This window comes from Perissodus microlepis, chromosome 20 (genome assembly GCF_051167445.1).
Source record: "Perissodus microlepis isolate ML-2025 ecotype Zambia chromosome 20, ASM5116744v1, whole genome shotgun sequence".
NCBI classification, from domain to species: domain Eukaryota; kingdom Metazoa; phylum Chordata; class Actinopteri; order Cichliformes; family Cichlidae; genus Perissodus; species Perissodus microlepis.
In genome coordinates this window covers 18,434,123-18,578,301 of record NC_140480.1, presented here as the reverse complement: position 1 = coordinate 18,578,301, position 144,179 = coordinate 18,434,123, and the positions used below count along the sequence as shown (strand labels likewise).

General features: G+C 41.0%; 3 protein-coding genes across 7 annotated transcripts; 1 reads left to right on the top strand and 2 right to left on the bottom strand.

The window, feature by feature from the left end:
* Positions 1-49,976: 49,976 nt before the first annotated feature.
* Positions 49,977-113,049, bottom strand: LOC146364379 (ephrin type-B receptor 2-like). Of its 3 annotated transcripts, XM_084916360.1 has the most exons (17): positions 112,929-113,049; positions 111,388-111,516; positions 93,994-94,058; positions 91,212-91,896; positions 82,083-82,238; positions 65,353-65,688; positions 65,107-65,231; positions 64,755-64,917; positions 64,521-64,629; positions 62,512-62,579; positions 62,199-62,321; positions 61,579-61,826; positions 57,912-58,127; positions 57,654-57,803; positions 56,590-56,783; positions 56,336-56,491; positions 49,977-54,059 (listed from the first exon to the last, which is right to left on the bottom strand). In XM_084916360.1, exons 1-17 carry the CDS (start codon positions 113,047-113,049, stop codon positions 53,951-53,953), a joined length of 3,153 nt encoding a protein of 1,050 aa, XP_084772486.1. In that variant the 3' UTR covers positions 49,977-53,950. The 3 variants fall into 3 exon arrangements, with proteins under 3 accessions (XP_084772486.1, XP_084772484.1, XP_084772485.1); XM_084916358.1 differs by lacking the exon at positions 112,929-113,049 and having other exon boundaries at positions 62,199-62,324; positions 111,388-111,497; XM_084916359.1 differs by lacking the exon at positions 112,929-113,049 and having other exon boundaries at positions 111,388-111,497.
* On the top strand, positions 111,595-121,559 carry LOC146364378 (beta-lactamase-like protein 1). 2 transcript variants are annotated; one of them, XM_084916364.1, is made up of 8 exons: positions 111,595-111,684; positions 114,891-114,982; positions 115,163-115,303; positions 117,004-117,107; positions 117,192-117,349; positions 117,733-117,953; positions 119,743-119,848; positions 120,205-121,559. In XM_084916364.1, the coding sequence occupies exons 3-8, from the start codon at positions 115,198-115,200 to the stop codon at positions 121,181-121,183; spliced, it is 1,674 nt and encodes a 557-aa protein (XP_084772490.1). In that variant the 5' UTR covers positions 111,595-111,684; positions 114,891-114,982; positions 115,163-115,197; the 3' UTR covers positions 121,184-121,559. The 2 variants fall into 2 exon arrangements, with proteins under 2 accessions (XP_084772490.1, XP_084772491.1); XM_084916365.1 differs by lacking the exon at positions 111,595-111,684 and having other exon boundaries at positions 113,244-114,982; positions 115,253-115,303.
* A 3,806-nt stretch (positions 121,560-125,365) lies between these two features.
* Positions 125,366-135,785, bottom strand: trappc6b (trafficking protein particle complex subunit 6B). Of its 2 annotated transcripts, XM_084916386.1 has the most exons (6): positions 135,563-135,785; positions 135,418-135,485; positions 130,778-130,895; positions 130,168-130,251; positions 128,568-128,661; positions 125,366-126,833 (listed from the first exon to the last, which is right to left on the bottom strand). In XM_084916386.1, the coding sequence occupies exons 1-6, from the start codon at positions 135,638-135,640 to the stop codon at positions 126,802-126,804; spliced, it is 474 nt and encodes a 157-aa protein (XP_084772512.1). In that variant the 5' UTR covers positions 135,641-135,785; the 3' UTR covers positions 125,366-126,801. The 2 variants fall into 2 exon arrangements, with proteins under 2 accessions (XP_084772512.1, XP_084772513.1); XM_084916387.1 differs by lacking the exon at positions 130,168-130,251.
* Between the last annotated feature and the right edge of the window lie 8,394 nt (positions 135,786-144,179).

The following is a 144,179-nucleotide window of genomic DNA, read 5'->3' as shown; positions in this document are numbered from 1 at the left end:
CAAGCACGCATGCTACAAACTTTACCCGAGTCATTTAGACAGCCTTTAGAACATGATTCTCCTTATGGGCACCTGATATGTTAAATATGCTGCTGAGAGTATACCCCAGAAGAAGGGTATAGTATAGCTTTTATTTTGGAAAGAGACATTTCTCTGTAATAAACTCTCTTTTCCAAAGATGAGTGATTTCTCGATCAGATAGATTTTTTTTATTACTTTGTTGTTTCAGCAACATTAAATTTAAAAACTGTACTTTTGAGTTAAAATATATATTTATAATTTTAATAAATGACAAATTAAAAAAGCATGTGTGTACTAAATTTGTAAATATTATTTTTGATATGCTATTTTTTTAAACTTAGCATTACCTTAAAAACACTACTCTGTTAAAGCTGTGTTTTAATGTATGATTATATTTAAGGTCCAATTATTTTTAATTTTCTTTAACTAAGCAAAGACGTGCACAGGAAGTTTTAGCATTGTACTATCAGGGGAAGCATTTTAGATGATTAGCTAAGAAAACCACACTTACCTGACAACTGATAAAGCTGTTGTCCTGTTTCACAGTCCTTCCAGATTCTAAGACGAAATAATTGATCAACTTATCTGTTGCAGCATACACATTAAACAACAAATCAAACCCTCCCAGTTCCTAACCAGAGCAAACTTTACCTATCTTCTGGAGCATGCTGGGTTCGAGGCGACTTGAAAGGCAAAAGCCTCAGTGACCAGAGCTCTGAATTGCCTACCCCCAACAGGGAACTTATCCCCACCAAGGATTACTTTGAAAAGAAGAAAGGCAAATAAACACGAAGGAAGAACTTAAACTCAGCTAAAAAAAAAAAAAAAAACTTAAACTCTGCTGAAAGCACCTAACTTAACTGGGAAGTTAACACTATATCAGCTTCCTACAAGCAAAATTATCAGAAACCAAATGCTACCAATTCCAAACTCCCTTTTCAGAGATCCCAGACGAGCCCCCACTTGATATGTTCCCTTAAAAAGTCCAGGAGATGAGGGGAAGTAACAAAAGGTGTCCGGGGTAAAAAAAAAGAGACAGGAAGCCAAAATTGTTAAATTAAAGGGTTTTATTAAAGTTCCTATTACTAACTAAACTAAAAGAGACGGACAAGCCGCTATCACCTTGTGGTGAGAATAAGGCACGGCGGGACCACAGATCAACATTCAGAGCCATTTTATTTACACTTCTCATCACAAAAAAACCCCCACACACCCGAGTCCCCGTGTTTTAACTCGGCGGGCGTGATTACAGATGCCGCGCAGGTGCGTCCGCCCTCCCTGCACGGCACCGCAGACCACGCCCCACCACACACCTTTTAAAGAAGAAAAACAACGAAACCCAGGTGTTGGTCAGTAAACTGAAAAGTAAGTCCAAAAAGGGGTTAGTCACTAAAACATAGAGCAGGAGCAATCACACAGACACACACAGCTCACTAGCTGCAAAAACCAACAAGGGTCTGTAGCAATAGAGCTCACCTTTCTCAGCCTTAAGTACTCTGATGGGAGTCAATTATACAAAATCGTACCTGAGGTAGGGAAGTGGCAGGACACACCCACACCATGCGCCTTGTTACTTGCAAATTGCATGCAAGTACAGGGCTTTACAATGTATGTGTTTCTTGCAAAAACTTGGTCTGTCAATTCTACAGCAAGAACTGGAGGTAAGCAGCAACAGCTAAATTGCACTTACCTACAGTACTTTATCTGCATGATGATGGGTAAATGTTTGAAGACATCTGACACTTCTACTTTCATTAGGCAACATTTAATTTTAGCCTATTAGTATTTTATTTAATTGGATTACTGGCCATTAACTACAGTACTTTTACATTTTACTTGAGTAGCATTCTAGTGAATGACTTGAACATCTACTAAAGTGATTTTTGGGACATCTTTCTGCTTTACATAACATTGGTTAAATATCAGTCCGACTCTTTAATTACCAATAACATTCAACATCTATTATGTCGCTTTGTTATTGGTGTGTTCTTGACTTTGACTTTGTTCTGTGTAAACAGGTAGATGATATGGGGGGTTTTTGGGACCTTCTCAGAATGTCTGTGGAGGACTTTAACTATCTACTGGAGAGGGTTAGTCCTGTTATCATCAAGAAGGATACACACCTCAGGAAGGCCATCAGCCCCAGGGAAAGGCTTTCAGTTACCCTACGATTTTTGGCAACAGGCAAGTGTGTGGACATGAAAATTCTGTAATGCTCCCTATAAAGTCCCTTAAACTATAGAATGCTGGGCATGAGGCAAGGTCATCTATCTATATCACATTAAGAAATCAGTTCACCCATGCAAGTACATACATATTTTTGCTTTTCTACACCAGTTACACTGGCCCTATAAATACAAGTCTATCTATCCACCTACACACTACCAATATGTTCATGCTACATAACCTACTACTACTGCATTCTATTCTACATCCGTCACCTAAAATCTGTCACTCTACGAAGCTCCATCCATGTCCACTATCCACCTGATACTATTTAAGACACTTTGTTCTATTTGACAGGTGAAACCTTCAACTCATTAAGTTTCCAGTATAGGATTGGAAGCACCACACTGAGCAGGATTGTCATGGAAACATGCACAGCTCTTACCTGTGTACTGCATGAAGATTACTTGAAGGTAATTTTGACTGGAAATACATTACCCATGCTCATACTATTGAAAGATTGTCAAAAACGTCCCATCAGTTAATACAGCGAGTTTTCACCAAAAACAGTTCTGAGTCACAGATGTAGTTCTTCAGTCTTTGTTACATGTGTATATAAAAAGTAAAGTGAACTCCTAGTCTGACAGTGATTTGAATGTATGGTTAAGAAAGGAAATCATTAATTCACCAGATTCTTTTGATGCATTCTACTTGTCTTTCACAGACACCATCAACTGAGTCTGAGTGGAAGGCCATTGCCAGAGACTTTGCAAACAAGTGGCAATTTCCACACTGCCTGGGGGCAGTGTGGAAATTCACATCTTCATCCAACCCCCTCCCAAGAGTGGCAGCATTTATTTTAACTACAAGTCCAGGTTTTCCATCATCCTTATGGCTGTTGTTGTTGTTGTAATTGATGCCAATTACAAGTTTGTGTATGCAAGCGCAGGGATACAAGGTAGGGTGTCTGATGCGGGAGTGTTTGCCCATTCAGACTTGAGAGAAGCAATGGACACAGGCACGCTGAACTTTATTCCTGCTGATGCCCTGCCAGGCGCTGATGCTATGATGCCTCACATGCTAATTGGAGATGATGCTTATCCCCTCCGACCAGATCTCATGAAACCATATCCATTTCGAAACCTTAACACCAATCAGAGAATATACAACTACTGTCTGTCCAGAGCACGTCGTGTTGTGGTGGAGAACGCTTTCGGAATTTTGGCGAATCGCTTCTGAGTTTTCAGAACAACAATTTGCCTGGACCCAGACAAGGTTGTCACCATTATCTTTGCATGTCTTTGTCTGCACAACTATCTCCGGGACCACAGATCTGACGCCTATGTACCACCTGGCTATGTGGACCTGATGAGGTTGGGTGGGATACCAAGGTGGCCTAACCTGCAAACCTGCAAATTGAGAATGGTGGCTGCCCTGCTCTGCCTCCTGCGTGTCATAAATCATGTTCATTATGTTGCTCTTGAGCCGCAGCTGTAGAGCTCTGTCTTTTATGTTTCTCAACTTTGAGGCTACTTGTTGGCCAAACAGCTCCTCAGAATCAGCATTAGATCCCGATAGTGTTTTCTGGACCTGCTGAAGCAGGGAAAGTTTGGCCATTTTAATGCTGTGCTCTGCTGATTTTGGTGTATGATTTTGCACTCTAGGTCTTTTAACAAGCCGACCTGTGGACTCTGAAATTGGTGGACTGTTTGAGGTGTTTTCCTCTTCCTGGCTCACTGAAACTGGGCTAGTGGTGTTTGAAGAAATAAGGACATCTGCTTCAATTCCCATAGTGGACTGATCCTCATCTCCCTCCTCTGTTGCGCCTATGTCGTCTGACTCTGTTCGAAGCTGTAGGAAATCGTACCGAAAGCAGACAAAGGGAAAGTGATTTACACAGAAATAAAGATCTAAACAGTATTAGTTACGTCAGATACTAATTTTACACTGTATACTTTGTGGCATTTATTTTACTAAAAACATTTCAACTGAGAATTACCTTTGACATCATTCCCCACAAATATCCCTTCATAAGGTGTGTGTATGTGTGTATGCTTTTAAACTACTTGGTTATGAATTTACTCTCAGAGTAGACTCCGTCTGTCTATGGACAACATGTGCCTTCAAGAAATCCAATTTTTTTAAGATCCAGCTCTGTTTGGGAGTTGGTGGTTTCTGGCCACTGCCACTGGGTTTCGGTTTGAGCAGTTTGCCATACTGCGTCCGAAGTGATGCAACCCTGGTTTTCACCTCATTCACTGAAAAATTAACATTACCATGTACTTTTTATTTAAATAGTTCATATTCAAAACTCTACTCATACTAAAGTTCAAACTGCAGTTTGAGAGGAAATTAATTATAAAAATAAAAATTTCTGAAAGTCGATTTACAGGGTTTTACATCTGAACTCTTTATTTCATGGTTTCATCAAAAACAAAATCTGTCTCTTTCTCTCCCTCTCTTTCACTCAGTGTCAATAGGAAATTGTACTTAGTAGTCAGTATAATCTTTTAATGATATAAGTTTGCATATGGTAGAATACTGCATGTAATCATTAGTGTTTAGAAGTATATAGTTGGTGGCATATTGAAAGAATGTCTCATCCTAGGAGGCCTGTAACTTTCCAAGGTGCTCTAGCTTCACCCCCACATCCTGGGAGCATGGGAAGAGGTCGTACCTTGTCTTATTGTTTTACGGTAGGATTAACGTAGCTATATCTGTCTTAGTCTAAGTGCTTTGTGGTTTGATGAACTGCTGGACTTCGAGACCAGCAGGTGTAGAGAAGTCATTTATGGGGTCACACTCTGACCCCCCCCCCCCCCCCCCCCCACACACACACACACACACACACCTCCACATTTCAATGTAAGGAACAAACGCTCACTGAAGCATATAAATAAAGACCGGGGCAGTTTCTCAGCGCGAGCCTCAGTGCTGGAGGCTGCCCTTGCTAGCAAGAAGTTCTGTGTGTTTCTCTTCTCTGACTCTTTACTGAAGAAGTGTTTTAGAGTATATTTCTTAACACTCAGTCACAAACACCACTACCGCCATCAACTTTGCTAAATTGCTAATGACAAAAAATTACCAGGCAGCTGCAATTGGGCAGCAATCTCTATCCAGTCACGGTAATTTTGTGAAGCCACATCAAAAAGGCTCGGATGAGCTTGCCAAAGTTCAACCAGTTGGGCCTCCATCGCTTGTGTCCAGACAATACGTTGCACTGCCATGCTTCTCTGTCTTTTGCGCCGACATTTATGTGTTTGCGCATGCGCAGTGTGAGAAGCTGCGGTGACACCCTCACGACGGTCGTGAGGAATCCTCACGACCAAGCAACTGATGATCAGGAGCTGGTCGTGAGGTGCTAATCGCTTCTCGTTACCCTATGGACGATCGTGGCTCAGGAGTTGGCAGTTCATTTTGTAATCGGAAGGTTGCCGGTTCGATCCCCAGCTCTGACAGTCTTGGTCGTTGTGTCCTTGGGCAAGACACTTCACCCGTTGCCTACTGGTGGTGGTCAGAGGGCCCGGTGGCGCCAGTGTCCGGCAGCCTCGCCTCTGTCAGTGCGCCCCAGGGCGGCTGTGGCTACAATGTAGCTTGCCATCACCAGTGTGTGAATGGGTGGATGACTGAGTGTGTAAAGCACTTTGGGGTCCTTAGGGACTAGTAAAGTGCTATACAGGCCATTTTATGTATACAACACACGATGAAGGCGAAACTCGGGCCGATCACCAAAACGGTCGCACAACTGAAAAATTGGGTCAAAACGGGCCAAAAATCGCACAGTGTATGCCCAGCTTAAGCACTCACAACTCTGCTGGGCCATCCTAGGCACAGGAAGAGGCAAATTAGAAATCTTTGTAGTGATACCAGGAAAAGGGCCATACCCATTCCAGCCTACCAGATATTGAAGTCCACTCCCACGCTGTCTGATGTCCATGATAAGCCTCAAAGAGTAACCTGGATGACCACTGATTAACCAGGCAGGGTGGGGGGAGGTTGGCCAGCAGGGTACAATGGGCTGCCCCCCTTCCTATGCTGGCAGTGACTATGCACCAACTGAGAGAGGGTGAGGCCCCACAGGTGTTTCTGGACACCTTCCAGGCCATGGCAGAGGTGTGCCAGTGGGCTGCAGCAGAGTGGCCATTGTGTCTGCTGTAAATGCTGTGGGGGAGGCCCACTTTGCAGCTGCATGATGCAGCTGCAAAGTGGCTCCAGCCCGGGCCATCAGAGGGGGAGACCTGCATGCTGGCAATGGTGGTCCTTGAGCAGTTTGTGGATTGGGCTGTCGGGAAACGGCGCGATGGCTCCACTGACATCGGCAGCCTGGAGGCTGCGGTCACTCTGGCTGAGGATCACCTTGCTGACAGGGTGGAGGGTGTGGAGAAAGGTGGCCATCCAGCCGTGACTAGCTGCATGGAATGTCAGCACCATTACGCCCACTGCCCTTAATGGAGGTCCCATTTTAGTGCATTGGCATGGACCTCATTGGGCCATTTCATGCAGCTAACGCTTTGAATTAGTTCTGTTGGATTATGCAATGCAATACATGGAAGCAGTGTTGCTGCTACTCTGCAAAGAGTGTTGCCCAGGTGCTATTTCAAGTCATCTCCCGAGTCTGCAATCTCCTGAAAGAGATACTGACTGACCAGGGCACGTTGTTTATGTTTTGCACACAGACTGATGGGTTGGTGGAGTGGCTGAATGAGACTTTAAAATCCATGATTTGTAAGTTCATTCACAAGGATGAACACAATTAGGATCGCTGGTTGGACCCTCTGTTGTTTGCAGTGTGGGAGGTGCCCCAGACCTCCACGGGATTTTCTACCTTTGAGTTACTGTTTGGCGGGAAGCTACGGGGGGTGCTCGACCTTATTAAGGAAAACTGGGAAGATGGTTCCAGCCTGGCTAAAAATGAGATTCAGTATGTCCTGAACCTGACAGCAAAGCTGCACACTTTGGGGAGGTTATCACAAGAGAATTTGCTCCAGGCCCAGGAGCAGCAACAGCGCTAGTACAACAGAGGGACTAGACTCAGGCAATTTTCACCAGGGAGATAAAGTGCTTGTGTTACTTCCTCCTTCTAGCTCGAAATTACTCGCCAAGTGGCAAGGATCCTTCATGGTCACACGGTGAGTGGGGGACATTGACTATGAAGTGATTTGATTGGACAGGGGAGGCCCTTCTCAGATCTATCACCTCAGAGCTGGACTGGCCATCAGGGATACCGGGCATTTTTTGTTTTGTTGTAACGGTATAAACAATGAAAGCTGGTGGATTGGCCGATGTGTAAAAATAACTCAGTTGTTTGTTGGTGGTTTCTATGGTGGAGCTTTCACAGAGGCCAGCAGGTGGATGAGGGAAAGGAGAGGCAGGAGGAGGAGAGACCTGAGGCGGCCGCTGGTCCGAGTGTCAGGTGAACTGAACTTCAGGTAAGAAGTTATGACCTGCAGTCTATCTGGGTCAGATATAAATCAAGTTTAGGTGTAGTTTATTTTCTTTTTTTTTTCTTTTTTTCTTTTTTTTTCCTGTTCCATTTGGTTCATTAGCCGTCAGAATTGTTGTCTGAAGACCAACAAGGATACCCAATGGATTTACTTTGCCAAATGGATCATCACGGCCTTGCCGTATTGGTCCATTTGATTGACCTTTGTTGTTATTATTTATTTTATTTAGACTGGACAGACATGACTGAGGGATAATTATCTGAATCTTACAACCAAAGTTTTTATCTGATATAAAATCTATAGACATCATACATATACCAACAAGACAGTGTACATCACTGTCACAACAGCGTTCGTTTTCATTCAAAGGCTTTATGGCTTTTCCTATAATACCTGGTGGACCGGTCTCTAGTCAAAATGCCCGGGCTGATGTTTTGTCCCAGTCCAGCCCTGTATCACCTCAACTATGGGGCGCTGTTTATAAAGTGAAACATGCTGAAATTAACGGCAACATTTTTCCACATTTAGCTCAAAACCTTACAAAAACATGTTTTTTCGAGTCATTTTTTACAACATTTAGTAAAATATTTGTAAACTTTTCATATTTAAAACACAATTTTAAATGTTAAATCTAAATATTAAATATTAAATCTAAATGTTAAATCTAAATGTTAAATGTTAAATCTAAATATTAAATGTTAAATCTAAATATTATATTTAAATCTAAATCTAAATGTTAAATTGAAATATTATATTTAAATCTAAATGTTAAATTTATATCTAAATCTAAATGTTAAATGTTAAATCTAAATGTCACAGGAAACTAAATATTTAGCTAACATGCAAATTTATTGCATGGATCAATGGAAATACCAAAATAAAAGCTTTACGAAAACCTAGTAGTGGTCAGATTGTGTCTGCTATCCCCCTCACTTCTCACCGCCATGAGCTGCTTCACTTCTTGCCTACCAACACGTCCAGCGATTTAGCTGAAAACATCAGAAGATCCGTTTTGTTGGCCATCCAAAGGTTCAGCAGTAGTGGACTCTCGGCAGCTGCAGTCTCCACTTCACAATCGCTGCAGCACTCGTAGGCAAGAAGTGAAGCAGCTCATGGCAGTGAGAAGTGAGGGGGAGAGCAGACACAATCTGACCACTACTGGCACACTTTTGCACCGGAGGTTTTTGTAAAGCTTTTATTTTGGTATTTCCGTTGATCCGTACAATAAATTTGCATGTTAGCTAAATATTTAGTTTCCTGTAACATTTAGATTTAACATTTAACATTAAGATTTAATCTTTAACATTTAGATATAACATTTTTAAAATTGTGTTTTAAATATGAAAAGTTACAAATATTTTACTAAATGTTGTAAAAAATGACTCGAAAAAATATGATTTTGTAAGGTTTTGAGCTAAATGTGGAAAAATGTTGCCATTAATTTCAGCATGTTTCACTTTACAAACGGCACCCATATCTACCTCCTTAAAGTGTGGAGAGAAGCTGAAACTGCTTCTCTAGTGAGTCTGGTTAAAGAAAGAAATGAGTTAGGGCAGGAGATGCCAAATTTCACAATTCCTGCCTCCTTCCATTGTGATGACCATCTCACACAGGCCCAGAGAGTGGATGTTGCTGCTTTGCAACACCGTTTTGCAGACGTGTTCTCCCCCCTGCCCGGCCCCCCTGCTCTCATAGAGCACCAGTTTGAGAGCAGCCTGGCGTGACGATGCGTTCACAGCCCTATAGGTTACCTGAATATAAGCGACAAATTGTTCAGAAAGAATTGATTGAAATTCTGAAAATGGGAGTGACAAAAGAGTCACACAGTGCTGGTGTAGCTCCATAGTTGGTTGTGAAGAAAGATGGTTCTATACAGTTCTGTGTCGACTACCGCAAGGTGAACGAAGTGTCTCGGCTGGATGCCTACCCCATGCCCCGGGCCAGCGAGCTCCTGGACCAGTTAGGAACAGCTTTTTTTGATGACACTGGATTTAACCAAGGGCTACTGGCAGATTCCCTTGTTTGCAGAGTCCAAGGAAAATAAAGACTTTTTTACTTTGTATAGTTTGTACCAATTAGTCACACTTATGTTCGGCTTATTCGGAGCCCAGCCACTTTCCAGTGCCTCATGGACTGGGTGCTTCGGCCACACCCTCCATACACTGCTGCCTACCTTGATGATGTGATCATTCACAGTGACACCTTGGAGGAGCATGTGCATGTGGAGTCCCTGAGGCAGGCAGGGCTCACGGCCAACCCAAAGGTTCAGCTGGATGGCTGGATGTGGCCCCGGCCTACGCATAGCAAAGGTCACACACTGGACCTTGTTTTTACTTTGGGTTTAAATATTGATTTTATTTGCTCTGAGGACATTTTTATTTCTGATCACCATGTTATTGTTTTTGAACTGTCTTTTAATGAGCTTTTGTCCCCTGTTCAACGGAAGGTTAGCTCTCGTATCTTATACTCCTCCACAGCTGAGAAATTTGCGGATGCTTTTAACCTACAGCTATCTCCTGATAATGATGTTGACTATTCAACCAATCTTTTGAATAATTATTGGCCTTTTATTTTAGATGAAATTTGTCCGGTGTAATACGAGGAGAGTTTTTGCTTGCAAATCTACTCCTTGGCTAAATGACAGTATTCGTGTCTAAAACGTGATTGTCATAAAGTGGAGCGCAGGTGGAGGAAAACTCGCCTAAATGTTCATCTACTCCACCTAAAGGACCTTTTAGCTTCTTTTAATAATGCTATCAGAGATGCGAGGGCTGCCTATTTCTTACACTTGGTTGCAAAGAGCAGAGGTAATCCTATGGTGCTATTTAACACCATTAGTGGCTTTGTTACTCCTGCTCTTCCTGCGGCCCCTATTTCATCAAATCAGGACTGTGACAGTTTTCTTTCTTTTCTTCTTGCAAAGATTAATAACATAAGAATGAACTTTTCTCATTCAGCACCTGTTATGTCTATCTCCACCTCATCACGCCCTGTTATTTTGGATAGTTTCTCTCCTGTTTCACTACCTGAGCTGGCAAAACAAGAGAATTCAGTGAAAGCATCCTCTTGTCCACTTGACATTGTACCTGCATCATTATCCAAAAATGTCTTCCAGGCTATTGGTCCATCTGTGCTCACTCTAATCAACTCTTCACTGGCGTCTGGTATAGTTCCGGTTCATTTTAAAAATGCTGCTATTCTCTCACTTTTAAAAAAACCCTCAGTTAGACCCCTCTCTTTGGAGCAGCTACAGACCTATCTCTAAATTACCGTTAATTGCTAAGCTTCTAGAAAAGGTTGTGGCTAAGCAACTTATAGCGGCTTTGGACAAACATAACATTTGCGATAAGTTTCAGTCTGGCTTTCGCAGAGCTCATGCCACAGAAACAGCCCTTCTTAGGGTCTCAAGTGACATTTTGATGAATAATGATGCAGGAAGATGCTCGGTCCTACTTATGTTGGACCTAACATCGGCTTTTGACACTGTTGACCACCACATCCTCCTTGAAAAGCTTAAACATTGGGTTGGTGTATCTGGTACTGCCTTGGAGTGGTTCTCCTCATATCTACATAACCAATCTTTTTCTGTGGTGGTCTCTGATTTTAGGTCATCCTCTACCTTCCTTACTTGTGGTGTCCCTCAGGGTTCGGTTTTGGGGCCTTTATTGTTCTTAATATATCTTCTCCCCCTCTTTTGAGGACATTTCTTATCACTGTTATGCTGATGATATTCAGTTGTACATCTCTTTTAAGCCCCAGGATTTATCTAAGCTTCAGCTTCTAAATGACTGCTTAGATTCCATCAAGCGTTGGATGGCTGTAAATTTCCTCCAACTCAACGAGGGGAAAACTAAAGTCCTCATATGTGCTCCGGACAGATTTTTATTCCAGATAGTGAAATCCCTTGGTCCTCTCTCAGTGTATGTTAAATCCTCTATCAGGAATTTAGGTGTCACTTCTGACCCGACTCTCACATTGGATGGGCATGTGAAATCTCTGGTTCGGTCTTGTTTTTATCATTTAAGAAATGTGGCCGGTGCATCGAGCCACCTGGGGGGCTCTTCAACTGGTGGGGGAGGCTGTTACATCTTGCAGGAGGTCTCCTCTCTCCAGGAAGTCTCTCCACTTGCCCCTCCCTTCCTTCCCTGCCCATCTCCAGCTGCCTCCCTCTTCCCGCTCCACCACAATCACCCACACATGCAGGGCCTTGGGGTAAAGGTGTGTCACCAGGGTGCAGGGGAGGCATCCCCCCCTCTGTCCCCTTCTGGCTGCCTGTGCCTCAATTTTATCCCACAACTTAGACATTCACATTATTCACACTCTCATAAAACATACATATAGGACCTTGGGGTCCTATATGTATGCATGTCATCCAGAAGACCATCAGGGTGTACAACCTCACCCCTGGCATCGTTGTACCTCTCAATTTTAAATACACGTATACATTTAAGGCTATCAGGAGGGGCTGTGCGCTTACCTGCTGCTCTCTAGCAGGTAGCTCCATGCCCTCCTGGGTTTTAAATGCACCTTAGAACACACATGCATCAACACTACATATGAGCGGGCGGAGGGAGGTTTGGAGTCTTCACACCCCCCCGTTCTCTGTTGCCTGTTGGGGCGGGGGGGCTGGGAGGAGGAGTTGGCCGTCCGATTGGGGTCTGGAATGTGGGGCCTCCCTGCTGCTGCGGAGTCGGGGCGGTCTCCCCCCACCACTCCCCCTACCAGTGGCAGACGCCCTCAGACATCGGTGCATTGGTGGTTCTTTGTGTCCGGGGATGGGCATCCAGGTACCCACCGGCTCACTCCTGGTGGCTGCTTGTCGGGGCCTGGATCCTGGGGCTCGCTCGGGCTCCTTCGGGGGTGGGGTGCCCTCGGCCTCTCAGCCTGGGGCTCGGTCACTCTGGCACAGCTGGCTGCCGGCGGTGTTCACGGGCACGTCACTGCAACTCCCCCTGGCTTCTGCTCTGCGGCTGCTGAGCGACCCCTCATCTGGGGCTCTCCTCAGCTCTTTCCGGGATAGTGGCACGGTTACCCCTCCGTTGGTCTTCCTTGGTCTCCTTTGCTCTTGGAGCCTCTGGATGTCTGGAGCCTGGATCTCCTCCATGCCTGCTTCATGCCCAGGAGGACGGGGCTATGGCTCCCCACACCCTCTAGCAGATCATTACATGAAGGAACCTTTTAAATACAAGCGTGCTCATGCTCACAGATGTACACACGGGTGCTCACACACACAAACTACACCCTTTTTGGCTGCTACCTCAAAGCACACTGTGCGCTGTCGATCTTACGTGCTGCACAATAATATTTAATATTTAGTATTTACTGTTATATTCACATAGATCATTGCAATGATGCTGTTTATTATATTGCTCTCTTTTTCTTTGCTTGTTTTCTCTTTTTTCTTACTAAACAGGTGATCCAGGTGATTGATATATGTGTTTTTTGTCTGTTTGTTTTGTTGGTTTTTGGTTTTTGCCCTTTATCACCGCTCCTCTTCCCCACTGTTTTTCTTTCCCTCTTTATTTCTCCCTTTTCTTCTCCCCAGACAAGTCTGTCCCGTGTTCAACAAATGAAAATAAAATAAACAATAAAAGCAAAGGTGAATCAAATAGACCAATACGGCAAGGCTGGGATGGTCCATTTGGTAAAGTAAATCCGTTGGGCATCTTTCTTTGGCTTTAGACAACAATTCTGATGGCAAAAGAACCAAACGGGACAGGAAAAAAAAAAAAAGAAAAAAAGAAAAGAGAAGAAATGTGGCCCAGAACTGGAGATAGCTATACATGCAGCTGCTGCCACTCAGTAATCAGGTTCTCCCCTTTTTTCATTGACACTGGGACCTAGGAGGGGAGAGAGGTGTTGACCAGTCTTGGTCTCGAGACTTTTGGTTGGTCTTGATCTTGTCTTGGTCTTGGATCCCTTGGTCTTGTCTTGGTCTCGCTGTCTCGGTCGTGGGGGGCTTACTGGGCTTAAGCCCGTGGTTTTTTTCAGAAGCCCGGGGTCTTTTGGAGTGTAATTTGTTTCATAGCTAGATGCCTGACTGACAACTGTATAAAACAAAAACTACACACAATATTCGAAGCACATAGTGCACAGTCGTAAATTCCCCCTGATTTTGGTATGATCCGAGCTCAGGCACTGGGTGACTGAGCACAGCACTTACGCATGTGAGCGAGGAGGGAGAAGCTGCTGCCTGCAGTCCTGATTTTGAACTGTTGTAGTCCTGTTTTAATTCCGTATCAGTTCTGGATCTGGTTGAATTGGGGTTTAGTCCTCGTATCTTGATGCAGCCCTGATTTTGTTCTGCCTTGCTGCTTAATTAAAAAACTAGTTTAAGGTGTCCTGCATATGTGATATATACTTTTTTACTATATGAAGTCATTCTTTTTTGAACAAAACTCAAAACACAGCCTAATAAATCTTTCAGTCATTTCTAACCCCCCCCCCCCAATCCCACATGCAACTACCCTTTAGGGCTAAGCCCCAGGTGTATAAAATGTCTGGCTCCGCCTCTGGAGTCAACAGTATCCATGACACACAACAGTATCCATGACACACAACATAACGTTCGATAACGTGTCATGCGCAAAAGCATCAGCTCTAAGAGCCGTGCTTAGAGAGTGCTTTGTAGTGAATCAGAGTTGACTCCCATTGAGCGAGAGCCAGCTTCTCATTTAATTTCCTTTCGCTGCTCAGCTCTCCCACAGTGGCTCAGCTGGCCAATCAAATGCGAGGATATAGGATAATATCATTATGTGAAAAACAGAGAGCGTGAGAGACGCGACAGTCAAGTGGAGCGTGCGTCTGTCCTCTCAGTAAGTGAGTAAGACAGTAGACAGCGATGAGGAGGGCTGTGCGAGTGCATCGTAAAAACACATAATTATGCCTGACACCCGTAAACGAAGCAGCGTCTGGCTGCAGTTTAAAGACTTTTTTGTCTCGGTCTCGGTCTTGGTCTTAATACCCTCTGGTCTTGGTCTCGGTTTAGGCGGTCTTGACTACAAGTCTACCACACACAGAGAAGCAAGCACACAAACCAAGATGTATCTTTATTGAATTTTGATTTTGTCATAGTTTATCTTTTCTAGTCTTTTGGTTTCTGTTTCTGTGTTCTTGGGTTGCTGTCTCCCCTGTCAGCTGTATCCCCTGGTCAAGTCCGCATCTCTTATGTTTTCTGTTTTACTTTGAAAGTCTGTGTCCTATGTCAATGTCTTGTCATGTCAGATTACTCCCAGCTGTGCTCTCCTTCTGTCTCATTCCCCTCATTATCTCTCAGTGTATTTAAGCCCCATGTTTCTCTTTGTCAGTGTAGTGTCATCTGTGTTCCACCCCCTATGTTATGTCAGGTTTCAAGATTCTGTGCAGGACATGATTCATGTTGCTTGTTCTTGTATATGTTTCATAATTCTTTCATGTTCCGGCACAAAGTCTTGTTCATAGTCGTCACAGTCTTCATAGTCATAGTCTTCACAGTTCTTAGTTTCTTCCCAGTTTAGGATCCTGTTTAGTTGTTGCTCCTGTTCTGCTCTCATTTTGTTTTGTTCATGATCTCCAGTCACAATAAAATGCTCGCTTTTTGTTTAAAGTTAATTTTGTCTCTTCTTCTGTGTCTGACCTGGGTCCTGCAAACACCCTCACACCGTCTGCACCCGCAGATTATGACAGTCATAACCAGTACATAAAATGAAATACAAGCCCCTAGTGATAAAGATAGATAAATAGAGTTTGCTAAAATTATCTTACTACAAGGCTCATTCACCCATTCATATAAGTGCTTTTTCAATGCCATAAGCACTTTTAAACTAATGTTCACACACTCTGACACCCGATGGAAAACCTGGATGAAGGAGCCAGGCTGGAGACCACAGCAATCGCCAATATCAATCAATATTACAAACCACAATAAGTCTTAGGGCCTAAGTCTTAGTCTTACCGGGAGCTGACATGATCCAGGTATTCTGCCTGATGAACCTAACAGCACTCCATGACTCCTGGTAGCACCGAAATGTGAGATGCTAACAGCTAAACATCTATAATAATCCTGATCATGAAGGACCCCTATAGTGGTACTTATATTTTGATTTTCTACTCAGCTATATTGTTTATTATATGCTTTGATTTTGTTGTTGGTTTTATGTTCATAGGTGGGAGAAGTGTTTCGTCACTCATCCAAGTGGCTTCAGTCTCCTGTCTCCAGACTGAAGAAGTCACTTCGATGAGTGACGAAATGTTTCTCCCACTGAAAGCACTACGTCCAGATGAACAGAATCAACCTAATGTAGTCTATACTGAGTTGTGCGCTCAAACTAAAAAATATGTAACATATTGCATTACTTTTAAAAAAAGAAATGAGTAATGTGTAATACAGTGGTCCCTTGCGGTTCACCCTTCGCACCCTCGCTGTTTTGCTTGTTTTTTTTCTGCAATAGTTTTTTAAAATTGCGTTCTGCATCCTGATTGGCTGTAGACCATTGTCAATCAATCTCCTCGGTGTCTCCTGTACAGTACAGAATGCGTTCAGCTTGTCAAATTTACATAAATCTTCGATCGCTAGCAGTGTGACTCTGAAGTGCTGCACTGTATGTTTGTAAGTTTTCTCCTCAACAAACACAACAATGTCAACGAAACGTTTTGCACCATCAAAGGCTCCTGCGGTAGCACCCAAAAGGCATAGGAAGATGCTAACCATCGCACAAAAACTTGGACTTCTGGACATGCTAAAGGAAGGTAGAAGTTACCATATTTTTTGGACCATAAGGTGCACGGGATTATAAGACGCATTAGGTGAAACAAAACAGTCAGATAAGTCAAACTTTACTCAACTCATTCTTATTGCTTCCTCTACTTCCCTATCATTGATTCATTAATGTTGAATGAATTCGCTCGCAGCTGCTCTATTCCCATGTTCTGGACCTGAAAACAGGGTTTGATCTTTGGTTTCATTCTATAATACTGGACTTATTTTTCTACGAAGGTTTGAACTTTGAGAGTGTTTGAACAAGAGAGAAACGTGTGAAAATGTTCATGCCTGTCTGAGGAAAGTGTATAAAGTCTGTAGTGAGTTTTACAGCCTTAAAACATCTATAATAACTGTAAAAAATAAAGTTGGCAACTTTGCAGATTTCACCTATCGCGTGTTATTTTTAGAACGTAACTCCCGCAATAAACGAAAAATTATGTTATGTCTATTTTAATAATAAATCATTTTGATGAATAAACCTTTCTATGTTTAAACATGTGCCATGGTGTGTTCTCTTTTTGCTTGTGACTTCTTGATGTTTTTTATTAATAAAAAACAAACAAACACCATATATATCTATATCTATATAACAATGTATAATACGATCTTATAAAAGGTTGTGAGTATGCTTGTGCTGTGAGGTATGTTTATATATAATATACTATAACTTCTATAATTATAACTATATACATATAGTATATTTCTTATGTACATTTTAGACCTGGGAGACTGTTCCCAGGTAGGAATAGGCAAGCGTCCTTGGGGATCAGGATTGTCTGCCCTTCAGGTAGCCATTCTAGGTGTCCTTCATTGAATTGCAGCTGGTTCAATTGTGTTGCCAGACTCTCGTGGAGTGCAGTCAGCATCTTCAGCCAGTAGGCATGAATCATGCCAGGGTCTGGTGCTGTCCAACTGTTCATACTGGAGACCCTTTCTTGGATGTCTGCCACTGTGATGGTTATTGGAACCTGTTCAGGGAGGTTGCTGTGGTCTGCTCTTAGATCCACAAGCCACTGAGCATTGTTGTTATGAGTTGCATCCTTCTCCCACATGTTCTTCCAGTATTGCTCCGTCTCCAGCCTCGGTGGGGCTGTTCTCATATTGTTCCCCTGCCACTGAGAGTACAACTTGAATGGTTCCGTGGAATACAGCTGGTTTATTCTCTTGCCTTCTGTCTTTCTGGTATACAACTTCAAGTGGCTGCCCAAGGCTGTGAGTCCTTGCTTGGCAGTTTCCAAGGCTTCAGGTAAGGACAGCTTGCTGTACTTCTTAGGCACCTAATTCATTGCACCTTTCTGCAACTCTGAGAGTTGGCTAACATACCCCTGTGCTACCTTGATCTTGGCCTCTAGTCTCCTTCTCCATGGAGGGTACTGCTCCTTGTGGCTGTTCACCTTGTAGTCAACCATTTCACTGATCACTTAGGCTGTGGTGTATTTCAGCTGATTAGACTTGTTGAGGGTCGTAGTAGGGATTGCCCATAGTGCTGCATTCACATCTTCTAGTAGACCTTCAGGGGGTACTTCACATATTCTTGGTAACCAGCTACAGAGTGTCCAGGTTTTCATCTTTGCCATGATTCTGTCTTTCAGGTCAGTTCCTTTCACACTCAACGCTCCTTCTTCCATCGTACTTTGGGCTTGGCACCCAATCTTGAGTGGGGGTGACGATATCTCCCTCCTGACCTGTTGTCCTGGCTCCTCTTTGCCGTAGCTGGACCCGATTCGTCATTTCCCAGCTCAAACGGCCCAGATCTGATACGGATCTGTTCATGTACCAGCTCATCTACCTTGGATCTGTTTTTGATCCGTTCATCGTGACGTATTGCTGTTGTTGTTGTCATCTGTCCGCAGCCCGAGTGTCCAAAAAAAATGCACTTTCCCTCTGATACAGTTTGATTAAAATCTTACACTGCCAGCAGTGACCCTTAATCATAAATATAAATATAAAAATAGGTAGAAAAAAACTGAATCCTGAATAAATATTATATTATTCAATAATTTGCTACAAACAGATCAGTGTGTTTGGGATCTTAGTAGATATCTGTACAGTGATATTATTGACTGCTCTGAAATCTCTGGAAGTTTAATGTTCAGCCCATGGACTCAATTCAATGGTCTCAATCAAATAAATTAGCATGACTTCTTTTTTTAATGTCATCAGTTCAGATGTCAGTTTGATCACAGCATTGCTCTGTGGTGTCAAATTCATGTTCAAACATTATCACTTACAGAGTAAGTAAGTAATGTCTTTGATGCATCTACCTGACGTTTTCTTCTGCTTCTAATTGATCTTCCTCCAACATCTTCAAAGCAAAGATGGCAGCCAGGGAGGAAATCTATACTGGAGAGCAGACAGAGAGAGAAAAAACTTCCTCTTAATATCGTATAATCACACATCATATCATTTCATATATTGTTTGTTTTGTCAGACATGTAAGATTCATAGCAAAATTGTCTGATTGAATGTTCACTCATATCTGGCTGATTTGTTGTTACATTTTAAAACACCTTCTGCTGTTTTAGAGTTCTCCTGGATAAAAAAGAAATCTGGCACTTCTCACCTAGCCTCCAATCAAAAGAAAACTGTAATTTAAAAATAGCTTTACCCAAATTTTTTTTTGGTGGGGGTTTAATTAACCCCCACAACAGGAAAATACACATTCATTGCTCTAACCGTAAGAAGACTATTATAGATTTTCATCATCCTTTTTCCTTCTGACTCTGCATGTGCACATGACTTTAACACAGTGTTAACACTTCATAGTTAGCTCATAATTTATATTTTACCGATGCAAAAACAGACTCAGTGCTAAAAGCAAAGAAACCCCCCCCCCCCCCGAATAACTGAGACTGGTGCTGTTGTAGTGGATTCCAGTGATTCCAGATGTTCACAAAACATTAAAAAAACACACGTGACTGATGCAAAGTTCAAACTGTATTTACCTTATTTTCCCGAGGCAGTGTGCAAAGATGAAACAGGCCCTGAATAAGATCAACACAGATCAGTACAGATGTATAATATCATTAATAAATATATTATTCTGTATTATTCTTAGTCTGAAAGAAAGTGGTGACATTTATATGGTCTAGGGCTTATTCATATCAAGATCAAGATCGTCCCTGATTAGTTAACTGTTTTTAATATTATTCAACAGGAGATATGTGTAGGGACCGAGAGGGGCATTCGATAAAAAGAAACCAAAAACTGGATCATGCATGAACTCAAGTTGAGGTAAATATGAGTTGGTGAATTAAAGACAAAATAAATAAATAACGTAGTGTCTTGATCATAACTCCATCAAATTGGTCTTGAAAGATAAGAACATATCTCACAGTGTGATGAAACATTCAGAGGATGACGCTGCTGTTACAAATTTCTTATTGTTGCCCTTTAATGTGCTGATAAATCAGAGAGGAAAACGGGCCAATTCAGAATTTTCTGGAGTATTTTGACCTTTTCTTAAGAATGGTAGAAGCTGCCTGTAAATGCATGGCTATGTTTGAAAAGGAACTGTTAACAGCTCAATCAGGATAATTTTATGGCCAACAAATTATCAACTGTCGCCCAAAATGGTGGCTCAAACTCTGAGATAACAATTCAACTTATGATACTCACTTTAATGTAATGGATGTGCTCAGATGTGGAGAACAGAAAAGGCAGTGTTAGCTTAACTTTACCGGCAGTTTCTACTGGAATCGGGGGGAAATTCCTTCACGTGTTCAGCCCTGGAGGAACAGCTAGCGGGACAGATAACTTTATCACCGCAACTGCCACACCAAAATAAACCACTCAGGGGCTTTTTAAACGTTTAACCTCTTAATATATGTTCGCTGAAATGGTAACTTCATGAATGAAGTATATTTGACACAAAAGTGTACAGTACTTACCTCTTTAGAGAAGTGCCGCTGCCCAATCCACTGCTTATGGAAAAAAGAAAAAAAGAGAATAGCAGACACGCAGGTGTACCCTCTCCGTAGGTGGACTGGATCCTGTCCAGATGCCAGAAAGTGGGGCGGATCTGCTGACCTGAGGGCAGATCCATCCCAGAATATGATGCTATCTGGGTTTATTTTCTTGCTTTATTCTTTTTCTTGTGCTTATGAGTTCTATCTTCTAGTGCTTTTTATAGACTCCCTATTGTTTTTTTTGTGTTTCATGCCCTCAGTTCTCAGTTACAGATAACCTTGGGTTCCTTTTGTTTTTGATGTTTGTTAAGTCCCACGTTTGTTAAGTTACTTCCTGTTTTATTTTGGTGGTTGTTTGTCGCTTCTGCTTTGATAGTTTTTGTTCATCTATCTTGTTGTCTTTGCTTCACTGCAGCTGTTTCTTCGCCCAATTTTTCCCAATGCCTCTAATCAATTTATTCTCTTTGTTGTGACAGCTGTTATCCTTCCACTGAGTTCCTGTTATCATCTCCAGCTTGTCTTCCATTTATATTTATATACTTCACTTTATCCTGCCTTTCTGTGGACTTCTATTACACCTGAAAAAACCCTTTCAATAAGTACCGTGCCTCAGTGTCTGCACTTGGGTTCTCATTCCACAACACATGATATCTGTGCTGATATGCGTGTTTAATTTTGTCCTCATTTGGCAATCAGTCATCGTTTGGCCAAATGTTTTTACTTTGGTCTCATCTTTCCAAGATAGATTTAGTGTTTTAGAAGTCTTGTGGTTTATTCAGGTGCAACTCCTGTGATGAATGTGATATTGTGTTAACACCAGACCAACAAAATCCCAAAACTTCAGCTTTTCATAGAGGGGCATAGAATCTGGCTGCTTCTAATGTTTTAATTCTGATGGAAGTAGCAAGGGTGTGTTTTATTTTCACATGATGGTATGTTAATGTGAAAGTACTGGACTAGTGTGATGCATCAAGAGAAGAAAGACATGATGACCTAACATGTAAACTCATGTTTTAGGTTCTTTCCCTTTACACACTAGTAAATTGCTTACAACCTAGTGATTTTCTAGCCTAGTGCATCAAAAGAAGCAAGAAGTGCACAGACACTAGTTCAGGGCAGAGGTTTCAAGGGTCAAGATAAGAGGAGACAGGACCTCCACCACTTGCTTCTAGCAAATTAAGAGGGGCACCCCGCTGGGGGCACAGGGCAAATTTGGAATACAAAGAATGTCAAATCACTAAAGCAAATGCTAGCACTTTTCTAAGTTAAATTCAAAAGAAAAGAAATAAGGGAACAAAGCAACAATTAAAAATAGATCTTGGCAAGTTGTGTATATTACAGCTGAAGTTACAGTTGTGATAATAATGTCAACTTAGCAAGAGAAAATAAAGACAACATTCATTATTATCATCATTATCAATTACTGAAAAATCTCAAAAAAAGAGTGTGACAGGGAGGAAGAAAAGATAAAAACAGAAAACTCACTCATATTTCAGATGTTAGAACAACAGTAACAGTTGTGTTTTTGTTGCGCTTTCTGCTGCCACGTAGGAATAGCTGACTCATATTGATTACTGTACTGGATATCAGCAGGTGCTTGAGGAAGTAGGAATTGGTAGTATGTATGTGTGTGTCTTATAATCATTAAAATATAATTCATGGAAATAATTACATTTCTCAAATGCTCATTCACACTTAGCTTACATCTTACCTGTTGGGAGCTTATGCTGATTATTTGTCAGCCATACAAACAATTTGGCAAAGTGGCAGTTGCAAAGCAAAGGGTTGCCCTCCAAACGCACCATGTTAAGGGAGGGCAAAGGTTCCAGGACCCTGACATCCAGCCCTGTGAGACCATTCCTCTCCAGCTCCAATTCCCTCAAAGACGTCAACCCTGTAAAAACATCTCTGCCTACCATAGTTAGATAGGGATTGTCCCCTAGTCGTAGTTTAATCAGACTCCTTGATTCCCCAAATGTTCCTGAGGGGATTTCAGTCAGGTTATTGTTTCCCAAGTCCAAGAAGACTAATCTTGAAGAGGTGCTCAAGGTCCCTGGCTCCAGCTGGGAAAGGGAGTTATTCCTTAGGTCCAAATACACCAGATCTGTGTAAAGGACCAGGAAGTCAGAAGGGATCCATGGAATCCAGTTGTTGGATAGTAGGAGACGGCGAACGTCCAGAGGAATGGAATCTGGTACTCCAGTTAGACCTTGGCCAGAGCAGTTCACAGTGTGGTGGTCTGGACACAAACAGCTGGTTGGACAATTCTGGCCTTGTTTAAGCAAGGTGGAAAACAACAAGGCAAGGAAAGGCTTCAACCAGTTAATACATAGTAACATTGTCAAGGGGGTCTCAGCATTAATCACGAAACAGTGGGGTCAAAGGGTATTGACAGGAGGTTAAAATGCAGGTCAGACAGACAAATGGATAAACAGGTTACGAGCACAGAGGAGGAAGGGGAAGAAAAGGTTAAACACTGCTGGTTAAGCTAGCATCCGTCCGTGCTTTGCAGTGTGAATTGAGAAAAAAAAAAAAGTTGAAAGGCCATGGAGTAGAAAAGGTATGCTGTTTTCCAAGAGACCATGTAGTAAGCAGGCAGGATCAAGCAGGAGGCTGCTGGCTTTGAGGGAAGAGAGGGGAGGAGCAAAAGAGAGAGCATGCAAGAGAATCGGGAGGAGGGGTGATGTGAAAAGGGAACAGATTAACACAGTGGTAAATGGAAGCTAGCAAACCAGAAGCGATCAGGGTGGGGCTTGTAGGGGGTGACATCTGACAGGGATCGTTTTGTGTGTATAAATCTGTGTATATTTAGACTACTGAGGACAGGCCTATATGCTTTCTTAATGCTTTTCAGGTAAAACAGCTGTCCGTGTCATCATTTGGGTCATTTGAAAAGAATACTAGTGTGAATTCCCACTGAAAACCAACAAAAATCCTTTTTTCCAGACTGGCAGGCTCCAAGTGAAGATGGCATCATGAGCTGTGACTCATGTCTGAGGCTTTAGCATATGTTCAGCCAACATCAACATCCCACATACTCATATGTACCGGAATCAGGACATTTCAGCATCCCCTCTTTGGGAATCACAGTCAAACCATCCCCCGTGTTCTTTTGCTTTATGTGTAAATACTCAGCATTATGGTAGGGATTTTTGATTTAAAAAGTAAAAGAAACCTGCCAGTGGGTGTTCCTTAACAGTTATTGCATCAGTTTTTTTGCATCAGTTTCTATGTAACAAATTAAGAAATAGACTAATACAAACACAAAATTACGTAACAAAATAAATATTTAATTATACATTATAATAAAAATAAATTATAATTATAAATTATAATTATTAATGAAATATCATGCTTAACATAGAGGGACGGGAAATGCCATATTCTTCAATGACCACGTATTCTCAGTTCAACAGAGGGCTCTTTTCATTTACAGAAGGCAGAGAGGATGCCAATTCATTTGAACTAACATGCACTAAACAAGCTTATTCTGAAAGGGCACTCCACCAGTTTCTAAGTGGTTTCAGTTTGCTGATGGTAACTCACAGAAGTAGTTAAAAAAAAAACGTTATGTTAACCATGGTTTCTCATTCATGGTTAACATAACGTTCGTGGGCAGCACGGTGGCACGGTGGTTAGCACTGTTGCTGCACAGCAAGAAGGTCCTGAGTTCAATTCCACCATCAGGCCGGGGTCTTTCTGTGTGGAGTTTGCATGTTCTCCCCGTGTCTGCGTGGGTTCCCTCCGGGTACTCCGGCTTCCTCCCACCGTCCAAAGACATGCAGTTTGTGGGGATAGGTTAATTGGATAATCCAAATTGCCACTAGGTGTGAATGGTTGTCTGTCCTTGTGTGTTAGCCCTGCGACAGACTGGCGACCTGTCCAGGGTGTACCCCGCCTCTTGCCCTATGACAGCTGGGATTGGCTCCAGCACCCCCCGCGACCCTGAAAAGGATAAGTGGTAGGAAATGGATGGATGGTTTCTCATTCAGTCATTTCTTACTGTGTTATCATGGTAAATGCTGGTTTCTGTGACCAGTGTTTTGTTATTCTTTCTGGTTCCCCAGTCAGTCATGTCTCCATGTTTTTTCCTTTTTGTCCGTGTCGGGTTTGTATGGCACTATCCAAAAGCTCAATGAAATTATATGATCTATCTATCTATCTACCTACCTATCTAGCTAGCTAGCTTTTCCAGTCCCGGGTTGCTGCTCGTGCGGTCGACCGGCCAGTCAGCTGAGCAGTTTTGCGTTCTTTTTCTAACTTTAATGCTCTTTTCGTTGTTGTATCTCGCCGTCTACTCTGTATATTTGTATTCTCTTCCTTTTCCTCATTTTTGTGATTTTTTGGACTTGTTTTCGACACTCGACATGACCCCAAGGCTCACCTACACCAGGGACTCCCTCATCCAGCTGCGGCCGCAGCTGCAGCCTGGCCTCCGGCTTTTCCGCTCCGCTTCCACGGACTACTTTCCCAAAGAAATACTCCGTGGACGCGGAAATCAAAAAACTCACAATAACAAGTTAACTGGGAGGGGATTAAAGAAGAGTGGGGTGAGAGCCAGACTAAAGAGGGAGACACACAAACAACGAGTGCTTCCGTCCATTATCCTTGCTAATGCACGGTCTCTCCGCTCCAAGCTGGACGAGCTGCAAGCCTGCGTCAACCACCTGCATAACAGAACTGCCTCCGTTCTGGCATTCACGGAATTGTGGTTAAACAACAGCGACGACGACAGCATGCTGCACATTGATGGCTTTTCACACCTCTTCATATGGACAGAGACCGCAAATGCACCGGGAAGCAACATGGCGCCAGCGTGTATCTGTATGTAAACAACAGCTGGTGCTCTACAGTCACTGTGAGGGAGAAGCTGTGCACTACAGACATCGACCTTCTGGCTGTTTCCCTGCGCCCCTACTACCTCCCCAGAGAATTCCCACAGCTTTTCATCATCTTGGTGTACAACCCACCCCAGAGCTGAGTAGCTAAGGCCACAGACTACTTCACCAACGCTCTGTACAAACTGGAACAATTATCACCGGACTCTCCCAAGTTCATCTTGGGTGATTTCAACCACTGTTCCCCTGATAAGTCGCTTAAATGATACCAACAGTATGTTACATGCAGCACACGTCAGGGGAAGACTCTGGATAAATGCTATGGCTCTGTACCAGATGCATTTAAAGCCCTCCCCCCTCTCGGCTCAGCAGACCACCACACCATCCTGCCTGCCCCTGCTTACATCCCAGTCATCAAGAGGATTAAAAAGGTCACCAAAAACATCGAGCAGTGGACAGAGGAAAGTATCCTCACCCTACAAGGATGTTTCGAAGCCACTGACTGAGACAGCCTTCTTTCTCCCTCTGATGAGTACAAATACCTGGGAACCATCTTTGACAACCTCCTGAAACTCTCTGCCAACACAGAGGAGATTCTCAGGAGGTGCCACCAACGGCTATACCTCCTTAGGAAACTCAACTCCTTTGGAGTCAGCACACTCATCATGATGACTTTTTAACTATGCCTTCCTGGAAAGCATCATGACCTTCTCCATCACCTGCTGGTTCCACTCCCTCAGCCTTCAGAACAAGAACAGACTGCAACACACTGCATCAGTGTGCTCTAAAATCATTGGCCTGCCTGTCAGAACTCTGGCACAGGTTTTCAGCCAACAGGCCCTTAGACAGGCAGCCAAAATCATCAACGACCCCTCTCACATTCTTCACCCCGCATTTCAATCACTCCCCTCTGGGCGACGCCTCCGCTGCATTTCCTGTTTGACTGAGAGGAAGAGAGCCACCTTTGTCCCCAAAGCCACGCTTTTTAACTCCAGTCGATAAGACCATTTCCCACACCAGAAACATAAACTACACTCTTCTTATACTACCGACACTTTATTCACTTTTAGTCACTTACAGTTATTTATTCACCTTTCAGTCACTTTAATTTTAAAACTGTGTAATTTTAAAACTGTATATACTGTATATTCTGTGTATTTATTATTTCCCTCTTATTGCCTGTTCTTATTGTCCTTATCTTCAACGTTATGCTGCTGGAAAAGGTTATCTGGAAAAGGTGATGTGCTGGGTGGGAAGAGTCCTTCAGGATGCTGTTACTTTGGCAATTGGACCTGTAGAGTGCCTTGAAGATGAGGAGCTCTACATGATCTTCTTTCCTGTCTTGATAACCAGTTATGGCAATAACGGCGTTACAAGTAACGGCGTTACTAACGGCGTTACTTTTTTCATCAACAAGTAATCTAACTAATTACTATTTCTATCGTTACAACGTAGTTACCGTGACTAACAAGAAAATGCGGTGCGGTACTTTTTTCAACAAACAGACGGTTGAAGCTGTGTTCAGCGTACCACATCTTATATCAGTTGCACTGAAGTAGCTGTCTATATAACTAATCTGGGCGCTACAGCTTTAAGCAGCTGCGCGCGCTCCCGCCGACGGCAATCACTTTCTAGCAGACGATCACTTTTTAGCACAACACCTGTAGCTAGGGGGTAAAACAATTGCATGAGTGCTGCTGTTTGACTGAGGAAGAATAAAGTAGTCGTGGTAAGCCAATCACATGGCCACTTCAAGATGACAAAGCAACAAGGTGATATATACCAGTTTTTAAATTGTGTTGATGGGCCACGTAAAACCAGAGTCATGATAAACAATATATACGCTGCGTTTTTTCCTGAATAGTTTCGTCATGTTTACTGTCTAAGGACACCGCTAGCAAGCACTCTCTGCTTATGACCAAAAAATAAAACAAAACAAAACAAAACAAAAAACACCCCTTTCATCATGACATTTGGTTGTTTAAGAAGAGGGGGAAGTTTTAGGAGTGATGGCGAGAGAGAGAGAGAGAGAGAGAGAGGGAGGAAGACAGCAGAAAAAGAGAGAGAACGAGTTTTGAGATGTGAGAGATTTGTGACGTTTAGCATGTTTGGAGTGTGTAGTTAATGTTTTGTCTTGTGTAGTTAGTGTGTAGTGTTGTGGATAGTTTTGTGTTGTGTGTCAGAACAATGAGGCGACTGCTGTCTCCAGGTAGAAAACCGGAGTGATGCACCTGCTGTCAGACCTGCAGGTATCAGGCTTGTGATGTTCTCCTTTACAGTGGACAGAAATTTTTGGAGTGGCACAAATAATTTGTGGCATCTTATTGAATGCAGAACAGCTGATTGTTATGTAAACAGTTTGAAATGGTTATTGAAAAAAGGTAGATGGCTGCAAATAACTTTGTTGTTTGCAAAACTTGTGCATATGTGCACAATTTATATTTGCATTTAAAGTTATGAAATATGATTCATTAAACATGTTTGTGGTTGTTACAGTAAAAAATATCACTTTTTCTACTTGGATTTTATATTTTTGTCTGATTTTAGAGCAATTGTGTTAAAACAGTATGTCAAAATGAAAATATAACTGTAAATTCAGACACGTAAGGTTGTGCTGAAAAGAATGATACCAAACAAGGCAAAGTAAATAGTTTTTAAAATGGTAAATGGCCTGTATTTGTATAGCGCTTTACTAGTCCCTAAGGACCCCAAAGCGCTTTACACATCCAGTCATCCACCCATTCACACACACATTCACACACTGGTGATGGCAAGCTACATTGTAGCCACAGCCGCCCTGGGGCACACTGACAGAGGCGAGGCTGCCAGACACTGGCGCCACCAGGCCCTCTGACCACCACCAGTAGGAAACGGGTGAAGTGTCTTGCCCAAGGACACAACGACCGAGACTGTTGAAGAACCAGCAGATTATAAGGTGAACTCCCAACTCTTGAGCCACGAGAGTTGGGAGGTGAAATGTAGAGGAAACATCAAAAGTAGTTAAAAATGGCCAAGTATACCCTGGACCCAGAGGGTTAAACATTTTTTTAAAGTAACGCAATAGTTACTTTTCAAGTAATTAATTACTTTTAGAATCTTGTAACTCAGTTACTAACTCAGTTACTTTTTTGAAGAAGTAACTAGTAACTATAATTAATTACTTTTTCAAAGTAACTTGCCCAACACTGTTGATGACCCTATGGAGCGTTGTCTTTTCCTGAGCAGTGCAGCTGGAATGCAGTACAGTACACTCTGACAGCATCTATAGAAGGACACAAGAAGGTCCTTGAATAGTGTGTTGTGTAATTTTGATAGTTCCTTGTCCCATGTGTGTTATGTTCAGTCTAACTTCCCTTTGTGTTTAGTTTCAGCTGTTTTCCCAGATGTTTCCTCTTCCATCATTTTTTCCCTGTAGTTTCCAAGCTTTGTAGTCCTGGCTTTCTGTGCAGCTTTATTTTCTATATATTGTGAGTTCCTGCAATAAAGCAGATTTTTTTTTCTTTCTGAAGACGTCCATTGACAAAAACATTAAAAAAAGCAAAGAAGAATATGACTTAATATATGTTGTGGCAAATCCACTTAGCCAGAAAAATGGATCAGACATCAGTTATAGAAACGATAGTCTTTATATAGGACTTCAAAAAAAGGGTGTACAACACATAAACTGACCGACATCAGAGCAACATATAATGGCTTCCGGAAAACTTTTCTTTCCTAGCTAAACATGAGTAACTTCCATCTCTGCAACAAAGGATTCTGGGAAATGAAGTCTTCTAATGAAAATACGTATCAAATGCTCTTTTTTAGCAGAAAATTAAATCTATAATTAACAGCTTTCACTAAATATGTGGCTAACAATTAAATCATTTACAAAATAACCAAAATGCTGTTATCAAACAATAAACTGCAATAAAGTTACAACAATATAAACCAAATGATTAAGAAAAAAATGTTACAAAATACTATCATTAATTTCCAGATATAGAAAAAGAACAAATAGAACTCACAGCCATTGCTTTCTGGAGGAAAGATTGTTTTGGATTCCACATAAATTATTTCCAAGGTCCACCCATGCTTTCCCGCTGTTCTCTGCACTTCCTGTTTCTTGTCTGTCAAAATTTCAAAATAAACACTTTACACATTTCTGAAAATAAAAAATAAAAATGGCTTCCATGGCTATTATTTGTCTTAATGAAATATAACCATACTTCATTAAGCAAAGAAAATCTGTTAACTGTCTATGTTTGACTTCTGTCTCTCTTTTGATTGGACCAAAATAAGGTTGTCTAAAAGCCTTAAGAAATGTTGCGTTGTGATGTTGTTCTGACCTCAACTTTGCGCCCTGCTACATCACTACTTGGAGAGGTGGCCATGACCAACCCCACTGGCCACCATTACGAGGTGACTGGGTCTGTTTAAGCAATTCATCACCCATTTGCAAGTTGCAACATGCTACATGCCACTTCCACCTTGGCTCCAGAATGTGGCGACATTGATTTTTTATTGGGTCCATGCAGCAAGTGCCTGAATTAGTCTGCACTTGTCTCTTTATTTCAAACAAGTTACCAAGCAGCCTGAATTATTTGTAATTAGTGATTCAGAAAAAACCTGTAGCTCACTGTGTGGCCTACACTCTGTGTCAGTGTCAGTCCTGCATCAGATCGGCGACCTGTACCACTCTATGGTACTTTTGCTAGGCTCCAGCCCCCCCACAACCCTAATAAGGATAAGCGGAAGAAAATGGATGGTTTCAATTCAATTCAGCTGTATTTATACAGCTCTCTCTTGTATAATTATTAAGAGAGAGCTGTATTTATACAGCTCTCTCTTGTATAATTATTAAGAGAGAGTTTGTGTTACTATAAGCAATACTCATCTGTTCCTGGTTGTCTCCTCAGCAGGATGTGGAACAAAAGCAGGGACCTCAGTCACCATCTTTTAGGCTTCTGGGGCAAACCAGTGTGCCATTTAGGAGAGTGTAGGTTAACCTGTTTCTAGTATATGGCATCCAACATAACTCATATATTGTATATGTTGTTGAATTCTTTACAGGAATTTTTTACACATGTAAATATTTATTCTTTGTGTTATATTTTGACTTGGATTATTCCAGATACTCACCTGAGTCAGGTGAAGTATAAAAGAAAGCCCTTTGATAGGGGTTGGTGTCTGTTGATGAGACTTTTGTGGGCAACACTCCCATTACCATGGCAACCATCTCTTGTCCCCCGGTCAGCCCTGTAGAGTTAGGGGGAAAGAGTTCACTCCATAACACCAGATTTTTGGACCTGTTGTCTTTCTCTCTCAAACCTGTTGCAGGGGTCCCGAGAAAGTGAGAATACTGTGTCACTCCCTTAATAATAGATACTGGACCTTACAGGCCATCAGCCTAGCTCATCATAAGAGCTAACACAAGTTTGTATCAAAATCTTTATTAATTAAAGATCAATATTCAGAAATCATCTTAACCACACTGGTATCTGAGGTTTGACCAGTGTCCTATTACAGCTCTAAAAAGAAGTATCTGAGAGGTGTTAGACCAATTGATAATGTTTATTATTTTATTATACCATGCAGGCTGTACGTCACTTACCTCTGCGGCAATATATGAATTAGACATGTGTGACTACCCTCCTTTGGCTTATGGACAGGTGGTATGGTGATGTTGGACCCAATGAAAACATTAAGGCCTTTGACACCATCAGTCATGAACTGATGATGTTATTATTAACTGTGAAAACTGAGGGAAATAACTTCAGAATTATATTTGGGTAATGCTACAAGCAGTGATGGAAAATTGGAGCACGAAATAAAGATTTTCGGGTGCAAACTGTGTGACATGCAACTTGCTTTTTTTTTTTTTTTTTTTTTTTTGCCTGTTCCGTTTGGTTCTTTTGCCATCAGAATTATTGTCTAAAGGCAAAGAAAGATGCCCAACGGATTTACTTTATCAAATTGACGTGCCCGTGAGCACCGCTGGCAGCCAGCTGTGCCAGAGTGACCGAGCCCCAGGCTGAGAGGCCGAGGACACCCCACCCCCCGAAGGGGCCCGAGCGAGCCCCAGATTCCAGGCCCCGACAAGCAGCCACCAGGAGTGAGCCGGTGCGTACCTGGACTCCCATCCCCGGACACAAAGAACCACCAATGCACCAATGTCTGAGGGCGTCTGCCACTGGTAGGGGGAGTGGTGGGGGGAGATAGGCCTCCATACCTTGGAGGGCCTGAGATGTCCCTACAGAGGTGGCGTCTGATACCCGACCTGACATATAGACACAAACAAACAGGCACTTCCCACCCTCATGCTCTCATATGCAATTACTCAGGACTCACCCAACGTGGAGACAGACATAAATAGACACTGTACACACAATCACACTCCCCAAGCGTACTCTATACCCCAGGTCTAGGTACCCTTGCCCCTTGAGGGGGAAACTGCACCCAGACCCAGGCAGTGTTACCCTTTTCCCTGGGGTGGAGAGAAGCAGACCGCCCCGACTCCGCAGCAGCAGCAGGGAGGCCCCACATTCCAGACCCCAATCGGACGGCCAACTCCTCCTCCCAGCCCCCCGCCCCAACAGGCAACAGCATGTGTGTTCTAAGGTGCGCAACTTGCTTTATGCTAGACTTGCATGACATTCATAAGTCCTGGCACATCTAGCACTGGTGTTTTTGAAGTTCCCTTCTTCATTCTGGAACAAACTTTCTTATACAAGGCAAAGGAAAATGTTTTCTTATAGTAAGATCACGCAGATTTGGAAGACTGAATAATGGTTTTACATATCTCTACATACATGGTCTGAAGTCATGCACTGAGAACGACAGGAGATTATCACTATGCCAAAGATCACATCGACGTTAACTGTAGATACGCTTTGTGATGCCTATGAATATATTCTACCTCCATCCCACTTGAAGGCTCTAAATGGCTGCATACCATGCAAAGCCCTGATGAAATGCCGTGAGATCAGACTGAAATGCCCATAGATAATAACAGTTCTTATAACTTTATATATAAGCGAAAGCATACATCAAAGGTTCCAGTAGAATGTTTGATACTCTGGTTGTAGACAAATCGCCCTGAAGTTGCCAACTCTTTTCATTATCTACATGGACTCATAGGAAGTAATCATATAAAGTGGAGAAACAGGCATCAAAGTCAAGTACTGCATTATTAACGGATATCACCAAGGGAACTCTGGAAAAAATGCTAGAGTAGAGAACACAATAACAGAGCTTCTATATGCAGACCAGCAAGCCATTTTTGTTTAGTCAACTGGGCAACTACAAACCATCTTTCAGATTATTGACAACATGTATACTTGGCTTGGAATGAAAATGTCATGTGTCAAAAAAGAAATGATGGCCTTAATGTCAACAGGAACAAAGGAAAGCAGTCCAGAGAAATCCCACCTGTGAGACATAGAGGCATGGTTAGTTGTTTACACACAAATTCATTCACACAGACAGAAGGAGAGAGACAGAGCGAGCAACAGGGAATGGAGACGGGTAGGATGGTGAGCCAGCACAGGTACAGTAAGTGGAGGAGGATTATAAAATTAGTTGCTGCATTGTGTGAGCTTCTTGGAGGCTCATAATTGCCCACACTATTCAGCTAGGCACTTAAGAAGACTAATATGAAGCAATATTATATATGCTGTCCAATGCTAAGGAAGCTGATCAAAACACAGATCATAATACCACTACATGTGTTGATCTGTTTTTCTACAACTGGAAGAATGCAGCATGACTAAACCAGGACTGGAAACCGACACCATTATTTCATTTTTGCAGTTTTTGTTTAAAAAAGCCTTAGAGGTCATCACTTGGCTGGATGGGCAGACTGACAAAGAGATGTTGTGGCACCCATGATAACTTGATATTTAGATGTAGGATTTTCAAATTGATATAATAAGTGCATTACTAAAAACCTCAGTTGAGTTTGAATATTAGTGACCTAGACTTTAAGAATTAGTTAATTCGTAATTCTTAATCCAGATGGTTTAATATAATGTTGGCCCAACCTTTGAAGCTGTAACAGCTTCAACTCTTGTGGTTAAATTTTCCACAAGGTTTAGGAATGTGTTTATGGGAAGAAGAAGCAGATTTTTGAGGTCATGTTGAACAAGAAGGCCTGTTTTAAAAGCTTTGCTCTAATTCATCCCAAAGGTGTTCTACCGGGTTGAGGTAAAGACTCAACCAAGCCAGACAAGCTCTGGATCTTGCTTTGTGCACTGGTGCACAGTTATGTTGAAACAGAAAAGGTCCATCCCCAAACTGTTTCCACAAAGTTGGGAGCATGAAATTGTCCAAAATGGCTTGGTATATTGAAGCATTAGGAGTTCCTTTCACTGGAACTAAAGGACCAAGCCGTACTCCTGGAAAATCTTAACCCTTCCTCCATCAAAGTTTAAACTTGGCACAAAGCAGTCAGACAAGCACTGTTCTCTTGACAGCTGAGAAAGCCAGACTGGTCCTTCGAATTGCCAGACAAATTAATCACTTAATCACTCCAGAGAACACTCCACTCCACTGCTCTAGAGTCCAGTGGTGACATGCTTTACACTATTGTATTTGATGCTTTGCTTGGTGATGGGAGGCAGCTCGACCGACATGGAAATGTGTTCCATTAAGATCTCTATGCTCTGTTCTTCAGCTTATCTGGTAGTCACATAAAGTTAGGAGGTCTGTAGCGACTAACTCAGCAGAAAGTTGGCAAGCTGTCCAGATAGTTTTCACCCAGCATCCTGATTGTATGTTATTCTCTGGGTATCATGGTGATGTAGTTCCTGTTTAAACTCTGTTTAGTTTTGTGTTATATTCTTATGTGTTTTGTGATTTCCCTTTATGTTTTATTCCCTGAGGTTCCTCTTGTGTGTTTGCTTCACCCCGAGTTAATCTGTCATGTCTTCTGTGTTTCCAATCACTTCCCTGTGTATATGTGTGTGTTGCTTGCCCCCCTGTGTGTCTTGTCTCCACATTTGTATTCTGTCTGTGTCCCCTTGCACTCCCTCTCTCTCCTTCTCCCTCACCCTCTTAATAGTGTCTCTTTGTTTCATTTCCCTTACCTGTTCCCATGTGGCTCTTGTGTTTCTTGTCGTCTCCCCAGTATGTTTCATCGTTGCCTCCCTGTTTATCTCTTATGTTATGTCTAGTCCGTGAGTCTTAGGTCTGTGTCTCTGTGCTTCCTGTTTTATTTTGACTGTCTTGCACACCTGTTCAATATGTTCTGTTTTGCTTCTCTCTGTCTTGTAACCTCTAATTTGTCTCAGCTGTTTCCCCATGTGTTTCCAGTTCCCCTGATCACCTCCTGTCTGTGTATATTGTGTGAGTTTTCCCCTGACGTTTTTCGTCATGTCCGTGGTTTCTTCGTGTCTCTTCAATGTTCCTCCCATGTTTCCAAGGTTCCCAAGGTTATTCTAGTGTTTCTAGTGTTCCAGTTTTTGACTTTATTTTCTTAGTTCCCCCAGTTTAGGCGTTCCTCTGTTAAGTTTGCTATTTATGTTTTTTTTCCTGTTCGGTGTATCTGCCTTAATAAACGGCACGCCCTCGGTTTAATTCAAGTTTCTGTCTCTCTTTGGTCAGCATTTGGGTCCACACATAAAGAATCTACACGATCTGCCTCCGTAAATCGTGCCAAATAGTTCTGCACCTCAGAATTAACTTCTCTGTGATTTTACATGGCCTAACATTTCGTGGCTGAGTTGCTGTCGCTCCTAATCGGTTCCACTTTGTCGTAATACAGTTGACTGTGGAATATTTAGTAGTAAGGAAATTTCGTAACTGGACTTGTACATGGTATCATGGTGGAATTCACTTAGAGCCGAAGAGCAACCCATTCTTTCACAAATATTTGTAGAAGTAGTCGGAGAGGAGAGGAGTTAAGAAGTGACCAAGGTAAGTCTGAAGGGTTCTTACAGTTCTCTGGCTCTCTTCCACAGCATGTCTTTGTCCTGTCTTCGTTCCTTAACCCCAATTTTTATCAGATGGCTATATAAATAAAACTGCATAGAACTGAATCGAAAATTGAATTCTGGCTCCAAAACTACAACATGTGAGACCCCACTGGCAGGAAGATTTGCATTGGGAATGGGAATATTGTTCATGTTTTATACAGTCATTGGTTTATCTTCAGTAAACATATCATCTGCTCTGACCTCTGGAATGCATTTAACTATGGATTCTTTGGCCTCGAGCCTGAGTATAAAGTAGTCAGAAGCCAGAGAGAGGAAAAGTGATTTGAACCATGAATTGGCTGGTGATTCCCTCCTCATAAATCACCGGTTGGCCTGGCTTCTAGGCTGTTTGGAAGCCAGATTTGTATTAGAGTCATGTACTAGGGTTCATTTTTTCACCTTCCAGATGCAGCGCCATGCAGTGGCCTTAACAATAACACCACTTTGTTATTAAAGAACCACTCAGGTGCAGATCAGACAGGCCATTCCTCTCAGTCATGCCCCTCCAGGTCTCACAGTCATTCCCCAGATGAGCTTTGAAGTCTTCCAGTAGGACGGGAGAGTCACTGGATGAAGCACCCTCACCAATGTCTCACCAGTGTACTGTGAAATGTTGTTGGGCGCATAACTGCAAATAAAGGTCAGAACCTTGTTTCTGACTGTACACTAGGGCTTTTTTCTCGGTAAAAGCCCTAGTGTACAGGCAACACTGAGGGGGATACAAGGATATCGATTTACTCTGCCTTACAGAAACCTGGTTGCAGCAGAATGATTATGTTAGTTTAAACCAGGGGTAGGCAACCTTTCTGATGGCGAGTGCCATCTAAAGTTTCCTCAGAAGTCAGTGTGCCATATGATTGCATTAGCAATAAATTTAATAACGCTCTATATGAACAGTTACACACTATATAGAACCACTTTATAGAATTATATTTGTTCGCAGATGTTGGCAGCTATCAGCGAATAGTTATCAGCTATTTTGAAACAAAAAAAAAGACACTTTTTATCCATAACAGCAAATGAACTGTACAACAGAAAATGCAAATGCTATTTATGGTCTCCTCACAACAATGATAAGAAAAATAAACTGAGCCAATATGGCATGTTTGTTAATACACATGTTAATCTGATCTCTGGTCCAGCATTCAGACGGCTACCTGAGGACACTCTTCATGTGAGAAAAAATCTGCTCACGCAGATATGTAGAGCCAAATACTGTCAATAAGGCCTCTGCAATGTTCTGAAGACAGTCAAACTTGTCAGGTAGTGATGTCCAGCAGGTGAAAATGCAAGCTCCATGAACACGCACAGCTGTGGATTCCAGCTGCTTCGATGTTGCATTAACTGGCATTAACTTAGCCAGTTAATGCGAGACAAATCCAGCTGCTCATTAAAGATTTCTCGTTTGATTAGAAAAGAAAACATTGGTCCACACACCTGAAAGACCCAAAAACGCATTGTGAATTCTGTCTCGAGTATATGTATCCGTGTATTTCCACGGTGCTGATGCTGTGCTGAGCGGACAGCTCCTGAAGCTTTTGAAGTGTCGGAATGTGGAAAGCTAACAACGTCCCCCTCACCAGTAGGCTAAATTATTTTTAGCCAATTACAAGTTGAATCTGGTACTTGGGGTTGTTAGCTAAGATACCGTCATTAAGAAGCGGCACAACTAATGTGTCTATGCGAGCTAATTTGCGATGTGCACCGCTGGCGCAGCCATTTATTTTTTAATGCACCTTCTCAGATTAATTCACCTCGTGTTGTGCCCAGGAATGGACTGGGACAAAGGTATTAAAGCCATAAAGCCTTTGAATGAAAACAAACGCTGTTGTGACAGTAATGTACACTGTCTTGTTGGTATATGTATGATTTCTATACATTTTATGTCAGATAAAAACTTTGGTTGTAAGCTTCAGAAAATTATTTAACAAAAGCTAGACATTTTAAATGAGAATAAGAAAGAAAAGTATTTCTTTGTGGCCCCCTTTCCCTGTTAATGCCCTACCTGACCCCCTGGCAAAACTTTGGTAGACCCGCCCCTGCACAAGTTACCAGCTGTCAGCTACATAGAAAAGGATCCTGGTGTTATTTGTCTCTCAGAAACAGTTCATAACTTCCCTTAAACTTATTCATGTGACCTAAAAGGTAAACCTGTTTCTCCATCACCTGTTCAGCTCTGATGATTCAGTAAGGACATCTCCTGGTTTCATCTTCATGTTTCCCTCTCATCACATATCCAAACCGATATCATGACGAGCAGCTTTTCCAGCTGTGGCTCCAACAAACATCTAGAAATTAATATTAAATAAATTCTAACAACAGCTGATCAAGCTTAAACGTGCTGCTGTTGTTTAGCGCGACATCCGCTGGTTTCCGCTTTCTGGTGCAAAGTGGGCGATAAACAAAGAAGAGAGAAAAGCCGATCAGCTGATCATTGATCAGTTTCATGATTGAAGTAGCAACAGGAGAGAGAGGGGGTGAGAATGAGAGAAGAAGAGGCAGCTGCAGCGTAATGACGCAGAATAACTCCAGCTTTGTGTCTTTTTTTTCTATTCTAGCTGAAGTACGGGACAAATCGCGTTTCTTTTCAGCTCAATACAAAACGCGTAATATTTTCTCTGAATACGAGACGATTCGGTTTTTACAGGACGGTTGGCAACTCTAATAATTAACCTTATGAATAAAATAAAGTTCACTATCAGTAAAATCATAGCACCCACCCAGCTGTATAGAAACTCCGTCATGCTAGCTAGTACGCAGTACGAGTCATTAACTGACTGTAAAAAGCCACCACAACAAAAATAAACTACACCTAAACTTGGTTTATATCTGACCCAGATAGACTGCAGGTCATAAATTCTTACCTGAAGTTCAGTTCACCTGACACTCGGACCGGCCCCGCCTCGGGTCTCTCCTCCTCCTGCCTCCCCTTTCTCTCATCCACCTGCTGTCCTCCACCGCTAACTAATGTTACTGAATCTGTGGAAGCTCCAGCATAGCCACCACCAAACAACTGAGTTATTTTTACACATCAGCCAGCATCTGGCCAATCCACCACCTTTCATTGTTTATACCGTTACCAAAAAAAAAAAAAAAAAAAATCATCGGCCAATAAAAACTAAAATTCACCATCGGCCCACCGAGCAAATGCCCGGTATGCCCGATGGCCAGTCCAGCTATGGTCGTGCCATCAGTTAACCCTTCGCGTGCCTAGGGTTGCCGACCCCTGGTTTAAAGAAATCAACATCCCAGAGTCAATCTAACTATTAGAAACCTTGAAGCAAAGGCCGAGGGGGCGGTGTAGAAGAAATTTTCCAGACCAGCTTATTAATCAACCAAAGACCCACAAAGACTTTTAATTCACTTGAAAGCCTGATGCTTATCCTTGTCCACCCCAGCTGCAAAACTCAAAAACCAGTCCTATTTGTTATCATCTATCATCCACCTGGGCCTTACACAGAGTTTCTGTCTGATTACTCAGCCTTTGTATGTAAATTTAGCGCTCAGCTCAGATAAAATAATTATTGTGGGTGATTTTAACATCCGTGTAGGTGCTAAAAATGGCAGCCTCAACATGGCATTTAATCTGTTATTAGACTCAATTGGCTTCTCTCAAAATGTAAAAGAACCCACCCACCACTTTAATCACACTCTAGATCTTGTTTTAACATATGGCATAGAAACTGAGCATTTAACAGTATTTCCTGAAAACCCTCTGCTGTCTGATCATTTCCTGATAACATTTACATTTACAATAATTGATTACACAGCAGTGGGGAGTAGACTTTATCACAGTAGATGTCTTTCTGAAAGTGCTGTAACTAAGTTTAAGAATATAATCCACCCACTGTTATCATCTTCAATGCCCTGTACCAACATAGAGCAGAGCAGCTATCTGAACGCTACTCCAACAGAGGTCGATTATCTTGTTAATAATTTTAACTCCTCACTACGTACGATACGATACTGTAGCTCCGGTGAAAAGTAGAACCTTATCAGAATTACTTGACTCTGTGGTATAATTCTCAAACATGTAGCCTAAAGCAGAGCTGGAGAGGAAATGGCGTGTCACAAATTTAGAAGATCATCATTTAGCCTGGAGAAATAGTTTTTTGCTTTATAAGAAAGCCCTCCATAAAGCTCGAACATCTTACTATTCATCACTGATTAAAGAAAATAAGAACAACCCCAGGTTTCTCTTCAGCACTGTAGCCAGGCTGACAAAAAGTCAGAGCTCTGTTGAGCCAACCATCCCTTTAACGTTAACTAGTAATGACTTCATGAACTTCTTCAAAAATAAAATTTTAATCATTAAAGAAAAAATTACCAATAATCATCCCACAGATATAACATTATCTACAGCTACTTTCAGTACCATTGATATTCATTTAGAATCTTCCCCATTCCTACAAATCTGCTCAAAAGTCCTGCCATTAATTAATGCTTCAATCTTATATATGATCAACCTATCTCTAATAATCAGCTATGTACCACAGGCCTTCAAGCTGGCTGTAGTTAAACCTTTACCTAAAAAGCCATCTCTAGACCCAGCTGTCTTAGCTAATTATAGGCCAATCTCCAATCTTCCTTTCATTTCAAAAATCCTTGAAAGAGTAGTTGTCAAGCAGCTAACAGATCATCTGCAGAGGAATGGCTTATTTGAAAGTTTCAGTCAGGTTTCAGAGCTCATCACAGCACAGAAACAGCTTTAGTGAAGGTTACAAATGATCTTCTTATGGCCTCTGACAGTGGACTCATCTCTGTGCTTGTCCTGCTAGACCTCAATTGCAGCGTTTAATACTGTCGACCATAATATCCTATTAGAGCAATTAGAGCACGCTGTAGGTATTACAGGTACTGCACTGCAGTGGTTTGTATCATATCTATCTAACAGACTCCAATTTGTTCATGTAAATGGAGAGTCCTCTTCACACGCTGAGGTCAATTATGGAGTTCCACAGGGTTCAGTGCTAGGACCAATTCTATTTACATTATACTTTTTTTTTTCTGCTCTTGCTCTTGACGAAGGCGGTCGCACTTTTCTCCTCTCCTCCTCTCCCTTAGCTTCCCTGCTTAGCCTCTTATGTCCTTGTCTAGTCTCGTGTTTTTTATATTACTTTTCCCTGGAACACTCTCTCACAGTCTGTTCTCTAAAACCTAAAAGAGGAATTATGGATTTGATCAACTGGTGCCTAAATGCAATTGACACCCCTTTCTCAAAGAGGAGTTTGGGCTTGGGTGAGCCTGAGTGCTGAAGATATCTACCTATTCGGAACCATGGTAACAGGGTTCTTGCTGATCGGAGCTGGCTTGGCCCTGACTTATCGAAGAATTAAGAAAGCGGAACCGGCTGTTCAAACCCCCACAAGGATGCCCGCTGGGATTGAAACAATCGGAAGAGGCGTGAGTTTCTATTTCACTGCAGGGCAACCTGCACGTTGCAAATAAAGCCTTGATTGATTGATTGATTGATTGACATGCTTCCCTTAGGCAGTATCATTAGAAGACATAGCATACATTTTCACTGCTATGCAGATGGCACCCAACTCCAACTCCATGAAGCCAAATAACACACACCAATTAGTTAAACTGCAGGAATGTCTTAAAGACATAAAGACCTGGATGGCCGCTAACTTTCTGCTTCTTAATTCAGATAAAACTGAGGTTATTGTACTCGGCCCTGAAAATTTTAAGAAATATTGAATCTAACCAGATTCTTAGTCTGGATGGCATTACTTTGGCCTCCAGTAACACTGTGAGGAACCTTGGAGTCATTTTTGACCAAGACATGTCCTTCAATGCACATATTAAATAAGTAGGACTACTTTAATATCCTGTCCCAGAATGACGCTGAACAACTAGTTCATATATTTATTACTTCTAGGTTGGACGAGTATAATTCATTATTATCAGGATGTCCTGAAAACTCCCTGAAAAGCCTTCAGTTAATACAAAATGGTGCAGCAAGAGTACTGACAGGGACTAGAAAGAGAGAGCAGATTTCTCCTATATTGGCTTCCCTTCATTGGCTCCCTGTTAAATCCAGAATTCAGAATCATGCTCCTCACATACAAGGTGTTAAATTATCAGCAGATGGCCCCGCCCCTCCCTTAGCCTGAATCTGCCAGAGGTTTCTTCCTGTTAAAAGAGTTTTTCCTTTCCACTGTCCATTGAATTGAATTGAATTGAATATCCACTCGTGCCAGCTGCCTCTCACCAAGTGCAACTCAATAAGGCAACTCAATAACTCAATCAGTCTCCTCTTGAGGAGACTGATTCCAAAGCTCAAGCGCTGCATTGTGGTGAGCTCCATTATATCTATCCGGCATATCTCAAGCTCACGTACTACCTCAGGCACCTTCCACACCGATGAGGTGACGTTCCATGTCGCAATGACCAGTGCGGGATTGGCCAGGTATATTTTTTTAGTTTGTTCATTCAGATGGTTGTTGCAGAACACTAGTTAATGTGTTTCTGTTTCTTTAATTATTCATTTGTTTTTTTTAACAAAACAAAACAAATCAATTACATTACAAATCATTAAAATTTATATATAATTCATATATAATTCACAGGTATACCATTAAATATGCATTTATACAACAAATATAACATCCAAGTAAGATCACAGTGATAAAAAGTTGACTGTCACAGTTGTAAATGTTTTCAGGGAACAGATACTTTATAAAGCTGAAATACTGGATTATATAATTTAATTTTGACATATCCCTTTTATTATATATGTATTCTGACAGTTTATTGCAGCCTTAAAAAACTTCAGAGTACAGTAACTATACTGAACATAGGGTTCTAAAAGTCAGCAGTTTAAATTCATTTGAGCTTTTTGACTTCATTTACTCAATATTCAATACTCATTAAGGATGTCATGATGCATGCTCAATCATCCAGCTAAGGAAATCCCAAAAGGTTGATTCTGTTCATCTGGACGTGTTTTCAGTGGGAGAAATGTTTTGTCACTTATCCAAGCGACTTCTTCAGTCTCCGCTGACTGCAGGTTTCCCGCTCAAACCAGCATTCCTCCCTGTCCAGAATGTGTACATCCTTATCATTGAAAGAGTGTCCACTGGCCTGTAATTGTGAATAGACTGCAGAGTCCTGGCCTGACGAGTTAGCTCTTCTGTGTTGTGCCATGCGCTTAGCCAAATAATTAATTGCCATAATTACCATGATGTATAAATCATGGCAATTATCCTGGCACTTAACAGTGTACACTATATTATTCTGTTTGTGCCGGGCAGAGCTAATTCTTGGGGTGGACCAATTTTTGCCGCAGCATGCTTTGGGGTTAGAAATTCACAGAGAAGCAGTGTTTAGAGAAAATGCTTCTCAGCTGTTCTGATACTCCTGACACATAAGGGATTACTAAGGGTTTCCGCTTAGGCAACAGTTGTGCTTCTTCTCTCCCTGGTCACCTGGAGCTTTCTTTAGGTGCCTTCCCAACTTTGACAAATGTCCAGCTTGGATAACCACATTTACTCAGGGCCTTCTTGATATGATGTCCTTCTGCATCCCTGACCGCTGTATCTGTGGGGATGGTGTTCTCTCGGTGTTGTAGTGTCCTGATGACACCCAGTTCGTGCTGCAGTGGATGATAAGAGTCGAACCTTAAATACTGATCCGTATGTGTTGGTTTATGGTACACATCAACTTTTAAATGTCCCCCATTACTGATGGAAATCTCAGAGTCTAAGGCTAACATATCATTTCATATCCTACCTGGTGAATTTGATGTCTTTGTCCACCAAATTGATGTGATCAGTGAATTGTGGTACATCCTGAGATTTAATCCTCAACTCATTGTTAGGCAGCTCAAACTCAAACTAAGGACATCACTTGACAAAACATTTCTCTCACTGATAACTCTCTGTCCAGATAAACAGAATCAACTTTTTCAGATTCATAAAGGATGCATATTCTCTTTCTTTCTGAGAATAATAGAAACAAATATATAGATGGCTGACTATTTGGATGGATACTTCTTTTTTAAAGCTTACCTTAAAAATGTACTGTAGAATTTAGTGAATTATTATTGTAGGGTCTTTACCTTATGATATAAAGCACCTTGAGGCTACTGTTGTTGTGATTTGGTGCTATATAAATAATAATAACAATGAAGAGGCCTGTATAACACAGATTTTAGGCTGATAGCCATCTTAACATCTTACTTTCAGCAAGAAAGTAAGCATATTACTTTTGTTATTAACCAGTAAGTTTTTGTTTTTTTTTTAGCTGTAAACTAAAACAAAAAACAAACAAAAAAAGAACATCTACAGGCAAAACCAGGCACAATTTAGCTCTATGACAGTACAGAGAAGCTGTCATAGCGCAGTTAAAACAATGGATGGACTACACACACACACACACACACACACACACACACACACACACACACACACACACACACACACACAGACAGGAATAATTTACCAAAAACATTACATTACAGAGAACTGAACTCTCTACAAACAGAGAGATCATAATGGAACAGAAACATCATAAGCAAGGATGTTTCTGTTCTTTTTGTTTGTGAATGACCCCTCCAATACAATGACTAGCTAGTGTTTACATAAGTGAATATGCATATAACCTCACATGGTTATTTAAGTTTTGTAATGAGTGCAAAAACAAAAACAACAGCAACACAATCAACAACAACAACAATATTAATAATAATAATAATACCAGAAGAAATGAATATAATAATGTAGAGTGAAAGATGGCTCCTCCTCCCTGAGCCTGGTTCTTCACGAGGGTTCTTCCTGATAAATTGAAGTTTTTCTTTCCCATTGTTGCCAAAGCACATTCTCATAGGGAGTCATGTTGGGGTTTTCTGTGTTTTCTTTGTATTAATGTAGGGTCTTTACCTCACAAACAGCTTGTTCGCCTGGGCCATTCAGGCTGTTAACAAACCCTATCCTCTTACGCTCCACCCCTGCCCACTCACCTCACCAATCTGACCCATGGTCTCAGTAACTTTCATATATTTTGCTTGATTGTATATATTTCTCCTGTTTGTTATTTATTCCTGCTGTTTTACTATTTATATCTTATACCCCCACAGTTGCTATGGAGCACTCATAATTTCGTTGTACATGTAAAATGACAATAAAGGGCCAGAACACCTCTGTCACTTTCTGTGTAATAAGCAGGAATGCAATAACAAGGCAGTGATAACTGATTAAAACGCATCAGGAAATCTGGAATGAACTGAAAACATGTATGCATACATGGTTGTGGGGAGTCCCCCTTACTAGGGGGGGAGCCAAGATGACAGGCCAGGGGGGAGATATCATCACCCCCGCCTGAAATTAGGTACCAAGCCCCAAGTGCGATGGAAGAGGGATCGTTGAGTGCAAGAGGACGAACTGACCTGAAAGATAGGATGATGGCGAAGCTTGAAATCTTTTGATCCTTTGTAGCCGGTTACCAAGTCTACGTGAAGTACCCTCAGAAGATCTACTAGATGATGTGAATGCAGCACTACGGACCATACGTAGCACCACCATTAACGAGACTAACCAGCTGATCTATACCAAGGCAGCAGTGATCAGTGAGATGCTTAGCTACAAGTTGAACAGCCACAAACCACCAAAATGTTGTTAAGTCCAGAATTGAATTCAAAATCCTGCTCCTCACATACAAGGTTTTAAACAATCAGGCCCCATCTTATCTTAATGACCTTGTAGTACCATATCACCCTATTAGAGCACTTCGCTCTCGCTCTGCAGGCCTACTTGTTGTTCCTAGAGTATTTAAAAGTAGAATGGGAGGCAGAGCCTTCAGTTTTCAGGCCCCAGTTCTGTGGAACCAGCTTCCAGTTTGGATTCGGGAGACAGACACTATCTCTACTTTTAAGATTAGGCTTAAAACGTTCCTTTTTGCTAAAGCATATAGTTAGGGCTGGACCAGGTGACCCTGAATCCTCCCTTAGTTATGCTGCAATAGACGTAGGCTGCCGGGGGATTCCCATGATGCATTGAGTTTTTCCTTTCCAGTCACCTTTCTCACTCACTATGTATTAATAGACCTCTCTGCATTGAATCATATCTGTTATTAACCTCTGTCTCTCTTCCACAGCATGTCTTTTATCCTGTCTTCCTTCTATCACCCCAACCGGTCGCAGCAGATGGCCGCCCCTCCCTGAGCCTGGTTCTGCCGGAGGTTTCTTCCTGTTAAAAGGGAGTTTTTCCTTCCCACTGTCGCCAAAGTGCTTGCTCATAGGGGGTCATATGATTGTTGGGTTTTTCTCTGTATCTATGAAGCGCCTTGAGGCGACTTTTGTTGTGATTTGGCGCTATATAAATAAAATTGAATTGAATTGAATTGAATTGAAAGAAGCAGTACCCTAGAGGCCAAGATCAAGGTAGCATGAAGGGAAGTTAGCCAACTATCGGAACTGCAGAAAGGTGCGATGAAGAGGGTGCCTAAGACGTACAGCAAGCTTTCCATACCAGAGGCCATGGAAACTGCCAAGCAACGACGCATGAAGATGAAGAGGTACACCAGAGAGATAGAAGGCAGGAGAATCAACCAGCTGTTCTCCACAGACCCATCCAAGATGAACTCTGATTGGCAGGGGAACAACATGAGAACAGCATCACCCAGGCTGGAGAAGGGGAAGACCATATGGGAGAAGGATGCAACTCATAACAGTAATGGTTAGTGGCTAGTGGATCTAAGAGCAGCCAAGTAGGCATGACATTGTTCATGCCTACTCGCCTGAAGAAACTGACTGCACTCCACGAGAGTCTGGCAGCACAGATGAACCAGCTGCTAGAAAGACACCCAGAATGGCTAACCAAAGGCTGGACAGTCCTGATCCTCAAGGACACCCAGAAGGGACCATCCCCATCTACTTCCCAATAACCTGCTACCACATGAAAGCTCCTGTCAGACATCAAGATGAACAGGCACATTGGTCAATACATGAGTGGGGCACTGAAAGGAATTGACAAGAATACCAGAGGTGCAAAACACCAGATGCTCTGTCCCCACTGCTGTTCTGGATAAGCCTGAACCCCCTCAGTGAGATCATTGACAAGACTGTCAGCCACATCCTCTACATGGATGACATCGAGTGAACGAGACATCGATTCACTGATCCACACAACCAGGATCTACAGCAATGTTGTTCAGATTGGAGAAGTGTAGTTGGATGGTGACAAAGACAGGGAAGGCAGTCAGATCTGAGAGGATCGAACTACCAGAAGGCAACATTGTAGACATCTAGAACAGTTACAAATACCTGGGAATCTTACAGGCAAATAGGAACCACGAAGAGGCTGCTAGGAAAGCTGCAACCACCAACTACCTGCAGAGGGTCAGGCAAGTCCTGAGGAGCAGCAGCATCAGGAAGAAGGAACACGAGAAGCTGGAGGAGTACCAAGGGCTCAGAGAAGAGCTTGAGAAGATGTGGAGGGTGAAGGTAACAGTGGTCCCAGTGGTAATCAGAGCAGTTGGTGTAGTGAAAATTAAGCTGCAGCAGAGTAAAAAAAGAGCCATCAAGCTGAACAAATAATCCTACTGAATTAGACTAGACTGTGGGACTCCTGTGGCAGTTGATGGGTACTGATAGGCCAAGCAGAATGCAGCTTTAGACAGTCATCTTTGCAAAAACGAATGTTCCATATTCCAGTCTGCATACTCCGGGGTGATGCCATGGAAACTGTCAGATATTTAGTGAGGTAAATGCAATTTTCTGCCTTCACTTTGTACTGTGGGGATTAGGTGTTGTTGACCTTAACTAAGGACATAGTTGGAGAGTGGAAAGAATATTTAAAGGAATTTGAACATGTTTTCTGTTCAGGAAGCAGAGCAGAAGACTTGGGGGCTAGCTCGCCAATCTCTGTGGATAAGGTCACTGAGGTAAGTCAAAACTCTGGAAAGGATAAGATTTGCCCCAAGTTCCTTAAAGCTCTGGATGTTGTGGGGCTGTTCAACTGGATATCCCTCTACAATACTGCAATACTAGGACAGACCCTCTTGGTGACAGGGGTCATAATCAAGAAGGGAGACTGAAGGGTGTGGTCGAGCTTTGGGGTACTGCCCTCCTCAGGCTACCTTAGAGGTAGTGGAAAAATTCAGGATGAATATTGTGGTTTTTGCTCTGATTATGTAACATTGGATATACTGCCATTTGTCACCAATTTTGTTCATGACTTTAATGAAGAAAATTTCTGTAATAAACGGATTCACATTTGTCTGTCTTGGGCTCATGTACCTGCATGGTGTTGATGGTGTGGTCCTGTTGACTTCATTGAGTATTGACCTGCAGTCAGCACTGGAGCAGTTTGCGGCTGACTGTGAAGCAGGAGGGATGAGAGATGACAAAGGCTATGGTTATCAGCCAGAAAAGGGTAGAATGCCACTGGGGAAATGAGGGATGAGTTTCTGTCTCAAGTGGAGGAGCAAGTACAGGGAGTGCAGAATTATTAGGCAAGTTGTATTTTTGAGGAATAATTTTATTATTGAACAACAACCATGTTCTCAATGAACCCAAAAAACTCATTAATATCAAAGCTGAATGTTTTTGGAAGTAGTTTTTAGTTTGTTTTTAGTTTTAGCTATTTTAGGGGGATATCTGTGTGTGCAGGTGACTATTACTGTGCATAATTATTAGGCAACTTAACAAAAAACAAATATATACCCATTTCAATTATTTATTTTTACCAGTGAAAATAAATTAACATCTCCACATTCACAAATATACATTTCTGACATTCAAAAAGAAAACAAAAACAAATCAGCGACCAATATAGCCACCTTTCTTTGCAAGGACACTCAAAAGCCTGCCATCCATGGATTCTGTCAGTGTTTTGATCTGTTCACCATCAACATTGCGTGCAGCAGCAACCACAGCCTCCCAGACACTGTTCAGAGAGGTGTACTGTTTTCCCTCCTTGTAAATCTCACATTTGATGATGGACCACAGGTTCTCAATGGGGTTCAGATCAGGTGAACAAGGAGGCCATGTCATTAGTTTTTCTTCTTTTATACCCTTTCTTGCCTGCCACGCTGTGGAGTACTTGGACACGTGTGATGGAGCATTGTCCTGCATGAAAATCATGTTTTTCTTGAAGGATGCAGACTTCTTCCTGTACCACTGCTTGAAGAAGGTGTCTACCAGAAACTGGCAGTAGGACTGGGAGTTGAGCTTGACTCCATCCTCAACCCGAAAAGGCCCCACAAGCTCATCTTTGATGATACCAGCCCAGACCAGTACTCCACCTCCACCTTGCTGGCGTCTGAGTCGGACTGGAGCTCTCTGCCCTTTACCAATCCAGCCACGGGCCCATCCATCTGGCCCATCAAGACTCACTCTCATTTCATCAGTCCATAAAACCTTAGAAAAATCAGTCTTGAGATATTTCTTGGCCCAGTCTTGACGTTTCAGCTTGTGTGTCTTGTTCAGTGGTGGTCGTCTTTCAGCCTTTCTTACCTTGGCCATGTCTCTGAGTATTGCACACCTTGTGCTTTTGGGCCCTCCAGTGATGTTGCAGCTCTGAAATATGGCCAAACTGGTGGCAAGTGGCATCTTGGCAGCTGCACGCTTGACTTTTCTCAGTTCATGGGCAGTTATTTTGCGCCTTGGTTTTTCCACACGCTTCTTGCGACCCTGCTGACTATTTTGAATGAAACGCTTGATTGGTCGATGATCACGCTTCAGAAGCTTTGCAATTTTGAGACTGCTGCATCCCTCTGCAAGATATCTCACTATTTGTGACTTTTCTGTGCCTGTCAAGTCCTTCTTTTGACCCATTTTGCCAAAGGAAAGGACGTTGCCTAATAATTATGCACACCTGATATAGGGTGTTGATGTCATTAGACCACACCCCTTCTCATTACAGAGATGCACATCACCTAATATGCTTAATTGGTAGTAGGCTTTCGAGCCTATACAGCTTGGAGTAAGACAACATGCATGAAGAGGATGATGTGGACAAAATACTCATTTGCCTAATAATTCTGCACTCCCTGTATGTCAGGTTCATATTCAAATTCCTGTTGTTATGGCCATGGGCTGTGGGTTATGATCAAAAGAATAAGATCACAGATACAAGCCTTAGATGTGAGTTATTTGGGAGCTTCACAGTGAAGACTTGCTGTTTCTCCCGTAGGAGGGAGTCAGTTGAGGTGGTTTGGGTTTCTGAGTATAATGCATACATGGAACTCCATGATGTCCCACCACAGGAACATGTGGTGGTGGATGGGGAGATTAAGATTGGGTCATCTCTTTTTAGACTGTGGCTTGGATAAGCAGAGAAAATGGGTGGATGGATTATTGATTTACAGAATCTCATTTCTTACCAAACACCATCAAATAATAATTCTGGTCAGTCTGAACAGAAGCACTTATCATCTAATGTCAATCTGCTGCCTGGGTCCAGTGTGTTAAATATGTGCAGAGAATGCATGTGTACATTACAGTACAATGTGTTTATGTGTTTGTAAAATATGTAAGGCTGTTTTTACAATTATATTATATGACGTAAGAATAAAAAATGGTATCAATATGAATCTGCTATAAATCAGAGAGAACAATAGATTTTTACATTAAACGAGAATATAAACAATAAGCAACACTTAAAGCTGAGATAAGTGGAAGCACCTCTTTTGGATCATAGTCATAAAAATTTACCAAAAAACACTATCTCCAGGAAGACTAACACAGAACCCAGAATAGTACATGCAATGTCTAATGAGCTTCTGCAATACAGAAGTCTTAGTTGTACCTTCTGTTCAGAAAGAACATGCATCAGGACATGTTTTATAATTAATTCAAGTCAGTGCATTTCTTTAAACTACAACATATTAAAAAAGAAAAAAAGGAGTCTGGCCTGTCCTGATCCAACACTAGAAATCCAAACCTTCATTGTTAAAGCAGCTTGTTAAGAGTTTGTTTCTTTATTCTTATGTGTTCCAGTGAGCAGATTACAAAGAATAACTAACCCTTAAAGAAGCATATGTATTCCTTCCTGATTTTTTACAATAGCACTGAATTTCAAAACATAAGCGGGGAATAAATGTCTTGGAATTGTGCTTTTGAATGCTACCATCAAAACATGTTATAGCCTTACAATAACTGACAACATTCTGAACATGTACAAACAGGACCAAGTTCAAAGGGACTCATGTAGATAACACCATAGTGAGTGGATGAACATGTGATTTATGGCAGTACATTAGAAGGAAGGGTTTAACATGCCAAATGTCCCCATTAAAAAAAAAAAAAATCACTCAAATGTCACATGACTCAAACGGAAAATTCACTTTTCTTTTCTGTACGTACAACGATTGCATAACATTTATTTTAAAAACAAAACAAAAAACAACCTCACATTTTATTAAAATTCACATAAAAAACCCCCAAAATATTTCTAATGCTGTATTGGTCCTGTGAGGCTTCTGAGCTATGTTACCTTTCAAACCCCAACCCACAGTGATTTCTGAGTTCGGATGATGGTACACTTCAGCTTCATTTCAAATCATGAAGGGAATATGTACAAGGACAGAAAAGACAAAACAGAGATCATAGATGAAACACATCTTTTATGGTAATAATGTGGAGCACAGGACCTCTATGTCCTACAGAAACCCAGAGTGTATAAACACCAATATCTAAATGGGACATGATACCTAATTTCTTGCAAAGACTTCCATAAGAGCCACAGCATAGCTATTTTGTTCTGAGGCTTGATGCTTATAGCTTTAATGGCCAATCTGAACGATTTTCCTCTCAGAAGCAAAGACAGAAATGCACTTATGGTGCCAGAATCCTAAACAGAATCCTAAACATTGCACAACTATATCATGATATTTTCCCAAACCATGGGTAGTCTGATTTACCACTCAAAACCTAATCATATTTTAAATCATGTCAGTCAGTGGTTGTAGACTTTTTCAGTAATGATTTACGAAATTGGAAGTTACGGCTTTTCAAAGTAAGCCTCATATTCATTTATTGTGGCCTCTTAGATCACCCATCTGTTGACAGATTTAATCCACAGATAAACTATTCTAAGTTCTCCAAGACACTCTGATAGTATTCATCTATGATGCATCATTAAAACTTCACATGCCCATGCCTAGCAGCGTGGATCAGTTTAGAAGTGCAATGCATGTGAAGAGGAATGCAAGAGAATGGAGTTTCTCCTTAAACAACTGAATACTGCTCTCAAATCCAAAAATGAATCTTAGCTGACTGCTTTTATTTTGAAACTCAACTTTATGGAAGCACATCGAAGTCCATCCATCCATGTGTCCAAAAAAAAAAAAAATCAGGATCATAAGTTCGGTTCTGAAATGCCATTCAAATGTTAACTGTTTTTTTTTTTTAAACAAAAAAAAAAATGAAATAACCATTGGGCTATAACCTTGCCCTGGAGTGAGGCCTGGGGAGGGTGATGTCTTGTTCACAGGCCAAAGCCCCTGGTGCCAGTCGAACCAGTCTATATGTATCTTGTCGACTTGGAGAAGACATTGTTTAACAAAAAAAAAAGAAAGACAACAAGAAACAAACAAACAAAAAACGACTATTATAGAAAGTCCCTATTTGGTCACTGTTCAAACCACAGTGAGAACTTGGTTACACTGCTGGCAGTAAGTCTATTTCAAATTTTTATGGACAGAATTTCTCAGGCTTCCATTGTGGTGGCTTCAGGATCTTGTCTGTGCATTTTTGCAGTTGATGTGGTTCTGTTGGCTTTATCGGGTGGTGGTCTATAGTTCACACTGGAGCAGTTTAGACACCAAAAGGTACTAGCTTAAGTGGTTTGGGCATCTGACTAGGATACCTCCTGAGCAAGCTTTTTGGGTATGTTCTACTGGGAGGAGGCACTGAGATAAACCCAAGACACACTACAGACATTAGGTCTCTCAGCTGGGCTGTAAATGCCTTGGTTTTCCCCCAGAGAAGGTGGCTGGGGAGAGAGCAATTTGGTCCTGGCCCTAGTTGGTTGCACCGTCCTTACAGAGATATATTTTTAGACAACTGAAAAACACCCTACATTCTGATCTGAAATATATGAAATTATACCATAAGTTATGGGCTGCATTATCAAGTACTACTCAGTTTCTTAATGAGAAAACATCTGTATGACATACTAATTATGTGAATTTATTTTTGGGCAAAAATAATAATTTGTTTTCTCACAATAAGTGGATCTGAGTCTCCTAATTATGAAAGCAATAATTTGTGCATTTTATATATATCCAAGAAACTTACACTGTAGGCGGTCAAGCTCAAGACATCATACACAGAGTTCAATGTTAAAGGCTAAACTTTGGTGTCAAATGTAATACATGCTATGCTTAATAAAGGGATATCTATCATCGGTTTTTATCAGCCAAGCCTGTTGAACACATAATTAACAAGATTTGTATTACTTTTCATATTCTGAAAATGACTTGAAAAGCACTCCTCTACATACGGCCTTTGTTAGGTTGCAAAACATAGAGACATTTGAATTGACATTTTAAAATTTCTAGATTTCAAAATCTGCAGGACATTTGAATGTTATTTTAAATCACTTTGAGGATAGAATAATAATTGCTTATTGGTAGCACTTGCTGGGAAGCTATAACTCAAGTAATGTTGAGTCACTAAATACAGTGTTAGTAGTTCAGTTGCCACATCATTTAGAACTATCTTCTGGCAAGACACTAAATCCCAATTTGTTTCTGTTGGCAAGCCATTGCGTATAGCTCTCAGTGGTATGTGAGAATAAGAAACATTGAAAAGCAATTTGTTTAATAGCTATGATTTAAAAGTGCCAAATGAAAGAGCAGTCTTTTTTTCTTAAAAGAAAAATATATACTGATATGTACAAGACAACAACTGGGTGTAAAAGGTATTTCTCTTGAACAATTTTCTATAAAACATGAAAACTTGTAAACCTTTAACCCCAAAACACATGTACAGAACCGAGAATCATATCTGCAAGTTTCGTATCACAGTTTCCGCAGTAAATGGGACAGTGAGATAAATGATATCTCTCTCTCTCTCCCTACACACACACACACACATATATATATATATATATGTGTGTGTGTGTGTGTGTAGAGAGAGAGAGAGAGAGAGAGAGAGATAGAGATATATGTATTTGGCACCTGTTGTTGCTGGTAGTAGAAGTGTGTTCATCTACATTGTAGCTGAATAATATAAGGGTCATAGTTAGCCAATGCTTCCTTATTCAAATTCACACCATACAATCTATGTAAATGTTCAATTGCCTGTACCAAAAACTGGGTTTGATCTGACAAAAAGTTCTGATTTGCAGCTTTACATAGTTAAGAAACTTTACATAGTTACGAAAAATGCCACAATTACTGTGGTACAGAGGTAGCAATAAGGTGAAGGTGGCAGCTATAAATAAATATGCTCAACTTAACGTATAAGTTGTAATTTGCACCAGCCAGTTCATTGAGTCCTGCTATGCTGTTTTTAATATCATCGTTCACTGTGACAGCAGGTTCCTTGCATAAAATTCAAAATGCAAGGCCAATTTTAGGACATTAATTCTTAAGAATAACTTAAGTTGCTGGTAGTGGAGAGAGTGGAAGAGTGATGGAACATTAACAAGACACGTGACTGTACTGTAGTAGTTTGACAGTTAGATGCCTGTGATTATGTCCAACAGCCCCCCAAAATGACTGTTACCTGAATATACAGCAGCTTCAAGAAAACTACTCAACATCTGTGCTGTGCTGCATACTGATGGAAGCCTTTGGAGAGTGTTTGGAAGGAGGAAAAGTGAATCTGAGGTTCAACTGAAGTCACAGTGTATGTGTTCCTCAATGCATGGTTACTGGCAGCTGGACTTCCTGTAGTGAACAGTCTTTGTGCTTCTGGTCTATGAGATCACACTTCCACAGAGGTGATCTGGTTCATCTGGGCCCTCATTGACTGGATGCTGTTCAGAATCTTCTTCTGGTGACCAGCCAATGTCACTCCCACTCGGAGGATATCCCTGAAGACAAATCATACACCATCATTACACCCAGCTATACCACAGGAGTAACAGTTGACATTTCAGAAGGCATTCTGGCTTGTGGATACTGACAACCAAATCTAAATGACAACTTTTGTGTATATTATAAAATTGTACAAAGTTGGTTAAAAAGTTCAGGCACTTAGTCGATAATCGATCATGAAATTTAACAGTCTTCCTTTAAATCTGCAACACTTTAAGCAACAGTTACTTTCACATTTCTCAGTGCAAGTCCACTTGCGCTTGTGTCTCTGTGACACACATTTGGTCTCCTCTAGCGTGTAAAAAAAACCTCTTCAACTTAATTTTTCATTTCGGGAACATGGATAACTAGTATGATAACTAGTATGGCAACAGCCTCCCTACAGTAAGGGAGGCTGCTGGTGTGGCCAAAAAACTCTGGGCTTTGAATGCTCTTATGTGCTGATGCACAATGGCACACACAGGTAGTTCAGGTAATCTCCTACCATAGACACCTCAGGACATTATAGTTGAACAGCAGAGCATTCTGACAATGGGTGACAAATTTAAAGCACACAAACGTGTAAATGTTCAAAGTAAATAAATAAATAAATAAAAATACAGGCAGCTGCCAGTGCTACCCTTCAGCTTCGTAGTAGAAATACCTGTTGTATAAATGAGAAAATCCTAGGTGATTTTCAGGAAAGTTGAACCCTGACTTAACCTTGAGGTCAATATCATTAAGATTCAGACTCATCTGATACACCTAAGGTATTACATCACCTCCTTTTTGAGTTATTGTATTCACAAACTTGGGTGTCCATGTCACCCACCTGGGGCAGGCAGCAGAGCAATGCTTTTACAATTGAGGGATACAAATAAAATAAAAAGATAAGTTCAGTCCTGCTCATGTTGCTGACCTGTGAGATCCAAGTCTTACCCCTGAAAGTTTGGACAGCCTAATAGACATGCTCATGTTTGATTTCTTTGGAAGTTTAAGGTCCATGGTCCATGAGGGGCGATTGTGGCTCAAGAGGGAGTTCGCCTTGTAATCGGAAGGTTGCCGGTTCGATCCCCGGCTTGGACAGTCTCGGTCGTTGTGTCCTTGGGCAAGACACTTCACCCATTGCCTGCTGGTGGTGGTCAGAGGGCCCGGTGGCGCCAGTGTCCGGCAGCTTCACCTCTGTCAGTGTGCCCCAGGGTGGCTGTGGCTACAATGTAGCTTGCCATCACCTGTGTGTGAATGGGTGGATGACTGGATGTGTAAAGCGCTTTGGGGTCCTTAGGGACTATTAAAGCGCTATACAAAATACAGGCCATTTAACATGGTGGCAAATATTAAGTGTTTATTTTAATTTTTGTTGGCAAAGCCTCATAATTTTATTACCATATCTTTTATTATTATTATTAGATATCAGTTTAGAATCCTCACTCTTACTTTTATGTCTTTATGAAGAGAGGCCTCCACTTATATCAACGAGCTTCTTCAGCCTTACTCTCCAAACCGTCATGTCATACCATTATGGGGATCATGCCCCCATAATGGGGCATGATCCCCATAATGCCCCATAATGCCATCATCTCAACCAAGCTGAGTAGACACATGAGTCAATATGTAAGGACACCTGAGAAAGGTATTGGAAATAACACCAGAGAGCCAAAGCGCCAGCTCCTGGTTGGCAGAGCAGTACACAAGGATTCTTAGACCAGTACCAACATGAGCAGTGCCAAGTTTGACTACAAACACCATCAAGGCATGGAGACACCAGTAGGTCCCTGAATGCACGCTGTTGTATCTGGCACAAAGAGATTAGCAACAGATTCTTTAAGTCCCAACTTTTCTGAACCATTTTTCCTTTGCGGCAGGGCATATTTTCCCGCTGAAAGAGGCCATAGCCATTAGGGAATACTGTTTCCGTGAATACGTTTCTGTTTCTTTCAGACTACATTAAAGCAATTACTAACAGTTAAACACTGAAATGACAGGTGAGATACTGTTTTTCAACTATTAATGAGTCCACAGTAACTTAACGAGTAACAACATTTATAATGTAGTTTCACTGGTCTGGCCCATTTAAGATCACTTAAGATCAAAGTAGGGTGTACAGTTTGTGTACATGGTCTGCAACAATGCTTAGGTAGGTAGTAGGTAGTAATATCCACATAGATGGCAAGGTCCAAGGTTTCCCTCGCTCAAATCCTTACACTTCCCCATTGTTGCCGCATTCTAACTCATCAGCTAGTGTGTGCATGTGAGACCTCTGTTTTTGATATAAGAAAAGTATCTAACATACTCCATGGTCATTTGAGACACCACATCAAAGCTGGTGAAGCCTTCACTGGTGAAGTTCTCCTTGTACTGGCCCATTTTTATGGCATCCAGCCACTCATCGACGGTGCTGAAAGAGGAGAAATCTGGAGTGCTGCGATCAAGCAGAGCTAAATGAACACTAAATGGTGGATAGAAAAAGACAAAAGAACTAGAAGTTAAAAAGATGATTGGGTGTCAGCAACTCTCAGCGTGAAATAATTGTTCTTCCTGTCATACCTTGATGACAATGGTGTCATGGCCTTCAGGCTGTTGGGATTGCGGATCATCTTATCCAGTGTGCTGACAATCTGGCTGAATTTGGGTCGGTTGTTGCGATCTTTCTGCCAGCAGTCAAGCATTAGCTGATGTAGTGCACTAGGACAATCCATAGGGGGTGGCAACCTGTAGTCCTGCTCTATGGCATTGATTACCTAAAACAATTTGCATGAAAACTCATGGTTAAAAAAAAAGCCTTGGAATAAGGTGCAAAATGTAAATAAAAACTGAATGCATTCAGATCATAATTCTGATTGCAAAAAGCTGACAAACAGGACAGGATTTAAAAAGAAAAAAAGAAACGACTTGCAAATCTGATAAACTGATATATTATTCTCATAGCAAATGTTTAAACTGAGAAAATGTACTATTTTAAGAAAAAGACCATTTGGAATCTCAAATAAGTTGGAACATGGACATGTTTAACACTGTGTATGAGGTTGCCAAGGAGGTCACCACCTTTATGGACAGAGTCAATCATTACAGACCTCCAAACTTCACGTGGCCTTCAGATTAGCTCAACAACAGTGCATAGAGAGCTTCATGGGTTTGAAAACAGCGTCGGATCCAGAGGCCTACAGCACGCCACCACCAGACTCTAGAGTAGTGGAGATGTGTTTTCTGGAGTGACAAATCACGTGTCTCCATCTGTCAATCTGATGGATGCCTCTGGTTTGAGCAATTGCCATGAGAACAGTACTTATCTGACTGTATTGTGCCAAAGCTTAAAATTTGGTGGCGGAGCGATGGGGTTGTTTTTCAGGAGTAAGTAGTGTGCATCAAGGTTTATTTAGTTCGTTCACATTTCTCATTTCTCTGCGACGTGCTGATTTCAGGGTACAATTTCAGTCACAAAAGATTTTCTCTGACTGACTACAGAAGCAATAATGGGCCGTTACCACATTCTTTTGGCAGTAAATTGAAACTGCTTAACTTAAGCCCAAGGGAACAACTACCACTATCTGGCAGTTTATCATTGTTTATCTTAAACACAAATACCAGTAATTTTAAAGGGCTTTACTCACATCTTGATTACTCATGTCCCAGTAGGGCCTCTCTCCATATGACATCACCTCCCACATAACTATGCCATAGCTCCAGCAGTCACTTGAGGAGGTGAACTTCCTGTACTGAATGGCCTCTGGTGCTGTCCACCTGATGGGAATCTTTCCCCCCTAAGAAGAAGAAGAAGTTCATTTATGACAGAATTTATAATACAATTTGAAGTATTATAAATGAAATGTACTGAATGAAGGTCTCCATAGTCACTGATAAGGACTCACCAGAGCACTGGTGTAAGTGGGGTCTGAAGTATCCTCTTCAAGGAAACGTGACAGGCCAAAGTCAGACACTTTGCACACTAGGTTGCTGTTGACCAAGATGTTCCTCGCTGCCAGGTCTCGATGGACATAGTTCATGTCACACAAGTATTTCATTCCTGCTGCAATGCCACGCAACATTCCCACCAGCTGTATCACTGTGAACTGGCCATCATTTTGCTTTCAAGAAAACAACATCAAATTAGTGTAAATTAATGTAAATTCACTCCACAAAAATCACATGTGCTGACTCTCCAAACATCACAGGTTGTTATAAAACTAATTGAAAAAACACTGGACTCTTTTGGATAAATGTCTGAGCATTATGTCTCAACCACTCTGCCTGCTTCCATGTGCAGCCTTTTTCAGATATTAAACTGTACAAATTCTCTTGAAAAAGAGAGTACCAGGGTACCAGATTCTATACAGCAGGTCTGCAAATTTTGTTTGGGGCTGCTTTAGCAAGAAACCCAGTACACATAATAGTTTCTAGACAATTTTCTGTGGTTATGAGCTCACAAAAAAATCTTCTCATGTTTTGACAGCCACGTAAAGTAACATGGCAAGGTCAGCTCTAGCACACACACACACCACAAAACACACCTCATGGTCTCCATTAGCAGATAAGAAGAAACAACATGCACCAGGAGATGCAGTGTAAATGGTATATGGACTGATTCTTATATAGACTTAGACTTAGAGACTTAGAGCTTTTTATTGTCATTGTGCAATTTTTGCACAGCAAAATTGGGTAGCTGGACCACAAAGGTGCAAAAGTAAGAAGAAGAGAAACCAATATACAACGAGGGGGAAAAATATACCGCTTTTCTACTCTCCCAGAGCACTCGGACTTGCCCAAGGTTATTTGGCATGACAGACTGGGGGAGCCAGAGATCAAACCACGAACCTTCTGATGAGCAGATGACCTGGTCGACCTCCTGAGCTACAGCCACCCCAAAGTGGATGGCAGTCTGATTCCTGCCTATCAAGGCTGGCTATTAAGACATGAAACATCAAACCCTTCCTGGTGGGGAAGGAGGTTCAAGGTTCAAGAGGTTCAAGAGGTCGAGAGATACAGGTTGGGCTCACATTAAGGCAAGCATTGGGCTCTGGAACCAGCCTCCTGGGGATTGGATTCTGTTCCAGTCTAGAGTTGCTCTTGGTATTCTTTTCACTTTTGAGACGCTTTGGTTCAGGGGATAGGTCCTGACTGTCATTTGCACTTATGTGCCAAACAACAGATATTATTATTCTTATAAATAGTATTGTTATTATTATAACCCAACCTTCTTACAGTCACTGACTGGGATGATTGAGGGTGCTCCATTTGGTGACTCTGTTGTCCTACTGAACTAGAGAACTGGAGGGATCTGATCAAGAACAACGGCCTGTCTGATTTGGACTTAAGTGGTGTTTTGTGTTTGGACTTCTTTGCAAATCACCGTTTGTCCATAACGTAGACCATGTTTAAACATAAGGATGTCCATAGGTGCACGTGGCACCAAGACACCCTAGGCCAGAGATATATGTTCTGGATAATTGGCTAATAGACGGGAGCTGAGCTGCCATCTCATCACAACCTGGTAGTCAGCTGGATCAGGTAGTGGGGGAGAGAATTCTGGACCTAGTACACCCAAACATGTTGTGGAGGGAATGGGAATGCTGGGAATGCCTGGCAGAGACCCTGGTACAGCAGATCTTCAACTCCCACCTCCAGCAGAACTTGACATTGAGTCCAAATGAACCATATTCTGCACGTGTGTTGCTAAGGTTGCTGCAAGGAGCTGTGTGAAACAAGGTGGTTGGTGCCTGTCGTGGTTGTAATCCTCAAACCAGATAGCGGGCATTGGAGATGAAGGGAGCCATCAAGTTGTAGAAGGTTAGCCTGTGGTACTTCAGAGGCAACTGATGAGCACTGGTAGGAAAAAATGAAGCAAATACTCAGGTGTGGGAAGAGTTTGTGAGGCCATGGAACAAGACTTTCTGTCTACCTTGAAGCTGAAGTGACCGTCAGATGACTCAGGCGGGTACTGTATTCACATTGTGTAGAGTGGGGTGCTGCTGACCTTAGGCAGTGTTGGGGAGTAACGGAATACATGTACCGCCGTTACGTATTTAAAATACAAAATATGAGTAACTGTATTCCGTTACAGTTACCGTTTAAAAAGGAGGTATTTAGAATACAGTTACTTTGTTGAAATAAATGGATTACACGGCGGTACTTTCCTGTTTCACACTGTGGCGGGTCAGGACTGTTTGGGTTTTGTTTGACAGCTATGTCCTGTTGCTCCAGGCAGCAGCGTTATGGTTGCCATGGTTACAGGGTGACACGCTCTCTCTCTGCGCCTTTTTGTTGTTGTTGCTGTGCTAAGCTAATAGGCAGAATGCTACAGGCATAGCTCTAAAGAATGTAGCATCATAGGCAGTGTAGTCCGTGCTGCAGGGAGAATTGACTGCCATACACGTTATGTGTCTGTGAGCAAGAGGAGGGAGAAAAAGGAGAGTGGAAAAAGTACGAGTTGTTATTGAGAGCGGGAGCTGGAAGCATGTAAATATAATAATAACCATTGCAGCCAAGAAGAGAGCCTGACGAGCCCAGTTGTAAGTACGCTATTTAGACTCGACTGTACACTGTGTTCATGTTTTCCTCCGAAACAATAAGTTCAGTTGGAGCAGCCTTTCAACGCCTCTCTCTGTCTCTCGCCTCTCTCTGTCTCTCTCAAGCAAAGTTGACCCAGACAACAAAGTAAAGCTATTTTTCGGCTACGAGCCCGACACGGAACCCGCCGTATTAGCCAGAGGTCCCTTTACTACGCTTCGGAGCAGCGGACCTTCAGTAATAGTAATAAATCACAGCAATAGTACATTCATGTAGTTGTAAAAAGCATGATAATGTATTAAGTATTCCAAAGTATTCAGAATACGTTACTCTCATTGAGTAACGTAACGGAATACATTACAAAATACATTTTGGGGCATGTATTCTGTAATCTGTAGTGGAATACATTTTAAAAGTAACCTTCCCAACACTGACCTTAGGTTGCACATACTAGTTTTAGAAATTAAATTTCTCAGAAGTGTGGCAGTTCCTTAGAGATAGGATGAAGAGTTCAGTCATTGGAGAGGGGCTCAGAATAAAGCTGCTACTCCTCCACATTGAAAGGAGCCAGTTGAGGTGGTTTGAGCACCTGACGAGGATGCCTCCTGGGCGCTTCTGGTGTGAGTTCTTTCGAACCACCAGAAGGAGGCCGGCCCTGGGGCAGACCAAGGAGACTCTGGAGAGATTTACATTTACTTGTCTTGCTTGGAAATGTGATGCCCCAAATAAACAAAAGAAAATGGATGGATGGACTTTAAAACCTCTTGACCAAAATTTAAAAGCTGAAATGTGTGAGAAGTGAACAACAAGCTGAACATGGCAATCCACAGATATAATAAAAAATACATGGAAGAATTTAAGCTCGGTGACATCTGACGAGTAACCACCCTCATTTGCATATTAATGTTACTTGTTTTCCCTGTTTCCTTCTTTTTTTTAGTACAGTACTGACACTCACACACACACACACACACACACACACACACGTGCGTACTACTATACTTGTATTGAATTGTACAGTGTCTCTTTTACCCTGAGGAATGAGTCAAGGGATCCATTCTCCATGAATTCAGTGATGATCATTACAGGGCTGCTCTTGGTAACCACTCCCTCCAGATGGATGATGTTGGGATGATCAAACTGACCCATGATAGATGCTTCACTCAAAAAGTCCCTCCTCTGGCGTTCAGTGTACCCTGCCTTTAAAGTCTTGATGGCCACCAATATCTCCCTTTTCCCAGGCTGTCGGAGGTTTCCACTACACACTTCTCCAAACTCTCCTGTCAGGTTTACAGTAGGTAAATGACATGTAATGTATTATAATATATTCATTTTGTGTCATCTTCTGTAACTATCAAAGTTTTTGTAAACTGCTGTAATCTAGGCAGACATGATAGAGAACAATTAGGCAGAAAAGCTATGTTTAAGTTGATTTTAGTTCCAAGCACTGTCACAACAGTACAGTGACTTCTTAATCTAACCTTTGATAAAGAAACCTTTAATATTACCTTCTTTGAATAGACAATTAATATAATAATAAAGGTCAAGACAGTCCCATTCTGACGTACTAAGTATCATAAACCTCACCAATCACTGCCTGTCTTTACTTATACCTAATATCGTTTCCTTTCTAAGGCATCTCTTTGTTTTACCTGCTCCAATCACTTGTTCAATCTTTACACAGGAAATGTCAATCTCCTTAGCAAACTCTCTAACCGCTTCATTGGGATCTTCATATGTGAAGGGGTCAATGTAGATCTTCATTCCCGGTGACACTTCAACAGAAAAATAGAAGAAACAGCAACAGATATACATGCAAAAACTGAATCGTGAAAACACAGGGAAACTTGATTTCTTTCTGTCATTTTTTGCCACATCCAATCTTGAAAAAACATTAATTTCATAAAATACAGCACTAATGGCTATCAGTCTTATTGTCAACAACTTGCAGTAAAAGGTACATACTGTGACCGCTGGTGTAATGTTGGAGTTTGTCTGTATATTCAGATTCTGGTCTGTCAGAATTTCTTTTGCTAGAAACAAATACAAAAAAGTCTGCATGTAGATCCATCAACTCAAAAATGAAAAATAAATCTACTAATAACATAAACTATTAAACAAAACAGAGCACAGGCTATACTATACTATATGGTGTACAATAAAGACTGATGCATGACAAAGACAACACAAAATATATGTTTACTAAGTATATAATCATGACCTGACATAGTCAAGTCTTGACTTTGAACTACTCCAGAAAAAAAACAAACCGTGTGTTTCTACCCTATTTAAAACTGTCCACTACAAAGAAGCCCATAATTGGCTTTCAATTAAATATGTCTGTGAAGGTTCTTAGTCAACCAGGTCATCGTAGTCTAAGGAGCTGGAAAGAAAATCCTGGGCCTTCTGAACTCAGGAAATCCTCAGAAAATCACATGATAGGGTGGGACTAGGTTTCACAATGAGTTCACCCGAAACCTTGGCTGATTGTGACCTACACCTGTTTTCACACCTCGGCTTGTGTGATCAGGTAGAGGATCATTAGGGGGTCCATTGTCCCTCTTGGGGGCACACTCCCATAGGGCTTAAATCTGGGACTCTCCACCATTTGACCCTAGAGCTGAAGAAGCTTCTCAGATGAGAGGCGAAACGTCTTCAAGCAACTTAAAGAAGAACAGACGCTTTTCAATTAAATACATAATTTTACACTAAATTGCATGTTGCCACTAGGGATGGGTACCGGTATCCGGTGCCATTATAGCACCGGTTCTGACATAAACGGTAGTAACCAGACCGGAAAGCAGCACACATTTCGGTGATTTATTTCAGTGCTTTTTTCCCCCTGAAATGTCATACACTTTGGATTCTAGCCAATCATTTTACCTTTCAAAGGATAGTAGGCGGGCCCAGGTACGTACGTTCTTTTAGAGCAGAGCTACAGATTAAAAATGCCCAAGACGAAGCGGTCAAAAGTCTGGCTGTACTTCACAGCAAAAGATGCAAACTCAGCAGCCTGCAAAAGTGCTTTAAGGTGATACTGTGCAAAGGAGGTAACACCTCGAATCTGATGAAACACATGGCGACGCATAGCGTTTTTTTAAAAGCCGAGAAATGCACCGTATTTGATAGCTTGCTGCAAGACCTCACACCTCACACCGAGTGGTGCCTGTTATCGGACCCGGAGTTAGCAACATCCCCCAAGAACCCGAAGAGGAGAGTCCTGGCCCCTAGTCCTGCCAGTGTAGCAGAAATGATGACGGATGATGATGGTAGCAGCAACAGTTCTTCTCTGGGTGAGTAGCTTAATGTTGTTCGTGTGTAATTTACGTTGAGTAGGCTAACCACGTTAGTACATTAATGCATTTAAGGTGAACTAGCAAACACCGTCGTAGTTACATGCGGCTGTCTTCTTGTTTGATGGCAGATACTCCCTTCACCCTGGCCAAAAAGGCTAAAATGACCAAAGAAAAAGTGGAAAACAGCTAAACATGAGAGGTTTTTGGACGAAGTTTGTGTTTTTTCCATTGTTTAAGCACTGCTTCCAGCCAAGAGTGATACCATATATGCCCTATAGCTGCAGAAAAGGCTAAAACTGTTATCTTTTTACAAAAAAACAGCTAAACATAAGAGGGTTTTGGGCCAATTTTGTGTTCTCCATTCTTTAAGCACCGGTTCGAGCACCGTTTAAGCACCGGCACCGTTTCAAAAGTACCGGTTTGGCACCGGTATCGGATAAAACCTAAACGATACCCATCCCTAGTTGCCTCCACATAATGCAGTTTTTGTAGGTTACAGTCATTGAGTGTATTTCTGCAGGATAAAGTTGCAGTTTTATTCATAATCAGCACTTTTGATAAAGTGCTTTCTGTATCATTTCTGTGGCTTTGTATAAAAATTGGTACAGATTTTTAGACCATAATGTGGTGAAGAGTGGAACATTTTCTGGAGGACAGAGTGGACACAGAGTGGCTCACCTGCGACAAACAATTATGACGACAGTGATGGCAATAATAAAGACAACCCCTGCAGCAGATGAACCAATGATGAGGGGGAGCTTCTCTTGAATAATGGAGTTATATTCTTCTACAGGTGAAAAGACAAGAAACCACAAAAATGTGAGTAATTTTTATATTTAGACTTATATATTAGGCAGCACACAGGGGATGAAATACGTCTGAATTTAGTTTGTCAGTAAATCTGATTCCTACCTTCAGTCATGGTTTGGAAGTACATTTTACCACTGAAGCGTCCAAATCCAGCGACAGTCCGAGCCCGGACCTGAAACACATATATGGTTCCAGGCCTTAAACCTCGTATGACCGCAGTGTTGGTCTGACTCCTCGTTAGAGATGAGTTCCATTCTGCTTGGTTCTGAATAACACACACCAAAGACTTTAAATCAGGCAGATCTGTCTATAATTAAAACTGTAAGATTTTTGAGTACAATTCAAGAGCCAAAATGATTCAGGTTCAGATGCCTTGAGGTGACTGCTTTTGCGAATTGGTGCTATATAAATAAAACTGAATTGAAATGAATTCAATCAGTTGGCACTGATGTACCTTCTCATAATACTGCAGTTCATAGTCCAGAATAACACCATTGGGCTGATCTGGCTGGGACCAGGACAGAGTGATGCTGTTAGGAGTTCTGCTAACCTGGTGGATGATGGACACTATTGATGGTGCTGAGAAAAAAACAAAGAGATCTGAAGGGTGTAGAAAACATGCTAACAGACATTTGAGCTACTAAAACAGAAGTTAATACTGAAATCACTGAAATATCACTAGAGTAACATCATGCCTCACCAGCCTGGTTGGTGGTGATGTTGACAGACGTGTACTGTGGTGAATAAGGACTCTGATCAGACACTCCATTGACAGCTTGTATTTCAAATGTGTACTGCGTGTGAGCCATGAGGTCGCTGATATGTACTCGGGTGTTGGTGAGTCCCAGCTGACGTGGGATAAACTGCACGTTGTCACCACAGCGGGTGCAGCCGCTGCGACCGCTGCCACAACTCTTACATATGATGTTGTAAACTACATCTTCTCGGCCACCACTCTCCTTTGGTGGACTCCACTCCAGTATCAGAGAAGTCTCATTTACTATGGAGATGACATTTTGTGGTGCAGATGGAACAGCTAGAAGACAAAGGGAAAAAACAAAATTATGCTAATAGTAATTACTGCCTGTTATAAGTTTGTTATTTTTTTTTTATTCTCAAGCTTGCACCTCACTAGCTAAGGATTGCAAGATCTAGAGGTTTAGTACAGAGACTACATGTAAGAACATCAAGCAATAGAACATCTGTTTGTTCCGATAACCAGATTCCCACTTAGTGTATTTGCATTATCTGGAAAAAAAACAACAACCCAATTATCTACATGATGATAATGGAAACAAAATATATTTTTTAAACTTATTACATGTCTTGTGATTGCAAAATAAATAAAAACTAAATACAATTAAAAATCTTCATTTTTGAATCTTCAGTTCAAGGGGATCAATGTAGACTCTGGCAGAACATTCAATCAGTTATGCTCCTGCAGGTTGTTACAAAATTGATTGCAGTATCACTGAGTGGGGGGAGGGTCTACCCTTCCTATCTTGCCCAAATTCTGTTTGTGTTTGCCCTGGTCTATTGGATGGTGGCGTCAGTACTGCATCTTTTTCCGGAGGGTTTTTTGGGGGTGGGGTGTATTTATAGGTTATATAATTATAATATAATTGTGTCATAACTTGTAATGACACAAAATTACACACAGGTGAACTCGATTATCAAATTAGGTGATTTCTGAAGCCAACTGATTGCACTGGATTTTATTTAGGGGCATCAGAGTACAGGGGGCTGAATACAAATGCATGCCATACTTTTCAATTTGTTTAAAATTTTGAAAACCACGTATCGTTTTAATACCACTTCACAATTATGTACTACTTTGTGTTGTCACAGAGAATCTCAATAAAAAACATTTAAGTTTATGGTTCTAAGGCGACAAAATGTATAGAAGTTCAAGGGGTATGAAGTTCAAATGGGGAAAGATGAAATTCAGGCTCCAAGTCTATATTTCTCTGCTGGACAACTGTGAGCTTCCTCTTCAGGTTAGGCAATCAAAAGCACAATTCCCCCAATTCAATTCAATTTTATTTTATTTATACAGCACCAAATCACAACACCAGTTGCCTCAAGGCGCTTTATATTGTAAGGTATAGAACTGCTTTGAAATTCATATGAGCTGTTCGCACTAAAGTAAAAAGCACCATCACTTCATGCGGATACCCTCTCGGCGCCAGCTGCGGTCGCAAGGCTGGAGCCGAACAAAAACACCCTGATAACGACTGTGTTTAGTCTGTTCCTTCCCATTCCATGGAAGGCCACCTGGGTTGGCTGGAAGACTGTTTACTTAGCCTAGCAGGGCGAAGGACACTGTCTCAGCTGAACTCTGGACACGCACACACACATACATATACACTGATATGCACACACTCATACCCCCTCCCTTTCCAAACGCCTTCGACGCTTATTCCCTTCCGATGCTGACGGTGGATCAAGGAGACCAGCGCACAGGCTGCAGGCCCGGATGTAATGTCTAAATCGGCTGTCTCTCACCCTTTACCCACCCCTGTTGCTTGTCATGTGTTTCTTTGGTGTATTAAGAGTTTTTTCATGTGCTATGTGCAGAGGTGTTTTTTTCTGTTCTCAAACTGATCTCCCTGTTGGAGCTCAGTCTGGGGGGAGTTATTTTTTTCTCCTTATCTTTCCTCATGTGGTGCATTTTTCCATTGTTATACCTCTCTGACCTGTCTTCCCCATGTGATGTTTTGTGTAATGTATGTATGGTCGGAGGGTAAGATGGCGCCGCCATTGCGTGCAATAGGTCGGCAGCCTTATGAAATTTCCCCTTGTGGGACTAATAAAGGTATATCAAATCAAATCAAATCAAAGGTAGACCCTACAATAATACATACAGAGAAAAACCCAACAATCATATGAACCCCTTTGAGCAAGCACTTGGGCAACAGTGAGAAGAAAAAACTCCCTTTTAATAGGCAGAAACCTCCGGCAGAACCAGGCTCAGGGAGGGGCAGCCATCTGCCATGACCGTTTGGGATGAGAGAACATTGAACTGATGAAGTGATGGAACATTGACAATGCTCCATCAGATCAGATGATTGTAGAAAAAAAACCTGCTCTTTGCACCTTTCATACTACCAGTATCACTGAAACGACTGACACAGAAATCCTAGAAGCACTTGGGTATAAGATCAAGATCCAGGTAGAGAAAGCTTCTCCACAGAGAGGGCAGCTGGAAGCCAAAATCAGAGAAGCCCAGAAGGATATCAATCGATGCAAAAGGGTTTCATGAGAGAGAGGTCCTGGATGAAAATAAGGTACAATTGGGTTTTCAAAACCGAGGATTTAGAAACTGCCAAACAAAGGCTCACAGCTCTGGAAACTAGGCTGAAGAGATAAATCAGAGAAGAGAATGACCTGTTCTGCTAAGATGCATCCAGGGTGTACTCTCTGCTACAAGGAAAAAATAGCACACGGGCAGACCCACCCACAACTGAAATTCACAAATAGCACAAATAAAAGGGCTCCTTCTAGGTACTAATCCAAACCGGCTAACACAGGGCAGAACAATCCTGATCATAAAAAGAGCCCTACAAGGATACGATATCATTGAACTACTGCCCAAATACCTGTTTCTCCACAACATAGAAGCTCATCTCAGGCATCATAGCAACAGAGCTGAGTAGACACATCAGTCATTACATAAGGACAGCTCATAAAGGTATTGGAAATCACACTAGAGGACCAGAGTGTGGCCAAAAGGGCCGGACTCACCAGTAATGGTAGGGGTACTGGTGGGTGAAACTCATAAGCCAGGGGTGTCCAACTCCAGGCCTCAAGGGCCAGTCTCCTGCAGGTTTTAGATGTGGCCTTCATCCAACACAGCTGATTTAAATGACTAAATTAAACTCCTCGACATGTCCTGAAATTCTCCAGAGGCCTGGTAATGAACATTTGATTCAGGTGTGCTGACCCAGGGTGATATCTAAAACCTGCAGGACACCAGCCCTTGAGGCCTGGAGTAGAACACCTCTGTCATAAGCATTCCACTCTTCAAGTCTTATGATCAATGGAAAAATCACAGTAATAACCCATACTTATTCTCTCCAAGTCATTATTTTGCCAAAATGACGGTGATTAGACATGCCGTGAGAGTGAAAAATGTGAGTTCCATGTTGACACAGTTCCTTCTTCTGATATATGGTTGAAAAAGACCCCACTAAAGTGCAGGCAGTGCTAGACTGGCCAGTGCCATCAAACTGCAAGCACTTCTATCATCGTTTCATTCGTGCTTTCAGTAAAATTGCCCTAACTTTTTTTTTTTTTTTTTTTTTTTTGTGTCCCGTTTGGATCTTTAGCCATCAGAATTGTTGTCTTAAGGCCAAGAAAGATGCCAAGCGGATTTATTTTACCAAGTGGATCATCATGGCCTTGCCATATTGGTCCATTTGATTGACCTTTATTATAATTATGTATTTATTTTATTTTCGGTTGCTACAAACGGGACAGACGTGACTGGGGGATAGGACAGGGAGAAAGAATGAAAGAAAGAGAGGGAGAGAAAGAAAACCAAAGGGGAGAAGAGACGGTGAGAAGGGGGGGAAGAAAGGAAAAAACAAACAAACAAACAAACAAAACGCCTGGATCACCTGTATGGAGAAAAAAAACAGAAGAGAAAGCAAACAACAAAGAGCAACATAATAAAAACAGCACCATCACAATAAACTAGCTAGCAGTAGATAACAGTAGATACTAAATAATAAACGATATTGTGCAGCACGCAAGATAGACAGCGCACAATGTGCTTTGAGGCAGCAGCCAAGAAAGGTGTAATCCGCGTCTGTGAACACCCGTGTGTACACCTGTGTGCATACCTGTGGGGATCAGCATGCTTGTATTCCAAAGGTTTCTCCATGTAACAATCTGCTAGGGAGTGTGGGGAGCCATAGCCCCGTCCACCAGGGTATGAAGCAGGTATGGAGGAGATCCAGGCCCCAGATATCCAGAGGCCCCAGAGTACGAGGACCACCAAAGGGGGGGGGGAACCGTGCCACCCTCCTGGGAAGAGCTGAGTAGAGCCCCAAACGAGAGGTCACCCCGCAGCTACGGAGCAGAGGCCAGAGGGGGTTGCAGTGGCGTGCCCGCGGGCTCCGCCGGCAGCCAGCTGTGCCAGAGAGGACCGAGCTTCAGGCCCAGAGGCCAGAGGCCTGAGGGCATCCCACCCCCCGGAAGGAGCCCAGCCGGGCCACAGGCGCCCGGCCCCGCCAATCGGCCACCAGGAGTGAGCCGGTACATGCATGAGCGCCCAGCCCCAGATGACAAGGACCACCAACACACCAACGTCTAAGGGCATCAGCCACCGGCAGGGAGTGTGGTGAGGGGAGATAGGCCTCCGTACTTTAGAGGGCCTGAGATGTACCCAGAGAGGTTGAGTCTAAGACCCAACCTGACATATAGACACAGACAAACAGGCACACGCGGACACAAACGTGCATTCCCACCCCCATATGCACAACCAAATACTCGGCACTCACCCAACGTGTAGACAGACACAAATAGACACTGCACAGACAGTCGCACTCCCCAAACATACTCTATATCCCAGGTCCAGGTACCCCCGCCCCCAGAGGGGCAAGCCGCACCTAGACCCAGGAGATGTAACCCTTCTCTCTGGGGTGGAGGCAAGCGGACCACCTCCTTATCTGCAGTAGCAGGGAGGCCCCGCATCCCAGACCCCAGTCTGACGGCCAGCACCTCCTCCCAGCCCCCCAGCCCTGACGGCTAACAGAACCGGGGTGAGTGAAGACCTCAAACCTCCCTACGCCCGCTCATATGTAATGTTGTTGTGTGCTGTTCTAAAGTGCATTTAAAACTCAGGAGAGCATGGTGCTAGCTTCCTCTCAGAGAGCAGCACGGCTCTTCCCGAAAACCCTCAGTGTCTAAATGCATTTAAAATTGAGGGTAGGGCACCAGCGCCAGAGGTGGGTTGGAGTACAACGACCATCCTCTGGATGCTGTAAAACGTGCCCACCCCCAAGGCCCTATATGTATGTGTTATGTGAGAGTGTGAGTAATGTGGATGTCTAGGTTGCAGAATAAAATTGAGGCACAGGCGGCCAGAAGGGGACAGAGGGGGAGTGCCTCCCCTGCACCCTGGTGACATACCTGCACCCCAACCCCACAGAGTCCGGAGCAGCCCACCCGACTCCACCCCAGAGAAAACTGCACCCACCCCATCATCCAATCATCTCCCAAACTACACAAGACAATAGACACCCAGGTTGAGTTCATTCTCCCCCTCTCCTATATCTCTCCCCCCACCTGCAGAGTGAGCTCCTGTAGTGAGGAGACCACCTGCAAAGATGTAACAACCTCCCCACCAGTTAGAGAGCCCCCTAGTTGGGCCGATGCACCAGAGGTCCCCTGCACCGGGGCTGAGCCCCCCTGCACCCACCCGCCCACTGCTCCGGCGACACAACAGCCAGGACCCAAGCCCCCAAGGCCCGGCCAGCACCCCAGACCGGGGGGCGGAGCACCCCCAGACCCCCAAGCCTCCACGCCCGTCCCGGACCCTCCCAGGGGCAGCCAGGCTACCAGGCCAGTAACCAACGTCCGCCAGCACAGACCCTCCCCCATCTCCGCTGTACGCAGCCACAAGGAAAACACCATCCAAGAGCCCCAGAGCTTCTAACCAGGTCATGGCCACAGCCCCCAGGTTAGGCCCTCCAGGGAAACGTCCCTAGGGACTCCCCAGACGCCCTAAGGCCGTTCCTACCCCCACATCAACCACAATAGCGAAGGCAGGACCAAACCATGACCCCCCACCCCCACTAGGTGATGAAGCCGATCAAAGGAGCCCAAAGGGATTGATCAAATGTGATGGCAGAGGTTGTATCAAGACTAATGTGATCTATTAGATGGTTTTTATATTGGTTAGAATTAAGATTATTTTTATTTTTCCAGTTAATGAGGACCATTTTCTTGGCAATGCATAGGGCCGTAAAAACAACGTGGGCTGTGTTTATTTCTGCAGTGACCTCATCCAAGTTGCCCAGCAAGCATACTAAAGGGGAGGCTGGAATGTTACATTTCAGACACTTTGATAAGTCTTCACATATCTCACGCCAAAATTTCTGAACTGGTGGACAGAACCAAAGAGCGTGGATGTAATTGTCCGGTGTATTTGCTGTGCAGTGTGAGCAGTTGTTGGAAGGCGTATAGCCCATCTTGAACATCCTATGACCAGTATAGTGCACTCTGTGTAATATTTTGTATTGTATTAATTGCAAACTGGGATTTCTGATCCATTGAAAGGTTTTTAAGCATATCTGAGACCAAAGGTTTGGGTCTAAGTTGATTGATAAATCTGCTTCCCATTTTGCAATAGGAAGGGATATTGATTCATCTATTTTAGAAAGTGTTCTGTATATTTTAGACAATAATTTGGGGGGTTTTAGACTAAGAAATTGTACCACACTTGGTGGTGTTTGTAATTCAGCTTCACTGGGATTAAATTTCTTTTTTACTATGGATTTAATTTGTTGATATTCCAAAAATCGTTTCTTGTTGATCCCATATTGTATAACTAGTCTGTCAAACGAAATAAAGTCTGTTCCTTCCAATATATGTTCCAAGTATTTAATTCCTTTGCAACTCCAATCTGAAAAGTTTATCATATTATTGTTTTGTAATATGTCCGGGTTGTTCCAGATAGGTGTACGTTTGCATGGGATTAATGAAGACTCTGTCATTTTTAGAAACTCCCACCATGCTGTCAGAGAAGAGCTAATATTGATGCTTTTAAAGCATTCATGTCGTTTGATGTTTGAGCTGATAAATGATAGGTCTGAAATTTCTAGGTTATTACATAGTGCCTGTTCTACATCTATCCAAGGTTCATCTAAGAAGGTGTGTTTAAACCATCTAGAGATGAACTGAAGCCTGTTGGCTAAAAAATAGTGATTAAAGTTAGGCAGATCTAATCCTCCTTTATCCTTGGTCCTTTGTAGTGTTTTTAAGCTGATACGTGGGGGTTTATCTTTCCAAAGGAATTTAGAAATGTACGAGTCTAGAGATCTGAACCAATCTTGTGATGGCTTATTTGGGATCATTGAAAATAAATAGTTTATTTTTGGCAAGATCATCATTTTTATAGCGGCGACCCTTCCCATGAGTGATATGGGTAAAGATTTCCATCTAGCCAGGTCGCCTTCTACTGTCTTTAAAAGTGGGATGTGGTTTAATTTAGTTAATTCTGAAAGTTTAGGAGAGACATTAATACCTAAATATTTTATATTTCCACATTGCAGTGGGGAAGGAGAAGAATTATGGAAGGAGCAATTAATCGGAAGAACTGTTGATTTCGACCAGTTAATTGAATAATCTGAGACACTTGAGAAGGAATTTATCAATGCAATTACCCCAGAGATATTGGTTTGTGAGTTTTGGAGAAAAAGTAACACATCATCTGCATAAAGGCTGATTTTATGTTCTATATTCTTACATTTTATGCCCTTAATTGTTGTAGCCTGTCTAATTGCTGCTGCTAATGGCTCAATAAAAATTGCAAACAGTGAAGGGGAGAGTGGGCATCCCTGTCTGGTGCCCCTCAGAAGAGAGAAGCGGGAGGATGTTTGGTCATTTGTTCTGACACAAGCTGTTGGGGAGTTATATAATATTTTTAACCAGTTTATGAAACAGGGTCCGAAACCAAATTTATGTAAAGTTGCAAATAGAAATTTCCAGTTAACTCTGTCAAATGCTTTTTCTGCATCTAAAGAAAATATTATGGTTTCAGTGTTTTTACTGCATGAGTAGTCTATTAAATTAAGTAATCTAGGTGTATTTGTTGATGAGTGCCTACCTTTTATAAAACCAGTTTGGTCAGGATGAATTAAAAGGGGGGTTATTTTCTCTAATCTCTTTGAGAGAGCTTTGCAGATTATTTTAAGGTCTACATTAATAAGGGATATTGGACGATAGCTTGAGGGATATACAGGGTCTTTGCCTGGTTTTTGTAAGAGACTGATATTTGCAGAGTTCATATTTGGTGGTAGTCTACCATTTTCTTTGATTTCCTACAACATCCTGTGAAAAACTGGTGCCAGAATTGTCCAGAATTCTTTGTAAAAATCTGTTGGAAAACCATCTGGACCTGGAGCCTTATTATTGGGCATACTTATCAGAGCTTCCTGGAGTTCACCTGGCGTCAGTGGCGAATCCAGTGCCATTGCTTGGGTGTCTAATAATTTTGGAAGTTATGTTGTCGAGAAATTGATCAATTTCGTTTTTAGATGGGTTTATTTGTGGTGTATATAAAGTTTCATAGAAATCCCTAAAAATGTTATTTATTTTTTTAGGATCATATATTGTATTCCCAGATAAATCTTTAACAGCACATATAGTTGTTTTTTCTTTATTGATTTTTAACTGGTTAGCAAGAAATTGTCCGGATTTGTTACCGTGTTCATAATTTTGCAGGCGAAGTCTTTGTACTAAGAATTTAGTCTTTTTATTAATAATTTCATTTAATTCTAGTTTTGTCTTGCGTATTTTGTTTAATATTTCTTGATCTTGGTGTGACACATAGGCTTTTTCTAAGGATTTGATGTTTTTCTCTAGTTCCTGAATTTTTTTGTTTTCTTCTTTCTTCTTATGTGATGAGAAAGAGATTATTTTACCTCTCATCACGGCTTTCCCTGCTTCCCAGAGGACAGATGCTGATGTTCCAGGAATGTCATTAAAGCCTAAATATAGAGTCCATTCTTTTTTAAAGTATTTGATAAACTCTTCGTCTTTGAGCAGTGATGTATTAAATCTCCAGTTTTTTCTTGGTGTAGTATTATTCATCTGTATTAGTGTTAAAGATACAGGAGCATGATCGCTGACAGCTATAGGATGAATCTCAGTGTCTGTAATGTTACTCAGCAGTGAGCTGCTGACCAGAAAATAATCCAGACGAGAGTAGGAGTGATGGACATGTGAGAAGAAAGTATATTCCTTACTATTGGGGTGAAGGGAGCGCCATGCATCGCAAAGACCAAAGTCGCTCATATACTGTTTGATTATATTTGTGGACTGCCAGTTACGCTGAGTTCCTGCTGTATTGAGCCTATCCATTTCTTCATTTAGTCCCAGGTTGAGGTCTCCCCCCAGAACAATTGTGCAGTCTAGGTGTTCGGAGAGTGTACTAAAAAAACCGTGGAAGAATGAGGGGTCATCAACATTTGGACCATATATACTTACAATACCTAGCTTTTGGTTAAGTATAGATAGTTTGACGATTAGAAATCTGCCCTCTGGATCTATAACTGTATCGAGTACTGTGAAATTAATATTTTTATGTATTAGAATTGCTACTCCTCTTTGTCTAGAATTATAACAGGCTGAGAACACATTAGGAAACTCAGGTGTTTTAAGTTTATTCAAACCTGTGACAGGCATGTGGGTTTCTTGTAATAAAACAACGTCTGCCTGTAATTTTTTAAGTTGGTTAAGTATTTTTAACCTTTTTTCCCTAGAGCCAGCTCCATGCACATTCCATGTGACAAATCTTAGCATGCCCATAGTTGTGTGTTTGTGGCTAATGATGTACGCTGTGTGTCTCGCTTAGACGGGTGAGGAAAATGGAAACACATCTTTTTTTTTTTTTTTTTTTTTTTTTGGTAAGTAAAGAGAAGAAAATGCGCGGCAAGAAGCTCCATAGGTCTGACTATGTGTGTGCATAATAACTAATATGAGCAAATGTGTGCATGTGTCCTATATCTGTGTGCGCTGTGTGGCTGTTGTAAATGTGTTGCCTTTAAACGCATGTGTGTGCGTGATCGTGCAGAGTGAGCATGTAGAAATAGACAGTGTCGTTTGTGAATGGATAGGGAAACAGGTGATCGACATAGTGATAGAAAAGAGAAGCAAATAAACCAAAGAGCAAGGTGCGCGACAAGAGAGAGAGAGGAAAAAAGAAATAAAAACAGAAACATTCCAATTAAAGCATTGGCGGAGAGTGATGGTGACGTTATACTAAATTAGCAAACTGAAATTACATAGTTAAGCAAAAGTTAATACAAGAGAGTGTGAGTGAAGAGAATAGTGTAGCGGATTCTTATCTGGTGTGCCCTAACTTTAATCCAATTCCCTTCTCCAAAAGTCCAGTTATCATTTGATCTCTCTGAAGGACATTTCGCCACCACTTCCATCCTGTTGATGCCTGACCGCACCTGCCAGGTCATTGTCGAAGTCGATGGCTCTGACTCCAGTGTGTGAGCAGTCCTTTCTCACATGTGAGACGGTACACTGTATCTTTGCATATGCTCTTTCTAGGTGTCACTATGGATGATAAGGCAGCAGCATATACAGCTGCAGTATATGCCTTTGCCTACTGGTGGTGGTCAGAGGGCCCGGTGGCGCCAGTGTCTGGCAGCCTTGCCTCTGTCAGCCTCGCCTCTGTCAGTGCGCCCCGGGGTGGCTGTGGCTACAATGTAGCTTGCCATCACCAGTGTGTGAATGGGTGGATGACTGGATGTGTAAAGCGCTTTGGGGTCCTTAGGGACTAGTAAAGCGCTATACAAATACAGGCCATTTACCATGGAAGTGTGACAAATTGGTACAAACCATCCTGAGTAGAGAAGGCCGTTTTCTATTTGGAATCTGGAGTCAAGGGAGTCTGCCAGTAGCCCTTGGTCAAATCCAAGCAGTGCCTAATCGGTCTAGGAGCTCATCATCCCTGCATCATCACAAGTGAGGGAGGCCAAAATGGTGGAATTTGGCACCTCCAGGCCCAACTCATCTCTTTGGCAAGAATACCAGAGGTGCAAAACATCAGCTACTGGTAGACTGAGCAGTCAGCTGAGACTGCAAGACTAGGCTGACCAACCTGTGCACTGCTTGGATTGATTACAAGAAGACCTATGACTCGATGCCCCACACCTGGATTCTGGAATGCCTAGAACTATACAAGATCAACAGGACCCTAAGAGCCTTCATCAGGAACTCAATCAAGTGCGGGATCTACCAAGGAGATGCACTGCTCCCACTGCTGTTTTGCATAGGCCTGAACCTCCTCAGTGAGATCACTGACAAGACTGGATATGGATAATGACTACAGAACGGAGCAATCATCAGGCACATCCTCTACATAGATGACATCAAGCTGTTTACCAAGAGTGCATGAGACATTGATTCACTGACCTGCACCACCAGGATATACAGCAAATACATTGGAATTTCGTATAGTCTGAAGAGGTGTAGTTGGATGATAACAAAATGAGGGAAGGTAGTCAGAACTGAGGGGAACGACTACCAGAAGGCAACATTGTAGACACTGAGGACAGCTGCAAGTATCTGGGGATCCCACAGTTAAATGGGAACCATGAAGGGGTCGCTAGAAAAGCTGCAACCACCAAATACCTGCAGAGGGTCAGGCAAGTCCTGAGGAGTCAGCTGAAGGGTAAGAACAAAATCCAGGCTATCAACACCTACGCCCTGCCTCTGATCAGGTAACCTGCTGGCCAAAGGAGGAGATAGAAGCCACTGACATCAAGACCAGGAAGCTCCTGACCATGCGTGCTCAGTGAATACCTCAGGCAGCAGAAACCCAAGAAAGAGGAGGAACCATTATGGAAGGACAGGTCCCTGAATGGTATGTATCACCAGCAGATAGAGGAAGTGGCTGACATCCAGAAATCCTACCAGTGGCTGGACAAAGCTGGACTGAAAGACAGCATAGAGGCACTAATCATGGCAGCACAGGAACAAGCTCTGAGCACAAGATCCATTGAGGCTGGGGTCTATCACACCAAGCAAGACCCTAGGTGCAGGCTGTGTAAAGATGCCCCTGAGACAATCCAGCACATACACAGCAAATCCAGCATGTCCAAATTAACACTGTCAGATTTGCTGTGTATGTGCTGGATTTGCTGTGTATGTGCTGGATTGTCTCAGGGGCATCTTTACACAGCCTGCACCTAGGGTCTTGCTTGGTGCGATAGACAGCAAATCCAGCATGTCCAAATTAACACTGTCAGATTTGATTTCAACACTATTAAAGTGTCTATATGGGTCCACACCAGAGAGTGTTAATTTAACTCTTTTTGGAGAGTTGGTACGTTAACTCTGATTTAGTGTTAAACACCAAATCTGTCTGGAGTTGATAATTTAACACTTACTAATGCTAACTAGGTGTAAAGAGTTTATATATTAACTCTCAAAGAGTATTTTAGTTTAACTACGTAAGAGTTATCTTCTAATTAATTCTAAAAAGTGGGAATTTTACTGTTCTGAACTTCTAGAAATTTCTTTTGGAAATAAACATTTACTAAAAAGACGCAATGGTTTTTGAAAAACATTTATTCTGAACTGTGCACCACAATTTCAAAACATTTTCTGAAAGATGTAACAGTGTACATGTTCTCACTTTCATTAGAATTTTGTTTATCAAAAGGTCTGACATAGGTGAGCTGGTAAATGCAAATAACAGCATTCTCATCACTTATTTCTTCAATACAATATGCATGTCCTTCATTCATCACTTTGTGGAACTTCAACACACTTCTGCTCTCCCCCATATTCCATCTTCACAAGCATATCCTATGTGGAGAATGATTAAAAATTAGTTGACACTAATTAATGGCACAAATAATCCTGTAATCAATTGCAGCACAGTAAAAAAAAAAAAGAATCCTTTTTGAGCCATTACTTGTGTAAAGTATTTTCGCAAAAGACAAGGACACAGGCAACAGGTAATACTGAACTAAATGTAAAACCTCAACCTTTTTCATTTTTACCTAAACCGTGTGCACAAAACTCTGGAGGGATCTAAATGCTAATGTAGAACCCAGTCAGGACATCTGCTACTACTGTTTGCTAGTTTTTTTTTTTATGGGAGATCATTTTCAGGCTTCAACTAGCACCATTATACCAACATTTCACATTCTAGACATTGTTTTAGGTGTATTTGACCAAAAATGTGACTGAAAATTCACATGCAAGCTTTTTTTCAAGGCTGTAGTATTTGCCCGCAAACAATACCTTTCAGCTAGCTAAGACAGAATATTATGCTATCAGCAAGCAACATGGCTAATGCCTTTCACACAGCTTTGTCTCAACTCCAAAGAGCCACAGAAGTAAAAGCTAATAATAATAATTGAAACAATCTTTGAAAAAATGACTTACCAAGCATGGCAAACAACTCAAATATGTAGAGCAAAATGTTCTGAAACGGCTTCACTTCAGCTTCGATTGGAGCCTATGGTGCTGGGGGCGGAGTCTGTGAATTTACTCTATTGGTGTCATAGCCCCTGTAGGAGTTCAGAGTTAAGAGGTCAAGAGTTAATGTTTCCATTGTAACACCTCCAGATTTGACATAGAAACACTCAATTTTAACTACTATCATTTTACACCTCAGAGTTACATTAAATGAATGTGACTCTACTTAGAGTAAAATTAACTCTACTTTTGCAAGAAGACTACTAACACCAAAACATTTAACACTTTTGAATTTGCTGTGTAACAGCAGGGTGCAAGATGCTAGCAGGCAGGGCATACATGGAACGCCATAACCAAGTGGCCAGCATAGTATACAGAAACATCTGTGCCAAGTATGGCCTGGAAGTCCCGAGGTCAAAATGGGAGACGCCCCCTAGGGTGGTGGAGAATGACTGAGCTAAGATCCTGTGGGACTTCCAGATACAGAACGACAAAATGGTGGTGGCTAACCAACCGGACATAGTAGTGGTAGTCAAGCAGAAGATGGACGTAGTGATAGATATAGCAATACTGAATGACAGCAACATCAGGAAGAAGGAACTGGAAGAAGCTGGAGTAGTACCAAGGGCTCAGAGAACAGCTTGAGAGGGTGGAGGGTGAAGGTAACAGTGGTCCCAGTGGTAATTGGAGAACTCAGGTCAGTGACCCCCAAGCTAGGCGAGTGGCTCCAGCAGATCCCACGAACAACATCGGACATCTCTGTCCAGAAGAGCGCAGTCCTAGGAACAGCAAAGATACTGTGCAGTACCCTCAAGTTTCCAGGCTTATATGATAAAGACCCCCCACAGAGGAAATAGGGGAATTTTGGTTTTCATCCTTAATATAACCGGTATAGTATTTATTTCTCCAGTATGGATAAATAGGCCTGATATTTGTTCGATTTTATAAGTCTATTTGTTATTATAATTATTGTAATTATTATATTATTATAATTAATAAATGGTAGATGAAATAAAAAATAACAAGTTCATTCCATACCATGTGAATACAGAACTAATTTCAATACTTCTCAAGACAAACAAACACCCTATTCAGGATTCATTAAAGGCAGACATTCTTCAAATAATACACTTTTCGACCTCATACATCTATCCCACCAAAGTAGCCATAATTCCGATTCAGTAAAAGGACTAGATGTTACAATCCCTGATAACGCATTGCTTTAAATGGAGAAAATCTTGAGGGATGGCTGTTATGAAGAAAGCACTTATAACAAACAACTTAATCTCAACAAATTTCACACTTCACAGAGGTACAAGACAAGGGTGCCCACTCTCACCCTCATTATTTGCACTTTTCTTTGAACCATTAGCAGCAGCAATCCGTCAGAACGTTAACATCATAGGCATTCACACCAATAATACACCAATAAACACATAAATATAAAAAAGTTTATATTAAAGAACTAATCCAAATCACTAATACATACTGCCAAATCTCTGATTATACAATAAATTGGAATAAATCTACCACTTTAATAATAAATGGAGACACCCATTCTTATACATGACAGATCCCTCACCTACCACCTACTACTGGCATGATCACATACCTAGACATACAATTCTCCCCCAAACTGTCAGAGCTGTTCCACTGTTTCACTCCTCTATTGAAAACAATAAAAGATGACTTAAACCGATGGATGACAAAACCACTTTTAATTTTAGGATGTACTAACACCATAAAGATCAATTACGTATTCACAATGATCCCTATTCAACCCACAGCAACTTTTTTCACCACTTTGGACACAATAATAATAACATCATTCTAATGGAAAAATTAAAAATTCCAGATACTGCCCACTGCAAACCTTGGCTTGGGACCCTACAAAAAGGTGTCTATACCTTTGGATTAAAAAAAAGAATACTCTGCATCTCGCTACAGTATTTTTAAGGTCAAAACAAAAGAAAAAACAAACAAAATAAAAATGATTTGCAGACAGATAAGAGACCCTAGACTATCATGCTTTTTGACACATGTCAGAGGACCATTCAAACAGTTCTCCTATCCTCCAACACAATAACAACTTTCAAACCCCCAGCCCAAATATCACCAGTGTGATATGGGCCATATTTCATGCTGGTACTGGGACCTGGGCCAGCCTAGGCTCCACAGTGTGGGGCCCACATCTGTCCCATGGTACATTACATAATTGGTGTGGAGTAGTGTTGTTCAAAAATAAAATTAGGTTCCCAATTAAGGTTTTCAGTGGGAAAGAACACTGTGGCTTGCCCACAAAAAGCCCACAAAGAGACTCAAAAGGCAAAATTGCTCTAGGCCTGACATGAGCTATCTCACATGAGGTCTACATTTTCTGTGGTAATGTTTACTGGAAGATAGCTGCTGCACGGTTGTAGCTAATGGGAATCCTCCTATGCACTTCTTGACTTACTATCCATTACAAATATGTAATTAATTAATTTCTATGTAAGAGTTTACTTGTTTGTTTTTTTTACTTGTACATTACATTCCTAATTCTAATGACATATTTTAAAGGTATAGTGTGTAAAATCTCACCACTGGATGTGAGTAGATTGCAGATTGTAGTCAATTGAATTCAGTTTTCTTACTCCTCCCAATTCAAGTGCAAAATCCTAGCTATTGTGGCTGGTGCAGGAACACATTTATGATCACATTTAGTGGCCAGCTGCTTTGCATTTCCCCATAATAGTCACAGCCAGTTGGCATGTCTCTACTACTCTTTGTGTATAAAAACATTTCTGTACACACTATATATTAACATGATTGAAGAATATCAATATTTGGCCAAAGATCTGAAATAAGAAATTATTTGATTTTTTTTTTCATTTTGTCTTCGTACCCTCATCCCTAACTGTTCATAGTAGATGGCTGCCCACACACACAAATATCAAATGGTCATATATAGTTTCAGAGAGTTATTTGTGATCTTTATATTAAAAACAACGTATGTGGCCGATCTCTAGCTACATACATATGGACTATTTCCATCTCAACCACTATATTCAAGATAGTAGGGCAACATGTCAGCTTCTAAAATCAGGCATCCCTTCCTCTTTTTTTAATAATTAATTACTTCTAAATTAATGAGAAGATGTAATTACACACAACTCAATGTATACATAGAGCAGCTTTAATTTGTCAAAGCCTTGTCTAAGCCTATTTGTATCTTGTAGTGTGCTATCTAGGAATTGTGACAGGTGTGTGTATACATACTGGTACAAGGCATCTGTGGAGGGTCAGATTCAGTGCGATAGTAGCCATTGCGACAGACACAGTTAGTTGCTCCCTCGCTGGTGGTCCGGCTGTTAATGGGACACTGTAAACATTTGTGGTCTCCCTGAGCAGCCTTGAAGAAGCCTGTAACACATGCTGTGAGGGGAAACACATAGTGGTTAAATACATTTAAAAATGTGCAGAGAAAGGAAAGAAGAAACAATTAGGAACAAAATGCATACCATACAAGTACAGTATAATTTCTTATGAGCCACAACTACAGATTAAGATAGTTTGTCTGAGCTATTTCCAACGACTTTGCTCAGAAAGTAAATGTTTTATCATTATAGCCCGCATGGTGGCATCTAATAAATGGACTGAAATGACTATAGACTCCACCACTGTAATAAAAAGGAAAACATTTTAAGCCTGAAAAGCAAATGCTCTTTCATTTGAGAAAAAAAAAAGTAAGCTAAGAATTTTTTACCCATAAAAAAGTTATCCAAAAATGAATGACTATTTATGTGTGCGAAACTGTTAATCACATTCGATTTTATTTAGCACACAATCTCAGTCTCGGTTTTCCTCCACAAAGGAGGAAAACATACCAGCATGCTTAGTTGTATGTATCAACTGTTACAACATGTTACAATCAATAAAAAAAGAAGAGAAAAATACAAAGACTGGAAGTAAAACAAAATATGAAAACAAGAGAAAGGCTCTTAGAAAATAAACTAAAAGGAGAGTAATGGAAAACTATTAAAGACAAAGAGAAGGAGGGCTTGTGTCATGGTAGGTATTTTTGGTTGATTTTCTCCAGACATTTAAGATTGTATTTTTTTAGCCTCTGTGTTTCTTCCAGCCCCTTAAACTTATGGACAAAGGATGTAAGCAAAATGAATATACAGTGAACACTTGAACACTGAATAAAACAAAAATGCTGCATAAAAGCAATAAACACCAGCTTCAACAAGAATCACAAAAATATATTCAAAGAATATGTCAAATAACCCAAACCCCTGACTTACAAGAACCTTTCCAACTCAGGAAATCCAAACTCCACTTTAAGTTTTCAGTGTTCAATTTTACATCTCATTCTTCACAGATATAAACAAATCAGTTTGTTTTACTGTCACGAGTTGCCGGGGCAAGCCGTATGTGAATTATTAAGGACCCAAGATGAGGCAGCTCTGGTGTAAGTGATTTATTAATCAAATGTAGATACAAACAGAGATGGCAAGGGTGAGCATGAAACTAAGAAAACCTAAACTGGGAAAAACTAACAGAAACAGAGATGCAGGGAGTCACAGGGAAATACACAGAATGACGGCGAGGAATAACACAGACAAACCAGCAACTAACAGCGGTAGACACGAGGTTTAAATACACAGAAGGATAACGAGGGAATGAGACACAAAAGGAGGGCACAGCTGGGAGTAATCAGACATGATGAGACAGGGGAAAAGTAAACTGAACACACTGAGATCAGACACGGACCTTCAAAGTAAAACAGGAAACACATACACACGCAAGGACACAGACTCAGAGACGCGGGCTAACACAGAGACCTTACTACACAAAAGGGGATACACAGGGAAGGATGACATCAAACAGGTTTACCTCAAACTCAAAAGATCAAGAGGGTCTTTGTTTTCCTCTTTTAGTTGGCTTGTTTATTGGTCTTTACTCACAAGACCTTCTAGTCCTGTCACTCCAGTGAATTTCCAGAATCTCCAGCTGGTACTGCCAGTTCCATAAACAAGTAAAGGAAGATGACAGTAGGAGTACTGAGATTCCAGAGTGTTGGACGAAGTCAGTTGCAAGAGTAATAGTAATACATGCCACCATCTGTTTCCTGCAAAGGGTTTGAACAACCTCTTTGCCATTTCTGATACACGACTCGCCCATCTTCTAGGTTGCTGACTTTAAAAAAAGGTTTTATGAGTGTTTTTTGATGTGTGTGTGTGTGTGTGCGCGCGCACGCGTGTGTGTCTTTTCAGGCATGCCTAAATGTGGAACACTCCAGCTGTCACATGTGGGAAAGCCAGACCCTATCAGACCCAAGAAAAACTGAAACCTAAGGAGGACATGACATCAACGGACTGAGTGGAGTAAATTAATATTTATGGTCGTGGTCCACATTACCATACACTATGCCTCAAAGCCAAACTAATGGATTTATGAAATAGTAATTTTTTCATCCAGGTCTGAATATTTTCAGACTTATTATTTATTTGAAAAATATTTCTACATTTGAAATAAAGTTACTGCTGCATAAATTTTTTACTCGAGGAAAAGATTTATTTATCTCAAAAAGGAATTAAATAATTCTCCAAACCAGTTCTCATGATGCTGGATTTTACTGGAGGTATTTTTGTAGAACACAGACACTGTAAAGGAAAACTCATAAGATGAAAAATATATGTACAGTATACAAATCGAATCATTTACAGTAGGGATGCAACGATACCAATTTTTTCAAACCGATACGATACCAATACTTGGATCTGAGTACTTGCCGATACAGAGTACAAAAACCGATACTTCTATCACACACACACACACACAAATGCAATGAATTGGAAGACAGGTTTTATTTTATTCTCTGCCGATAATAAATAATATCTTAATAAAAATGACCACAAAAAAATTTCAAGTGAAAAATAAGCACTTCTGTTAAATTATTGCAGAGTCTCCACATTGTAATTTAACAAAATATCACTGAACTATTGGCACTGTCTCGAGCTTTCGGAATAATAAATAAACACTTCTGTTTGGAATAAAATAAATACAAATTAGGTTTGAGAATAAAATAAACTTTTAAATTGTTGCAGAGTGTCCATATTGTAAACAAACAAACAAAATAACGAAAGTATTTGGCATTGACGAACGAACTCCCCATCTGCCCGTGGATCATCAGTCCACTTTGCCGTTAAACCAAGGACTGACATCGCGCACACACTGCTTGTCTTTACCTCTTTAGAAAGTTTTGGCACCATTATCTCCCTGATGTGTGGGCGGCTGGGAATTTCATATCGCAGCTCGAGTATGCTGAGAAGAATCCTATGTTTTCCACGACTGGCATTGGCTGGTCATCCAGAGCGATAAAATGAGTCAGAGCCTCTGTTATTTTAACTGCCCGTGGATTTTCTCTTGACATTTTTCATCGCTTTTCCAAAACCTGAGTTAAAGTTGGCTGTTCCGGTCCACACTGCTGACATTTTGTTTAGCCTAGCTACAGCAGCCTCCAGTTTCTCTTTTTTTATCTGGAGCTGCCAGTCTGACTCATCTAACCCTGTGCCTGTTTAGCGCGGGATGTCCCCCTAGTGGCCAATCTAAAAAACTACAACAAAAATGACAAGCTACCCTCTGATTAATGAAATAAGTTAGTATCGGTTCATGGTATCGGTTAACTTTTACGAGTATGAGTACACACACATTTTACAGTATCGGCCCCAATACCCGATACCAGTATCGGTATCGGTGCATCCCTAATTTACAGTGATACATTTCAAGCCTGTGAAGTCAACTTTAGTCAGCTCTGAATTCACTAAACTCCAACGTACTCCTCCTTAAACTAACTAAATTCAAAAGATTTTTCTTGCATTTCTGTTTGAGTACTGCAAATGTAACTTTTTCCTCAAATTGTCAAACGAATGTCTAAACTAGAGACAGCCCAACAGATTGAGCTAAGTGGAAAGTACAAAACGTGCTGAAATGTGTGTGTGTATGGTTGGGAGAACCAGTAAAAAATGATAGTTGTCACTTTAATTCTGAATGAAAAAAGCTGGATTATGTATTGCATTGTTTCCCATACTTGCGCTCAGGTGTTTATTCCAGAGTAGGAGGGAAGGTTTGTTTACCAGTTTCCATCGTCCTTTTATTGCAGAAACAGGGAGAGACGACAATAGATTTGCCATTTAGAGACATTTCTAACAGTCTGCTAAATGGTAAGTTGAGAGGTACTTTTCTACTCAATTTTGAGCACTCAAAGTGCTTTCTCACCACAAGTCTCACTCATCCAATCACACTGTGATGATTCGCTCAGGTGTTTGCTCTCTGTCAGCTATGTCTCTCTTCTGATATGAAAGGGTTTTTTGTCAGTCCCTTCCCTGAAAGACATTCATACAGATCTTTGATCTATATGCAAGCACGTCTATCTAACATTCACATCGAGGGCAACTGAGGATACTTTGACACAAGGACAACGGATCGATTCACCAGCCTTCCAGTTGGTAGACAACCCACTTCAGCCACACCCATCCCTTTTTTATGACCGTAACATCTATGAGATTTCTATAATAATTAAAACTGAAGGCTACGACCAAGCAAATAGTAAGCAAATCTAAAGATTTTTCAATTACAGAGTGTTCTTAGTTTTTAACACATTGCTTCTGCATTTTGACTTAGGTTTTGTTAAATAAATAATGATACTCTGAAATCACACTTTTGACCCCCCCCCCCCACACACACACACACACACTTATACACAGCATAATACAACTGTACTTACACCTAACCTGTAAAATAGCAATTCTGTGCATTAATATTAGCCTGTAAATTTGCAATTTTTATACATATATCAACAATATACACCTTTATATTGCATACTCTGTATATATTATCACTGTGATAGTGTTGTTTACACCCACATATAAGCTACAAGATCTACAAAGCACTGTTTTACTATTTTATTTATTATTACTTTCTTTTAGTCGTGTGAAGGGAACCTGCAAAGTAAGAATTTAATTGCGCTGTGTAACCATTTGTGTTTTGCGGTGTACGTGACAATAAACTTCTTGAATCTTGAATCAATACATTGTGGCTGCAGCTCTGAGGCAAAATGTTTACTTTTGTTGGATCCCAACCGGGCCTTCCCAATATATAAAGGTTCTTTTCTGTTTAAAAAGTACTAATCTCTGATTAGGCTATACAGAGCTTGGATGGAGCCATGGAGGAGACTTGCCTAGCTCCAACTGCTACTCCACCTTGCAGATGTTGATCCTGCTTCCTCTGAAGGCGTGCTTGTCAGAATGGCATTCTGCTCAAATCTCCTCTCAGTCACACCCATTATTACCAGCTCTCCTCTAAATCTTTACTAACTGGGTAAAATTTAGTGGTCTTAAAAAGTGGGCCCAAGGATCCGTTCATTTTAAGGTTAGAGTAACCTGTAAGGATTCTTTGAGTGATATGCATGTCTTTACCATTACTGTTTCATAAACAGTAATGGTAAAAGCAAAAGCAAAGCAAATAATATTGATCACAAAATCAAATCGATTGAATTCTACTTATCCCTTTGACCTGCGTTGAGTTAATGCTGATTTTAATAATGATCTTGAGAGGAGAGAGACTAATGAAAGAAAAGGCACACCCTGGCCTGAAGATGCACTTCTCTCTGTGTTCTGTGTTGATATACTCCAACAAGCATCCCCTGGAAATTCAAATCCTCTTGAATCTAATGAGCAGAGAAAAAGTCCACAGTTTGGCAGTGGTTGATCCTTCTGGTATCTCTGCTTAAACTTCCAGCTGTAAAATCTTAGATCCAATCATCTGTAGTGCTCGTCTCGCAGGAGACAAAGCAATGAACAACTTATCTCTTCTGCACAAAACTTTTATACTTGGTATACCTGGTCCTCATCTTTCACCTCCCTCATCACATCTTCTTGTCTTTGTTGTACATAATTTCACTACATATGAACATTAAATCAAATATGAATATACTTTCTGTCATGTCTTTAGCTTAGTTTATGCTATTTTACTTCAACAGGATTTATCATTGTCTCAATCACATGAATATCCACTCTAATATGATTTCTTTTCAACTCGGTTACACACAAATATTTTTTCTCGCTTTTTCTCTTTACAGAAAAAAAGACTGACAAACACAACTCTGTGTTTGTCAGTCCTGGTATTCTCAATTTTCCTTCTCACTCACTCTCACAGCCTCCAAGGCCATCTTTGCACAAATAAGTCACTCCATATGGAATCTCAGTGAGAGACGTGTTAGTAGAATCATTTCATAGTTTTTATTTTCTTATTTGTTATATTGGTTAAACTTATACCTGATTACATTCTGATTGTTATTAAGAATTAAGAAAGATTAACTATTAGCAAAATCACTTATAAATTATGATTCTGTGTTTAACAATTACAACATACTTAATACCACTTCTCTCATTCAGAAACATGTATAATGATGATTTCACATTCCTGCTGCCAGCCTCACACACACAGACACTCATCTGCCAAGGCTCAATCATGTTTATGCACACTGAACTGAGACATTAGAATCATTTTTATTACTTATTTAACATATTAATTGAACTTACACTTTGATTATATTTTTGAAAGATGGCAAAAGCACATATAGGTAAACTCTATTTTTAGCACTCTGTATCACTTTTAACATATAAGGCTCGATATTAAACCCTTTTACGCTTTTACTTTCTCTCTGATGTAATGAGAGGTAAACCAGGGGAACTTTAATCTCTTTCAGTCCCACCTCTCTTGACACCCCCTCCCCTGTCCTACTCAGCTCGGCAGGGCGTTGTCTGCGTTGCACACAATGAACGTTGTAGGTTGAAAAGAGCAGAACACAAGACGTACACCCTAGATGTCTTCTTCAGCGTCAATGTAGTGATGTTGTTAACCCATTAACCCTTATAACCAGTTCCCACCAACAGGTTTTTGCTTATTTTTAAACTGCCATAACTCTTGAACAGTTTGCACAATCTGAAAAATTCAAAATTTCCAAAAACAGCGACTCTGCTCTCTTCAGTGATATTAAAGTTATTATCGGAGTCAGTCATCTCAAGCACCGTGTCACAGCAGTGAAGGCAACGGTTGAGAGCAAGTGAGTAAGTACGACAGAGTTATGCTAAAATGGCAATGTTTTCATGTGTTTTGCCATGCTTTTTCTATATTTTTATTGTCATGGTCACGTCAGTCAGACCAGTGACTAACTCAACGAGTCAAGACACTGGCTCGGATTGTGGCCTAGCTGGTGGCAATAATGTATCAGGAGCAGGCAATGGTGCATCGCTGACAGTTGGACTAGCTGCAGGACCAGTCCAAGCACCAGACAAGGATGTTGAAGAGTCTGGTTGCTAGGGCTGGTTTCTCACTGGCATTGCTGCCAGGATCGGACGGAGCGGTGGAAGATGTCGGTCTGATGAGGAGGTGTGTGCATGGGGACATACACAAATATCCCACAGTACTGCTAAAGATTAAATACAGGTGCACACAGAGTCAAGATGGTGGTTAGGTCCCATCTGACGCATCCCTTCATTCTGGGAACAGATTGGCTGGAATGTGCGGATGTGTTCACAACCCACAGGAAGGTGGAGTGTTTGTACTACAGTCAGGTAACGTGAGGTTGTCTGAAGCTGACTCTGGGGAGGAGGAGACAGCATCTTCTCGGGAGGCCCCGCCTACTCCAATAATTTACTCCACATAGCGCTGACCTACCTGCATTTTGTGTTGATTAGAGGCAGACTGTATCGAGTGAGTTGTGAAACTTGCATGGAAGAGAAACGCAGCCAGCTGTTGGTCACAAAGAGCTGCAGAGAAATTATTTTCAAGGTAGCTTATCATAACCTCATGGCAGGGGAATATGACAAAACTCTGGAACAGCTCATGGCCCATTTTTATTGGCCGGGCATCAGGGAGAATGTGGGAACCAGGCGGCTATCCCAGAAGTGCCTTTGGAAACTACCTTGCATGGAGGTCTCATCTGAGCATATTGGCATTGGATTTCATTGGGCCACTTCACCGGAATGCACGAGAATATCACTTTGTATTAGTTCTGGTGAATTATGCAGTGTAATATCCTTGAAGCAGTGCCACTGTGCACCATTTCCACAAAGACTGACCAGGGCACTTTGTCCTAGTCTGAGGCAACATAGGCAGCTTCTAATGATTTAATGGATTTGTAATTTTTTCTTCCAATTCTAATAAAGGTATTCTTTCTTTATTTTCCTTATGTGAACAGCAATATATTATTTTCTGCCACATTACTACATTTCCTGCTTCCTAAAGAGCCCACTATTTTTTAAGTAAATTGCCTACTCCCTTTTGAAAATAATAATGAAATCTTATTCTTTACATAAGGATTTATTTAACTTCCCATTCCTAATTAGTGGTGTCACTTTCTTTGTCAGAGAGAAAGACACTGGTGCATGACCACTGATACTAATAGAATGAATCTGTGATGAGTGTCTGACGGTCTGGGATATCAATCATAATGGGGCTACAAACTAAAAGTCTACGCAAGAATAGTAGTGTACAGGTGAAAAAAAGTTTTAATCCTTACGAGTGGGGTGATGTGAACACTAAGCATTGGATAAACGAAAATCCTTCATGTACTGTTTATGAATTTCTGTAGAAGTAGTGTAGTGTAAATATTCTAATCTCAGATTATTGGGCAGTTCAAGCACATTCAGAGTTCAGGTGGGGAACTGTGTAGTTTACATTATCTTACACAGTGTTGCCCTGGTGACAATCTGTTGTACAGCTAAAATAAAGTACCCTTTGTCTGTATATATACATTTGATTACAGAATGAATGAAAAACGTTGCACTTAAGTTACTTTATGCATATAAAACTATTTGTTTTTTCTTGCTGCTCTTCATCTGTGAACAGAGCCAGGGTGGGCATGATGGGCTCAACATTATATCACAATATTTCAAGAAAAATTGTGATAGTGACTTCAGTTTGTTTCGTTATTTTCTTCTTCTTTTTTGTTTTATTTGTTGCTCCTCCTGAAATTATGGAGCACAACTAGCAAGTTCAACCAAGTTGAGCCATTGGTTTACGTTTGGGTTGCAGATCAGCATCTCGTCCTTCGTAGCTGGAGGAGATGCAACTGCATTTTTTATCTCATGTGTGTGAAACACTCATCTTTCCACCTTTAGCAAGAACAGTTTTCATATTTTGCAAAGTATTGTGATTTGCTGGAGCTGTTTGAAGTAGCTCAATTTTAGATGCTAAAAACAAAAACAACGATGTAGTAATTTGACATTTGATGTAAAATTTACATTGGTGTTACTGCAAGCGATATGATATGGCACAGCCGTAGAACAGTCTAGTGAGGCACATCTCATAAGAACTCATTCACACATTCCTTCTTACCTTTGCAGACTGTACCATTCGCCACAGCCTCGTATCCAGCTTTACACATACAGCGACCAATAGGTACCATCCACTCCCCATCCCCATTACAGTACAGCTTGATGGGTACATCCACCTCCTCCCCATTAGGAACACACACTCCTCTGGCTGCCACAAGAGAGGTGCTCTCTGCTCCTGACAGTGTCTCAGGGAAAACAGCTCCATTCTGGATTATATGGGGACATTTCCTGTAGAAGACTCGGACAGCAATGAGTGACATGCAGGCACCGTAATCCTGGAAAGCAAGATAGAAGCCATTGTGGGAAACAGGTCCAAAGCTTCGAACTTCACTGTTGATCTTCATGATGCGGCCACCGAGATCGACCTGAGAGAAGCTCTCGTCAGCTGCAATAGTGTCCACTTTCACCCATGGGTTTTCCATCCAGGGTGGGTATAATTTAGTGGCCTTATCCAAGTCAGATTCAAAAAAATAGAGGTTGAAGGTCTCCTTGCAGGAGCCAGGGACATTGGGTATGGAACTACAGTCCCGTACTGAAAATTTCATCTGGACATGGATACGCTGAGCACCACGGCGACGGATGTATTTGGTCCGGACCCAGTTGTTTTGGCTGCTATTAAAGATATTGCACACCTGGTATGTTCGGATGGTGTTCATATTTTCATCGTATCCACTAACTTCTTCCCACTAGAAGAGAGCCAAGAAACAGAGCTACTGATAAAGTGACAAACATGCAAACACTAAAACACTGAAGGCAACTTGGAACAATCCAAAAGCAGAAGAAGCTAGTGGAGTCAGCCAGTACTGCTGATACCAACACAGATACTTTTAACCCACAAAGGCAGCTTATAGAGGGGAGAGCATTCACTTACAAGTCACTCATCAGAAGTTTGCAACCCATTTTAATCACCACTAAATCCCTGTGATTTTTATTTTCCATAATAAGTAGTTAATAGAGTAAAACACACTTTTCAACTTTTCATATATTTTGAAACTGGGATTTTTGGAGATCTGGAAATCAAATGCCCCATCTCTATGGCACATTGGGTCAACTTCTATTGTTTACGTTTGGTTAAATAACATAGATGTGACAGTCAGCAGATAAAGGTTCAGACATTTTTCACAGGGCATGTTTGAGGTATATTTTTTCATTTCCAGAAAAAAATGAATTATTAAACACAATTGAGTATCAGCTACATACTCAGTTTGGAGGACAGAAACAAAGTACTGATCCAGCCATGTTAGCATTGATCCGATACCAATACCAGCATTAGTATTTATGCTATCAATATTTGGATGTAGCAAGCAAGGTGACTTAAAGGAAATTCTACAACTTTTAAAGCTTGGTTTGGAATTTTTTGGACAGTGAAAAAGTATTTCCCCCCTTCCTGATCTCATACTTTTCATATTCTTCACACTTAAAACTTGCATGTCATCCAACATCAAATATATTTAATAAAGATGCAGTTTTAAAGATTGTGCAGTAATGATGGTATCACTGGATACCAGCACAAGAATATTAATCTACTTTATTGATAAACATGAAGTATTACTTCTACACAGTGTGCTGAACTTGATTCTTCAGAAAGCTGATTCTGGACCAATGGCATATGTTTGACCTCCAGTTTAAAGTATAAAATTAAAAAAAGGTTAGACTTGTAAGTGGGCTACCATGTGCATATTTTCCAGGTGCTGTCATTTAATGGTGTTTTTTGTTTATTTTCATGACTGTTTACATTGTAGATTCTCACAGAAGGCATCAAAACTATGAATAAACACAAAACTATGAATAAACACATATGAAATTATTTAGTAAACAAAAAAGTGTGAAACAACTCAAAACATGTTTTATATTTTAGATTCTTCCAAACAGCCCCCTTTTTCTTTGATTCCTGCTTTGCACACTCTTGGCATTTTCTCCATGAGCTTCATGAGGTCGTCACCTGAAGTGGTTTTCCAACAGTCTTGAAGGAGTTGCCAGAGATGCTGAGCACTTGTTGGTCCTTTTGTCTTGACCATAAAGGCCTGATTCACACAGTCTGCTCTGAACAGCTGATGTAGAGATGTGTCTGCTACTGGAATCTGAGGTGCTGTGAACTTGTGATTTCTGAGGCTGGTGACTCGGATGAATGTATCCTTAGCAGCAGAGGTGACTCTTGGTCGGTCCTCATGTAAGACAGTTTTGGTGTAGCACTTCTAGTGGGAAGAAATGCAGTTTTTGCGACAGCACTTGGGGACACAATCAAAGTTTTAGCAGTTTTCCAGACTGACTGACCTTCAGTTCTTGAAGTAATGATGGGCTGTTGTTTCTCTTTACTTAGCTGATTGGTTCTTGCCATAATATGAATTCTAACAGTTGTCAAATAGGGCTGTCAGCTGTGTACCAACCTGACTGCTGCACAACACAACTGATGGTCCCAACCCCATTAAGAAGGCAACAAATGAACCCTGACAGGCACACCTGTGAAGTGAAACCATTTCAGGTGACGACATCATGAAGCTCACTGAGAGAAGGCCGAGGGTTTGCAGCGCTGTCAACAAAGCACAGGGCGGCTACTTTGAGGAATCTGTGATATAAAACACATTTAGAATTATTTATCAGTTTTTCTTTGCTACATAATTTTATATATCTTGCTTCATATATTTGATGTCTTCAGTTTGCCTCCACATTGTAGAAAGTAGTAAAAATAAAGAAAAACCATTAAATGACAAGGTGTGTCCAAACTTTTGACTGCTTATCTACACTGTGTACATTGTTCCTAGTGTGTTGATTTTTCTACTCACTCCTTGAGATGGGTAGGTGGTCCAGCCCAGTTCTGCTGTTGCTGTTGTTGAATCCATTAGTACCTCTGGAGATAATCAAAAACCAAAAAGCCTGGTGTTAGAATTAGAATTAAGTTACACTGCACTAAAATACTGTTTGTATTGAGCTCTGTTCACACTGGAAATGATTTGCAGTGATGTAGTGAGCAACATTCAGTGACTTCAAATGACAAACAGTAAAATAACTGAAGTGGATGGCCTACGAGATAAAGAACCACCAGTGAGACACAGAGCACTAATGACTGATATATATTCTGGTAGTTAATATATCAGAGGTTTAAACCAGAGCCTGGAATGTCACCTAGTGATCAGACGTTAGCTTTAAACCAGTGTGAAACAACCAAAGTACTTCCAAAGTACTTTCCCTGTGTTCCACGTTACTCATTTTGTTCCTCTTGTCTCCGTGTTCCATGTACCCGCTCTGTCTCCCAAGTCAGTCATGCCCCCATGTCAGTTTCTCCCACAATCTCAGTATTAAGCTCGTGTGTCTTCGTCCTCCGTATTTGTCTTGCTTACTGTTTTATTTTGATCATCCCGTGTCCTGTGTTAGAGTTACAGTTTTGCTTCCTCCCTGTCTTGTTATGTCAGATTAGGTTCAGTTGTGTTTCTCTCCTGTCCTCCCTCGTTACTGTCTGTGTATATATTGTGTTAGTTTCCCTTTGTTTGTTGTTGGATCATCTGTTTGTCATACGTCAAGCTCAGTTATCCCACATTTAACTGTCTTTGTCCATATTTATGTTTTATGTCTCAGCTCATCACGTTTTCAGGTTTTAGTTGTTTTACCATTTTTTTTAGGTTAGTCTTTGTTTCCCTTTTGTTTTCTTTTCTTTGCACTGTGTTTAGCCGTCAATAATGTAATAAGGAGTATTATAATAAAATGCCAGAGGATCGAAAGAATAACACAAAAGGTACATGGACTATTATAAACAAACAAACCAAAGCTAATCACCCAGACTTTTTCAGAGAAAAAATATGGTTATTACAAATAGAAATGAAGTGGTTAACAGATAATGATAACAGGTAATGATTTCGTTGTCAGTGTGGGTCCAAAACTGGCAAAGGAAATTAAAAAAATACCCTGCTTGAGGAGAACAGTGTGGGTGAGGACTGTGACCAGAAAATCCTAATTCAATCCAACTGGAAGTTGTAGAAGAAAGTTAATAATTGTTTATTATTAACTAGAAATAGTTAATAAATGTAAAAACAAATTTCAACAGATAGCGATGACCAGTGTTGGGCAAGTTACTTTGAAAAAGTAATTAATTATAGTTACTAGTTACTTCTTCAAAAAAGTAACTGAGTTAGTAACTGAGTTACACGATTCGAAAAGTAATTAATTACTTGAAAAGTAACTGTTGCGTTACTTTAAAAAAAATGTTTAACCCTCTGGGGGTCCAGGGTATAATTGGCCATTTTTAACTACTTTTGATTTTCCCTCTACATTTCACCTTTAAATAATTTTTACTTTGCCTTGTTTGGTATCATCCTTTTCAGGACAACCTCACGTGTCTGAATTTACAGTTATGTTTTCATTTTGACATACTGTATTAACACAATTGATCTAAAATCAGACAAAAAACATAAAATACTAGTAGAAAAAGTTATATTTTTTACTTTAACAACCACAAACATGTTTAATGAATCATATTTCATAACTTTAAATGCAATTATAAATTGTCAATTTTAAAATCCTATGCACAAGTTTTGCAAAAAAAAAGTTATTTGCAGCCATTTACCTTTTACCCCCTTTTTTTATAACCATTTCAAACTATTTTACAGAACAATCAGCTGTTCTGCATTCATTAAGATGCCTCACAAATTATTTGTGCCACTCCAAAAAAAAAATTTCTGTCCACTATAAAGGAGAACATCACAAGCCTGATACCCGCAGGCCTGACAGCAGGTGTATCACTCCTGTTTTCTACCTGGAGACAGCAGTCACCTCATTGTTTTGACACACAACACAAAACTATCCACAACACTACACACTAACTACACAAGACAGCACATTAACTACACACTCCAAACAAAAAAATCAGATTAATTATGTATAACTTATTTTATCTGCTGATATAGTTGTACTATTGTATAGAATGAGAATATTAATATGTTGGTGATATGAGACAGTATTTTTCTATAGACAGATGTATGTGTATATGTTTGTATGCATGACCATTTTGGTTACAAAATTGTAGTTAAATTTAGGGGCAGGACTGGATAAGACACTGCTTCTTCCTTTGATACACCTTCTGTTTTTGCTTTATGGATCATTTTGCTGGAAATTTCTTATGCTTTCCATTTCCTGTGTTTGTTTTGTTGAAATTTTAATTGTTCGAAAGAAAAGAAAAAGAAAGAAAAGAAGAAGAAGTCTTGTATTTGTCCAACGTCAGATTAAAATGTAAGCACCCAGTGTTGCATTCAAATGTCCCATTTTCTGGCTGCTCGCTTTCTATTAGTATCAATAGTGATTAATGAGGAGTTGGGAAGAAGCGGCAAGCCAGGTGTCACAGCCGCCGCTAAATAGGAAGAATAGGGGCCATGAGCGCTGACCTGCAACCAATTCCCACAGACTCAGCCAAGAAGGGTGGAGAAGAGTAAAAGCCCCTTTTCCGTTAGTAGAGCCTTGGATCGACTCGCCACAACTCAACTCAGATCAACAGGTTTTCCATTATAATGGAGTACGACCTAATATGTGTGGTCGTCTTTATAGCAACGTGACCGAGCATCCTGTTACGTAATTAGTATGTGACTAGGGATGGGTACCGGTATCCGGTGCCATTATGGCACCGGTTCTGACATAAACGGTAGCAACCAGACCGAAAAGCAGCACACATTTCAGTGCTTTATTTCTGTGCTTTTTTTTTTCTGAGATGTCATACACTTTGGATTCCAGCCAATCATTTTACCTTTGCGAGCGTAGTAGGCGGGCCCAGGTACGTACGTTCTTTTAGAGCAGAGCTACAGATTAAAAATGCCCAAAGCGAAGCGGTCAAAGTCTGGCTGTACTTCACAGCAAAACATGCAAACTCAGCAGCTTGCAACAAGTGCTTTAAGGTGATACTGTGCTATACACCTGGCGACGTATAGCATTTTGTTAAAAGCCGAGAAAAGCGCCGTATTTGATAGCTTGCTGCGAGACCTCACACCGGGCGCATCTACTGCGGGTGGGTTGTCTGTTATCTGACGCGGAGTTAGCATCATCCCCCAAAAACCCAAAGAGTAGAGTCCTGGCCCCTAGCCCTGCCAGTGTAGCAGAAATGATGACGGATGATGATGGCAGCAGCAGCCGTTCTTCTCTGCGTGAGTGGCTTAATGTTGTTTGTGTGTAATTTACGTTGAGTAGGCTAACCACGTTATTAAATTAATGCATGTAAGGTGAACTAGCAAACACCGTCGTAGTTACAGCGGCTGTCTTCTTGTTTGATGGCAGATACTCCCTTCACCCTGGCCAAAAAGGCTAAAATGACCAAAGAAAAAGTGGAAAACAGCTAAACATGAGAGGTTTTTGGACAAAGTTTGTGTTTTTTCCATTCTTTAAGCACCGGTTCGAGCACCGTTTAAGCACCGGCACCGTTTCAAAAGTACCGGTTTGAAAACCTAAACGATACCCATCCCTATATGTGACACGAACAGCACAAAGGTGGACGTCGAGACCACGATATACCTGCTGCTCAGTGGCTTTTCATCAGGCTCAGGGACCACTGAGTTGTTTATTGCAGCCTTTTCCTTCTTTTTTTTTCTCCCGGGTGAGCAGGTACTATTTTAGTACCTGGTACCACCTGGGGTGGGGAACTCCAGGCCTCAAGGGCTGGTGTCCTGCAGATTTTAGATATCACCCTGGGTCAACACACCTGAATCAAATGACTAGTTCATTACCAGGTCTCTGAAGATCTTCAAGACATGTTGAGGAGGTAATGTAGCCATTTAAATCAGCTGTGTTAGATCAAGAACACATCTAAAACCTGTAGGACACTGGCCCTTGAGTTCCCCCATCCCTGACCTAATGGAAAACCCTGTAAACTGTCATGAACCATGGAGAGTCGATCCAAATAGTTACTAATAGAAAACTGCTTTAAGCTCTGGCTGTATCTCTGTGTTGCACCACTGACACAACCTGCAGTGTTAGAGACACACACATTTGCCATATGTTACCCGATATCGGTATAAGCAAAACATTCAAAAGCTGCTGAAATTTAAATTTAAAGTTCCACAAATTTGTATTCGCTGAACAATTTCAAAAGTCTGTTATTACTCAGTAATAAATTTGAATTGTAACAAAGCTATAGTTCCCTTCAGCTCTACACAGCCTCATTTTATATAGTTTTTACACTAGCGTATTAGGATCACCATAGCTAAAATAATATAACAACTATGAAAAGTATGAAAATAAGAGAAAAGATTAGACTCTATAGTGGCTCTTTGAATTTGCCATTGTATCTCCTGCTTGAATCAAATTGTGTCAGTCTGACAGCCTCTTTTATAACTGGCAAACCTTCTTTCAAAATTAGAGAGAAAGAAGTCACAATTTAACATGTTTGTTAATTGTGAAGAGCAGTGCTGCAATAGAGCATTTAAATACAGGCTAGCATGGGCTGGAGCTACTGATGGGAGATGGAGATAGACAGGGGAAATGGGGACATCATGGGTTTGTGAGGGTGGGGGGTGCATTAGTATATGTTGCCCTCATTTCGTGACTAGACACTCACTATGGCAGCTCAGTCTCAGCAGCTTGAATGCAACTAAGTGACTACAATATGCTGGAACTACTGCATATTCAATCTAGTTACATCCTGTTTAAATTAGAACGAAGGGTAACTAATTGTTTTCTCTGAGATGTATAATCTCTGTGAATTACTCTTATTAATGGCAAATTTTTGTTTTACTAAACCCTTGCTTTGATGCACCTTCTTAACATTTATTGTAGAATGCACTGTCTTTCTGTACAATAATGGCTCTCTGCCTTTCCACTGTCTCCATCTGTCACTGCAATCCTGCAATACATATATAGAGAGATCTCTTGTTCTGCCTCTGCTTCATGAATCAATGGAAAGTAGGGCAAAGAGGAGGAGAGAGTGGGCCAACTAAGGCCAGCAAAAATAATCCTTGTAGGCCTCACAACGCTCTACATGTCATGCTGGATTAAACCCACAGGGATACCTCAATAAAATTCACAAAAATTCACTTTGCTCCCAGCACTGCCTGCCATGCTGCTTACCAGCTTTCATACTCATCTGTCTTCATACCCAAATTCCTAATTTCTGGGAAATATATATATATATATATATATACACATGAGGGTGGCATCACAGTGGCAGATATCCAAAAAAAAGGGTCTCCAGTATGAAGAGTTGGACAGCACCAGGCCCTGACATGATTCACGCTTACTGGCTGAAAAAGCTGACTGCACTCCACAAGCATCTGGCAGTACAAATCAACCAGCTGCTAGCTGATGAGACACACCCAGAATAGCTACCAAGGAGATGCTCTGTCCTCACTGCTGTTCTGCATAGGCCTGAACCTCCTCAGTGAGACCATTGACAAGACTGGCTACGGATACCAATTACGGAATGGAGCAATGTAGAGGACATGGATCCCGATGACATCAAGCTGTATGCCAAGAGTGAACGAGACATTGGTTCACTGATCCACACCATCAGGATATACAGCAATGACATCGGAATGTCGTTCGGACTGGAGAAGTGTAGATGATAACAAAGAGAGAGAAAGTAGTCAGAACTGAGGGGATTAAACTACCAGAAGGCAAAACTGCGGACATAGAGGACAGCTACAAGTACCTGGGGATCCCACAGGCAAATGGGAACCATGAAGAGGCCGCTAGAAAAACTGCAACCACCAAGTACCTGCAGAGGGTCAGACAAGTCCTGAGGAGTCAGCTGAAGGGTAAGAACAAGATCCGGGCTATCAACACCTACGCCCTGCCCGTGATCAGGTACCCTGCTGGGATAATAAGCTGGCCGAAGAGGAGATAGAAGCCACCGACATCAACACAAGGAAACCCTAAGGCTGTACGCTAAGCGGAAGGAAGGAGGCCAGGGACTAGTGAGCATCAGTAGCACAGTCCAGGATGAGACAACAAACATCCACAAATACATCACGAAGATGAATATATGAATGAATACCTCAGGCAGCAGAAACCCAAGAAAGTGGAGGAACCAACATGAACGGCCAGACCACTCCATGGTATGTACCAGTGACAAGGCAAAATATAAAGTGCCTTGAGGCAACTGGTGTTGTGATTTGGCGCTATATAAATAAAATTGAATTGAACTGAAAAATTGAATTGCAAGATGCTAGCAGGCATGCCATACATGGAACGCCATGACCAAGTGGCCGGCATAGTATACAGAAACATCTGTGCCGAGTATGGCCTGGAAATCCCGAGGTCAAAATGGGACACGCCCCGTAAGGTGGTGGAGAATGACAGAGCTAAGATCCTGTGGGACTTCCAGGTACAGACTGAGAAAATGGTGGTGGCTAACCAACCAGACATAGTGGTGGTAGACAAGCAGAAGAAGACAGCCATAGTAATAGAATAAAATAACTGAATGACAGCAACATTAGGAAAAAAAGAAGCATCAAGGGCTCAGAGAAGAACTCGAGAAGATGTGGAGGGTGAACGTAACAGTGGTCCCAGTGGTAATCAGAGAACTAGGTGTGTGGCTCCAGCAGATCCCAGCAACAACATTTAAGATCTCTGTCCAGAAGAGCACAGTCCTAAAATATTGCGCAGGACCCTCAAGCTCCCAGGTCTCTGGTAGAGGACCCAAGCTTGAAAGAAAGACCGCCCGCAGGGGCGAGAGATAATTTTTTTTTTTAGTAGAAGACTTTGGTATTGGTATAAGAGAGAGGCAAAAATTGTGTCCATAGGACAGTTCCAAAACTGCTGACCAAAAACAACACTCATCCCAACTCATCCCAAAAACAAGACTCATCTCACATTAGCCCAAAAAAATATATATCTTGATGATCCCCAAGAATACTCTATGGATGGATGTGACAAAAGCATAAATTTTTTGAAGGTTTGAGTCCTGTTACATCTGGTGTAAAACTAACACAGCATTTCATAAAAAGAATGTCATACCAACAGTCAAACATGGCAGTGTTAGTGTGATCATCTGGGCTGCTTTGCTGCTTCAGGAACTGGATGACTTTCCATAATTGATGGAACCATGACATCTGCTCTCTACCCGAACATTCTCAAGCAGAATTTCCAGCCATCAGTTCATGCCCTGAAGCTCAGGTGTGCTTGAATTGTGCAGCAGGATAGTGATCTTAAAAATACCAGCAGGTTCGCCTCTTAATGTCTTAGAAAATCAAATAAAATCCCCAAACTTTTTGGAGTCCAGTTGAAATGCTTTGGCACGAAGTTAAAGAGAGTGTTCATGTTTGAAAACCCTCCAGTGCGGCTGAATTAAAAATAATTCTGCAGTGTGCAACCATTGGCGTTCAAGATGGTATTGCATTGTGGATCACAATCTGATGGTACTTTTCTATGTTCATAATTAGTTCATTAGTTATTAGTTTTGAAAAGATCCCCCAAACCACTGGCTGAAATACCGCCTCCACTGTGTTTTCCTGATGGCTATAGCCATTCACTGTTGTACTTCTTGCATGACCTCCTCCTCCAATGATTTGAACAACAAATTTGAAATCTGGATTTATCACTCCATTAGACGAGATGCCACTGACTTTCAGTCTTGTGCAAATTGTCAAAACTCATACTTTTTTCCTTGTTCCCCTTCTTTGTTAATGGCTTCTTCACAGCCACTCTTTCACTGAGACCATTTCTTATAAGGCAAACAGTAGATGGAGGTGCCAGATGCATCTCTCAGGTCCAGTGTCAGGTCTTTGACAGAGCATGTGACTTTCAGATACCATTCATCTGTTGCAGATAGTTTTTAAGCCTTTCACTTCTTCTTCTTTTCTCCACTTGGCCAGTTTCCACAATTCTTTTTAAGAACACAGCGTACACATGCCAAGATATGACCAATTTTGGCAATGGCTTTGTTGGCCAACAGAGTTCTGACTCTTTGTCAGCCCAGACAAGAAATCTGGGCTTATTGCTGTTTTCATAGATCAGTGACAGAATTGTCGGAACTTTATGGAGGGCTTTTTCTAAAAAATATAAACTAGCTACTTTGTCAGAGGCCAGAGGTCTTCTACATGAGTGAAATGCAATTTTCTCTCCAGCTTACATGCTTTTTATACTTAATTTGTTTTTTGTCTTTTTTTGGGGGGGGGGGTTGTTCTGGTTTGTTTGTTTGTTTCAGGTCTGAGAGCAGAACCAATCTCTATGGCAAAGGGGTTTTTGGGGATGACAGGAGGAGACAGCAACAGTAAGAGACTGGCATACACGATTCCTGGTTTCAACTCAGGATAGTCACAAATTCTTCCAGATTTCTAGAAACGAGAGGTTCCATCAAAAGTGGGATGGATATCAACGCTCCTAACAAAGACAGGTTTTCCGCAGAAAGTTTTCTAATTATGTATCACGCCCACATTGAATTTTGGACACCACTCAGACAGCCTGTGGTTTAACTCATTAAAACCAGTTTAAGTTTAAACTTTTAGGTAAAACGACCTTGACCCATTGGTGCAATCAAAACGTCCACTGGCTTCTAAAAGCATCAAGTCTACGCTTTTTCGGTGATATTAGGATCATTGCGGTAATCCCAGGTAGGGCACCACATCCAATTCTCTGCAAATAACACAGAAAACAACACAGCAAAAACGAAGTTATGAAAAAAAAACCCACACAGTAAAAAGAACCCCAATGCCTGATCAAATTTTTGTTTACTGCTCCCTCACACCTACTCACTTTCTCTACTCCCAGCCAACTTTTGTCCTTGCATTGCTGCAGTGATACCATTTCTGGGATTACCATAATGACCCTAATATCACTGAAACACACAAAGTTGCATCTTTCAGGAACAAGCTCTTTCTGTCTGTCTTTGGAGGGTTAGGATAACATCCAGCTTCAATGGCGGTCCTAGCCTGTTTGGTGCCCTGGGCGAACACTCAACACACACACACACATAAAGCATATTAAGGATTGTACATTAAAATAAAACTGTTGTCGGAACCATACTGAATTTCACCAGAGAAACACACACACACACACACACACACACACACACACACACACACATATGAAGAGAGAGTATGCATAGTATGCAAACGGCTACTGGACAGCCATCATAATTCATCATACAATGAAAACAGGACAAATCAACAATTTGACAACAATTGACACTGACTAATTAATATTACAATCTGTAACATAATGTATTGTTTGGAGTTTAGTCTGTTACTGTTACTATTTTTCCCATTTCTTCTTAGAGCAACTGTAACCCACATAATTTCCTTAGGGATTAGTAAAGTATTCTGATTCTGATTGTTTCAGGATGACCTGCCATGATCCAATGACACATCTGCTTACCTGTATCTTTTGCTCGTTTCTCCTCCTCCTCTTTTCTCTTTTTTCTAAACTGAGGACCTGATTGCGTTGAACTTTTCTTGTCCATCTTGGTTTTAATTTTGCACTCCAGTATGAACACCCATCCCCCAATCCGAGTATCATAACCTAGTAGACCTACACCTTATTTCACAGATTCGCTTTGTCTAGGGTTTATGTCTGGGATTTTGCACAACCCAGGATTCAAATCATGAATACATAATGGGCTTGGATTTACAACACTATGAATGAAATGTGCTCTATTTGGAAGCAGCAGGTCTCCCTCCCCTTTCGACAGGTTGTGTGTGAGACTTTAAATCAGCAAACTGTAAATTATAAAATTTAAATTGTTATTGATCCCTTTACCCCTACTCCTAAAGTGTATATTTATTTTCTTACTCTTCTTATATTTATTGTTTGTTTACTTGCACTGTTGTAACTGGAGCCTCGTTCTCTCGTCTCTCTAGATACTGTACTGTATGTAGAGGAGATGACAATAAAGTTTACTTTGACTTCAGCAGCATGCAGGTGCACCGAGGGCTCTCACGCTCACTTTTCACATATAGAATTTCAAAAAAACATCGGTGTAAATTATAAGTCTGTATCATAATGTCTGGTGTTTACGTGTTTGTTGTTTTGTTTTTATTTTCTTTTATTTTGCGAGTTGGTTATTAGATGCCGCTCCAGCCAGCCAGAGAATACCCTGCCGCCCCGTCCTCTCCTCTCTGTGCCGCAAGCAGCAGGCGCACCTCGCAAACGGAGGGCGCCCTTACTCCCAGCAAATGGGCGATAGAAAACCGATTGGTGCGTACGACATTCCCAAAATGCGCTGGCATGATGTCGGGGCAGCATGAGTACGAGCAATTTTTATTTTATTTTTTTGCAGATGCCCGTGATGCCGCCCCCCACCATGATGCCACCCCGAGCAACTGCCCGTGTTGCCCGTATCAAAAACCGCTACTGTCCAGCTTAATAAGTCACTACTGGTCCAACTAGAGATGTGATAAGAGAAACATAAGTCCAACATTTTTTAGCAGAATTACGTACCAACTTAATATTAATTTTAGTGACTTCCAATTGATGCAACCAGGTGCCATTATTTCTGACGTGACTTATGATCTTACCAAATCTACCCTTACTCTTAGCCAGCAGTTTCCAATTCTGTGTGCCTGCCCCTGGAATACAATCAACTATTGTTGCTAGAGTCTGTAGGTTCCTGTTTTTCAGCAGCAGGCAGCAGCAAACAGGTCGTCAGAGGAGGCCGAGATGAAGGTTATGTTTAACATTGTCTACAATATTACCAAAAATTGTCAACGCATTTTAAGCACAAGCACTTTTTCAGTAACTTATCTTTATTGTAGAAATGTGCTTCAAATAAAGAACTTTGTGTTGACAAGATTGTTAGTTAATCATTTACAAATCAAATTGCCTGTATGGACAGCGGTTAAAAAAAATGTGAACATGTAAAACAGTGGGGTTAATCGATGTGGTTGAAAAATTTGGGCGCACCTAACTTTTGTGCTGGTGCACCTAAGAAAAAAAGTAAGGCGCATCATTGCAACCGTGGCAAAAAGTTAGTCAAGATCCCTTAAGTTCATCTCAGTTTTGCCAGAAAACATGATCCCCAAGACTTTGACACTTTGGCAACAGTAGGAAGGAAAAATTCGCTGTCCTATTGAATACTGAGCAAAATGAGCCAACCCTGATAAAAGAGGGCAGTGTAACTGAACTAGAAACTCCAGGTAGCCACCCAACCAAGAGCATGACTCCCCCAGCTCACTAACACAGTTCCATGAGAGGAGATACTTGCAGATGTGAGCAGTGCTCTGTGCACCATCTCTACTACTGTATGATTAAAACTGATCAACTCATATATGCTATTGTTAGAGCCCAGTAACAGGCACACACCCTGTGAGTATAAAATGCTAAAAGGACTCCATAATCACTTTTGAGACACAATCAGATATATGTTAAATGATGTTAAAAACAAAGACTTTGCTGATTATTACAAAAAGTGATCACACAAGATAGGACCCATATAGTGTCTCATTTAGGTTTGTCGTCAGCTTCAAATCTCATAGAGGGCATAGTACATAAACTGCACTGATCCCATTGGCTGCTTCTCTCTGTCAATCACATGACTGTTCGTGAGAGGGGCAGATGCAGCAGGCATTCCTGTTTGATTTAAACCAATGGACTGAGGTTGTATGCAAGTGAAAAAGTAGGTCATGAGCTGTTTTAATGCTCAGTGTTTTTCTGTCACTTCTCCCAGAGGCGAAAGAGCACTGTGCTGCTGAATATTGATTGACTTAGATAAGTCTCTCTAAAATGTCAGCAAAGAGCACTGTGGCCAAGCTAGCTTATTACAAGAAAAAAAGAAAAAGGGAAGCCCCTGAACAAATGACGACAAATTGAGTTGAATAAATTCAAATAGAATATGCATTGCCATTTGTTGGAATTTAGAAACAAAAAGCATTTCCATCCATCCATCCATTCGCTTCCGCTTATCCTTTTCAGGGTCGCGGGGGGTGCTGGAGCCTATCCCAGCTGTCATAGGGCGAGAGGCGGGGTACACCCTGGACAGGTCGCCAGTCTGTCGCAGGGCCAACACACAGGGACAGACAACCATTCGCACTCACTTTCATTCGCACATTCACACCTAGTGGCAATTTGGATTATCCAATTAACCTATCCCCACAAGCTGCATGTCTTTGGACAAAAAGCATTTCAAATAAAAATAATTGGAAGGGGGTCCCTCCTCTTTCTCCTCCACTACCCACCCTTTAGGCCAGCACACCTATGATTAACTCACCTAGTGATAATCCTGTGATCAGACTGGCTACTACTTAAAGCAGGGGTGGGGGAACTCCAGGCCTCAAGGGCTGGTGTCCTGCAGGTTTTAGATGTGTCCTTGATCCAACACAGCTGATTTAAATGGCTAAATGACCTCCTCAACATGTCTTGAAGTTCTCCAGAGGCCTGGTAATGAATTAATCATGTGATTCAGGGGTGTTGACCCAAGGTGAAAGCTAAAACGTGCAGCAGAGCGGCCCTTGAGGCCTGGAGTTCCCCACCCATGACTTAAGGGGAAGGAAGACCTTCATTTGATGCTGGATTGTTATGCAGGAAACAATGTCGTTGGCCTGCCTGACTCCTCATGGTGTTTGTTTATGCTTCTGCCTCACCTGTTTGTTTTCATGTGTGCAGGATTCCTGGATCTCTTTCTGATGTGAGTTACTGAGAGAGATAGAGAGACTATTTTCTAGTGGAGAGATACTTTGTAGAATTTCCTTGAGCCTTGAGAACAACTGACTGCTATTCCATCACTTACATTTAGCATTGAACTTTCACTGTAAATGAATGCATGAACTTTACATTTTGAGTCTACCAGATCTCTTTAACTGTAATAATAGACTGTATAGACCTAAGGTGAAAGTGAGTTTATAAAGACAACACAAAGATTCATATGCAGAGGTTATGAATTAAGAGTTAATATTTACTGAGTGTCAGTTTAGGGAGCCAGCATATGATTGAGGGCTGCACATGAAAGACTGCACACATCAAAGGAAATCATTCCCAAACCAATCACACTCTCTCCTGGGTTGTGTTAATTTTATAACCTTGATGAGGTGACTGATACATAACATCTAATGTAGCTATTAGGGCTGTCAACGTTAACGCGCATTAATCCGTCGATTAATGTGATGAAAACTTTTATTGTAATTAACCCATCTAGGGCGCAGAATGACTCAAAATGCCGGAAATGTCACTGTCAACGCATTTCGGCCAGTTTGTACAAAGTTTGTCCATTCTGCGCTCTAGATGGGTTAATTGCGTTAAAGGTTTTCATTGCATTAATCGTGATGACGCATTAACGCGCATTCAGCCTGTGAAGTAGTCTGACTCGAACGTCAAGGAAGGTGGTAGGAAGCAGACTCAGCAGACATTTAGGATGAGACATTTATTTACAGTGAACTTCATATGTGAAACTTAAAACTCCCCCCCAATGTAACTTAATTAACGAATTCAAAAGTACATGAATTCAGTAACAAAGCTCACCCTCATCTTAATCAAGCAGAGACTGACTATATATAGGGCTATAAATTTCCCTTGAATGAGTCCAGCCAGTACCACTAACTTGCGCTGAGGAATCTAAAACTCTACACAGATGACTGAAAATTACAAAAAGCTCCTCACACTTCTGATTAGCACATGTAACAACTAAACGGCTCTATATACGAAAAAAAAAAAAAAGATTCAACAAACCCCTTTATATCTTGAAACACACAAAAGGAAGCATTCCTATGGTAGAAGAAACCCCTCATCTTGGTTTACCCTGCTGATGTCACATCTGACATTATCAGTACTTTAAAATCAGGAAATGTCAGGCAGGCCTTTCCCCACACCTGACCTACATGAAAACTGAAAACAAAGAACCAAGTAAGTATGCACAAATGACTTAATCTGCAACATAACAAAATATAAAGCAACATGTAACTAAATATTTGCTTTAATTTGCTGAATGTTTGTTTTGCTGGCAACAGAACCCTGAGTTTGTTTGTAAATTAGTAACAAATTCAGGTGTGAAAATTAGTACACACCTGTGAAGTACCTGTGTACTCACTCATTGCCAACGAGTCACATGACAGCAGGACAACTACACACAGGAAAGTAGGGAGCTGAGCAAAGTGTGCCTTTATGAGAAAAGGGGTGTTTGCACAGACATGTCTGCTATATTGATGAGTGGAACAACACACTTACCTTAAGAGGAGACAAACTAAAGCACGACAAACTAAAGCACTGATTCTATTATGGATCCGATACTGCTGCCAGAATTATTGATACTATTGATATTTAGATAAATCCACAGATCCCTATGAAAAATATTGACAAATCACTGATTTGCATGTAAAACATCTGTCAGTATTTTTTACACACATATTCGTGCATACGAACTGTAAAGCAGCCATGAACTAAAGCAACATAATGAAGAGTAGGCTAAAGTTCCTCGACAATGTGAGAGACTGATGAAGTCATAGAGCAGGGGTGTCGAACTCCAGACCTCAAGGTGGTCTGCGGTGCCGTGCGGACGCACCTGCACGGCATCCGCAATCACACCCGCCATGTTAAAACACGGGGACTCAGGGGTTGGTGTGGGGTTGTGGTGGTGTGATGCAAATGTTAAATAAAGATGGCTCAAAACATGGATCTGTGGTCCCGTCGTGCCTTAATTCCACCACAAGGCCCAACAATAATACCATGGAAACAGAGAAAACCCCAACAATTATATAACCTCCTATGTAAGTCATCACGTACAAACTAATTTCTTAACACCAACAAACCGGAGAATCTTTTTCATGAATGCTTGTCATTACAGTGAGTTTCTCATCTTGACCTGACTTCAATCTCCCAAGAATACCATGACCTGGATTGCAGAGTACCTACACAGACATAGTTAACATTAAAGGAATACTTGGCTCAACAAAGCTCCAACTCTTTGTCAGATTGGCTGCTGAGGTGAAAAGCAATCTGTGTTATCCTTGAGCAGTGACAAATAGCAAGATGTCCTAGTTTTATGGATGGCTTTTTTTTAAGAGTCACAGACTATTTTTTCAGACCAAATGAAGATCTTCTAAAGAAGTGCAAGGCCATTTCCTCTCCACTTCTGTTATCTGCTTTAAGGTACGTGTTTTTGCGTTATGCCAGGGGGGCAAACATTTTTCATTTTTTTGCTTTCATTTTTAAAGAAAGTATCCAGTATTCAGGGTTGTACAGAATATGACACTGTTAACAAGACACCGAATAAGTAAAGTTTAGGTAGCTGCTCTGTGTGTTTTGTTTTGTATTTTGTATTGTCTGTGCCTGTTCCCAGTCATCCTGGCCACGGTACAAAAGTTTATACACTCTGTACTGTGAAACGCTTTAAAACCTGACTGGAATATTGAATGTTTATGTTTGAGAGTTAGACATTGTCTCTAATTTTAATATTACGCTTAGCGTTATCCTTTTTGATAAAGCTCATAGTTAGAGCTGGATCAGATGACTCTGAACCATTCCTTAGTAATAGTGTTATAGGATCAGGCAGCTGGAAGTCCCATGATGTTCTTCGCGTGGGGAATAAAATTATCACAATAATTATAATTATTATATTATTTAAATCCTTCCGTATTATTTAGGTTTGCTCACTTACAAAGAAATTAACTTTTTCATACTAGTTTAATTTTAATGGAGAGAGATAGAATATCAACCAAAAATGTAGAAAACACATTACACAGATGTTATAAGTGGATTTGCACATTACTGTGTTACTGTTATTTGATCAACAAGCAAAACATGACTTTATAATGTCTCGATTCAGTTTCATCTCATCACAACACAACACTCTCTCAAGCCTTCATTGAATCCTTTAAACACTCACTGGCAAACTTGCTGGGTGCTGGGCAGCTATCGGGTACCTAACTCAGCTTATGCTGAGTTGGCCAGCCTCTGTCAGAGTGGTCTGCCCACCATTGCTTCTGGTTCTCTTGCTCTTTGGCCATGAGGGCCCCATCTGGGTTGTCCCTTCTTCTCCTGCTGGGATGTGCACGCAGTTGTCATCGAGATGTGTGGCCTCAGGTCTTCAGTACTATGGGGGCTGCACCCTGGTCACCTGGGTCTCTGTCTGCCTCTGTATTCTGGGAGGTGTGGATCCAGCTTCTCACCCTCATTACCAAGTATATTTGTTGACAGACACACACATTCAGAACACAACAAGATTGTTTGTTTGTGCATCTATGGTTTTTTTTCTTTTATTTCCTTTCAGGCGCTGTTTGTTTTCTGTATGTGTTTTTTCTTACAGGTGCAGCAGTTGGGGACATACTGAGTTTTTCAACTTGTGCTCTGTCCTTTTATTGTCAGTGTTTCACAGAGATTTCCTTCCCACTGTCACTCAAAGGGAGTCATAATTGTTGGGTTTTCTCTCTGTATTATTGTAGGGTCTTTATCGTACAATATACGATATTGATATTGATGCGACTGTTGCTGTGGTTTGGGACTACCTCAATAAATTTGAATTGAATGTAATCTGGGTGCCACATGGGCACAGTGTCAATCCCATGGGAGCATGAGTTCTGGCTGAGTTGTAGGGGATTAAATACGTTTTTGTTTTTTTAATGTATAGTTTATATTCTGTCTCTCTGCAAGAAAATGAAAATACCATAACAATTACAGACTGTTCATTTTATTGGCAAGTGAGCAAACTTATAAAGTCCCCCTGCAGTGGACTAGGCCAACCCTGTCTTATCTCAGGCTAGACTATTTTCTCTTATAAAAGTGGTTTCTCTCCTACATTGACTTGATGAGAAATACTGGGTATTTATGTAATTGATCTTGTCAACCTTTAGATGAATAAAATATTTCTTATCCTTACTGTACTTACAAATAGGGAAACAAGAAATTGAAGTTGTGGGACTGGAAAGTATTTGCCTGACCAAACATATTGTACTTAATGATTGCAGCAAAAGGAATGTCAGTTAAATTAAAGATAAATAATAAGAACAGTAATAATAACAACAACAAGGATAGAGAAAATGAGACTGTGTATATGGCCTTTGATGCCAGATAAGAATAAAGGCCAGAGAAGCTGATTAAATTCTGTCTCGACTACCAACATATTTGCAGCTTTAATCTTTCTCGGTATAGTGAAAGCTGTAGAGCTCCATCCAAACAGCACCTCGGAGATTTCCTCTAGACTGCTCCCTTAAATGAGGTTAAAATACGCATAGTCGGCTTTTTTTCTTCTTTTTTTTTGTAAATTAATGATGGCGCTTTGTCGTCCCTTCGCTCACAGCTCGGCTCCGTTCAAGCGTTTAGATTCAGTTAAGAGTCGAATTCCAGCTTACCTTCGACAGCCCACACCGACGGCAGCATCCATAGAAAGTACAAGATATCCATAATCACAGATATTCCAGACTTATGCCTGTTAAAAGCCAGTGTATTCATCGCGCAGCCGTACAGCTGTGGTCGGTTTCCTGTGAAATCATTTAGAGATGGAGAGAAGCATCCTTATCATCATCAGTGGCACCAAGATAAAGGCTGAAGCGCTGCTGTTCAGGCCAGGTTGGGCGAAACCAAAAAAGAGGGGGCAGAAAAGCAGCGGAAAAACACAGAACATCGGCTGCGCCTGACTGGACACAAGGGTTTGGGTTTTTTGTTTCATTTTTAAAACAAGGCCACCAGGGTTAATTATGAATAGGCATTAATATGCATTTCCGTCGGAGGAAAGTGCTTTTACTCAAATTTACTATTACACTTGCCTGTTTTAATTTTTAACCCAAATTATTAGATGTTATATTTGCCAGTGAAGACGCTTTGAAAGACCTTTATTTACCATTCAGTGTCAGTGTCATCCCAAAAAGTAGCAACACTGCACTCCTGCGCTAATTTGCAGATCTGATATTTTATTCACTACAGAACACCAAAAACGTTTTAAACTGAGGAAATGAATATAGCATCCAATCTGATTTTCAGCCTTGTTTCATTGTAGATATTTAGAATTCTTTTTTAATGATATTGTGTATTGCAGATTGATTGATTGATTGATTGATAATATTTTATTCATCCCGAGATGATGAGAAACTCAAAGTCTTTGTACAATTGTACACTGAGGAATGTTATTCAGAAAGGATTTCACAGCAACTTTAACGAGCAAATAAAATTGGCGATCATGTTATTGTAGGTTATTGTTGTGGGCCCACTTATTAATTGTCGTTATCAGACCTAGCTCTACTCCAGTACTGTTTTTTTCTTTCTAGTTTGCGGTTTGTCATTTCTCTTCAACCTTCTTTCCTTTCCTTTCTTGGCCCTAACCCCCAAGATGGCTGTTTAACCCTGAGCCTGTGTCTACCTGGAGGTTTCTTAATGTTAAAATGAGTTCCTCCTTCCTAGGACTGTTAAGTCATTGTTAGCTTGTTGCATCCTAAAATAACTGTCACCAGTTCACAACTGTGATGTGAACTGGTGATATAAAACCTGAACTGAAATGAATTGGATTCAAAGACAAGAGGCTGTTGTACCAACACTTTAACCCTCTCAAGGCAGGCGTTGCAGATTTGCAACAGTTAAAAGCTAACAACCTGATTACCTCACATACATATTTTATGAGTTTTTTTTACTCGGAAGTACCACTGCAGGTATTCTTTTGTGCATAAGCAACAAAAACTTAATTTGAGCCTGAGAGGGTTAATGCTTTTGATGCTAATGCTTTATTAGATTTATAAATCTATTAAATGTTATGGATGCAATCTTTGGCCTTTCTACATAGCACTGGAAACATAATGTTTAAGCATTTAGTCTTTTCACCCTACATGTGATATATTTCAGACATGTTATTTGGACTGGATGAGTATAAATAAAACAAATTAAAGTAAAAAACACAACTAACCTGTGATATGAGGACATGTTTTATTTGGTCCTTTTGTCATTGAGAACTCAATAATAGCTTTGTTGCAAGCTGCACTGCTATCATGTCCATAGAGATTCCACAGCCGACCTGTCTGAGACATTCCCTAAGATAAGACTGCAGTGGATGAAAGAGACTAAGGGAGAGGGAAAAACAGAGAGTGAGAAAGGGATAGCGCTGCCAGTAAAGCAAGAGAGAAAAAGAGATAGAGCTCAGTGAGGAAATAGAGCAGAAGAATATGGGCACGACAAAAAGGAATCCAGCCTGCCTCCAGATGAGTGAGAGCTGCAAAACAACAGATTAGAGGAGCCTACGGCTTGTTCCTATGGAAACCTATGCCCAGGGAGACAGCAGTGAGAATGCAGCAGATTGTAGGTCAGACACACCATCAGCGATCCAATCAGAAATAATCTATCTTGACTTATGGGTCAGTAAAGCTGGTGCCTTTCTTTGGCTGCTCTCACTGTTGGGGTCCCAGCGAGCAGAGCAGAGCAGTGCAGAAAGTGGTGGATCATTTTTAAAAACAACGCGACAAAAACTAAAACCTCTATGGCTCATGAGGTAGGGTGGCATTATAGGAAGCCCATTCCTGAAAGACTTTCAAATAATAAGAAATAACAGAGTGGAATAATTTGCAAACAATTAAATTAATTTCAATTTAGTTGAATTACCAAAAGCCAATTCACAACAGCAGCTGTTTCAAGGTGTTTTTACTGTAAGGTAAACTCCAAAAGTCACAAGATCCCCTGCAAGCAAGTACAGGGTGATGGCTGGAAGGAAGATCTCCCTTGATCCAGAACCAGGCTGGTTCTGGATCTACTGTTACCAGTTACAACCAGAAAATATCAGTTTTATCTTAAGGGTGGCTTATTGGATACCCTTAAAGATAAGGCGAGGCAGCTCGAATGACTGAAGGGACTGTGCGCCTCCTTTGTGAGGTTATCCGGGTCTGTCCCACTGGAAGGAGGCCTTAGGACAGACACAGAACAAGTTGGAGAGATTATAAAATCAAGTCTGCATTGTAGGTCACAAAAGGATCATTTCTAGCGTTCACTGATGCTGTCTCTGTGCGATGATGAACTTTAAAATGAATACAAACATTTTTTGGAACTTGATGGCAGCAACACCTCTCAAGAAAGTTTGGACAGAAGAAACAAAAGGCTGGAAAAGTACATGGTACTAAAAAGAAACAGCTGGAGAATCTTAGGGACAAATTAGATTCATTGACAACAGTAAAAGAAGAGCATCTCGGAAAGGTGTAGCTTCTATGTATATTTACATTTTACACAGTGTTCCCACTTTGCACAGGTTAGGCCTGCCTATCTAGCCATATATCTATTAAAGACATATGTCTGTCTGTACATAGCATTTATTTAAAGTCCACAGCGCCTTCTAGTGGCTTGGAGAGGCACCATTCTGATTCATTTCTTTCACATTTGAATTATTTGTTGCTGTAGTCACTGATTTGTGTTTTATCCTACATAAATGAGTAGATATTAAAATATTTAGTAATACTTTGTTGTGAGCTGTGATTCTACCTTTGGTTATTATCTAAAACAACATCTATATGTGCTGTGGCGTTTTAGTATCACAGCGATGTTGATAACTTGAATTTAAAATGCAAAAATGATACAAATTCTTCAACATTGTTCTGACTACTTAATTTACTCAAATTGTTGTTGCTGAAAATAGCTCTCTTGCAGAATCAACAGGAAGTGTTCAGAGGATGAGGGTTCAATAGGTTTCAATTCCACAGCCGTCCTTACGTTTAGTGGTGTAGCCCTGTAGATTATGACGTCATGGTAAAGTAGGAATAGATTCCACTCTCTTACTGGAGCTGGGGATAACAGTCAGGATTAAGTGCATGTAGTAGATGGCCAGTAACTGCTCATGAGCAACAGAGGATCAAGCGGCCTTGCTGACTTTTCTTCTGTGTACCTTAAGGAAAATAATTGGTGGATTTTTCTAGTCTGATGATGAAGAATATCATAGAGATAATGAGGGGCTTCTGAGGAAGGCGTCTTTTCACTTCATTGGTAAGCTAATCAATCTCTAATGCAACTCATGTTCAGGGACATTTTTATATGACAACACAAAAAAGACATGAGACTAAATTTTCAAATGGCATGAAACATACTAGCATGCATTTGAGCTATGGGTTTATGTTGGCTGATAAAAAAGAAAATCACTAAAACATTTGTACAACTTTTTTATAGGCTTTGCCTGCTGTCTGTAAGAACCATTAAAGAAGATGAAGGTGAAATGGACCATGTTTGGCATGATTGTCTTCTTTCTGCTCTCTGTAGTCATGACCTGCTGCTTCATATGGCAATATAGGAAGCCAAAACTGAAGACAGGTAAAGAGCTGCTAGCCATCATTGGCTTACACTCACATGAGATGTACAGTGTTTTTTAACCTTTGAGCTGGGCCTTCTTATCCTCTTGGTGTAAGTACTTATATGTAGGAGCTGCAGCAGGATTACACAAAGCTGGAAATAGCAGTAGGATCAGCAAGGAGCTAAAGCAGACTTTAACTCAGGCGGAGAGATAGCAGTGTAGTGTCTGATGGTGTAAAACACACTGGGACTGAAGTAAAATAACAAACAATCCAGGTTTATAACTTTGTGGCCCTAGGAGAATTAAAGCATTACATAATAATGAACAATGGGATTGTTTTGGGGCTCATGTGTACGCGCTGAATTTAATAACCGTTTTTTATTACATACGTGTTAGAGTGTGTCCCTTCAGTACATTAGAAACTGCATAACACTCCTGTTATTAAAACAACATTTATTATTAATGTATTTCCATTACTGTATTATTACATGTTCATATTTAATAACAGGCCTAGTCAATTAAAAGTGTGTCAACTACCAACCATCCAAACAGACAGACCATGATATTCATTTACTGTTACCTAAAGGGACATCAAAGCTTTTTTTGTTTTTAAAGAAACAGTCATTGAAAAATGCTACTTTTTACATAACTTGTAAAATAAATATGGCTTGATTTCATATCCTCAAGTCTCACACCAGCAGACGCTGTTGATAATTTACACTGGTCAGGCCTAACATTCTGACCGCTGACAGGTGAATTCAAAAACATTGATTAAGTCTTCATCATGAATCCTGTTAGTGGGTGGGATTTATTAGAGAGAGAGTGAACATTTTGTCCTCAAAGTTGATGTGTTAGAAGCAGGAAAAACGATTAAGTGTAAGGATTCAAGTGGGTCTGACAAGGACCGCATTGTGATGGCTAAAAAAATGGATTTCCAAAACTGCAGCTCGTGTGGAGTGTTCCCGCTCCAACAGGGTAGCTTAAATTGCAAATAATGTTAATGCTGATTCTGATAGATAGCTATCAGAATACCCAGAACATCACAGTTTATGGAGCATGGGGCTGGAAAGTTGTAGACCAGTCAGTGTGCTTACGCTGACTGGTCTACAACAATGGACACAGCAGCATCAGAACTGGACCTTGGAGCAATGGAAGAAGGTGGCCTTGAGGTCCTGCCATACATGCTAATCCAGGATAATGCACCCTGTCACAAAGCAAAAATGGTTCAAGAATGGTTTGAGGAGCACAACAAGCAGTCTGAGGTGTTGACTTGGGTTTTGGATTCCCCAGATCTCAATCCAGTTGAGTATCTTTGGGATGTTCTAGCCAACAAATCAGATCCATGGCTCCACCTCGCAGCTTACAAGACTTAACGCATCGGTTGCCAATATCTTGGTTCAGAGACCACAAAGAGGCTGAAGGAACCAAGTTGCTGAAACTTCTCTTCAGATTGTCCAGTGTGTTATAGAGGAGGTGGGAGTATACAACAAGCAGTTCTTCTGAACTGACAAATTCCCCTAGAGGTCAGAGTCTTTAGATATGTTGATGTTTGGTAAATGTTTTGGTTTTTTGTTTTTGTTTTTTTTTTTGAAGGGCCCTTCTACATAAATATGATAAAAGGATACATATGTAAACCTACAACTGTAAGATCTGCTATCACAGATGGACAGGGCTTCAGGTTTCAGACATGATGAGTCTGCCTTTGCACCTCTTTTTACAGAGGGATTCACCAAAAAAGTGACAGCAGAAGAGATGTGTCCTCGCTTTCCGGAGCCTGTGCCACTCAAACATCCCATCACATCACTGAGGATTGCATTAGAAAAAGTAAATCTTTTCTGGAAATAATGAGTATATATTGAAATGTTGTTGAAATGCTACCTTTGGTCTTAATAAAGCTTCTCCTAACAGATAGATATACTCTTGAGGTCAAGAATTCACACCACCAAGCTACCTTCTATATCAGCAATCATGGTTTTAAATGACTCAATTCTATGGAATGGAAACTTTGGCAAGAGGAACATGAGCCACCCCTCCTCACCTGCACCCAACGAGTTCACAGCGTACAGGTGAGATGTATTATTTTGCACAAGGTATAGTACTGAGGTATAAGAACATAACATATGAAGAAAAAGACATATGAAGAAAAAAAGAAGTGGTAATTTGTCTAAATGAGTCCTAAAAGGTTCTCATAATACTAATAGTTTAATTTAAATAATTACTACCATGAATGCTGTAACCAGCAGTGTGATTCTTCTATTTGATGTGAGGCGCTGGGATTAGACCATAATTGCATAAGGCAAGCTTTCTTTCTGTGATGTGTGCAACTAACCCATTAAGCATGATAAATGCTCAAATCTGTCCAGTGGAAATATTATGCATTAAACCAGGATGCATTTATTTATGGCACCATTTTATTGTGGTGTGCTTCCTTGCATTATTGTGACAACAGAATTGCAAGCCTCTCTAAGATCTTCCCCACGTTGATGCTATACAAACTATGGGAGGATGGTCTGGTGGACTCTTTGGATGACCCTCTGGAGAAGTACTTAGACAACTTCACTATCAAGAACCCACTGGGTAAAAGCAGGCAACCAGCATCCTCATCCGTCAGGACCCTGGGCATCAACACCCCTGCACTCACCCTGCGCAGGATGTCCAGCCATCTCTCTGGTAACCCCACAACCATTTTTTATATACAGCAGTCATCCTTGATCCATTAAAGCAACACAAATCAAATAACTGTTGAGCCTGTGTAGCCAGTCCAGACCTCTGAAGCATCAGTGTCACAAAGACTGACTAGTCGCATTGGGAGGGACACAGATAATCCACTTACAGAAACTTCACTGTAAGTCCTAAAATAATAACATCTTTGTTTGATAATTATGAAAAACTATTATTTTCATTGTTCAGCTTCCAATTCAAAATGACCATTAGAGATCAGAAAGTGAATGCCACCATTATATAGCAGAATGTTGCCGTGGTTACCACTGTCACCTAACCCAACAGTTTCCTCCCAGAGACATACATGTTAGGTTAATTGGTTATTCTACATTTCCCATAAAAGTGAGATCAACATAGTGCTTGAAATGTATAAAATAACGCGCTGCATGGATGCACAGTTGAAATAGGACTTGCAGCCTACAGTGCTGTGAGTGGTCAGCAACAAAGTCTGCAATAAGCAGCACGCAGGGTAGTGGTGACATAATTGTGTCTCAGTTTCAACCAGATGACATCGTGTTCCAGGTTTTGTTTTCGGTAACTGGTTATTAGGTTTAGGAAAAGACCTTAGTCTGGGTTTAAAGAAATGTTTCTTAAATGTAAGAAATTATGAATTTTCTAGTTTACCAGACTGATGATACCAATACGCTACTCACATGACAGCTAAAGTGCAATTAATTTTAAAGAATTAACAGCGATAGGGTGGCAATATGTTGCAGTGGTTTGCATTATCACTTCCCAATAAAAATGCTTGAAACTGACTCCAGGCTGGTTGGAGTCTGTCTTATATATTGTCTCTGACTTCCTCTTACTTTCTAAAGAGGTTAACTGGTGATTCTAATTTGTCAGTTCATGGTTGTCTGTCTCTGTGTGTTGGCCTTGCATTAAACTGGCAAAATATCCAAGGTGCACCTTGCCTCATGCACTACAGGAGCTGGGATCGGTGACTACCCGGAATTGGATAAGCTGTCCAAAAACTGATGGATGGGAAGGAATAATAAGCTACTTGAACAAATAATGGGATCATTTTTGACAGAGAGATAGACTTTTCCCAATATAGGCAAAGATGGCTGATGAGGATGATGCCCTTCTGATGGGTACTCCTATTACGTCATAGATAAATATCTCAGTAAACAGTAACGGTCAATATAGGTCTGACACAATATAATTCATAAAGTAAGCACACGCCTGCAACCCACTGCAGCACGCCACAACAAAAGCTGCTAGACAAATGATGAAGGAAAGGCAATGTCATGGTTTTACAGGGACATAAGTGCAAGTCACAGGAGGCAGAGTAAAAGACCGATCTTTAATAGTGAGCTAAAGGTCTTACAGAGGTGACCGATCAATAGCGCTCTCAATCGTTATGAGTGCCTCAGTAAATGTGTAGAGCTAAAGAAATTTAAAACTAATATCCAGTATGTGAGTGATCACTTAATCATGTGATTACTGACAAAAACCCTACCACAAGAAATAAATGTGCATAGTCAGTGAGCTTTTAATTTAAATTCTCCTGGAATTATATAGCATTTCTTTACATCAATAGTTGCCTTAAGGTGATATATATTATAGGTTAGAAGGCCTACAGAGCCCACCTGAGAAAAAGTATTTTTTATAAAATCTTTAGGTCAAGTGAAGGTTTCATATACAAAGTTAGGTGAAATATTTTCATGAATCACTTTACTAAAGCATAAAGTCATGAACAAAATACCTTATTCAATAAGGTTTGACATTTGTACAGGTTTACCAAGAAGATTAAGGTCAACTAATCTCCTCTGGAGTGGAGACACACGGGAAGCCCTTAATTTGTTACAGGATGACGTCCTTGTAGCAGATCCAGGAACTAGGTAAGTTACCTTATTTCTTTCTCAGTATTTAAAGCTTCATTTCTTTGATATGTTTGAAAATGAGTAGGTGGTCAAAAGAAAGCAAAAAAGGCATACTGGGGACAAACTGAGCCAATTTCGCTCTACCTGGTGCGTGGGGGAAAATGATCAATATGCTTTTTGTGATATTTTTGTTTGGTTGTGTGCTGTGTGATTTTTTAATTTTTTAATGTGAAATATGTGCCGTGGTTCCAAAAGGTTGGGAAACACTGCTATACCTAGTATACAGACTATAATAGTCTAGTATTTTTTTTAGGTACTCTGTACCCAAAGAGGATTTGCCAACATCTGTAAGATGATGTTTTCTTTTCCCCCAGATGCCACTACAGCAATGTTGCTTTTCCTTTATTAGCCAACATCTTGGCCCAGAATGTGACTGGCACTGACTTTGAGAGCTGGGTTTCAGACAACATTCTGAAGCGGCTCAGAATGGAGGACACTGGTTTTAATTTTACACCAGCAATTCAGAGGAAAATGGCTGTGGGCGTGTACAGCAATGGAAAGCAAGCTCCCCTTTACGACCTTGGCTGGTACCGGCCTGCAGGTCAGATGTATTCCACAGCAGCAGACATGGCCAAACTTATGATGACTCTTCTTGGTACATATGATGTCATTCTGCTCCGCCAAGACACCCTGAACACAATGATGACCCCGATCATCCAATGCCACAGAGGTTACTTTGCCAACTTCACTGGCACACCATGGGAAATAAGTGAACAGTTTGGCTACAGCGTGGTGAGAAAGGATGGTGACCTGGATGGATTTGCTGCTACCCTCTCCCTTGTACCTCGGCTCAAGCTTGGATTGGTGATCTTGATGGCAGGAGTTCGGCCAACAGACAAAGACCTTGTGAGCCAGGCATATAGCTACCTAATCCCGGCACTTGAGAATGTTTTCAGGGAAGCTCAACAACCTGTCAGAGCACCACCTGACCCAGCTCCATATGTGGGATTTTACACTTACAGGAATATGACATTCTATGAGATCAAGGCAGATTCAGATGGTGTGCTGCTCATGCAGCAGTTTGGACCACAGGTTGACACAACTGTCCCATCTAAGTATCAAATTATTAGGCTGGATTATCTGCAGGACAGGGTTTTTAGGGTGGTGTTTGAGAGGCCATACCCTTGCACATTGAAAGTAAATAATATCTCAGTCTCCCTGGAGGCACAGGACAGACAGCTTTTCAATTTTTACCTTTTCAACAAGAAAGGTGTGGCACCAGGGTTTGACTGCCCTGGACTCAATACATATAGGATGATGAGGATAGCTGGCAGACCATACTTTACCTCATAAAGACTGCACCTTACAGTCCATTACTAAAACTGTGAACTGTATCAAGGAAATATGCTGTGAAAAACTGTTTTTGGCTGTGTAGGCAGTGTCAAGACTCTCTTGTGCAAATCTAAAATCATCAATCCAGGCTGTGTTTTAATATTATTCACTGGTAATCCTCTGTTCGTAATATTGATTTAGTTTTGTATATTTACATTTATTTTTGAAAATCATCCTTTTACCAAATTGTTGGCACAAGAAAAGCAAAGTTTCATTATTGTGCATATTTTTTGGTCCTGCAGTGTTGCAGCATCACTTTTTATCCAGATCCTAGGGGGGAAAAGTAAATATGTGTCTATGATAAAGTGGCAAGAGAATAAATAAATCTGATTTTGTAGTCTGATTTTTTTTACCTGTAAGCCTGATGTTTTATGAAGTGAAAACATAAATATATGTACATGCAAGTTTTCCACATTTACTAACCCCCTGAAGATTTGGGAAAAAGATTTCAAAATTTATCAGCCACAACATGACAACACGTAAACACAAACAAGGTTAAAAAAAACCCCAAGGGTGTTTTTTAATTTAATATGAAAAACTAAGACACAGCTAAGTCATCAGAGGCCTGTATTACGAAGTAGGATTTTAGCTTAACCCAGACAACTTCAGGTTTAACCCTGAGCTTTCTGTACTACAAAGCTGGATCACTTCTTTCCAGGGTAAGTCGTCCTACAAGTCGTAACTTGTGCTGTGAACCAAACCTGTTCCAGATTAGTGATCAGCAGGTATGAAATGACCACCTAATGACCAATCAGTTCTCCAGAAAATAGCATCAGCATCCTCAGAAGATTCCTCGGACCTCTGCAAGGAGAGAGAGAGTGTGTGTGCGTCTGTTCTAAAAGCATTAATATAAAATAGGACACCTGACCTCAAATCAAATTTGTAGGTACATTGTGTTTGAATTATTTCTGTGCTTAATCTTCACTCTGAAAACCTTAAACAGCACAGTCTGTACTTGAAAAAATAAACCAAACAACTTTCACTTCACGGATTCCAAACTGTTCAACCTGAGCTGTCCCTCTGATGTACTCATTTTTTTAATTCTGTCCATCCTGCTCATCTGTGATGTAATCCTATCTCTGTCCTTATATATTGATGACTGAATTAGCTCAAAACTGTTCATGTTAAGTACTTTGTGAACGAGAAAATGAATCAGAGTGCCAGTTAGCTGGTTCAGGTGCAGCAGGATGGGAGGAGTCACACAGAAACAGTACTTTATTCACCGTGCCCGTAACGTTGTTTTGCGCTGCAGCAGTCTGTGCGACAGTGAAGTAAAGAAATTGTCCGTTGTGAGGTTTCTCCCATCAACCAAAAACGGCTGCATCAGTTTCATGACCACGTTCTCTGCCGGCCTCTCTCCCTTCTGACGACTGGGGTCCTTTCCCAAGTAAGGAGATGCATTGGAGACATATTTGGTCTCCAAATCCGTGGCCATCCAGAACTTGATCCCAAATTTGTCTGGCTTGGTTGCAATGTTCCCTCTAAGCTGCGCACGTGCGCAATTGTGCACTGCCGGCACGGTCTCTGCGCACAGAAAATCTGCGTTGCGCACAAAAAAAATCTAACCTGAATTGAAATTAAAATTTCAACAATTCTGTTTTGCAGTGTTAGTCAGTAAGTGACTGGCTGCTCCCGTATGGGATTAGAACGATGCCACCTTATCCCATAGTCCAGCCAATAATGCGATTCACATACGCAGCTAATCAACGTCGTTGACAGGCTATGACGGCGTCCTTATGTGCCGACACCGGTGTTTTAGCTAGCAAAGCGGCGTGGCTGATGTGGAGTGAAGCCACGTTAATGACAACGTGTAAACCGTAAACCATTGGAGATGTGAGCAGGACAGACGGAACAATTGACGGAGAAAGTGTGAACTTTATACCAGTTTTTAAATTGTGTTGATAGGCCACGTAAAACCAGAGTTATGATAAAAATATATGCAATGTTTGGTTTTCTTCCTGAATACTATCGTTGTTTATATTTACTGCGGGAAGAAACGTTCTATAAGAAAAAACGCTCGAAAGCGCTCTCTGCCTGTGAGCAAAAACAAAACCAAAAAAACCCCACCCTTTCCTATTGGTCGAAAAAAGTACCATGTCGACCAATCAAAAAATGATATGGCAAGTTGTTAAGCGCAAATCTTATGTAGTTAGTGTGTAGTGTAGTCAATAGTTTTGTTGTGTGTGTCAGAACAATGAGGCCACTGCTGAATGTTACAGGTGTTACAGCAGTGCTGTTGTCAGGCCTGCAGGTACCAGGCTGTTGTTCTCCTTTATGTGGACAGAAATTATTTTTGGAGTGGCATTAATAATTTGTGTGGCATCAAATTTGATGCAGAACACCTGATTGTGCTGTAAATAGTTTGAAATGTTTATTTTTTTTTTTTTTTTAAAAATAGCTGCAAAAAACTTTGTTGTTTGCCAAACTGAGGTACTTTTTTGAAGAAGTAACTATATAATTAATTGCCCAGCATTGGTCATTATATACTGTATTTTGCAGACAGAGTTACAGGACTCTCTCCCAGACCACAGACTCAGACTCATAATACAAGTCAGAGCTTTATAAAAATAAAAATAAAAGAAAAAAGAAGAAAGTTGTGTTTTCAAAATTTGAGTTCAAGTTATTTTTACTTCCAATAGTGTTAACATACTACACAGGTCAATGACTACATTTTTGTTTTACATTTTCATTGTAAGTGGGCTAAAGCAGTTAATTAAAAGTAGTCTAACATAAATGTAAATGCTGTAATTTGATTATTTTAATAAACCATGTAACTTGGATGGATTCGATGCTGGCGTGACCACAGTGCACACGTCTGATGTCGCTCACAGTGGTCCAAGGGACCGCTCAGGGAGTTTGTGTGTTTGCTCAGACACATGGAAAATTAGAGGGAACATTGCTTGGTTGTGTGAATGGACAACAAACCTTGGTAGGGAACAGCTGTTCATCTATGGTCATGTGTTCTCCTGGAGTGAAACTCTTAGCACAGTTCTTGTTGAAGCTTGTCCAGATGTCGGAGATCGTCGCAAGTTTGTCTGTTTTCACCCGTTCTGCCTGCGTGTCCTTGTCATCAAATCAAAGGTGTTGCATAATAGAAATGAATCTATCTCAGGGCATTGTCTCTGTGATTACTGGCACCAGAAATCTCAATGTCACTCATGTCACAGAACTTTTCATTCTGTTTTCACACATTTTTTTTTTATAAATAAAACAGATTTGTGTTTCTATATATTGTGAATGTGTGTCTTTCATATTTGCAGGTCAGTCAATGTGTGGGATATTTTGTATAGACACGGCAGGCATTTCTGAAGGTTATAACACAGATTTTGGCCTGCCTTGGATCTGAGCTGTGGTTTGCACAACAAAAGCAGTAGGAGAATTGAGCTGACGACCTGTGAAAATCTCAGCAGGGGTGAATAACACCTCGGGACTTGCACCAGAAAATAAAAAAGTCAGTAATTCTAGTGTTAGGACTCATCGGTGAGGTAAAGTCCAGTCCAGTCTATATCCTTAAGGGAAGAATATTTTCAGGAGACATGACTGAAGCGTGGAAACAGCATTGTGTCTTCATAGCCTGGCACTGAAGTGGATCGGCCAGTTTCAGGGAAAGCGAGTGTGGATCTATGCCGGGAGCTTTTGCTTGTGGGTGATTCTCCCCTAATGGAGGTTCTGAAATTATAATTTCGCTGCGATGGCGAGCGACCTGAGCCACTCTATAACTGGATGGAGCAGAGAGGAGTTCTGATGGGGTGAATAGATGTAGAATGATTCCCAACAGGTTCCCCAGGATGGCCGGTAATGTTCGGTCTCTCTGAAGCCTGATCATTTAGAGAGAAGTGTTTTGGTTTCTTGAAGTGCCTGGAGGGAATTTGATGAAAGTGAGCAGTAGAGGTTTTCGTCTGATGGTATGAGAGACGAGGGTCCCATGGTGAGCACAAATCATTAGATGCTGATGGGTGTTTGCATAAAAAAAGATTACAAACAGCACGTAGATGGAGAACCTGAAGGAGTGTGTCTGAGGTGTGGTCCCACTCCTGAAATTCAGATAAATTATCTTTGTTTGGTATTGTGGTCTTGTCATTTCTGAAATGTGTTTGACAGAATAGTAAACAATCAAAGTGTGGAAAAGGAACCATTCAGAAATTGTTTTCATGCTTAAATTTATTGCAAGTGAAGGAAGCACCTGAAGGGTAGAACATACAACTTTGATGCAAAGAAAATAAATCACACTTTTTCACGCTTCGACAGGAATGTTGCTCTTCATCACTGCAAACGTCCTTATTCATGATATCAAACTGTGTTTGGTCATATTAGCCATCAATATATAAATGAGGCTACGTCCGTACACATACACAGCATTTTCGATCAGTAAAAACCTCTGCCAGGGTGAACATTTTCAAAAACTACATTTCTACATTTACATGTTGGCAAAGAAAATGAATATTTGTCTTGTAACATCAAACGTGTTTGCCATTATCTCTTCTTTGATGTCAGACTGTGTGCTGTGTTATTGTTTGTGGGATTTCTTCAAAACTAGGTTTATATCACCACCTGCTGCTTTGGCACATTCTCAAAAACACTTGAGACTGATTGTGCCATTTAAAAAAAATACCTGTGTACATGTAGATGTAGCCTAAGTTGCTTTCTTAGGCATGGATTTCTTGCAAGCAATGTTCATCAACCTGCTAAAGTGCGCTACATTTCCTCTGTTTTAATAATCTGCTCATTTTGGTGTGGAGGCAGGGGTGGAACAATACACAAGTTAGTGATGATTATAAATATAGACATCTTAACACATTTATTATAGCACCACCCAGTATACGCTTTACCTCACAGATGCCCAAAATTAACAGCATTAGTACCAAAATGGTTAACCTGCCAGTATGTACAAGCTCTTTAATCAAAACCATATAATACTTATTAAACTGATGATAGTGTCATAAAAAAATGTGAAAAAATGTGATTATTGTTACTCGAGAATTTTAAAATGTATTATTTTAATAATATTCTTATTGAATAAGACTCAGAAATTAGAGATATTTACTGGCAATCATGAACCAAAAATGAGTTTTAGTAACTTCTCAGAAAAAGTTTAGTGCTGGCTTCGATTTGGGTGTAAAAAACATAAATTCAGTTTGTGACTTCCCTAATAATCAAATTTTTGGCAGATCTGTCTTTTAAATTTGTGAAGCACTGTAGGTTTGTTTGTCTTTATAGTGAAAATGCTACTAAACTAGATGTGACAGTAGGTGGTGGCAAACACTTCTTTTCTGACATTAAGCCAAATGTTCATTTAGTGAGACTTTACTTCAAAAGGATTATGTTAATATAAATGTTAGCAGACAAAATGTTAATGTCACTGGTCTGTACTTTTCCACTCATGATAATGACAGTGTGTCAGCAGGATACAGATGTTTGCAGCCATCCAGAGCTTAAGCCATAGAAACCTTTGCCAGTCCCTACTGTAATCCCTGCAGTGCCGAGAGAAATTCTCACTGAGTAGTACGGATGGCATTTCCCTTTCTAACAGATAAGGCAATATGACACCAGGGAAGAGTGCAGCTTGAGTGTGTAACCTCCTACGCTTTCTGGATCATCACCTGGAATTTACCTGCAAAGGCAGAAAGACATTTTTCGTGTTAGCTGACACAAAAAGAAGAAATTCACATTGGCTTTTCATTTTTTCCTAGTTTAGTTCAATTTAAGTTGCACTATATGAGTAGACATGTTTGCTACAGTGGTGAAAAAGACTAAAACAAACTGCTATTTGATTAACCTTTCACTCAAACTTAAACATCAGTGTACTATTTCATGTGCATATGTGCAATAATCTACACTACTAAGGCTACGTTCACACTGCAGGTCTTAATGCTCAATTCCGATTTTTTGATCAAATCCGATTTTTTTGTCTGCTTGTTCACACTACAAATAAAATGTGACAGCAAACGCGCTCTAGTGTGAACCCTCAAAGCGGCCCGCATGCACAAAAGGCGTCACACACAACGCGCTCTGTTTAGACCATTGACTGTAGAAAACATGGACGACGCGACCCCGCCTCCTACCATTGTGCAAAAATGAAGCCAAAATACCCCGCTTGTTACTGTGTAACGCTCCACCTCAAGTCACTACTGCGCAGACTCTGGCTCCAAATTTGCAAGATGGCAGCCTCCACAAGCGGCTTTGAAGCACATTTTTGCACAATGGTTGGAGGCGGGGTCACGTCGTCCATGTTTTCTACAGTCAATGGTTTATAGACCCAGAGCAAACAATATTGTTTGACTGATGGCCCTTAATATAAAGACTTCGGACTTTACGTTTCCCAATTTTTTGCTTTAAGTTATTTTGTTATTTACATAATAATGTAAATAACATAATAATTATCCTTATTGCTGTTTTAGAGAGGAGCAGTGCTTCAAAGGATAGTTGCAGATTTCTGTCAGAATCTGCAGATTATGCAGTACAAATAAAATGCTCACGTTTCTCCAACATCGTCTTCCAAACAGTTTCACTGACATCTACGCTGGATGGCTAGGAAGCGTTCGCGATGTCTTATCGGGCGCTTCCCCGGCGCTGATAATTGGCGTCTGTCTTGTGTCAGTGACGTAAAAGACGGATTTAATGCGACATGACCATTCAAACAGCAGTCGCTTTCTAAAACATCGGATATGTATCGGATTCAGTACCACATACGAAAGTGACCCAGATCGGATTTGAAAATATCGGATTTGTGCCGTTCACACTGTCATACCATGATCGGATATGGGTCGCATAGGGTCAAAAAAAAAAAAAAAAAAAAATCGGATTTGATGCGCTTTTGCCTGCAGTGTGAACGTAGCCTAAATCCCAGCCCCACCTTGCATCCATCTGTCACCTCTGCCTTCACTTGCTTCCTGTTCATGATTTCCAGACATCTTACAGACTACCATCTGATGCTGCCTAGCTACACACATTTCACCACTCTCTCCCACACTGGTACCCTCTCTACCTACCTACACACTAACTACATTCAATATCACCACTTTGACTTTTAGCTTCAAACTCACAATCCTGTCTGACATGCTCTTCACCTCAGCAACACTATTCACACCTGTGACTCTGCCCATAAAAACCAAAAACTATACCTTACTTTAATCCAGAGTCATGTAAAAATCACACAAGTATACTCCATTTAAAATATCTGAGGCATATTTCAATCATGTGCATGGGCAACACAACTTCTCTTTCTGAACCACTCAATGGCATTTTAATGGAATTTATTCAGCAAATAAAACAAACCCCCAAACCTCAGTTTGCAGATGATTGATAAATGCTCTTTAGAAAGGTTTTTGAATGACTAAATCCTTACATGAAGGCATGACAGACACCTCAGAAGTCACAATACTCTTCACTCCCAGATTGGATAGAGCTCCTCTCACCAAACCACATGTGAAGGCCAGATACTGCAGGAGGAAAACAGTTACTTCATATGATGACAGTGAATGGTCTCACATATAAAACAGGGTCACAGTATATGAACACCTTTACTCTTATCAGTTCCTTGAACAGCTATCTTCTACTCCAGCTGGTTATTCAACCAAAGAGCCAGACAGAGTTTTAATTCAGTTTTAATTTGCTTAGCCTCATCCACCATACCTGGAAAACTCAAAAACCAGTTTCATTTGTATGTTTCTATGCTCCACCTGGGCCTCAATCAGAGCTTCTGTCTGATGTCTCAGACATTTTGTCTGATTTAGTACTCAGCTCAGATGTCAGGAAAAATAATTAGTGTGGGTGACTGTCCATGTAATCTTAACACAGCATTTAATTATTATTGTAGGGTATTTATCTTACAATATAAAGCGCCATGAGGCAACTGTAGTTGTCACTTGGCACTATATAAATAAAACTGAATTGAATTGAATTGAATCTGTTTCGCACTGCACCTTCTGTATAAGGTATAATCCAATCCTTCCACTCCTATATCTCAGCCTTGGTCCTCTCTGCTTTGAAAGTCCACGTTCACTATAGCCATTTCCTTCAAGAACTACAGGCTGTAAATACTGTGGCCTGTGGCACTGGTTCAAGCTATATTCTAAGCAAATAAACTGTTAACAAAGAGTGAATGAGCATTTGATACTCAGTACTGAACAACAGGAAGACTGAGACCGAATGTAGGTAAACAATGTGATTGCAGCATTAATCACATCTGTCACAACATCACTCATGTAAGACTGATACAACTTATCATGTTTGGCCATTTATACACAGATAAAAAACAAGCAATTCTGTGTTCTGAAACTCATCAGTTCTCCTTTTTTTAAAAATCAGTAAACCTTGATAAGAAGGGCTAAAGCAAAGGAAAGTCGGGCTTTCCTACATTTCAGCTGCTATGAGCTCCACAACTGTCCATGAATCTCAGCAGCATGAGGTCCAGCTCTCTGCTCTGTGCTGTGGGGGTGTTGAAAACATAACGGAGAGACTGTGAATCACTGAACAGAGTTTTAGATTCGATCTATGGTGTCTTGTCTCACTGGCACAAGAAAAAACAAACAAACTGCTAATTGGAAGGTTTATGATAAAGGAGAACTAAAAGTAATCTGAACCTGTCCATGTGGCATCATCAGAACTGAATCAGTCTGTTAGACAAAGTGCTCTGCTGTCTGTCAAGTAAGTGGTGCAGAAGCTGGTCAGGATCCATCCATACTGGTTAACAGTTTGTTGAGTGACCTCCTTTTCACCACAGTTTGAAAAAGCTGTCCAGTTTGCCATCAGTCACAGAGCCAGCCTTGCTAGTAGGTTTTTCTTACAGATTCTATCGTTTGGTGTCAGTGTCTTTCAGGACTCATGCTGCTCACCTCTGATGGTATGATGTGCTACTGGGCATGTACATGTTGTCTCAGTAAAAGAGACAGTTTGAGAAGCAGGGGAAGTCTTTTAAAACAAACCAGTAAAAGAAAAAAAAGCACCTTTGGGGCATGTTCCAAGTATTGTTTTCCCACTGACAGATGACTCAGTAATCCAAACTTATTGTCCTGCAGAACATAGATGCCCTAAAACACATGATCATATGATGATATATGACATCAGCAATGACACACATCAACAGAACAACAAACAATCAATCTGACAGGAAGTAAGGCAAAATATCACAGTACTGGCATTTATATATTACAAATATATTATGGATGACAAAAAGGAATTATCATTTGGGTGGCTGTGGCTCAGGTGGTAGAGCAGATCAGCTACTGACTGGAAGGTATGTGGTTCGATTCCTGGCTCCTCCAGTCTGCATGCCAAATATCCTTGGGCAAGATACTAACCCCAAATTGCCCTCCGATGCGTTCATCGGAGCATGAATGTGTGTGAATGCTTATTAGTTGCACTTGAGTTTAGAAGTGCTTGTATGAGTGGGTGTGATTGGGTGAATGAGGCATGTTGTATAAAGCGCTTTGAGTACTCCGGGAGAGTAGGAAAGCGCTATATAAGAATCAGTCCATTTACCATCATTTAGATTTGTCAGAGGCTACATTAATAAAAAACAGGATTAAAAGAAGAGAAAACAGACTTCCCAGTGACCTGGTGATTGGTTCGAAGGTTGTCGATTTGCTTCTTGAATACACAGGTCCAGAAGTCTTTACATATAAACTTCATAATGTCCAGCTCATCCTTAAACCGTGCTGTGTCTTTAGTCAATCTAGAGGGGAAAAAAGAGATGGGTAAATTAAACTAGGACATCATTCATTGACTTTCAACGGTCTGCTAGCTGTAAGATGCATTTAAGGAGAATGCGCCTAGTACAACTGTGCACATGACCCATAAACAGTATGCTGTCTGTGTAAGTGTTCAGACAGGTACAGGGTAGTTTTGAGAGCTTGAAAAGAAGACAACTGGAGTTCTTTAGAGTTTTGCCTCTCATCAGTTCAGGGAGTGCAATACGTAATAAACCCCTTGTGGTGACTGTCCCATTAGAGGTGATCCTGACAAACTCCCTACTGACGCTATATGATGTGAACTATTTACTCACAAATCCAGGATTACCTTGATTTTTAATCATCTGAGGCTGTAAGAAGTAAGAAATGGAGGATGTGGACTGAGATCCGACAGATATACTATGAAGCCAGAATAATGACTTGAGACTGTCAAGTCTGAGTGAAAGTGCCTCTCTTTTTACCTGCTAAATCACTATGGCAACAGAAAATTGCCATTCAGAATTCAAAATTCAGAATTTTGGTTTAAAATCAACTGAAAAGTACCATGTCTCTACTAATCGTTTTAGAGCACGTTTGACGCACAACACAGATTCTCTGCTGTAGGAATACATTATTTGTGCAGTTTGTTGAGTGAAGCACAAACTGTGCGCACTTCATCAGGGACTGCGTGTGCTAAAATCATCAGATTAATGATTTGGTGCAGCAGTAACCTTTTTGTTATTTGCAACAATGTTTTACTATCTTTTATGCTTTGATGCATGCACAATCATCCAGGTAAGTAAATCCCCAAAAATTGGTTCTGTTCATCTGGACATATGAACATTTCTCCCATTTCAGTGGGAGAAAAGTGTCGTCACTCATCCAAGTGACAAAACGTTTCATCCAAGTGACAAAATGGGAGGTTTGGAGTCTTCTCTCACCCCCGTTCTCTGCGGCCTGTTGGAGCGGGGGGAGCTAGGAGGAGGAGTTGGCCGTCCGACTGGGGTCTGGAGTGTGGGGCCTCCCTGCTGCTGCGGAGTCGGGGCGGTCTGCTTCTCCCCACCGCAAGGAAAAGGGTAACACCACCTGGGTCTGGGTGCAGTTTCCCCCTCCAGGGGCAAGGGTACCTAGACCCGGTTCTTAGAGTACGCTTGGGGAGTGTGATTGTGTGTACAGTGTCTCTCTATGTCTGTCTCCACGTTGGTTGAGTAATTGCATATGAGAGCATGAGGGTGGGAATGGATGTTTGTATCTGTGTGTGCCTGTATGTCTGTGTCTATATGTCAGGTTGGGTATCAGACGCCACCTCTCTGGGGACATCTCAGGCCCTCTAAGGTATGGAGACCTATCTCCCCCCACCACTTCCCCTGCCAGTGGCAGATGCCCTCAGACATCGGTGCGTTGGTGGTTCTTTGTGTTCAGGGATGGGCACCCAGGTACACACCGGCTCACTCCTTGGTGGCTGCTTATCGGGGCCTGGAGCCTGGGGCTCGCTCGGGCCACTTTGGGGGTGGGGTGCCCTCGGCCTCTCGGCCTGGGGCTCGGTCACTCTGGTGCAGCTGGCTGCCGGCGGAGCTCACGGGCACGTCACTGCAACCCCCCCTGGCTTCTGCTCCGCGGCTGCTGAGTGACCCCTCATCTGGGACTCTCGTCAGCTCTTTCTGGGATAGTGGCGCGGCTGCCCCTCTGTTGGTCTTCCTTGGTCTCTTGTGTTCTGGGGGCCTCTGGATGTCTGAAGTCTTGATCTCCTCCATACCTGCTTCATGCCCAGGAGGACGGGGCAGTGGCTCCCCACACCCTCTAGCAGATCATTACATGAAGGAACCTTTTAAAAACAAGTGCGTCCATGCTCACAGGTGTACACACGGGTGCTCACACACACAAACTACACCCTTTTTGGCTCCTACCTCAAAGCAAAATGTGCGCTGTCGATATTACATGCTGCACAATAATGTTTAACATTTAGTATTTACTGTTATATTCCCATATATCGCCGTGATGTTGTTTATTGTATTGCTTTCGTTTTCTTCTGCTTGTTTTCTTTTTTCCTTTCTCAACAGGTGATCCAGGTGATTGATATATGTATTTTTTTTGTCTGCTTATTTAGTTGGTTTTTGGTTTTTTTGCCCTTTATCCCCGTCCCTCTTCTCCGCTGTTTTTTCCCCCTCTTCCTTTCTCCCTTTTCTTTTCCTCATTCAAGTCTGTCCCATATCTAGCAAGTGAAAATAAAAAAATAAATAAAATAAACAATAAAAGGTGAATCAAATAGACCATTACGGCAAGGCTGGGATGGTCAATTTGGTAAAGTAAATCCGTTGGGCATCTTTCCTCGCCTTTAGACAATAATTCTGATGGCAAAAGAACCAAACGGGACAGGTGCAAGAAAAAAAAAAAAAAAAGACAAAATTTTTCTCCCACTAAAAACACTATGTCCAGATGAACAGAACCAATTTTGGGGGGCATCTTTTATGCTCTTCAGAGATTTGTACTCACCATTTTATCATCTTCATAATGAGGTGAGATGGCGAAAGCAGACAAGTTTATTCAGTGTTCACTTCCCCACATTATGCAAAAACACTGCCACACCAGGAAAGCAATATCATATAGAACCCTCCACACCACATCTTCAGGGGTCTATGCAACGATGGGTCAGGGCTGTTTTGGCAGCAGAGGGGGGACCAACACAATATTAGGTGGTGCGTCATAATGTGATGTCTATCAACTAGGCAGCTCTTTCTCTTTCTTTAAAAATTTAACACATGTTGGGGTCAACTTGAAAGAAAGGCAAATGTAAAATGTAAAAGAGAAATCATAGATCAAATATGATGTGGTATTTCAATGTGATATTTAGAATGCCTATACATAATTTCCCAAGTGTTGGCAAACAAAGACATTTTATGAAGGTTTGACTCTGATCCTGGTCTAAAGTAGGGCTGGGTGATTTGAGAAAAATCCAATATCACGATACACGATATATGTCTAAATAACCTCCAAAAATAAAAGTTATTTTCAACCATATAGTGCCTAAAATTGCACTGGTATACTCATTCAAATCGACCATTCAATATATTTGTTTCTACTTTGAATACAAAAAAATCTGAATGAATTAAAATTTTTATTTTAACAGTTTTAACATATTAACATAACTATTAACATTAACATATTTTAATAGTTCAACCGCTCATTAGGGTAAGTATCTAATCAGCCAATATAATGGCACCAACTCAAACTGAAACTGGGCACAGGAATGGGGAAGAAAACTGACATTGAATGTGGCACAGTTCTTGGTGCCAGGGGGGCTGGTTTGAGTATTTTAGAAATTGCTGATCACAGCAACAAAAAAGTACATCAAGCAAGAATTCACGAGAGAAAATAAAACAATTGAAATTAAAAAGGTGTTCTTTTGTGCTTATAACATACACAAAAATGTGATGTAGAGGCTTAATGACGCATTTGCAAGGTGTGGGAGAGAAAAAAAGTCATGGTGAATTACATGCAGACAGCTTAATACTGAGTATATTCAATATATCACCCATCCCTAGTCCAAAGTAACAAAAATATCCAAAGTGATATTTAGAATTCCTATGCGCTACATTACCAATCGTATTCACTCACCCGTTCAAATCACTGACTTCAAGTGTTCTAATCACTTTCATGGCAACAGGTGTATAAAATCAAGCACCCAGGCATACAGACTGCTTCTACAAATATTTCTCTCTCAAGATCTCTCAATTCCAGCCTGATAACATGATAGGATGCCACCTGTGCAACAAGCCCAGTCATGAAATTTCCTCGTTGCTAACTATTCCACATTCAACTGTTAGTGATATTAGAACAAAGTAGAAGCGCAGGGAACAACAACAACACAGCCACAAAGTGTTCGGCCACATAAACTCACAGAGCAGTGAATGGCAAGGCGCATAATGAGCAGAGGCTGCCAACGTCAGTCGTTACAGACCTCCAAACTTCATGTGGCCTTCAGATCAGCTCAAGAACAGTGCTTTGAGAGCTTCATGGAATGGGTTTCTAAAGCCTTCCCAGAAGAACTGAAGCTGTTATAATTGCATAGAGTGGGTCAACACCATCATTAAACCGTATGGATTAAGAATGGGATATCACTCATGTTCATATGTGGTTTATGACCAAATATTTTCAGCAATATAGTGTTAAATGTCACATGATATTTTAAGTCTTCATACATTTTTCTTTCGCAACTTTTGACCGATAAATCATGAAGTTGACCTTAAAGACCCTGGTGCTCTAAAGACAACACCACGAGTGTAATATTGTTTCCTGACTGGCCAGCCGACTCGACTGACCTGAACCCCAGAGACTCTGGGGTTTTTTTTTGTTGTTGTGTTCATTAATGGTACATTAATGGTTCATTAATGGCCTCCCACCTACACCTGGGCATTTCGATTGCATTTTCTGAATGGGAATCCATGTTGTAAATCAGGCTTTGTACATGTAGTGCTTTGATTTGTCGAAGTAAACGGCATGCATGTTTGCAGCAGTCAAGGTTATTACCTCTCTATCAGCCCTTGGCCCACTCTGAATCCAATATTCTCCAATTTAGTGACATTTCTCCCACTCTCCTAAATACAGGATAAAAGACAGAAACATTAACAACAACACCAAATAGGTCACTAAACTCCTACTGAGAGCTTCTTACCGTCTCTCCTTCTGCTGACTTGTAAATGTACTGTATCACCTCGCTGTGTAATAACTGGAAAGGAGCTTCGTCTGCCATTCTTCCTGCTCTAGAGCCAGCTAACGACGTTGTCAGTGGTTAAATCAGTGTAAGACCAGGAATCATATCCCTTCACATAAAGTCGAACAGCTACAAACATTTAGCATAAACAACTACTTCTGCTTCCTTGTTGCTCTTGAGGAAAATAAACATGCCGCTAGTCTATTACCGCCACCTGCTGGCCCGGAGTGTTATCTGGCAGTAAATATTATTATTCTCCCCAGTATTGTTATAATTAGTGATATTCATCTAAGTGTTAGGACATGTGTGTAAGGTGTACTAGATTAAATATGTTACTTCATCTTTGGAAAGAATAGTGCTCTCTGTTTTTTCTTCCCAGTGTCACCAATTGCTGCTTGTTACTGGTTGTAAGTTGCTATAGGAATAATACTGAAATAAATATCTGCAGCTTTGCAGCATGGGGAAAAATTACTTTGAAATCAGTCACATAATAAACTGAGTGAACTAGATTTTTCAAGAAATAAATGTATTTGTCACTAACAGGTATTCAGATGTAGCACTTATCACATGCCTTGTCAGCCTACAATAGGACATGACAGCGTGTTCATCTAGTGGCACAGTGCTGCTCAAGTCAATGAATTACTGTTGACGTTTGAGGGTTTTTAACGTTATTCTCTTAACTCTGGATTCTGGCAGCCCTGCTGCCCTCTTGTTGTTGGACCTGACAGAGGCCGACACAGTTGACCTCCTCCTGTCACGGCTGGAATCACATGCTGACTTAAAAGGTCTGCTCGTCAGTGGTTTTGGTCGTATTTATCTGGAAGGACTTTTTATGTTAACAGGGGTCCCTACAGCTCGAAAATAGCCCCTCTTAATTATGATGTACCTCAAGGCTCAAGTTTGGTTCCAGCCTTGTTTACACTGTATATGTTGCCATTGTGGTCTATTTTTTCATAGTATAACTTATTTATTTCACTATTTTGCAGATGACTTGCAGATGTATCTGCTTTTAAAAACAGGCACAGACTCACTTCAGCTGTTATTATGTTGCCTTGAAGACGTTAAACTGTGAATGTTGTTTTTAAAAACATTTAAATTAAATGGAAACAAAACAGAAATTGTCATTTTTGCCAACTCCTTTAGTAAACACATTGACTGTGCTCTGGGCCCCTTATCTTCTTATTGTCAGACAAATGTTAAAAAAGAGGGTTCCTTTAAACTGTGTAGGCAGGTGAGTCCAGTAGTCCAATCTAGCTTTTTCCATCTGAGACAGCTAGCCAAGATAAGGCCTTAGCTGGAAGGTATGTCTTTATCTTGGTCCACTATTCATCTGTTCATTACTTGCAGACTGGACTAATTCATTGCTCTGCACTTTGGTTTGGACCATGCTTCTATTTATCGTCTCCAGTTGGTCCAAAATGCAGCTGCTTGTCTGCTAACTGGTACAAAACAGAATGAGCACCCCAGCGTTGGAATCTCTACACCTGATTCCTGTTACTTACAGGATCCAATTTAAAGTTGTACTGCTTGTTTTTAAATCATTACATGGCCGAGCCCCCTCTTACCTATTTGACCTCCAATTTATCCCATCCTATTTGTTTATAGTAGGAAAGCTTAAAAGATAGATCAGCTGAAGGTTGTCAGTTTGAATCCAGGGTTCAGAGGCTAAATGAAATGCACTGTGTTAAAGTCTTGTTACAAGCTAGTTGGCAATGATAATCACCCATGTTACTCTCTGAATGTCTGAATGATTCAGCACTGCATAGTTTTTGTTATCCTATTTTAGACAGCGATGGCATCAGCTGCACACTCCACAGAGGCCCAGAGTTCCTGTTAATATCAGAATTATCTGGAAATTAAATTATGTCCTTTGAGATTTTGACCGTTTTAGATCCATTACACTGAGAAAGAACTCTGGTATTCTGGAAACTTTAAATAAAATGTTAGATTTGAAAACAAAGCAGCAGAAGGTTTCATAGAAGTGTAAGTTGTTCTTTTTATTTAATCACAGGATCCACATTAGTCCACACTGTTATCAACAGATACATTCACCCTGGGTGAGGGAGTGTGAGGGAGAACATCAGACAGCTGTCCTGTGCCAGATGTTCTGTTGGCCCACTGAGACATCATTTCAAAAACATCAGGCGGACTGAAGCTCATTGCAGGGATCAAGCAGGACGCTTCACGAGGAGCTGCCTCAGAGGGAAGTCTTTTTCAGACTTCTGCCATGGTCCTGCCCCGGAAGATGAACAAACCCAGCACTTCAAGAACAGTGTGATAGTAACCTTTGCTTTGTGTGATGTTAGAAGTGCTGCACATCATCTGCAGATAAAGCACAGAGAATCTGGACCTTTACATAATGATGTTATATTCAGCCCTGTAGAAAGTTATATACTTAAAATATACATTCTCCTCTCTGGTTACACTGGTATCAATAACTCTGAACACCTTATGGCAAATAACATACTATCAGCAAAGCAATACAACCAAAGACCTTTGAACTTACATTAGTTTTTTTGTTTTTTTGTTTTTTTAATTATTATTATTGTAGAACATAAAACAGGAAACAGATTCACAGAATCTACAAAGACGGCAATTAGAAAATGAAATAAAAACAATAACAACAAAAACCCCACAAAGGACAAATGTATGTGTGTTAGATGTGCATGAACATGTTGCATGGTTATGTAGATGGGCATTATGTCATTCTATCAGTCTAAAATGTATGTATTGGTATGATAATTACAGTGTTGGTCAAGTTACTTGAAAAAAGTAATCAGTAACTAATTACTGATTACTTCCCCCAAAAAGTAATACCGTTACTTTACTGATTACTTATTTTATAAAGTAATTAGTTACTTAGTTACTTTTTAAAAACATGATTTACAACCTGAATAGATCTTTCAGCCCAATTCTACTTTTCCTGCATAATCCATCATATAAAATGTAATCAAATGGAAAAGTCTCTTTTTAAAACTTGTTTTATTAGTTTTAATCTTTTAACTTTATGCATCAAGCAAACATTAAATGATATGCAACGTTCTCTGACTGGAAGAAATTTGTTTAACCTATTTTCTGCATATTCCAGCACATAAAATAAAATAGTTTTTTGTGTTTACACTCAGTCTTTCAAATAAATGCAAGTAAAACACAGCAGAAAATAAATAAAATCAAAGACTCAGCGGTCCTGTTGCTCTATTTTCACCTGTATAGCAGGAGTGGGGCAGGCGGATGTTTGCCTGGTGCAGGTGTGCTGCAGCCGTCAGTGGAAGAATCCGCGAGTTTCTCTGTGAATTTCACATTCCCGTGGCAGCGTACTCGGTGCTTGCTCGGAAGTTTAGGGGTTTTTTCGCTGTAAAATGTTTTTGTCTCTTTTTACGGAATCAAACTCAAAGTAAGGTCAGTACTTCCACGCTTTAAATGGCTGCACAAATAACTTTCTCATGAAAATACAGTTAGTTTCAGTAATGAAAATAGAGTTTGTTGCGCTAATTTTACATGGGATTCTGCCTTTTCCAAGTGCGTTTAGACATTAAATTAGGAACATTTTAACGTGATCGAACAATGAAATTACCTATAAACAAGGTCAATGAATGTGGCAATATGAATCATAATACGTAAATGTACAGAAATATACAGTTAACTTAAATAAAAATGGATTGCAGGCCCTGGGACAGAGGCGAGGCTGCCATATCGCACCATTGGCCTCTCTGGCCATCACCAGTAGGCGAAGAGTCTTGATCACGGACACAATACTGAGAGTGTCCGAGCCAGGGCTCGAACCGGCGATCTTCTAATCACAAGGCGAACTGCCAACTCTTGAGCCACAATCGCCCTAAACAGCAATGATAATAATACTTATGTGATGTAACACAAGCTTATAGGAATCATGTTATATACTTTTCCATAGCATTACATTTGAATTCAACAGTTCAATCTTTCAAATAACGGACAGATATTTGTGAAATCATGTGAATGTATTTTAACAATCTAAATATGCATATGTAAAGACAGATACATTTAATAATCATGACAATTATGTTTTATTACATTACAGTGATTTAACGTTAATTTACATTTGAAATGTGAAATCACAGTCTATTTACGTAACTTTAATGATATTCTAGAAGAACAGAACAAAACTGTAAAATGCACAATAAAATACTTTTATATTAGGATTTTTTCCTACAGTACAGCCATATCCGCGACCTTGTGGTTGTTAGTTCACATTCATTGGCCGATGCTTAGCGTCATGTTATTATGTGTCCCAACATCGAATGGCATGTCACATTGTTTTCATGGCCACACCCTCACCCAGGTGCAGAGGCCTATTTCTGTTCAGGAATGTTGTGAATACTTTGAGATTTATATTAATTGCAATTCCTACTTCTACATTTATTTTTTAAAATATAAAATTGGCACAGCGTGGCCGTGCAATGTTTTATATGTTTTTTTTAGTTTTTATTCCTATTAATTATATTTTCACTTGTTAACTCTGAATTATTGAATCAGACCTAAATGACATGAAATTTTCAGCAAAATTATAATTCAAATACTCCTTTATTGATTATTCTCATTAATTTTCGATCATTTTATATATTTTTCCATAGTATTACATTTGAATTTAACAGATCCTTCTCTCACATAACAGATAAATATTTGTGAAATTATGATACATTTCTGAATGTATTTTTACAACCTAAATATGCATATGTACAAAAAAATATATTTAAAAAACAAGTAAATTGTGTTTTACTATATTTACAGTGATGTTATGTTATTTTACATTTGACATGTAAAATCACAGTCTACTTATGTAAATTCAATGATATTCTAGAAAGACAGTACAAAACTGTAAAATATACAGTAAGATACTTTGACATTACTATTTTTTGGAACAGTGCAGAGCTGAACAGGTGATGGAGAAACAGGTTAACCTTTTAGGTGACATGGATGAGTTAAAGGGAAGTTATGAACTGTTTCTGAGAGACAAATAACACCAGGATCCTTTTCTACGTGGCTGACAGCTGGTAACTGTGCAGGGGCGGGTCTAGCAAAGTTTTGCCAGGGGGCCTGGTATGGCATTGACAGGGAGAGGGGGGCACAAAGACATACTTTTCTTCCTTATTCTCATTTAAAATGTCTCGCTTTTAACAAATAATTATCTGAATCTTACAACAAACGTTTTCATGTGATGTAAAATGTATAGAAATCCATTATTGTACATAGTAATTTTTTTTTTCAGGGTCCCATCATAATTTTGTCAGAAGTAAGTACTGTATATGATGCCAGTATTTTCCCACATTTTCTAGATTCTGTATCAGTACTGTGTGTAAAATGCCATCAAAAAGTCAATTAAGTTTTATTCTTTCTCACCTGTCTTTCTGTCTCCTTTCACTTTTTAAAGGTTGCCATGTTAGAAAAAATATTTTGCCCTGCTATGCTGTTTATTGATGTGGTAAATGAAGAGTTTATGAAAATATCTCTAAATCTGTCATTTATACTTTTTAATATTCGGTAATGATCATGTCTCACCTCTAGTCTTCTCTGTCTTAATTTCAGGTTTCCTCCATGTGTTGTAGATAGTTAAGAAGGTTAACTCCACCAAGCAGTCTTTGGGTTTCGGCTAAGTACTGTTTAGAATACCAGAATAGGGAGGATGGTGTAGGTTTAAGTTTCTTAGATACATATATACCAACAAGACAGTGTACATCACTGTCACAACAGCGTTTGTTTTCATTCAAAGGCTTTATGGTCTTTCCTATAATACCTGGTGAGCCGGTCAATAGTCAAAATGCCCGGGCCGATTTTTTGTCCCAGTCCAGCCCTGTGCACGGTCATACTCTCTCCCGCACTCGTTATATTATCCATTGTTGATCTGCACACAGCTGTTGCCATGAACGTCGCACTCACTTACGTCATTGTCATGAGACACTCTCGCAAAAAAAAACATGGTTTAGTAACGCAGTAACGCAACGTGCTTACGGGAAAGTAACAGTAATCTAATTACCTTTTTTGCAATAGTAATCCCTTACTTTACTCGTTACTTCGGATTACAATCGGATTACAGTAACGCGTTACTTGTAACGTAACACGTTACTTGTAACGCGTTACTGCCCATCTCTGGATAATTTTCATTATCATCATCATCATATCTTAAGACTTCTTACTTTTGCACTGGCTCTCAGTCCGTCAAGGTCAAGGAACAGCTTCTGAAAAAAATATACTTCAGGTCTTTGCAGTAGCTCAGACTGACAGCACAGCACCTTGGGATATCCTGTCAGATCAAGGTTTGTATAGTTCACCAATGATGGCAATTTTCATCACCTGCTTTTCAAGTTTGGTCTCAAATTGCTCTGTGTCCTTATAAAAAACATTTTAAAAATTAGGTTGGTGGTTTATAGGTTAGACTTTTTCCCAAATGAATCTGTTACGTCCACTGATCTTTTTTCTTCTCTGCTCTTGTTTGTTTGCAGGTTTGCTGTCACACCTGGATGCACAGCTGGAGTCACTTCCTCTTCATCAGTGGAGGAACCTTAATCCTGTGTTAGTAGGAATTCTGTGGTTAGATCTGCAGTCTATCTATAGCTTTGTTTTTCTTCTTTTTAAGTTACGTGTGAAACACTGAAATTGTGAAAATAAATCACTTTAATGCTGAGCCAGGTTTTGTTCAGTGGTTTGAATTAATGGAATGCTAGAATTAGTACATTTTTTGTTGCATCCTGTGCCTCCTAGACCAGAGAGTTGTAACAGAATCCATCATGCAAGATCGAATCCTGGATCGCATTCCTTGTCATAGCCTGAAACAATGACTTCAGACTAGGAACTGGAAGCTTCTGTGTTCCTCCCTACTAAATGCATGCTCCACTGGTTCCAGTACAGAAAACTGGTCTTTAAATTTGCCCTTCTCTTGTAGGTAGAACAAAGTGGACCACCCCCACTCAGGATAGAGGTAAAGATGTGAGGTTTGCCCTCACAAAACTGTGTCACCATATCTGACACAACTGATTTGCCTATCTCACAACTATGCTTCCTCAGTCAGGACTGTAAAATGTCTTTTATGATGGGACCTGATGTTGTTTGGGAGATAAAGTGTTACTCTAATCTCATCAATACACTTGTTAGATACATTAATTTACTCTCGAGTTTTAGTGATATTTGGTAGATCTCTCATCATCATTACATCATCAGTAATTGACAATTCACCATCCTGAACGTCCTGTTTGTAGAAGGCACACACCTTTTTAAAGATTTTCCTTGAAGTCTTGCAGTGATTGAGGACTTGGCTGATGAAAGCCGTTTCAGACTGCATTTCTTTTTTACTAATTCTTGGCAAGCACATAGTACATTGCCATACATCAAATTCTGGTTCTTGAACATGTTGCTTCTCATATTCTTCTACCTCTTCCTACCATCTAGCGCACACCTTTAGTCCCCACCTAAATAGATAGTGTCACCTTGTGGTGTGGCATGGAATTACAGCACTTTTACCACAGTAAAGGATCTGATCATCCCATCCTTCCTCCTTTGATGTCTTGACGTATGCTCAATCATCCAGGTAAGTTCATAATAGTAGTGAAGTAGTGAAGGTTACAAATTATCTTCTTACAGCCTTTAACAGTGGTGTCATTTCTGTGCTGCTAACTCAGTACATATTTCGATAGAGTTGACCATAATATTTTATTACAGAGATTAGTTGTTAAAGCTACAGAGCTGCAGTGATTTGAATCATATCTAATAGACTCACATGTTTTCATGTAAATTGGAAGTCTTTAGATTTGAATTGCACATGAGTGATTTGTTGCTTCCATAGGAGTAACTTTTCGCAGGATGAGGTCAGCAGTCATTAGCTGAATTTTGGTTTTTCTCTCTCTGCTCCCTGCTGAGGTGACAGAGGCAGAGCAGCTGCTGCTTTTCAACTGTTTTCTTTACTATCCATCCATCCATCCATCTTCATCCGCTTTATCCGGGGCTGGGTCGCGGGGGCAGCAGCCTACGCAGAGAAGTCCAGACCTCCCTCTCCCCAGCCACCTCCTCCAGCTTATCCGGGGGAACACCAAGGCGTTCCCAGGCCAGCCGAGAGATATAATCTCTCCAGTGTGTCCTGGGTCTGCCCCGGGGCCTCATCCCAGAACACCAACCCCAGGAGGCGCCCAGGAGGCATCCTTGTCAGATGCCCGAACCACCTCAGCTGGCTCCTTTCGATGTGGAGGAGCAGCGGCTCTACTCTGAGCCCCTCCCGGGTGGCCGAACTTCTTACCCTATCTCTAAGGGAGAGGCCAGCCACCCTTCGGAGGAAGCTTATTTCCGCCGCTTGTATCCGCGATCTCATTCTTTCGGTCACTACCCACAGCTCGTGGCCATAGGTGAGGGTAGGGACGTAGATTGACCGGTAAAATTGAGAGCTTCGCTTTTACACTCAGCTCCCTCTTCACCACAACGGACCGGTGCAGCGTCCGCATCACTGCAGCCACCACACCAATCCGTCTGTCGATCTCTGGCTCCCTTCTCCCATCACTCGCGAACAAGACCCCGAGGTACTTGAACTCCTCCACTTGGGGCAGGAACTCATCCCCGA

Excerpts from the sequence above, each read along its gene's own strand:
- trappc6b (XM_084916386.1), bottom strand. The coding sequence starts at position 135,640 with ATGGCAGACGAAGCTCCTTTCCAGTTATTACACAGCGAGGTGATACAG. Across the intron at positions 135,486-135,562 it reads AGTCAGCAGAAGGAGAGACG|GAGAGTGGGAGAAATGTCAC; the intron begins GTAAGAAGCTCT and ends TCCTGTATTTAG. Across the intron at positions 126,834-128,567 it reads GGTGTCTGTCATGCCTTCAT|GTAAATTCCAGGTGATGATC; the intron begins GTAAGGATTTAG and ends CTGCCTTTGCAG.
- LOC146364378 (XM_084916364.1), top strand. The coding sequence starts at position 115,198 with ATGAAGGTGAAATGGACCATGTTTGGCATGATTGTCTTCTTTCTGCTC. Across the intron at positions 117,108-117,191 it reads TGAGGATTGCATTAGAAAAA|ATAGATATACTCTTGAGGTC; the intron begins GTAAATCTTTTC and ends TTCTCCTAACAG. Across the intron at positions 117,954-119,742 it reads GATGTCCAGCCATCTCTCTG|GTTTACCAAGAAGATTAAGG; the intron begins GTAACCCCACAA and ends ACATTTGTACAG.
- LOC146364379 (XM_084916360.1), bottom strand. The coding sequence starts at position 113,049 with ATGTCTCAGACAGGTCGGCTGTGGAATCTCTATGGACATGATAGCAGT. Across the intron at positions 62,322-62,511 it reads ACATTACACCAGCGGTCACA|TGTCACCGGGAATGAAGATC; the intron begins GTATGTACCTTT and ends TTTCTGTTGAAG. Across the intron at positions 61,827-62,198 it reads TGAACAAGTGATTGGAGCAG|GAGAGTTTGGAGAAGTGTGT; the intron begins GTAAAACAAAGA and ends TAAACCTGACAG.